This window comes from Neovison vison, chromosome 12 (genome assembly GCF_020171115.1).
Source record: "Neovison vison isolate M4711 chromosome 12, ASM_NN_V1, whole genome shotgun sequence".
NCBI classification, from domain to species: domain Eukaryota; kingdom Metazoa; phylum Chordata; class Mammalia; order Carnivora; family Mustelidae; genus Neogale; species Neogale vison.
Window position 1 is genome coordinate 76,541,883 of NC_058102.1, and position 116,273 is coordinate 76,658,155.

Sequence of the window (116,273 nt, forward strand, 5' to 3'; positions counted from 1 at the left end):
ATTTCATTGTGTGTGTGTGTGTGTGTGTGTGTATCATATCATATCTTCCTTATCCATTCATCTGTTGATGGACATCTGGGCTCTTTCCATAGTTTGGCTGTTGTGGCTATTGCTACTATAAACATTGGGGTTCGGGTGCCGCTTTGGATCACTACATCTGTATCTGTGGGGTAAATACCTCGTAGTACAATTGCTGGGTCATAGGGTAGCTCTATTTTTAACTTTTTGAGAAACCTCCATACTGTTTTGCACCAGCTTGCATTCCCATCAACAGTGTAAGAGGGTTTCCCTTTCTTTGCATCCTTGCCACATTTGTTGTTTCCTGACTTGTTGATTTTAGCTATTCTGACAGGTGTGAGGTGGTATCTCATTTTGGTTTTGGTTACCTGCCATGGTCATTGTTGTTGCTCATGAGGATCAGAGGGATGGAGGAGGGATAAGGAGAGACAGCTTTTTGGAAGCAGAGGAAACAGATTAAGGCCAGATCATGGAGGGCCTTGAACATTATGAAACAAGTCTTAATTTAAAAAAAAAATTCAGAGTAGATATTTCTCCAAAGAAGATATACAAATGGCCAAGAAATATATGAAAAGATGCTCAAGTTACTAATCATCAGAAATGCAAATCAAAGCCAAAATGAGATATCACCTGACACCCATTAAAATGGTTACTATTAAAATACACCAAGTGGGGCACCTGGGTGGCTCAGTGGGTTAAGCCGCTGCCTTCGGCTCAGGTCATGATCTCAGGATCCTGGGATCGAGTCCCGCATCGGGCTCTCCGCTCGGCAGGGGGCCAGCTTCCCTTCCCCTCTCTCTGCCTACCTCTCTGCCTGCTGTGATCTCTCTCTGTCAAATAAATAAATAAAAAATCTTAAAAAAAAAAATACACCAAGTGTTGGTGAGAATGTGGAGAAATTGGAACCACTGTTCACTGTCAGCAGGAATGTAAATTGATACAGCTACTAAGGAAAATAGCATGAAGTTTCCTCAAGAAATTAAAACCAGGGACGCCTGGGTGGCTCAGTTGGTTGGACGACTGCCTCCGGCTCAGGGCGTGATCCTGGAGTTGCGGGATCGAGTCCCACATCAGGCTCCCAGCTCCATGGGGAGTCTGCTTTGCTCTCTGACCTTCTCCTCGCTCATGCTCTCTCTCACTGTCTCTCTCTCTCAAATAAATAAATAAAATCTTTAAAAAAAAAAAAAAATTAAAACCAGCACTACCACACAATCCAGCAATACCACTTCTGGCTATGTACCCAATAGAATTGAAAGTAGGATCTCAAAGAGATATCTGCATGCCCATGTTCATAGCAATATTATTCACAATAGCCAAAAGGCAGACACAACCCGCTCTATCAATGGAAAAACGGATAAATAAAATGTGGTACAAACATACAATGGGTTTTATTCAGCCTTAAAAAGGAAGAAAATCCTGTCACATGCCAGAGTGTGGATGAACTTTAAGGGCATTATACTAAACAAAATAAGGTAATCATGAAAGGACAAATTCTGTTTAGTTCCACTTGTGTGAAGTACCTCACATAGTCAAATTCACAGAAATCAAAAGTAGAATTATAGTTTCCAGGGGCAGGAGAGGGAAAGAAAGAAGAGCTATTACTTCATCGGTATAGAGCTTCCAACTTGTAAGATGATGCTGTTTCACAACAATGTAAATGTACTTAACAATATTAAATTGTACACTTGAAAATGTTTAAGATGGTAAACTTTATGTTTTTTTATCAAAATAGAAAAAAATCATTTGTTACTTAAGTCCTCAAAATCATTGTGCTGTTTTGTATTAAACATTAATTTTTTAATTTTTATTTTTTTTTAACTTGAGAGAGAATGGGAGGGGGGGACGGGAGGAGCAGAAAGAGAGGAAGAGGCAGATTCCCCACTGAGCAGGAAGCCTGATGTGGGGCTCAGTCCCAGGACCCTGAGATCATGACCCAAGCCGAAGGCAGACACTTAACAGACTGAGCCACCCAGGTATCCCTGTATTAAACTTTTAGAATTTGTGTGTGTGTGTGCATGTATGTGTGTGTGTTAGCTTGCAGAAAAATATATGTTTGTGCTTGGATCTGCATTAAACTCACTTATCTACACATCACCTTTGAATGGAAGGCTGTCGTATGGAAGAAGCAGCTAGCCTAAACAAGGGGCTTTGACACTTGCTTCATCATTGTTTATCACACTTGTGTTATCAATATTTGCATGTTGCAAAGTGTCACTTTATAGTAGCTTTCTTTTTTTCTTTTTTTTAATAGTAGCTTTCCAAAAAAATGAGATCTTATAGGACTCCTTTTACCCCATCCTTATGTGAGTCCCAAGGCACTTTTCTAGCATAAACTTTTGTAGTTTTATACATTTACATGAAGTTCAGGCCCTATTCCTTTTTTGTTTTCCCAGATAGAAATTGATTGAACTTTATCAAGACTTATTATGTGGCCTGATAAGTGATCAAATTTTGTAAATGTTCCATTTGGGATTTAAAAAAAGTATTTATCCTATTTTTGTATGTTTGTAACTACATATGTACATACATATTCATATTATTCACATTCATTTTATATATATTCATTAGAATAAGCTTTTATATTTTTCGATTAAAAAGGGATTTGTAGACCCAATACATTTTAATTATTAAATTTAATATATTCAAGAGATAAAAGTTAAATAATATATTTGATATATAAGGTTGCCTCCTATTTTATATGGATTAAACTAACTACAATTAAATGACTTGACAAGTCATTAGTGTTTAATATTTCATTATTTCACTGTTGTGTAATCTTTACTATAGGTATTAAATAACATAACGCATAAAGTGAATATTTAATCACTAACTTCTACATGGGGTAACAAGTACTGAGTTAGAGCGTGTAATTCTCAATGTGCTTAACTTTAGAAGACTTGTGTACTCACTTTTATAATTACTTATTTTTTTATTTTAAATTCAATTTTATTTTTGCTATTTGGAACTTTCCTGCTACAGTTATCTGTATTCTGTGTAAACACTAGTGAGATACTCTTCATTGTCCCAAACTGGTTCACTTTACATGACCTGAACTTGAGAAGCTAATGTTTCTCAGGTTTCAAGGCAACATGCTAAATACAGGAGCACCTCCTGGTGAAGGATGATACTGCCCTGCAGACTGGTTCTATTGGACCTTGTCATTTAGACCAAGTTAGAGGGCATGAGGATTATGAAGCCTTTAAATGTGTAATCAAGGGAATCCCGCTGTCAGAAAAATGCTTATTGCTTAAATGTTGCAACAGAGTGGTTGTAGGCATGAAATAACAAGAGTTGAGAAGATATTACAAAACAAAGATGCCATTTAGACAGGACCACAACATCTAATGGGCATACAGTGGTTTAGTACTGGCATACTAAAACGTTTCATGAGGACTGAGACGGGGTCTGTGCTGTTCACCTAGAATCCCTAAGGTACGTGGTACCTTGAATGCATCAATAAATATTTACTAAATGAGTGAATGTTAACCAGTTTGGACATTTATTCCTCAAAACATTTGAAAAGTTGCCTTTTGTTCTTCTCCCATATGACTGCATCCAACATTTATAGTAAAAACAATGAAAATATAACTTCTGAGACATTTCCTTTTTAGATGAAAAAAAATGCATGTTTGGTTAATCAGAAACCTTGAGTCAGTGAAAAATATACTTACAACTTTAGAGTTTAAAAGTTATAATGAAAATTGACCTAAACTAATTAAAGGGAAAGTGATAGGGAGTTGCATAGACTTCGTAATCAAATGTTGCTAGCTTCTGATTTCAGTTCTACAGTTTGATAGCTGTATGAGGTTGGATGAATTACTTAACCTTTCTGTCCTCACCTTCCTCTTTTATTAAATTACAGTTTAGTGAAGATGTGGTGAGTTAAGTATATGCAATGCTTTGTGCCTTCTTGGTAAATAATACATAGTAGCTATCAACTTTTTCCTCTCAAGGTACTCATTTTCCTAATTTTCAGTGGTCAGTAAACTTCTTTGGACAAGGACCATATTTTATTTATTTGTAAAACCTAGCACAGTGCCTGGCATAGGCTGGTACTTAATAAGTAAGTGTGTGTTGAATTAATAAAGAAAATAAATGTTTAAGCAACTATTTGGGAACTATTGTTCATAGTACTACATAAGATTGCATATCGTATGTGCTATGGTGAGTGCTGTGAAATGTGTAAGCCTGACAATTCACAGACCTGGACCTCTGGGGCAAATAATACATTATATGTTAATAAAAATAATTTTAAAATATTTACCTAAAAAAAGATTGCATATTGTGCAGCTTATAAGTGAGATGTCTGTAGACACATAGCCAACAGTCATTTAAAATATAAAAATAGGACATTTTCTACCCCTGGAACAATTTGTAATTCCTTTGATTAATCAAATGGTTTTGATGAGGATTTAAGGAATTCACAAGAAATGTTGCCTTCAAGTAACTGCTCATTGGACAGAGACTATACTATAGAGTAGTCACACACAGACACATTCTAGCTTAGCTATATAGTAACTTTTACACTTAGGACATTTTTCTCACTTGCTTTCATTAACACAGGCCCTGTGTTTAAGTGTAGATAACTGGTTTTGGAAATTTCATGATAAAATCTGTAAAGCACTCTAGTACTTGGTAGTCAAGAAAGGCACCGACAATGGAAGAAGGGATTTGCTTTTAATAAAAATATTTTATACATCCATCTGAAAGTTCTCATGTCGCAAACATGACAAGTACAGCTCTAAAACATATTTCACATACCTAAAGGTATATCAGCAGAAATGTCAATACCCTGGGTTATATGAAAGTACTTCACATTTCTAAATGAGAATACTATTTGCCCATAAAGTAATTCTATCAAAGACATCTCCTAATCAATAATTTAATAATCATTACCATTTTCTGCACATCTCAGAAGTGTGTAACATTCTCCAGGTCTAGGTTCCAGTAAGTAACAAATTTTTCTGGGCTTATGGAACCAAAAAATTGTTCCAAACAACTTTAATAGGCTAAGCCTATTGCCAATTATGAAATTATACTTGGGACAAAGGTCTCAAATAAAAAACTAATATATTCACTTATTCCTTTACTGACAGAGCAAAATTTGACACAAAACTCAAATTATTGTCAAGGGAAAACCATTCCTATTGTAAACAAATACAAACCTGCTTTAAATATCAGGATGTATCATTTTCCTTGAGATTTCTTGAGAGGGATTTTCTTAAACATTGTCGTGTTTATAAGAACGCACACTATTTTAGACTCATGCTTGGCCTAACAATACATGCTGAAGAAATAAAATGCAACATTTTCATAGAATGCAACTTATTTTCCAAGTTCAGAAGTTAGCTAAAGAGTGCCCATTTACAAATCTAAGCTCCATTAAACTTCTAGCTTTCTTTGACAAAACACCCAAATCCTAGAAGTCAAAAATTTGGGCAAATAGATAACATGGTAAAAGTACTTTGAAAATGGAAATATTTTCTTTTTCCTTTCCTCATCTACCCTCTTTAGTTTCTCAATTTTGTTCACCTTTTTCATAAAATACAACTACAAGAATAGTAAAATATGGTATACTCATTGGACCATTTTGGAAATAGTTAAATAGTACATCAGTACAAATTCAAATCACAGATATTTCCCCTCCAAATTAGAGGATATTGGTCCTTGATGAAAATTCAGAAAATAGGCACAAAAAAGCTCATGTAAAACATGTTTTTCTTAGAACTGTAACATTTAAATTACAGTGTGTACAGTTTTAGTACAGAATTGTAAACATCCTTAAATCCCATACATTGTAATGAATCCTACTCACTTCAGCTCATTGGTAGGATGTATCAAATAAGGGTTAATTACAAATCTAATATTTGTTTTGGCATTCGTTTCTAGGTTTCAAAACACAATATATCAAGTTCTAAATGCTTTCTTTTTCAAATTGTGAAAATTAAGGCATGGAAGTTATGCACATGTTTCCAATGAGGACTTTTCATTTTCTTCTTGTACCTTGAAAAGTTAACGTAAGACACTTGCCTCACGCTGTTCCCTACAGCAGTATAAACAGTAACTGCTAATATAGAAATTAAGATTAATGGATCATTGTTTTCATGTTTAAGTTTTGGCTCCATGCATTTTTTCAAACAGGGGATACCCACTTCACTTTTCTAACAGGAAGAAGCAGTAACTGACAAAAGAATACGAGTACCTAGAGATACTAACAGAAAAACCTAGACAGATGTACTGATCAGGATTTTATCCTGCATTCCTTCACTTGAGATGGTTACATTTATTGATAACTAACAACGTCTTAATTAGCACGGCAGAGTTGAAGATGTGAAAATGGCATGCCGTTCAACTACAGTCATCATGAATGAATGACTTCTAGGTCCTCTACACTTGAGGAAGTTTGGGAATCACTGACTTAGCATTGATTATGGTTGTGTCTAAATATGTAAATAAAACCCCAAACCACTAACAACCAATAATTCTCATTTTTCCTGGCCTATCAACATGGTGGCATAGGCAATATAGGAGATTAAAATGCAGTTCTGGCTTGTGTACTTCCAACGTCAGGGCACATGAATAGGTAAGATTTATTTTATATAGACTGTTCCATGCAGATTCTTTCTCATTATGTTCAATAAATACTAAATTTACCTATAACACAATGAGTTTCCCTTCTGATTGCTAGCTGTAGAGGTATGTTAATATTCAATATGAGTGCATTGTTGCTGAAAAATTTGCTTTCCTGGCTCTTTTTAAATCACAGCCCAATGACCTTTCTTTCCACTTTGTATTTAATTTCCACTTCTTATAATCAATAACCAAATAATAATACCACTAACATTACCAAATTTATTTTTTTTCAATATCTCATCTTAAGTTTTATTGATATCATAGCCCAGTTAGATTTCAAGGATGATAGTGGAAAGTGGAAATAGAACTGGATAAGGAATCAGAACTTCATTTGATCTTGGATCTTCCCTAAATAAATTGCATAACAAAAGTAATTCTCAAAAGTAAACGAGGTAAATAATAGTTGCCTCAAACATTGTCACAAGAATTAAAATGAAATGATATAAACAAGGATTGTAAATTATAAAGTGCTATTTCATTGCATTTTATTACTACTGTGATTTTGAAAATCTCTATATTCTATTATAGCACTGCTATTTAAAAATGTGATGGATTCCTCCTTTGAGCACAAAACCAAGCTGAGTATTTCTGGGCAGAAGTTGCAGTAGATAATGCTGCCGAACAAAGTAATAAGCTAAGACATACATTGTTGGGATATTCCTTTTCTGTATTGGCAATTCTCTTCTTAAAATGAATGAGTTTATTAACAAATATGTAAGATTCTCATTAAAACTAATTTGTCATGTGCCCATAGTAAGATGCTCAAAATCTAAAATTTAAGAATATGGCATTTTATACATGTAGAGCCATGCTTCTTTCTTTCAACCACTGCCATTAAATAATTTTTTTCATATTGAAATTATTTATCAGACTGTCAGCTATTTTGTATACAGGGTTTAGTTGGCGAGTAATGATGAACATGAATTCTACCTATTAAACTAATAACCATAAATGGACTGAAACATTACTCAAATTTCTAATTTTATGCACCTGTTTCAAACCATATGCTGTTCTTAAGTCGTTCCATTATCAAGATATCTCCCATGTTTGTTAAGCACCTCAGACACATCACATACACATGGTAAATCTGGTATTCTTCATAAATTCACCCAGAAAATCCTGTTTGACAGGGTGAATTAGACTTTTGCTAGGAATTAGTATAAGCCAAAATGACTAATCTCACATAATGCATTTGTTTATTTTCTTCTGAAAAGTCTGATCATATATTTCCTTGATGCTAAAGTTTTATACAACATTTCTTACTTCCTCTTTTTTCTCCGTGCTTAGCTTAAACACAATGCATGCACTGTAACAGAGTCTTCAGCTAAAAATTAACTTTTAAAACATGTCAAAACAAATTAGGATGTCTCATCTTTGTCTTTTACTGTTTTCAGCACTGAGTCTTCTCCCAAAATTTTACATAGTTCATTGAGTCTCTGCTGCATTTTGGGAATTCCAGCTAGCTGAGATTCTAGCCTTTGTTTTTCTTCACTCAGTGTTAAGCGGATAGCAGTATCCAATTGTTCAAAGCGCCAACCTCCTTCTCCATCAAACTGTAATAAATGAGTGTGGTATTTCCTGCATAATTAAAATGAAATAATATTATTAGCAATAATTGTGAAAAGCCATTTTAGGTTTATCATTCCAGTTGATATTCAAAGACAAATTTTAAGTAAGGTGCCTATTTTACATTTGATTTTCAAGAATCCCTTAAGAGGTTGAATATTGTGAGGTTTTTTTTTTAACCCCAGAAGTCATTGATCTCTTGGAAATTCTAGTGCTTAAATTTCTTTTATATCCTGAATGTATATGAATTGCTAAGGAAGACATGCTATTTGTATCTAATTAATTTATCTTCAAACCCAGTATGACTCCTGAGTAAATAACAAAGCTTAGTTAGAATGGGAATATAGAAAGGAAGCTGAGGAAAGAAAGTAAAAATTTTAAAGGTTATAAGGGGGGGGGGACTAATAAAAATAAAGAAAATTCAAGGGTGACTGGGTGGCTCAGGCAGTTGAGCGTCAGACTCTTGATCTAAGCCTGGGTCTTGATCTCAGGGTTGTGAGTAATATGCTGGGTGTGGAGCATATTTAAAAAAAAAAAAAAAGTTTTAAAACACTTTAAAAAAATGAAATCTTCGATAAAAATCTTTTAAAGATACTTCCATGCTTTCTTATAATGTAATTTCCTTTCTCATGGCTCTGGTTCATAATTAGAAACTTCAGAGAAGCATAGAGATAATTTTATTGATGAGACAGGAGACAGTCCATCTTGTCCTAAGGAGAGGCTAAAGTCACTCTGGTTTCGGGAATTTGTGGGGGATGCGTGGAGACAATAATGCTAGCAGAGTTGGCCTGCATGGCTGAGCCCCTCCATCTTGTCACTATGCTGAAGTGGCCCATGTTCTTATGTGTCCCCAGTTTTCCTATCTTTTCCTTATAAGTTTTCCTGCTTCTTGATCCCTTTTAAGCTCTCATCTGTCATTATTTACTATGATCAGTGGGTTTATTTCAAGCAGACTTACCTCGTTTTTTACACTGGAGATATAATTCACATACCATAAACTCATTCTTTTCAGTGTAAAATTTTTAGTTGATTCACTAGCTCATGTAACCACACTACTGTCCAATTCCAGAATATTTTCATTATCCTGAAAAGAAACCCCATACCTATTAGCAGCCCCAGCCCCTGCTCAGTCCCTGCCAACCATCAGTTTCCTTTCTGTCTCTCTGGATTTGTCTATTCTAGGCATTTCATATACATATAATCATATAGTATGTGACTTTTTGTAACTAACTTCTTTCACTTAAAATGATTTCAAAGTTCATCTAGTATGTATTTACTAATACATGCCTTTATTTTAATGGCTGCCTTTATGGCTTTTATGCCTTTTATGGCTGCTTAAAGTACTGCCTTTATTTTTATGGCTGAATAATATTCCACTGCATGATTTTACACACTTTGTTTATCTGTTCATTGACTGAAGGACCTCTGGTTTCATCTTATTCTGATTGGATAGATCATGCTGTAAGAGGAGGAAATTACCTTGTATTAAACTGTGTCTAAAAGGCTAAAAATCACTCTCAAGTTGAAAGTTCATGTGTTTGATAACATATGACAGAGATTAATGATCTTGTTTTTAATATTCTTGGACTTTCTTAACGTTGTATTACAACTGGGAGTAATTTTAGAATGCAATAGTTCTGATCTTGGGCAACTTCTATCTTCAATGTATAATGAAGGTTTGGCTCGTCACTCCAGTCCCACAACATTATTTGATTTGTACATGGGAGGAAGAAAATGTATGGGTGTTTCATGACCTGAGATTCAAAGGTATGTTCTATATAATGGGCAAAAATAATATTTCAGGGTTTGACTTAGAGGATTTTTAAGGAAGATACTATATTAACTGAGGCTCATTGGAAATAATCTGTAGGCTTCCTGTATTAATAGGATCAAGTTTAGGAAAGTGGTAGGTATAAAGCTATAATTCTTTTTTTAAAAAAAATTTTAATTAACACATAATGTATTATTTTCCCCAGGGGTATAATTCTATCTAAGAATCAAATAATTTAATAAGCGTCTGTAACTTCTGACCTCGTTGTATACTGATGATTGATTTTAATCTTTAAATCCACAATTACCGCTTTGTTGTCATGGGGAAAATATAATATATTTTTTTCTCTCTATGGAAATCTTTTCAGGAAAAATAAGAATTTCATCTAGGGAGAAAGACGAATAAGAAATGATAGATGTGTTGAATGTACAATGTCTAAATTAATTTGTAATGCAGAAGTGACATGATTTTTAGTTTTAGGGGAAAATGTACTATAAATAGCTGCAATTAAGAACACTCTTGCTAAAAGGCAGAAAATTACAGATTTTGTTACTTGCTTTAAAAATTTGCTTTAGAAATTTGTCCTCTCTACATCTATTAGATTGGCCAAAAATCCAGTACACTGATGACACCAAATGCCAACAAGGCTGTGGAGCAACAGAAACACTCATTCGTTACTGGTGGGAATTGCAAAAAGGTACAGTCACTAGGGTAGACAATTTCGCAGTTTCTTACAAAACTAAACATGCTCTTATCATATGATCCAGCAATGGCACGCCTTGATATTTATCCAAAGGAGCTGAGAAAACCTGTGTCTACCTAAAAACATTTATATGAATGTTTCTAGGAGGTTTATTTATAAATTGCCCAAATTGGAAGCAACCAAGATGTCCTTCAGTAGGTGAATGGATAAACTATTTACATCCAAACAATGGAATATGATTCAGTGCTAAAAAGAAATGAGTTATGAAAAGACACGGAGAAAATTTTTTTTTTAAAAGATTATTTATTTATTTATTTGACAGAGAAAGATTACAGGTAGGCAGAGAGGCGGGCAGAGAGAGAGAGGAGGAAGCAGGCTCCCTGCCGAGCAGAGAGCCCGATGCGGGACTCGATCCCAGGTCCCTGAGATCATGACCTGAGCCGAAGGCAGCGGCTTAACCCACTGAGCCACCCAGGCGCCCCAAGACACGGAGAAAATTTAAGTGACTATCACTAAGTGAAGAAGCCAAACTGAAAAGGCTACATACTATGTGATTCCAGCTATATGACATTCTGAACAAAGGCAAAACCAGGGAGATATTAAAGATAGTGGTTTCTAGGGCTTGAGGGAAGAGAGGAATGAATAGGAAGAGCATAGAGAATTATTAGAACAGTAAAAATACTCTGTACGATACTATAATGATGGATATATGCAACTATTAATTTGTCCAAGCCCCTAGATTGTATACCACCAAGAGTGAACCCTAATGTAAATTATGGACCTTGGGTCATAATGATGGGTCAATGTAGGTTCATCAGTCATAACAAATGTATGACTCCAGTGGACAATGTTGATAATACAGCTATGCATGTTGTGGGGGCACAGCATATGGGATATTTTTTGTTCCTTCCTCTCAATATTTCTGTGACCATAAAACTGCTATAAATAAAATCTTTAAAAACACAACAACAACAACAAAAACCTATTTGCTCTTTATGAGAAAAAAAAATGGCTGAATATATTTTCAGTGGCTCTTTAGGTTACTTGAATAAGGAACTGAATGACAGAATAGCATAGTAAATCTATTGACAAAGTCAGAAAATGCACCAGAACTAAGACTAGGTCCATGTTATCCAAACATGTGATCAATTAGGAAGCATGTTTGGAAATGACAAGTCCGTACCAGAATGGGCTCAAGAGTTCTTCTGGTGTGATTCTATGTTGTCACTGATTTGGGGATTTATAGACCAATATAATGTGTTGTAACGATCCAGTTCCTCTTGATTTTCTCCAGGGAAAAGTCAGAGGAATCACACTCACTGCCATGTACTCATCCTGGACTATATCCAGACTGCTTCTGAAGAGATTAATAAGTCAGGCTCTTATCACTCCATATGCCAATTAGTTCTTAATGACAGAGAGACAAACTCCACAGTTCTATAGAAAACGTCATTTCATGAAATGCTCTATTTTCAGGTCACCTCTCTGCGGGAAAAAATTATGAAAAATTCGAATGTTTAAATAAAGAGTAAAAATAGATTACTATCTACTCAACAGAAGTAGAACACAGAATCAAAGAATGCTAAACAATGAAAGCCTGATCTGAACTGCATACTCAGTTAACTCATAGTTTTAAAGTAAACATTCCCTATACAGTGAAAAGTCTAGAATGGCTTCCAGGACTAACTCCAATAAAGCTTGTTACTCAGCCTAGGTTTGAAATCATGTACATGACAAGAGCTTTGGCATTGAATGTGATTAGCCACCTGCTATGGAGAGAAATAAGTCTTTTCTGTCCCTTGGGAAAGACGAGACTAATGTGTACAGAGTCCACTGTAGTTACTAATATATCAAAAGAAAAGATTTTGATTGAAGGAACAGAAATATCCAAGTAGACGAGTGTACTATGAATGAACAAGTGTTTTTATGGCTTATATATACAGTGCATTTTGAGTTCCTTATAATAAGTAGAGAAGCATACTATAGTATAGAGAGTGTGATCATGGAAGTTACTTTCTTCATTTTTCTAATTCTCAGTTTCTTCATCTGTAAGGGTCTAATTAGACTATATACTCAATATAGAGTTGTTACGAGACTTAAATAAAATGAACCTGGAACAGAATAGGTGCTGAATCTGCAATAGCAACTATTATTATGTGATGAATCAGTAGAAAAGTAGGGGAATGGTAAAAAGTGTTATTTTTTTTTAAATAGGGGAAATCCCATTGAGTTTAATGAGCTGTTATTTAGAAAATATTTTCATTCATTTTTCCTTAAAACAAAACTCCTCCCCTAGAAAAGTTTTTCCCCTGTGTTTTCTCCAATTTAATCATTTGGGAGAATATTAAATTGTGGAATTTTTTTCCTGGATTTTGGAAAAAGGGCTAAAAAGATGATATAAAATTACAGAAATATATTTTTCCCAGTACATGCTATGCATTATGAATATTTTCAGTTAAAAAATATCACTCAATTTTTCAATTTATTTTCAGAATTATTGGAATGTGATAGCCATTTTCAAATAGCACATTAATCTTACAATGTTAGGTTTTAGGATATCTACACTACCAGTGAGCAATTTAACAGAAATATAGGTAGAAAATAAGTGAAATAGTCTATGCTCTATAGTGAAAGTTTAGGCAGAGTTATTCTCTGAGAAATATAAAGAAAAACTGTCTATTGCAAATTAACATTGAGAACACTCACCACAGAGAAGGCCTGTGTGTTATAGATAGTAAGGAAATCCCAGCACCTTTTGCAGCCTGAAATATCTTTCCTTCGACATCAATGCTGACAGCACTGGTACATTCATCCAGCAATGCATATTTTGGTCTCGAAAAAAATAAACACAAATAAATGAATGATTTTCCTATTTGAATTATAAATCTTTACATGGACAATATGAGTTGTAATGTTAACTTCATTAATTTGTTTTTTTAAGTACGCTCTATACCCAACATGGGGGCTTACCCAACATAAGGGCTTGAACTCACAACCCCCAAGATCAGGAGTCACATCCTCTACCAACTGAGCCAGCCAGGTACCCTGCAATGTTAACTTTAAAGGAGCAAAAGAGTATATGACATTATTAAAGGTGATAAATGATAAAGCAAAAGAGTAGTCATCTTCCCTCTTTGAATTAGAATATTACATTCTTTTTAAATTTTAAATAGATTTCTGGGTGCCTGTTCACTATACAATAGGCTTTATTGTTATGCAGATGAGTGAATCATGGGTGTGAGACATAAGAAAGATGAGGCAGGTCACTGAGTGCATTTTCTCACAGAAGGCAAGTTCATTCCTGGTGACAGGTTCTGACTAATTGCATGAAAAATACATTACAGTAGCTAATTATCAAACAGGCCAAAAGCCCTGTTAGCAAAGATTTATTGAGAAGATAACTTTACCAACCATGTAAGTACCAGATCATGATTAATGGAATTACATTACTACAAGATTCTGCAAAAATGGTATGCCTAATCTGACAAATACAGAGTAGGCATTTAACCTGGTAACACTGAGACCCTGCTTTGCAATCAAATTCTTTTTTTCTTTTTTTAAGATTTTATTTATTTATTTGACAGAGAGAGAAATCACAAGTAGGCAGAGAGGCAAGCAGAGAGAGAGAGAGGGAAGCAGGCTCCCCGCTGAGCAGAGAGCCTGATGCAGGGCTGGATCCCAGGACCCTGAGATCCCGACCTGAGCTGAAGGCAGAGGCTTAACCCACTGAGCCACCCAGGCACCCCTGAAATCAAATTCTTAAGGGGAAAAAAAAAAATCAGTAAATATTTTTCTGATTATACTCAGTAAGTTTTTTTTTTTTAGCTTGATTTTTACTTTGGAAATGACTATCTACTACAGTCAGAGGCACCTAACATTTGCTACCATTTCCTTCTGTTTATTTTCTTCCTTTCCTCTCAACCCCCCTTGCTCTTATTTTTCCCTGTCTTCCTTCAAGCCTATCTGGACTTTAGGTACATATTTGGTACTCAGCAACGTGACTAGCTTTGTTAATGGGACCAAAGGTCAGCTCATGCACTGTTATTCAGTATTTATTTCAGAGCTGAAAATCAGTATCAAGTATTTACCAGGACAATTTCCTCCATGAAGATATTCTGATCTTTAAAAATAAATGACAATGAGAAGGTAAACATTAAGGCCAGTAATAATTTCTCCTTCAGCATACTTATTTAGCACTTTAAATTGTTTTTATAAGCTGGATTTGTTTACTAATAGGATCCTGTTACCTATTCCAGGGAGGATAGTCAAGGCGAGTAGACGCAGGAATCAAGGTAGCTTTAACACCCGCTTTGACTTTAGAAACTGCTCTCCATGCAAAGAACTGAAAGACCACTTGGAGAGTCCCCCTAGCATCAACAGAAATAGTTGTACTGGTTGGCTTTTGGTTACTGTTCTGTTTAAGTATTAAGCATTATTTCTTTGTCTCAGATTTGGTTACGGTTTTGTGTATAATTTTTTTAAGTAGAAAAAAGGGAGAAGAAAGGAAGAATAAAAAAGAACAATTTGGGATAAATATTTCCTTTTCTGTGTAAATCTCTTTTTAGCAATTTAGTTATTTTTTTTTACTGTGTCATTTTTCAGAGTGCTTTGAGCTAAACAGAGAAGAGATGCCATCTTAGAATTAGAAATAAAGTATATATCTTACACTCAGTGGTCATGGTAATTCTTAGGCTAGCAGATGCAAGATAGATTCCATAGTTTTGTTTTCTTGGCAGAACTGGTCTGTGTGCGTGCACGCGCGTGTGTGTGTTTGTACTTAAATTAAGCAATAGCTGGAATCTGGGCTGACATAACTAAATAAAACACTAGAGAATATTGTTTTTCTGATTTTCCTTTCTTTTTCTTTTGGTGTAACATCAGAAGAGGAATCTTTGTGAAGGACCTAATCTATTCCTCTTAGGACAGAAATTTTCTGATCATTCTTTAAACATTAAAATTAAAATCCTCTCAAAAAGAGTATACTACTATGACACTTAATCATCCCTGCCAAAATTCTCCATTTTACCCAGTTTGGGTCTTTCATACTGCAATTCAAATCTTCTTGTTAATCCTTTGAGGATGAGGAAAGGCAGTTCCTCATTATTTTACTTTTCTCTCACTGGGTTTAAAATTTCTATTTCATTTTGTTTTTTCTCAACAGATTCTGCTTTTCAACAACTTGCTCTTCTCCATGGATCTTTCCATAGGTCACTAAATTTTCTTTCTATTGGTATGCTTGAAACTTGATGTTCATTTAGTCTCACATTGTATCCAAAATATTTTAAATACCAAGTATCGACTATTTATTTCCAGTTACAAGTACTTAAAAATCTCTTTGGGTTGAGATTAATGCCTCTTGCTCTTTGTTACAGGGTTTATTTTATTAACACACCGACACAGTGGGAAATTTATGGTCACATTTTACATCCCATCATATTATATTTCACCAAGTATGCTGGTGATCATATTACTGAATATTTACGGACAAGGCTCAAACAGATTCATGGTGATAGTGGGTAACAGCTGGTCATAAACGTCAAAGAGTAAAGTTTACTCTTGAATCTCACCACATCATCTAAGAAAGGGGCATTCTAACATACATTGCACTAAAAATTCTGAGGTAGCAAATTCTGGTTTGTAATTTTTTAGCTCACCATACTCTTTTTAAAAAAGTTTTAATTTAAATTCTAATTAGGTAACCTATAGTATGATATTAGTTTCAGGTACACAATGTAGTGATTCAACACACACAACTCCTGTTGCTCATCACAATAAATGCTCTTCTTAATCCCCTTCACCTATTTCACCCATCCCCCCACCTAACTCCTCTGGTAACCATCACTTCGTTTTCTATAGTTAAGAGTCAGTTTCTTGGTTTGCCTCTTTCTCTTTTTTTCCTTTGATCACCTGTTTTGTTTCTTTTATTGTTATTATTTAAATTTAGTTAGTCAACATATAGTACATCGATAGTTTCAGATATAGAGTTCAGTTACCGATCAGCTGCATGTAACACCCAGTGCTCATCACACCATGTGCCCTCCTTAATGCCAGCACCCAGTGTTTTGTTTCTTAAATTCCACATGAGTGAAATCATATGATACTTGTCTTTCTCTGACTGACTTATTTTGCTTAGCATAATACTCTCTAGCCCCATCCATGTCAATGCAAATTAGCTTGCTATATTTTTATAAATTTATAAAAATTTATTATAAATTATTATAAATACCATGTGTTTTTTTTTTCATTTTCTTTAGATTTTTTATTTAAATTCAATCTAGTTAACATATAGTGTATTATTAGTTTTGGGGTAGAACTTAGTGTTACATCAGTTGTACAGAACACCCAGTGCTCATTCCATCAAATGCCCTCCAAAATGCCCATCACCCATTCCCCTCCCCCCACATCCCCTCTAGCAACCCTGTTTGTTCTCTATAGTTGAGAGTCTCTTATGGTTTGCCTCCCTCTGTTTTTTATCTTATTTTATTTTTCCTTCCCTTCCCCATGTTCATCTGTTTTGTTTCTTAAATTCCAAAACACAATATATTTTCTCATTAAAAAAACTCTAGCCAGACACCTACAGGCCCAAAATAGTCACTTGTGCTAGGTCCATGTCACCAAACTGGGGCTTACTATCTAACTTGATTGCTGGTTCAACCTTCCCCAGGAATGTAATCTGAACTGGTCAGTCTAGATTTTCTTGGTCAACATTGGTGAGGTAATCAACCTAGTAAGACCCTTTAGACTCCCGATAGGAGGTGAATTTGTTCATGACCCTTCCTTGTCCTGCTTTTAAAAACTATTCTCTTTCTGTATCCCTTTAGAGCTCCTCTCTACTTGCTAGATGAGCTGCTGTCTTATTCATAAATTGTTCAATAAAGCCAATTTTTTCTTTAAAATTTACCTGAATTTTTATTATTTAACATAGGTAATGAGATAATAGTTTTTTTACTTATCTAAATTTTCTACCTTTATGAAATGAACGTATAATTATGTTTTAATAAAATTATTTAAATATGTTCCTTTTTCAAAGATAAATATCTTATATTCTTTTAAAAAGTCTAAAGTAAAATGTAATTATGCTTTTAGCTCTAATTTCTAGTTTACAAGAAAAATTGGAGATTAAAGAAAGAGGTAAAAGATTCCATGAGAAGTAATCAGAGGATCTAGAATGAGTACTTTTCTTATGGTACAACTAACTCCATTTCTTTTTTTTTTTTTCATATATATATATATATTTTTTTTTTAATTTAAATTCTTTGTTAACACATAGTGCAATATTGGTTTCAGGAGTAGAATTGAGTGATTCATCATTCACATACAACATTCAGTTCATCATAACAAGTAATGATTCCCATCACCCATCTAGCTCATTTCCCATTCATTTCCCTCTATCAACCCTCAGTTTGTTCTCTATCTCTAACCCTATTTCTTTAGCAAGTCAATGACATACAAGATTGGCAGGTGAGTGGTGGTGGTGGGGGGCACAGAGTAGCAGAGACTTTAGTTTGAAAATGATTAAAAGATGGGACGCCTGGGTGGCTCAGTTGGTTGGACGACTGCCTTCGGCTCAGGGCGTGATCCTGGAGTCCCGGGATCGAGTCCCACATCAGGCTCCCAGCTCCATGGGGAGTCTGCTTCGCTCTCTGACCTTCTCCTCGCTCATGCTCTCTCTCACTGTCTCTCTCTCTCGAATAAATAAATAAAATCTTTAAAAAAAAAAAAAGATGTAACAACAAAATTCAACATGTTTGAACAAATCAACTATGAAAAAATTTTGGGACAACTAGTGAAACTTTGAGTATGAGCCTGGTATTAGATGACTTCAATTTTTATCAGTTTTATTAGCTATGAATAGCTACATAATGGTAGCTATTATGTAAAACAATATTCCTATATTTGCTTGATGCCACAGTTTTTAGAGGAAAAATGCCATGGTATTTGGGATTTGCTTTAAAATAGTTCAGAATTAAAAAAAAAAATCGAAAAGTTAAACGTGGTAAAATGCTACACTTGGTGAATCAGTGTGGTGGGAACGTGGGATTCAACTTAAAATTTTTTCTTTGATGGAGTTTTAATGTTTTTTCCATAATAAAAGGTTTTTTTAAAGAACTGATAGCCAACTGATCACTAAGTGAGGGGTAACTAGCTGCTATGTATTTAATGAGGCTTCCTTCACACACACACACACAAACACACACACACACACACATCTATGGCTCCTTTTATCATTATCTTTTATAAAGTTCACTATAAAAGTATTTCTGCTTCTATTGTAACTCCTTCAGAGTGTCACATCTGCCCCAGTTTATAGCCATAAACGGTGCCATTTAGGCGTTCGTGTACATAACTCTAGTTCTTTTTTTCCGAACATGGTTTATTAAAACTGAGTAATGTATTTCTTGTCTGCCTTCTGCTTTGCATACAACTCTGATTCTCATTGCCAGAAGCCCAAGATTAACAGAAAGAGACAGACAGAGACAGAGAGATCTTTTTTTCAGAGAAGAATAAAACAAGTAAAAATATTTCAGAATAGCTTTAATATTTCTTACCAGCTTCTTGTGTTTGGTATCCTTGAACCTCAAAAGGCTATGAAGCTGGTTGCAGAGAGAAGTTTTATCAGGAGAAATTATTTCCTGTATCTCTCTTTTCCTGAGTCTATTTAGACCTGTGCTGGCTGGTTCCTTTTTGCATTAAGTAAGTGTCTGATTTTTAAGGAGGAGCTTAATAGGCTACTGAGTGCTTGAAAAGTTAATTTAGTTTGAATTTAATAATTTAATTCAGAAGTAGTATTGAATGCCTACCTACTGTGTTCACCCCAGTAAAATAGTAGTTATGTATTCATCACATTTTAAAATTTAGTAATAATCCTTTCAAACATAGGATATATGTGAATTTAATTCTGTCATCCAACATTAGTAAACCTAAAAAATAGGAAAAAGTACTGGGAGATTTCCAACACATGGAATGAAATAACAAGAATATTGAACCTGTAAATTCTAAGCATTAGTTTTTCCTTTTTTCCTTTCTTTCTATTTTATTTGAGTATAGTTGACACGCACAGTTGTATAGTTTCAGGTATTCAACATAGTAATTGGACAAGTTTACACATTAGGCTATGTTCACACAAATGTAGCTGTGTCTGTCCCCAGACAACACTATTACAATGTCATTAACTATATTCCTCATGCTGTGCCTTTTTTCTGCAATTTATTCATTCCATAACTGGAAGCCTGTATCTCCCACTCTCTTTCACTCATTTTGTCCGTCCCTCCATCCGCCAGGAAGATAATTTTAAACTAAAGAGGACATTGAATCTTGTCCCAAGATTTTTTTTATTTACAATGATGGCATACTTACCTATGATAAAACATGCGAGCCATGCCCATTCTTTGCTTTTCCCCTCCAGATAGAACATCTTTCCAGTCCATAACAGCATCCCATCCTTAAAAATATATAACATACATTTTTACATATAACATATAACACATATTTTACCCTGGACAATTGGTTCCTGGCAAGTTTAAATTATTAACACCAAAGGACCTGGTATTTTATAGAACATATGCTTGGATACTAGAAAGCCTCATTTATAAGCATTTTGGTTTAGATTTCTTATTTTTTTAAAACTTTAAAAAGACTTTATTTATTCATGTGACAGAGATAGAGATAGTGAGAGAGGGCACAAAAGCAGGGAGAGTGGGAGAGGAAAAGCAGACTTCCCCGCTCAGCAGGGAGCCAGATGCAGGTCTGGATCCCAGGATCCCAGGATCATGACTGGAGCAGAAGGCGGACATTTAACAACTGAGCCACCCAGGCACCTCCAGATTTCATATTTTTTAATGTTAATAATTCCTTATGCTGATAAAACATGTCCTAAGAATATAAAATACAGACACTTTTAAAATTTGTTTCTGAATATCTCTAAAAAGTTGGTATACCTATGCTTATTTTGGAGGGTGGTAGGAGAAAAGCCAACAATTTATACAGGCTTATTGCAAAGCCTACAAATAGTAAGATAGAAACTAACTTAAATGGCTTCCATGTGCCTGGTACTTTATATGAGTATGTATAGATATATACACACACACACATTACTTTATATGAGTATGTATAGATATATACATGCATACACATTTATATAAATTATGATTACATTTCTATAAACACACACTCACACACCCCACAAACCCCTCCAGGAATGGAATTATGAGACTTTTATTTTCTAAGTTACACATTTTTATAATATTTAAAAATTTGATGGTTTTTATTATTTTTATGGCTTATCTTTTTTTGCTGGGGCCTATGAGAGAGATGGCCATATCAAATATTATCTGTGAGAATACCAGAAAATAAAGCAGAGTAGGGAATGTCTGATATTCAGAGAGCAAAATGACTGCCCAAACTTGACATATACATTCAGTACAACAATTCCAAATCCCAAGTATTCAAGGCTTAGTTCTCCCATTTGGAAAAAATTCAGGCTCTTTGCCCTTCTCTTTATCCATCAGCTGAATTTTCACCTTTATTAAACTTTCTAAATAAACTTGGACAAAGGGAAAGAAAATAGGAAGTGTAGAGTCTTGTTTTTGTGCACTAGGTTGAAAAAATTTTCCCTATTTCCTAATAATACTCCCCAGTGGGTACCACTGTTCCTTTTTTTTTTGGGTAAACTTCCCGGAATTTTCTGTTCATTTAAAAACATATCCTGGGCACCTGGGTGGCTCAGTGGGTTAAGCCGCTGTCTTTGGCTCAGGTCATGATCTCGGGGTCCCGGGATCGAGTCCCACATTGGGCTCTCTGCTCAGAAGGGAGCCTGCTTCCTCCTCTCTCTCTCTCTCTGCCTGCCTCTCTGCCTACTTGTGATCTCTCTCCGTCAAATAAATAAATAAAATCTTTAAAAAAAAAAAATCCTTACAATTTTATATTAGGAAAAAAAAGATCTCAAAATGTCATCTGATTTAAATAAAGTTCTTGCTTCTAGTGAAAACTGTTGAAATACAATTTATCTCTATAACTGAATTTTATAGCATTTATGAAACACAAGCAAGGATTTGAAAAATAAGTTCAGATTGCTACACAGTGGAGAAATAGTCCGGGCTTAATTTTTTTTTTTTTTTCCTGCCAACTGAGAAAGCACAAGAGAAAAGTATTTGGGTCAAAGGAAACTTTAGCTTTACATATTTAAATAAATCATGTCCTCTGTTTCACTCAACCCAAAAAGTTTTAGTAGGCAATGTTGCTTGATCATAGAACATATAAATCAAAAGTCTGAGTTACAATTTCACCTCTGATGCTGATTTAGTGAGCTGAGCCAGCAAAGAAAACAGTTTTCCTGCTTTTTTGATATGTAGGTATTGCTCTAGTTCATGTTAACATTTGTTAACACTTTTACTCTTGTCTATTTTGTAACCTTGTGCATGGAATCAAATGTAGTTTCTAATTCCATCTTTTAGTATATGTGCTGCCAAAGCGAGCACTCTAATTCCATCTTTAAAGCAAAGCATTTCTCTAAGCAAAGTGTTAGCTAGTTTAAATACAACTTCTGTAGGCTTCTTTTAAAGTAAGTGATGTCATTTCAAATTTAGGTGCTTTCAAGCTTTGCTTAAAAACATGATTAAGTGGGCACCTGGGTGGCTCAGTGGGTTATGCCGCTGCCTTCGGCTCAGGTCATGATCTCAGGATCCTGGGATCGAGTCCCGCATCGGGCTCTCTGCTCAGCAGGGAGCCTGCTTCCCTCTCTCTCTCTTTCTGCCTCTCTCTCCATCTACTTGTGATCTCTCTCTGTCAAATAAATAAATAAAATTTAAAAAAAAAAACCATGATTAAGTGAGTAAAGAGTAGCCCCCTTGTTTTTGTTTTTGTTTTTATGTGTAAGAATATAACAGTTCTTATTAGTATCTAAGAAGCTAGAAGATAGCATAGCACAGTGGCATGGCCTAGTACAGAACACTGACTTTCAAGTGAGATCTGTATTGAGTCCCTGTCATAACAATAGTAAGCCCCTGGGGAAGTTTCTAAACTTCTGAATTTCACCTGTGAAAGGGGTTATTAAAACCTACATCATGAGACAGTTATAAATGTTAACTAAGATGACAATGTACATTGCTTAATGTGTTCTGCAAGGTAACACTCAATAAGCCTAACAATTACCGTTACATTATTAAGGTTGGAACATTCTTTTAAAAAGTTCTTAAACTTCTTGATGATTTCTTCAAGAATAGAATGGTCCATGTTTATTATAAATTTCTATTTAGGTGATTGGATTTCAAATTTACCCAAAATAATTTCCTCAAGATTAACATGCAGCATTTATTCTGCCCTGGTGTTTTAAAACTGGGAAGGAGAGGACCGTGTGAAAAAAAAAAGACAATCTGCTTTCCATATTTTCAGTATTTGTGACTCATGTTTAGAAATGTCACAAAAATAAACAGAATAATGTCTCTTGTCTGCCTCATTTCTGATTATAAGAACTAAATGAAATAATATATATGAAATTTCCATATAAACTATCAAGTACCATCACAAAAAGACAAAATACCATAGTATTAATATTATGAGTAGTAATTTTACCATTAGCTACTAATTTGTGTGCATTTACTATGTGCCATTATTCTAAATGCTCTACAGAAGTCTTTTAAAAAAGTTTTAAATTCCAGTTAGTTAACATACAGTGTAATGTTGGTTTCAGGTGTACAATATAGTGATTCAACACTTCCATGCAACACTTGGTGCTCATCACAAATGCACTCCTGAATCCAACCTCCCATGCCCCTCCCCTGTGGTAACCATCGGTTTGTTCTCTATAATAAAGAGTCTGTTGCTTGGTTTCTCTCTCTCTTTTTCCCCTTTGCTCAATTGTTTTGTTTCTTAAATTCCACATATGAGTGAAATCATATGGTATTTGTCTTTCTCTGACTTATTTTGCTTAGCATAATACTCTCTAACTCTGTCCATGTCATTGCAATTGGCAAGACTTCATTCCTTTTTATGGCTGAATAACATTCCATTATATGTATGAACACACACAACCTCTTCTTTACCCATTCATCAATAGATGCACACTTTGGGCAACTGGCACATCTTGGCTATTATAAATAAATAATGCTGCTATAAACATAGTGATGCATGTATCTTTTCACATTGGTGTTTTTTTTTTATTCTTTGGGTAAATATCCAGTAGTGTGATTGCTGGGTCACAGGGTAGCTCTATTTTTAACTTTTTGAGGAAACTCCATACTGTTTTCCAGAGTGGCTGCACTGGTTTGGATTCCCACCAACAGTGCAAGAGGGTTTCTTTCTCTCCACATCCTCACCAATGATTGTTTCTTGTGTTGATTTTAGCCATCCTGTGAGGTGTGAGGTGATACCTCCTGGTGGTTCTGATTTGCATTTCCCTGATGGTAAGTGATGATGAACATGTTTTTATATGTCTCTTGGTCATCTGATATCTTTTTTTGAGAAATATCTCTTTTTTTTTTAAAAGATTTTATTTATTTATTTGACAGACAGAGATCACAAGTAGGCAGAGAGGCAGACAGAGAGAGAGAGAGGAGGAAGCAGGCTCCCTGCTGAGCGGAGAGCCCCATGTGGGACTCGATCCCAGGACCCTGAGATCATGACCTGAGCCGAAGGCAGCGACTTAACCCACTGAGCCACCCAGGCGCCCCCGAGAAATATCTCTTGATGTCTTCTGCCCACAAAAGCTTTTTATTTTAATGTTGTCCCAGTAGTTTATTTTTGCTTTTATTTCCCTTGCTTCAGGAGACTTATCTAGAAAAAATGTTGCTAAGATTGGTGTCAAAGAGGTTATTGCCTATGTTCTCTTCTACGATTTTTATGGTTTCAGGTCTCACATATAGGTCTTTAATCCATTTTGAATTTATTTTTGTGTATGGTGTAAGAAAATGATTCCGTTTCATTCTTTTGTATGTTGCCGTCCAGTTTTCCCAACACCATTTTGAAGTGACTGCCTTGTTTCCATTGGATATTCTTTCCTGTGTTGTCAAAGATTAATTGACTGGGCGCCTGGGTGGCCCAGTTGGTTAAGTGACTGCCTTCGGCTCAGGTCATGATCCTGGAGTCCTGGCATCAAGTCCCGCATCGGGCTCCCTGTTCAGCGGGGAGTCTGCTTCTCCCTCTGACCCTCTCCCCTCTCATGCTCTCTCTCACTCTCTTTCTCTCAAGTAAATAAATAAAATCTTAAAAAAAATTAATTGACCATATAGTTGTGGGACTCTTTGGAGAGTCTTATTAGTTGCTTAATCATAGGAAACAAACTGAGGATTGCCGGAGGGGAGGGGTGCTGGGGGATGAGATAACTTCATGATGAACTTTAAGGAGGGCACGTGATAAAATGAGCACTGGGTGTTATATAAGACTGATGAATTACTGACCTCTACCTCTGAAACCAATAATATATTATATGTAAATCAATTGAATTTAAATAAACATTAATATTAAAAATTTTGACTATTAGAAAGTAATTCTTTTTTAGGTTCATATGTATGTGTTAATTCTACTTTTTCAAAAATATCTTATGCATAAATCACATACTATAGAAGTTTGTATTTTATCTGATTCTCTATGTGCTACTTGAAAGAGGGAAAAAAAACCATGTTGGTAAGACTGTGGGCCTGAAAATTAAAAAGTAGGGGCACCTGGGTGGCTCAGTGGGTTAAAGCCTCTGCCTTCAGCTCAGGTCATGATCCCAGGGTCCTGGGATGGAGCCCTGCATTGGGCTCTCTGCTCAGCGGGAAGCCTGCCTCCCTCTCTCTCTGCCTGCCTCTCTGCCTACTTGTGATCTCTGTCTGTCAAATAAATAAATAAAATCCTTAAAAAAAAAAAAGAAAAAAAAAACTAATTCTGTGATATCTAGTTCTCAAATTATTAAGCTTAATATAAGCTGAGAACTTGACAGGATAATATTTCTGTCACAGACTTTACATACATCTAGACTGATGGTGGCCTCAAGGACAATTGTATATTCAAATATGAAGGAAAAACTGTTTTCAAATGCTAGTAGCAGACAATAAAAAGCCTAGTGTGCTGCAGGAAATTTAATCCAAGCAGAAAAGAGGATGTCAGTAATAGAAAAGCAATAAATGCTATAAAGTCTGTCTTCTGTATTTATGTTCTAATAGTAGCATATGTTCACATTAAACCATAGACTATTTACCCAAGTTTATTTTTTTGAAACAAAAGCATTTTAAAAGTGGTAGACTTTACCTCCTTCTCTTTGAACTATGTGATAGAGGTGGACATTGTGTAGAATGCATTCCAGATCATGGTCTGTATAGCCTTTATCATGCATGTCATCCACGGAATCAGGATAGATGACTTGATCGCGAAGACTTCCAAGAGACATGTATGGCCTATAAAATACCAAGCACACAGGAATCCTAGAACAAAGCCACCTTAGTTTACTCAGACCTTATGGTCTGAAAACTCCAGAGGAGACTATAAATATCATATGTCTAGGGTTACATTTATTACCTGGTGATGAGTATTTCTCTCTCAGGCATGACAGGATTACACTCTGATATGTTCACGTAAAAATTCATTGAGACATAGCCATGAGGAAAAAGTTGGATATTTTCAGTACAGAAATACATACCTTGTTTCACTGTATTTTATAAACATTGTTTCTGCATTTCATCTAAAATTATTTGGTTTAAATATAAAATTTGAGGTTTTTATTCAGGGATGTGAACAAGCAAAAACTTTTTGAAAACGCCATTAATGGGACACCTGGGTGGCTCAGTAGGTTGAGCACAGACTCTTGGTTTCAGCTCAGGTCATGATCTCATGGGCGGTGGGATTCACTGGCGTCAGGCTCTGGGCTCAGGGAGGAGTCTGCTTGTCTTTCTCCCTCCCTCTCTGCCCTTCCCCACAGCTTGTGTGTGGGACCATGCTTACACATGCTCTCTCTTTAGCTCTAGGATAAATAAAAAAATAAATAAAAACTTTAACAAATAAATAATTAAGATGCCATTAATAATAAAATTAATGCAAATTAAAACTACACTGAGGGGCGCCTGGGTGGTTCAGTAGTTAAGCCTCTGCCTTCAGCTCAGGTCATGATACCAGGGTCCTGGGATCGAGCCCCATATCCGGCTCCCTGCTCAGCGGGAAGCCTGCTTCTCCCTCTCCCACTCCTCCTGCTTGTGTTCCCTCTCTCTCTGTGTCTCTCTCTGTCAAATAAATAAATATCTTTAATAAAACTACACTGAGTTTCTTACTTTTCAAATTGGTAAAAGTTCAAAAACCTGACAATTCAGCTAGCAAATATAGAGAAACCAGTACTTTCATACATTTGTGAAAATGCAAAAATGTACAACATTTTGGAGGGGATTTTGCAAAGCATCAAATATTTTGGCCTCTGACCCTCTTGCAATTTACTTTAAAGATATACTTCCAAAAATAACAATAGGAGTGCATAAGATCCATTGCAGCATTATCTATAATCGCAAAATACTGAAAACAATCTAAGTGTCCATAAAGAGGGGACTGAATAAACGATAGCACTGACACTATGGAGCTGTAAAACAGGATGTGGATGTTCTCTGTAGAGTGATTTTCCATAATATACTTCTAAGTTGGAAAGTAAAGTGCAGAAGTAGATGTATAGCAGGGTTTCTGAACAGCATTATGGATGTATGGAACCAGTACTCCTTTGCAGTTGAGGGCTATCTTACATACTGTAGATGTTTAGCAGCATATCTAGTCTCCACCCACCAGATGCTAATAGTGTCTACTACAGTAGACCCAATAAAAAGTCTCCAGATATCGCCCCCTACAGGACAAAACCACTTCCATTTGAGAACCTCTAATATATAGTATACTATCTTTATGCAAAATGAAAGCAAAATAAGAAAGTGTACGTTTACCTGCTTACCTTTATAAAAGGAGACACAGTAAACCAGAAATTAATGAAATTGGTTACCTATTGGAGATTGGAGGAACAAGGGAGAATGGATAGGGAAGGGAGTGACCTCTTTAAGTATCCTTTCTATATGTTTTTACTTTTAGAATCATGTTATATGTTGTTATTCAAAAAAACAACATGAAACCAATAACCAGTGAAGGTAGGAACCTTAAAATTAAATACAAACAGAATAAATGAACTGAATGGTATATCAAATGAGTAACAACCACATAAAAGGGGGAGGAGATACTGGGAGATACTGGTCTAAATTACTTGAACCTGGCCACACAATTTCAGTTGAAGACCAGAAGAACCACAAAGAAATCTTAAACGTTATTTGGCAAGTTTCTTGTTGGTAATGATTCAGGAGTAGCAATTCTGAAACTATTTTACCTATGTTACAGGACTGACCAAAGAAGTAAACATTTTAATAATGTTAGGAGTTAGTGCGCTCCCTCTGAAGAAAGAATTTACAAACATGATGGGTGAGAAGGTGAGAAAAACTATAATATTTCATTTTAATTCGAATGTCAGTATGATTCATGCTTTTAAAAAAATCTATTTCCTTTTCTGTGTACACTCGGTGTATCCTGACATTATCCTCTGAGAAAGACCCAACATCATTTAGGCAGTGTTGTAGTGGGTTGAACTGTGTCCTAAACCACATGTACCTGTGAATGTGACCTTATGGGGCGGGGGATGTCTTTGCAGATCTAACTAAGTTAAGGATCTCCAGATGAGATCATCCTGTATTACAGAGATGGGCCCTAAATCTAGTAACTGCCCTTATAAGAAGAGGAGAAAGGAAGGGAAGAAAGTCATGTGATGGCGGAGACAGAGATTGGAGTTACACTGACCCAGGGCAAGGAATGCCTGGCAGCAAGAGTAGCTGGAAGAGGCAAGTAAAGACTCTAGCCTAGAGCTTTTTTTAAAAAGTAAAAGCCTGCCAATACCTTGATTTTGAACTCCTCACTTCCAGAACTCTGAGAGAATACATTCCTGTTGTTTTAAACTACCAAGTTTTTTTGTTACCCAGCGGATTTCGGAAACACGTAGAATTCTTGCACCAAAAAAAAAAAAATAAAAAAGGCGTAACCTGAGTCATAGCATCAGGAAACTACCAGACAAATCTAACTTAAAGAACTTTCTTAAAATAACAACAGTTCTGCGCTCTATGTATATCAATGTCGTAAAAAATAAAAATAAAATAAGAGGAGAGAAAATAAAAATAAGAGAAGCTGAGGAGGTAATATTAAAAGAAACGAGAGCAACGTGACAACTAAAATGCAAATGAATTGAGAGAAAGAAGTTATTATAAAGGATAGTATTATGATAATTGGCAATATTTAGATATAGAAAGTTGATGGGGCACTTGGGTGGCTAGTGGGTTGAGTGTCCGATACTTGGTTGTGACTCAGGTCATGATCTCATGGGTCGTGGGATCAAGTCCCAAGTGGGGCTCTGTGCTCAGTGGGTAGTCTGCTTCAGGATACTGTCCCTCCTCCCCCTCTCCCACCTCTCCGCATGCACTCTTTCTCCCTCTTTCTAAAATAAATAAATCTTAAAAAATACATTTATAAAAAAATATGGAGAATTGTTGGGGGTCACTGATAGGACATGACTGCCATTTGACCATGAGCTAGACTGGGACAACTGGAAGCTCCTCACCCCCTCACATGTGCTTGGAGTGTATACTCTGACCACCATTCCCATTGCTGGAAACTGTTTCCAAGGAAGCAGCCTTGAGAGAACATTGTGTTGTTGGGACCATCTGGATGCTAGATGTAACTGAACCCAGTTAAGGCCTCTCTACAAATTTAAGATTCTGGTGGGCAAGTGCAGAGATCCATTTACCTTGTAGCCAACCATGACAAGCCTTATGTTAATGCCTCTGCTTCTCAAACCTGCCACCTATCAATCTGGAGTAGTCTCTTCCATCTTCTTTCACTCTCCATGTACAGGGGCCAGTTTGTGAACCACCAAAATTATGTTTAGGTAAAAATATTAAAGCAGTGTTAATTTTCATGAATTTAACTATTATATTATGGTTATGCTAGAAAATATCTTTGCTCTTTGGAAATACATCCTAGTGTAGTTAGGGATGAAGATTTATGATTGCTGAAATTTACTTTAGAAGGGGGGGTGGGAGAAAGAGAGAGTAAGTTGAAGGTTTTGTGGATCAATTGTCTACCTATTTTTCCATAATATGAAAACGATTCAGTTGAAGGACAGATAACATAAGATTATTTTACTACAGGCTTAACTAACATTTGAAAATAAAAATATTTATATTTTAATGATGCACATATATACTCATATAAAGATTTTCAATGGGATCTTTACAAACATGGGAATCCCTGGTCATATTTTAAAAGTTAAGATATAGGAGTGCCTGGGTGGCTCAGAGGCTAAATATCCAACTCTTCATTTCAGCTGGGATCATGTTCTCAGGGTCATAGGATCAAGCTCCAAGTCAGGCTCCATGCTCAGCAGGGAGCTGCTTGAGATTCTCTCTCTTCCTCTGTCCCTCCTCTGCTCAGGCGTGCTCTCTCTCTCTCTCTCAAATAAATGAATCTATTTTATTTTATTTTTATTTTTTTAAAGACTTAATTTATTTGAGAGAGAGAGAGTGAACATGAGAAGGAGAAGTTCAGAGGGAGAAGCAGACTCCACAGAGCTGGGAGCCTGATGTGGGACTCGATCCCGGGACTCCAGGATCATGACCTGAGCTGAAGGCAGTTGCTTAACCAACTGAGCCACCCAGGCGCCCAAATGAATCTATTTTAAAAATTGAGATATAATTCCCATATCATAAAATTCACCCTTTTAAAGTGCACAATTCAGTAATGTTTAGTATATTCACAGGCTCATGTAACCATCACCATGATCTGATTCCAGAACATTTTCTTCACACTGAAAAGAAACTCTATATCTAATAGCCGACAGTCCATTCTTCCATTCTCCCAATCCCTGGCAACCACTAATCTACATTCTGTCTCCACAGATTTGCCTATTCTGGACATTTTGTATACACAAAATCATATAATACGTGGTCTTTTGTGACAGCCTTCTTTCTGTGAGCATAATGCTTTCACGATCATTAACGTTGTAGCATGTAACTGTATTTCATTGCTTTTTATGGCTGAATAATATTCTACTGTATGAATATGCCGCATTTTGTTAATCCATTCATCTGTTGCTGGATATTCCAGTGGTTTTCTCTATTTGGCTGTTATAAACAGTGGGCATACACCTAACAGGGGAATTGCTGGACCATATAACTCTGTTTACTTTTTGAGGAACTGCCCAACTGGTTTCTGAAATGACTATATCATTTCTGGTCACATTTATTCTGCCATATCCCTATCTCTTCCTCTCCTGCCTTTTTCTTTACCTGTCCCCCTTTAGGCTAACCATATTAAAGAAAATAGAATTAGGACACACAGTTATTTTGTTTATATTATATTAAATATTCATATAATGTGACAATATCTTAGATTTTTATCTGGTAATAATAATAGTAGCATAAAATAGAAGTTGGTTATCAAAGCCAATGAGGAGTTTTTCAACTGGTACTCTGAGACTAAACTTAAAGAAGAAATACAAGGAAACCATAGTGGGCAGTACTTCTGCTAACTTCCAAAGTGATACCAGCTCCAATTTAATGTAAATTAGAAGCACAGATATATCCTAAACCTTAGTATAAATTCCAGATATAATTCGATCTTCCAAACAGCCATGATACAATATAAAATGGAGATAATATGGGACGCCTGGGTGGCTCAGTTGGTTGGACGACTGCCTTCGGCTCAGGGCGTGATCCTGGAGTCCCAGGATCGAGTCCCGCATCAGGCTCCCAGCTCCATGGGGAGTCTGCCTCGCTCTCTGACCTTCTCCCATCTCATGCTCTCTCTCACGGTCTCTCTCTCTCAAATAAATAAATAAAATCTTTAAAAAAAAATGGAGATAATATAAAATGGAGACTACATCTGAACATTCATTTCAGAAATGTTTCTATAGGATTCTACCATAAGACTTGATTAACTAGCAATATTTGATGAAATCATATTTTATATATATATTGCAAGGAAGACAGTAAAGAGTTGTGGTTGTGATAATACACTTTGGAGAGATGGTTCTGGGCTGGAATTCCAATTTCACTATTTACTAGCCATGTGACCCAAATTTTGAACTAGAGCTACCTCATTTGGAAAGTAACTTACTTTATTCCATTTGTTATGAAAACTAAACAAAGCAGTGGGTTTTTATAAAGCATAAATGAACCACTGTAGTCAGAGCACTTAGTAAGTATAGGTACACAGTAGGCACCCAAAAAATTTTTAAAGAAACAAAAGTTCATTTCTACTTAGGCTTAAGATTGTTACTTATGTGAAAAGGCAACATCTTTTTTTTTTTTTTTTTTTAGGATTTTATTCACTTATTTGACAGAAAGAGAGAGAGATCACAAGTAGGCAGAGAGGCAGGCAGAGAGAGAGGAGGAAGCAGGCTCTCTGCTTAGCATGTGGGGTTCGATCCCAGGAGCCTGAGATCATGACCAGAGCTGAAGGCAAAAGCTTAACCCACTGAGCCATCCAGGTGCCCAGAAAAGGCAACATCTTAAAAAAGAACAGATGCAAAAGAATTTCTATTTAACCAGCTAAGAGATGTGTGGTTTTATACCACATAGTAAATTTTTATTATTTCACAAGATTAATAAATAATAAGTACCTAATTATGTAAATTTTAGTGATTATATTCTGTTAAACACTCAAGAAAGCATCTTAGGTTTACCTAGAAGTACTTTTTTCAGTAACTCTAGCACCATTTAGTTCACTGGAGTAATTTATAGGGTCTGAAAGATCAGTGCACATAAGACTGCCATAGGCTTTCTTTGTAAGAACTTGGAAGAGCAAAATTTCAAAACTTCTTTTTTTTTTTTTTTAAAGATTTTATTTGTTTATTTGACAGACAGAGATCACAAGTAGACAGAGAGGCAGGCAGAGAGAGCGAGAGCGAGAGAGAGAGAGAGAGAAGCAGGCTCCCTGCTGAGCAGAGAGCCCGATGCGGGACTTGATCTGAGGACCCTGAGATCATGACCTGAGCCGAAGGCAGCGGCTTAACCCACTGAGCCACCCAGGCACTCTCCAAACTTCTTTAAAAGGCTAATTTAGGAGGTGCCTGGGTGGCTCAGTGGGTTAAAGCCTCTGCCTTCGAACCCAACATCCTGGGATCAAGCCCCGTATTGGGCTCTCCGTTCAGCAGGGAGCCTGCTTTCCCTTCCCCTCTCTCTGCCTGCCTCTGCCTACTTGTGATCTCTGTCAAATAAATAAATAAAATCTTTAAAAAATAAAATAAAAAAATAAAAGGCTAATTTATGTTATTTATGATTTCTTTATGATTTTTGAAATCTGTCAATTCTCTGATGAATAGATAAGGAAACTTATTTCTTAGGGGCTCTTTTTAAAAAAGATATTCTTTTTTTTTTTTTTTTTAAGATTTTATCTATTTATTTGACAGAGAGAGAGCACAAGCAGGGAGAGCAGAGGCGGAGAGAGAGGGAGAAGCAGGCTCCCTGCTGAGCAAGGAGCCTGATGTGGGGCTCCATCCCAGAGCCCTGGGATCAGGACCTGAGCTGAAGGCAGACACCTAGTGACTGAGCTACCTGGTGGCTCAAGCTCCATAAGGGCTCTTAAGGCAAAGTAAAATAGTTACATTTTTGCAATGCTAAAGTTTTTACTGAGTTTATAGGTCTCATGACATTTTGAATATGCACTCTTGAAATGAGAGTCTAAACAAAACAAAAAAACATGGCGCTTAGCTATCAAGTTTTTTTTTTTTTTTTTTTAGATTTTTATTTATTTATTTGACAGAGAGAAATGACAAGTAGGCAGAGAGGCAGGCAGAGAGAGAGAGAGGGAAGCAGGCTCCCTGCTGAGCAGAGAGCCCGACGCGGGGCTCGATCCCAGGACCCTGAGATCATGACCTGAGCCGAAGGCAGCGGCTTAACCCACTGAGCCACCCAGGCGCCCCAGCTATCAAGTTTTTAAAATTCAATCAGCATGAAATTTAAATAAAATGCCAAACCCTAAACATTTTATGATGCAAAAATGAAGAACTGCAAATGTATCCACATAACTTATTATTGAGCTATCGTTACTCAAAATGATAGAATAGAATATGAAAATTGCTACTTTGAAAATTTATGTGAAGGGACTGCAAATGAAATTATACAAGAAATATTTATAAAATTATAAATTTATAAGGACTCAACAAATGCTGCTTTATTAGAGTCCCATTTTCTCTCAATTGTTTTACCATCATGTAAAATGATAAAAATAACACATTCTATATGTGTTTAATGTGGTATATAGCAACAAGGGTACTTTATTTAAGAGGGGGAGGGGCAGTGGGAGAGGGATAAAGAGAGAATTTTAAGCAGGCTCCACACTCAGCACCAAGCCCAGTGTGGGGCTCCTCACAACCCTGAGATTATGACCTGACCTGAATACAAGAATCAGTCACTTAACCAACTGAGTCACCCAGGCACCCCCAACTAAGAACACTTTGATAGATTTTATTAATTCGATCATTTCAAAATATTATAAAATTGTGGTTACCACAAATTCTTTTGAAAAGCTATGTCAAAAAAATTGGGATGATGCTGAATCTATTTGAAAGCACAGGAAACAGAGGACCCTATATCCAATATTTATATAATTAGTTTGCCTGTGATCCTTTTCAGCTCAAAGGCCTAGAATTTTACATTTTAAGCTAGTTCAAGTTCCTCTAGTCTTACTAAAGTTATACATAATGGATAAGCACTTAAAGAACCCTTTACTAAGCGTTCCTTTCTAAATATATAGAACTATTCAGATTATCTTCTAAATATTTTAGGTAGATCAGTTACCATGTCAGAATATCATTAGCTTACTTGCTCTGGCCCATCAGAGAGGGAATAACGCAACATACCTACTATAAGCAACAAAAGAAACAGATTGCTTATAATTAGAAGCTATCAGAAAATAAACACTAATTAATTTTAATTTACTTCTCTAAGCAAAACCCAGAATCACCTCAATTTGTTGTGGAAAAGATACCCGAATAAACTCCTAGGTATCCATTACAATTTAAATAATTATTTTTATTTGAACAATTACCATAATTGTTTTTCTTTGTAATCTGGGATTACTTCAAATGTACCTACATTTAAAACTGTTAATTATAGGGGCGCCTGGGTAGCTCAGTGGGTTAAATCTCTGCCTTTGGCTCAGGTCATCATCTCTGGGACCTGGGATCAAGCCCTGCACAGGGCTCTCTGCTCAGCTTTGAGCCTGCTTTCTCCTCTCTCTCAGCCTACTTGTGATCTCTCTGTCTCTCTCTATCAAATAAATAAATAAAATATTTTTTTAAAAAACCCTGTTAATTATAAGTAAAATGAAAGTTATTTCAGATTATATCCATTCCCAATGATTATGGCTTTTTATTTTATATATGAATGTCGCAGGGTACTTCTATAATTTGTATTCTACTCCCTACTTTTCTGTGTTAACATTTAAAAATCTGACAATTTGGGGTGCCTGGGTGGCTCAGTGGGTTAAAGCGACTGCCTTTGGCTCAGGTCATGATCCCAGGGTTCTGGGATTGAGCCCCCGCATTGGGCTCTCTGCTCAGCATGAAGCCTGCTCCCCCCGCCCCCCACCGCCTCTCTGCCTACTTGTGATCTCTGTCTGTCAAATAAATAAATAAAATATTTTTAAAAAAATAAAAAAATAGAAAAAGATCTGACAATTTATGATTGTTTTAGTAAAATGTGTTAGCAACTATTAGAGTTTATATTCATATATTTTTATATTGTTCTGTATTTTTCTCTTTAATAGAGATAAAAGTAGAAAAAAAAGACAAAGTATTGAGAAATGTTGGCTATCTTTTGTACTTGTTGTCTTTAGAATGATCATTCAAAATGCTAAATGCTTCATTGTCATCTGGAATTTAATTGTCAACAATGCTGACAAAAATTTCACAGCAATACTAACTATATTTAAGCATGAGATGTGTTAAGTTTAAGGTACAGCTAAGTACTGCTGTGTTACCATAGTGATAAGAAATTGACAATCAGAAAGCCACAAAATCTAGCTATTAATAATTCAAATAAATGTACACAATGGTACCAATCATGTCATCAGATCCTTTCATGAATAACAAGAATTAAATCTGAGTTTTCAATGCATTAGTCATTCCTAATATTCTTAAAAAAATATGTGGCAAAAAAGAAGTACTCAACTAAAAAGAGATATTACTATTACTGCAATCCTTTTTTTAAGATTTTTTTTTTAAATTTATTTGACAGAGAGAGATCACAAGTAGGCAGAGAGAGAGGAGGAAGCAGGGTCCCTGCCGAGCAGAGAGCCCGATGCGGGACTTGATCCCAGGACCCTGAGACCATGACCCGAGCCGAAGGCAGTGGCTAAACCCACTGAGCCACCCAGGCACCCTGCAATTTTATTTTTAGGGTCTTATTTCTAGGTGCCAAAACGGAGATGTGCAGAGCCTCTGAAGAGCAGGGACTATATTTATTTTCAAGTAATAAGAATAATGTTAGTGGAAAAGTCAAAGTATTGTTAACCTGATAAAAATGCAAACCTCTTAAAACTCAACTTTTGTTAAAAGTATTTATCATTAGATTACTATATGGAATTTCTGTTACTTGACTTTTTGATCTATGAAAATTCTAATTCCATATGATTTACAATTCTGTCAGCCAATTCCTTGAAGATACTTATGCAGCTCACTTGCTTTGAGTCTAGTAATCAGAAAGCAAAGGAATAGAAGTAATTTAGTTACAGCATATTACTTAGCCTTCCTCATGGCTAAAATAATTTCTTTTACAAAGGACATGTTAGAGGCGCCTGGGTGGCTCAGTGGGTTAAAGCCTCTGTCTTGGGCTCAGGTCATGACCCCAGGGTCCTGGGATTGAGCCCCACATCAGGCTCTCTGCTCAGCAGGGAGCCTGCTTCCACCTCTCTCTCTCTCTGCCTGCCTCTCTGCCTGTCAAATAAATAAATAAAAATCTTAAACAAACAAACAAAGGACATGTTAAATGACAAATATTTATCCCCATCATAAAGAGGATTAGGTAACATATCTAGGGCAAGAAACAAAAGTTTGCTTCCTAATTAGTATATGGGGCCAGACTGATTTGGCAGTAGAAACCAAATCTGTGGAGATGTTCATTCATTCACTTGTTCAATCATTCATTGTCTGTTCATTGCATTGTTGTAATATGACATTCTAGAGATTCTATAGATGTAGTAGCATACTACCAGTGTGGTACAGATATGCAGATGCCCTTTCTAGCTTATATTCTATGAAAATTTGTGCAACAGTGAGTCAACATAGGCAAAGTTTGTTCTAGTAACAAATCACACTCCCTAAGATTTGTCTAATGTGGGGGCAGCAAGACTAGTGTATGTGTAACTGACTGTGTATGGGGCTCCATGAGTAGGCCTGAATTAAGCCATATCACATTCTTTATTCCAGCGGCCCTTTCAGACCAACATTCCACTCAGGCAATGGCCCCAGGGAAGTCTGCATCTTACTTAAATAAACACACTCTTTGTCCTTCTGAGGCTCTCCATATTGGTGTACTCTACATATGTGTACCTAGAGTTCCATTAAGAATCAAAAACCCAAAAACTACAGACCAAGAGTAAAACAGTAATCAAGATATTTAAACTAGCATTCCTCCATATTCTTACTTAGGTTGTTTTCCAGGCCACATCATCATTTTCTAATCTGAGATCTGAGACTAAGGAAAAAAAAAAAAAAAAAAAAAAGAAAAGAGAAAAGAAAGAAAGGAAGAGCAAAGCAAGGATCTCACTAACAATACTTTGTTGATTATGAGAATACCCTTTCAAGTTGCCTCTCAAGGAGGCAAACTAGGGTGTTCTAACCTCGGTCCTGATCTCATGCGCTCCTGGTTCTTTAATAGTTATTATTTGGTTTTATATGTGTGGGTTAAACAACACTCTTCAATAACAGTTCTATCCCTCCAAATAGGAAATCCTGGATTTGGAAAGTATTTATATAGAAACAATTCAAAAGGATGTTCAAACTTTTAAGTATCTACAAAACTCATTTGATACAAGTACATTCTGCAATGCAGTTGTGTCAATGTTGGTGTTATTGGTGTTATGTGTTTATTTCATTCTAATGTACTTCTTGAACCAAAAGTCTTTATTCTGTTGCGAGACAGTCTCTTCTTTTGACAACATAGAGGTTAACTGATGATTTTTAATGTCATAATGCATTATGAAAACTAAAATTTATATCTCTGCAGGAAGTCTGATTTTATTTTTTAATTTTCCTTAAAGATTTTACTTATTTATTTGAGAGAGAGTAAGCAAAAGAGAGAGGACAGGCTGAAGGGGAGAGGCAGAGGGAGAACCAGACTCCCCTCTGAGCAGGGAGTCCAACATGGGGCTCAACTCCAGGACCCTGGGATCATGATCTGAGCTAAAGGCAGACACTTAACTGACTGAGCCACCCAGGTACACCAGAAGCCTGATATTAAATTAAGAAATACTTTTACAGATTATATAAAATTTTATAGATAGGTGGGTTTTGGAAGATTAGAAGGACTAGTGAACATATTCTAATTTGAAAGTGATTTGAACTTAGTTTAAAGGAATTTCAATGTTACACAAGAATATCTCTCTTCACGTTAGCAAAAATGAATGATAGCCAGTACCTATGCTAAATTTTATTTCTTTTTAAAGGTTTTATTTATTTGAGAGAGACAGGAAGAGAGAGAGAGTACAATCAGGGGAAGAGAGGCAGAGAGAGAGGAAGAAGTAGAAGCCCCAGTTTAGAGCTCAATCTCAGGACCTTGGGGTAATGACCTGAGCCAAAGGCAGACGCTTAAGTGACTGAGTCACCCAGGCCCACCAGTTCCTGTTACGTTAAAATTGTCTCGGATTTTCCTCACCCCCCAGCATTATAAATGACCTCTGCTTCCAAACAATAGCTTGATATTAGTACAGATTTAGCACACCAAGCAAACAACCTTAGCTGGTGATATTTGCAAGGGAGTAGTAATTTTTCGGAGAAATGTGCCCTGCTGCCAACAACCACCAAGACAAAATAACTTCAGAGTCAGATTTGCCAAATTTGTTAGCTCCACTCAGCTGGATGACTTCAACCTAAGTTTTCTCATCTAAAGATAGGGACACTAACACCAACTTTATGAGTTTTCATATGGAAAAATTAGAAACATATGTGTAGAATAGTTGAGTAATGCACAGCAATCGCTTGTCACCTTGTAAAATAACAAAACAAAACAAAAACAAAGTAATAAGACCAGAGATGTTTAGCTCTTGCTAAAGATGCTCCAGGATCCATCAATTATTTTAAGAGGTCATATGATTCCCAACATAAAAATCAATATTAATTCACTTTATGTTAAAAATACATAGGCTGATCAACTATACTTCAATTAAAAAAATGCATAGGCTGTATCATTACATGCATGAATAGAAATGCCAACAAAGGGAGCATGGATTAAATGCTGGCACCGCTAAAGCTGAGGTTTCATGTCATAAGCTCTTCTGACTAAGAAAAGCAATTGACAAATACAGAAATTTTTGGAAAATGAATGCAAACTATACAAGAACCATAGTTTGTTATCCCCCATAAATTTGGGACAATGCTGGAGAGGCTTTAATTATTATGATTGTCTGAGAAAACATTTAAGGTCAAACAGTGGTTTGTTTTTTTCTTTTCAATCACAGGTAGATGTTTTTAATATGATTATTTTATTAATCTGAAAATAAGAAGCAGTGAATGTAGAGGGTTTAGAACCAGAGATTTGATGAATTCTAGCCCTGGCTCTGAAATGCTATGTAACTCAAAGTATTAAAGTCTCTGGTCTCTTTGAACTCCAGTTTAATTATTTAAAACATTCTATTTAACATGGTTTATTCAGAGCATGATCAATATATACTGTTGCTACATTAAAAGATAGAAGTAGCCTTATCGATATTTAATTTTCTTTATAGTCTAATTAGTTGTGCTATCATTCCTGCATACAATCAAATTTAGGATTTTCATGTTTCATTTAATTTAAAAATGTAGCTCATAACTACTTTATTACACATTTAGCCTAGAAGATTAAACTGCATGGTACTTGAACATACTATACTGTGTATACTGTGAATGAAGTGGCAAGCAAATGAAATGTTATTTATGATTTCAGAATATCTTCTGGCAAAAAAGAATGAGAATCAATGAGTGTAAGAGAAGTTATTGTCATCTTTTGGTATGTTTCTTGAGGAGCATTAATAGACTAAAATTTAACATATTAAGCTATCTATATATGATATAAATATAATAATATATATTTGAATATAAGAAAAATGTGTCATTTACTTATAGAGAGGAGATAAGTTCTTTGGGTGGAAACTGGACAAATAGCAGATCCACAAAGCAAAAGAGAACTTTAAAAAGTTTTTTCTTTTTTTTTAAAGTTACAAAACTTTTAAAAGTTTTAAAAACTTTAAAAAGTAATTCAGAGAACTTCAACATGAAAAGCTTTAGCAATGTTTAAGGACCTAGCTAATGGGCACTATTATTTCCAGTATGTACCAATGACACAATATTCATGGAGTTGAATTAATAAATATTTGCTTTTCTGAAATTGGTGTATTAGAGAGAAGGTGAATAGGAAAAACTTGCTTAGAAGCATCCAAAAGCAAGAACAAAAATTGCGTGCCTACTTGAATCTGAGGCATTTCTGATCTATTTAGTCACTGGAGAAACATCCAAATCATGACAGCTATTAAAATCCTAACTAACTTTCAAAACCTAAATCAAAAGACACAGTGTTATATTGTGATTTTTCTCATTTTGAATATCTACAGCAATTCCTGCCTTTCTTGAGCCACTTAGTCTAACTTGTATTGAAGTTGATTGCTTATTTTTTTTCCTAATCAAATTTAACATAAGCTCCACATTGAAAGTTACTGTGTTTTCTTCATTGTCTATCCTCCATAGCATCTAATAGCAGGACTTTTTTTTTTTTAAGTATTTTTTTTAAATTTATTTGACACAGAGAGAGATCACAAGTAGGCAGAGAGGCAGGCAGAGAGAGAGAGGGAAGCAGGTTCCCTGCTGAGCAGAGAGCCCAATGCGGGGCTCAATCCCAGGACCCTGAGATCATGACCTGAGCCATAGGCAGAGGCTTAACTCACTGAGCCACCCAGGTGCCCCATAGCAGGACTTTAATAAATACTTAAAATTTTAAAAAAAGAGTAGAGTTTTAACAAAGAATAAAGTACATTAATGTTCCCAAGATATGAAGTACGATATCCTAGCCATCTCATCCCTTTTCTCTTGTTTTTATTTTTATTAATGTTTAGTTAAATCTAATTCAAGCCTTATAATACAATCCTCTCACTTTCCTAACCTTTTACTTCTTAAATTCCAAAGTCAAGGATGGTCAGAAATTTGCACAAGTTACCTTTTCATACAAAATTATGGGAAGTCTGAATCTATTTCAGATCTGTTAAAGGTAAGTATTAAGGCATAGGGACTGAGTAGTAAGAAGATCATGATTAAATTTTCATTCCCAAGATATTTCTACCAAGAAAGGGTAGTGAGAGCAAGAGCTCTGGGAACAGAATTACACAGTGGGTTGGTGCCCAACTGGAGATTGTTGCTGAGGAGAGATATGTATACAAATGATCCTCTGAATGATATATATATATTAAAAAAAACAACCAACAACACAGTAATATAAAGGAACACAAGATTTCACTACCTTTTGTCAATAAACAACTATTTCTTCTCTTTCTTTTCTTCCTCCCTTCCCTCCAGTCCTTCCCTCTTTGTTCCTCCCCACTTTCTCCTTTACTCTCCTCACTCTTTGTCCTCAACCCCCATTAGGATATTTCAATTGCCTATTGTGGTGAATGTTAGCATAAAATAATGTTTTGTTAGCAGGTGAACTAAACAAATAAAGGACCGAGCTTTTGAGGCTTAAATGGTTGAAGATAGAGACATTCTACTGAGTTACTACATGACTAATGGATCCTAAATTAGTGGATTAGTGAATCCAAAAGCAGGAAATCACAATCTACTCTTAGGTGGTTGAGAAAACAGGAAAAACTACATCAAGAATTGACAAAAGATATTCGGGATCTGTATCCAACTGGAACACTTTTCCTGAGGGTTAAGATAGCTAATAGTAGGAAACAACAAGTTTTAGTCATCAGTTTGAAGTGTACGGTATAGTCACATTGCTGAGGAAATTCGGTCTTGAACAAATTGCCCAAATATTTTTTTTAAAGTCACACTTAAGCAACACTAAGCATTTTACCATATATTATTCCATAGATTTAGAGCAGTTAAATCTACATTAGAGATGAAATTTTTTTCTGCTAAAACTTATCAAATGTTCTAATAGTTATCATACCCAATTAATGAAACAGGAAAACTGTTTTGAAACTAGTTTATCTAGCACAACTTTTTATTTGAATCCTTGAACTAAGGCCCAGATTTTTGCTTATCTGGTTCTCATTATTAACATTGTTAAAGCATTAGAAGACATTAAGTGGGATAATACTGAGGACATTTCACAATTTCTTAGGAATTAAGGTTTTCCAGCTTGCAAAATGAGCCATAGCTACATTCTCTGAAGACATGGTTTAAAATATAAGTGTCCTAATTTGCTTAATTTCAACTTTTTTTTCCTCAGTGGTTCTTTTTTCTTTTGTATACAAATGACATTACTGGAAACCCACTTAAACAAAATCTACTCCTTTTTTCCCCATGAGATAACAACTAATATACATTTGATCACTACATGGAGATCCATCTTCTATCAAGAAGTCTTTCAGTTATAAAAAGTGAAAACAGGGAGATTATTATAAAGTCTGTTTATAACTTATGAATTTATACTTATTATATTATATACTTATTCTGTAGGTACATAAGACTCAATTCTGTATTCACTTTACAGGTTTTTTTCCTACCAAACTAGTACTTAACCATTCTATATTACTATAAATTAATGCAATAAACCATTAGATAATAATAGTCATTAATGAGAATATTCAAAAAAGTGTTTAAGAATGCCTACTGACAAATATTTTGAAGGAGGTTGTAGCAGCTTTCTTTGAAATCATAAACACTTATAAGATTATTTTCAAGCTTTCTTGAAGAAAACAGCATTTAGAATATAAGAAATATACATTTAGACTCTCTTGGTTTATATATACATTTAAATATATTTTATGCTTTTTTGAAAGATAAGTTTTATTAAATTTTAAACATAAATACAAATCTTCATGTTTCTAGAAGCTACATAAGATAAAATTACTTTTAACAGTAATTATTTTAAAATACTTTAACATTAAAAAATAGTTTTCATTCTCATTTCTCCCTAAGTTGCAGTTGACCTTTTGCTTAGGCAACAGTAAATTTCATAATGAAGAAAAAGTTCCCAGTGATTTATGTTTGTTGCAAAATAACACAGGTCTCTCTGAGGGCAAATATTGGAATTTATGTACTTTGTTTTTTTCCCCTACTTTTAAAAAATTTGGTAAAATACACATAAAATTTGTTCTGCCATTTCTATGTCCATAGCTCAGTGGTATTTTTTCTTTTTGTTTTTTTTTTTCAGCTTTATTGAGATAAAATTAACATATAACATTGTGTAAGTTTAAGGTATGCAAGTTGTTTATACAGGGTATACAAGTAAGTTTAAGGTATACAAGTTGATTTCATATATTATATAGCAAAATTATTATCACTGAAGTATTACCTGATGACTCTATCACCTCACATAATTACCGTGACTTTATTGTGGCGAGAACATTTTAGACTTCTCTCTCAACAACCTCCAAGTATATTTTACTGCTTGTGCTCGCTTCGGCAGCACATATACTAACTGTAACCACAATACTGTGCATTAGATTATCAGAACTTACTCAACTTCTAACTAGAATTTTGTATTTCTGACCAGCATCTCCCCATTTCCTCTACTTGCCAGCTCTTGGTAACCATCATTTGATTCTCTAAGTTTGGTTTTTTTTAGAGTTCACATATAGGTGCTATCATACAGTACTTGTCGTTCTTTGTCAGAATTATTTCACTTAGTATAATGTATTATATATTTATTTCACTTAGCATAACTTAGTATAACTATTTTCACTTAGTATAATGTTCTCAAAGTCTTTTCACATGTTCTCTTAGCTGAAGAAGTTTCCATTGTACAAATACACACACACACACACACACACACATCTCTTTCCATTTGACTGTCACTGGACACTGAGGTTGTTTCCACATTTTGCCTATTGTAAATAATGCTGCAATGAGTATGAGAATACAGGAATCCCTTCAAGATCCTGTTTTCATTTTCTTTAGACATATATAACCAGAAGTGGTATTGCTGGATCAGATGATAGTTCGGTCTTTAATTTTTTAAGGAGCTTCCTTATAGTTTTCCATAGTGGCTGAACCAACTTACATTCCCTCCAATAGTGCACAAGGTCCCCTTTTCTTCACATCCTTCCCAACACTTGTTAGCTATTGTCTTTTTTTTCCCTAAAGAATTTATTTATTTGAGAGAGAGAGAAAGAGAGAGCATAAGAGGTGTGGAAGAGGCAGAGGGAGAAGCAGACTTTCCACTGACCAGGCAACCTGATCCCAGGCTTGATCTCTGGACCCATGATCATGAGCCCCACATTGGGCTTCCAGCTCAGTAGGGAGTCTGCTTCTCCCTTTCCTTCTGTCTGCTGCTCCCTCTGCTTGTGCTCTCTCTCTCTCTGTCAAATAAATAAAATAATATCTTTATTAAAGAAAAAAAAAAGAAGAAGAACTGCTATTGTAACATCCCATACATTTGGGCTTCCATTCTCATATGTTTCAACATTTTTAAAATTTCTCTTTTGATTTATTCTTTGGCCCATTGGTTGCTCAGGAGTATTACTTAATTTTCACATATTTGTAAAATTTCCAGCTTTCCTCTTATTATTGATATCTAGTTTCATACCATTGTAATGGGAAAAGAAGTACTTGGTATGATTTCAATCTTCCTAAATTTGCTAAGACTTATTTTGTGTCATATGATATTCCTAGAGAATGCTCCATGCATGCTTGAGAATATCTATTTTGCTGCTGTTGGATAGAATGCCTATATATGTCTGTTAGGTCTGTTTGGTCTGAAGTATGGTTCAAGTTCAATATTTCTTGTTAATATTCTGTCTGGATGATCTATTTGTGGTTGAAAGTAGGGTCCTAAAGCTCCCAGGTATTAATGTATAGTTGTATAACTTTCTTCAGATTTGTTAGTATTTGCTTAGTATATTTAGGTGCTCCACTTGTTGGGGGCATATATATTATAGCTATTATATCTTCTTGACAAATTGACCCCATTATCATTATATAATGACCTTCTTTGTCTCTTGTTAACATTTTTCACTTGAAGTCTATTTTGTCTGATAAAATCATAGCTACCCCTGCTCTCTTTTGGTTTCCATTTACATGGACTATCTTTTTCCATCCCTTCACTTTCAGTCTGTGTGTGTCCTTAAAGCTGAAGTGAGTCTTTTATAGGCAGTATAGATGTGGGTCTTGTTTTTTTATCTCGCCAGCCACTCTATGCCTTTTGACTGGAGAATTTAATCCATTTACATTTAGAGTAAGTGTTAATAGTCAAGAACTTACTAATGCCAAACTAAGTCAGTTTTCTGACTTTTTTTTTTTTTTTTTGCGTTCTCTGGCCCCTTTTTCCCTCTCTTGCAGCCTTTCCTTTGTGAATTGGTGATTTCCATAGTAGTTCTCTCTCTGATAACTTTCTCTTTATCTATGAATCTACTATGGGTTTTTGCCTTGTGTTAACAACCCAACTTCAATTGCATACAAACTCTCTACCCTTTCACTCTCCTTCTTTTAAGTTTTTAACTTCACAACTTATCTCTTTTTATATTGGAATTATACTACTTATAAATAGTTATTTTTATACTTTGTCCTTTATACTTATATTTAAGTGGTTGATACACTGTCATATTAGAATATTCTGAATTGACTATATATATTTACCTTTACTGGTGTATCTGTCTATTTTCATGTTACAAGTTACCTTCATTTCAATTCCAAGAACTCCTTTCAGCATGTCTTATAAGGAAGGTCTAGTGGCAATGGATTCCCTCAGCTTTTGTTTGTCTAGGAAAGACTTTATTTCTCCTTAATTTCTGAAGGATAATTTTACAGGATTATGTACTTTTCTATTCCTTGGAAATATCTTGTATTGCTCAGGTCACAGCTATGTTCAAGAATTGTATCTTTCATATTATATAGGAAATTTAAAATAGCTAAAAATGTAAAATTTATATATATGATTTTATTTGGATTAAGAGAATAGAATTCGGGGCGCCTGGGTGGCTCAGTGGGTTGAGCTGCTGCCTTTGGCCCGGGTCATGATCTCGGGGTCCTGGGATCGAGTCCCACATCGGGCTCTCTGCTCAGCAGGGAGCCTGCTTCCCTCTCTCTCTCTCTCTGCCTGCCTCTCCATCTACTTGTGATTTCTCTCTGACAAATAAACAGATAAAAAATCTTAAAAAAAAAAGAGAATAGAATTCTATGACAGAATATTTTCCTCATGATTTTATACCTTATAACCTAAATTAAAAATTTAAAATCAGTCTACTTAACACCTTAATGGCTGAAACTTAAGCATTATCTGTATAATTTAATTGTCAGATTCAAAAGGTTTCCCAAAAGCATACAGAGGAAGAGACAATGATTCTGGTGTCATAAAATGTTATCTACTTTATGTTAAACATAAGAATTCATGACACTGCTCACATCCAACATTTTCTTATTGCCAGTGCAATTCATTCTCCCATACTTCAAGTAGCTTCTTACTACTAACATAAGTCTTACTTTAAAGCAAAGAACCTCACAAACCCTCATGTTCCTAACTATAACATGTGGTCTAAAAATTAGACCAGGGAGCAGGATGGTACAAACACTTTTTGACAAAAGAAAAGGGGCAAGAGAGACATGTGATAGTACCTTACTTGATGTAAGTTTTATATTTGTTCTGTCTCTGTACTTCCAGCCTAAGTGCTCTATTATGTTCCACACAATAGCCATCTAATACAGGAGTGCTCTGTGATGTCCACCTAGCCCAGGGTGATGACAGATGGAAAAGATGAGCACGAGTGTGCCTCTTCCTCAAATTTCGTTTTCTCTCACCCACAATAAATATTCCAAATTCTCAAATATAACTTTGTATTTAGATGTTCCTAAATTATTATAAGGAAAGATGGCTAAAGACTTCAAAAGAAACAATATTCTTTTAAAATATCTCTATGCTTACTTTGCGCTCATTTGTAATTTTTTAAATTAAGGTAGTTTCAAATCATTAATTAATAATATAGATAGCTGTAATAAAGACTATTTTATGGAGGCTCTTCAGATATAAACGAACAATATTAGAACATATGAATGTATACAGTTTGATGAAAAGACTGGTATACTATACAAATACAGCTTTGTCTGTGAGAAGAGATAATCTGACATCTAAAGCAATCAAATCATTTCTTCAATTAGCTTGCTCTTCCTCGAGACTAACATCTATGGTCTTTGAGTGCTCCATATATCTAGATAGATGTGAAAATAAAAAGAAGTGGTTTTATCCTGGAAACTCTCAAAATCAAAGCAATAATGAAACTTTTTTGAATAACTGAATTTGATTTTCTTAATAGTTTCTCTCAGTGAAAACAAGTTTAAAGATTAAAAACTGAGGAGCTTAAGGAATCAAGATAATTCAAAAGCAAATTGAAATTTTCTCATGATATAAAATATGTACCTACCTTTGTGGAATATAGAACATATGTTGGGGAGGTGGCTTATAGAGGACTCCTTCATACACAGGCCAGAGCCCACTTAAAATTCTGAAGAGAGAACTTTTCCCACAACCATTAGGACCAGTTATCAAAAGATGCATTCCTTCTTGTACCTGAAGTAAGAAATAAAATGATAAACTGCTATATTTAAAAATGATTTCATTTGGCAGCATTTAAGAGTGATTCATTTTTAAAAAACTTTCAAACACATGATAACCCAGGGAGGGCAAGGATAAGAAAAAAATCAGGATGGAGAATTTCCAGTTTTGCTCTGAAGCTAAAACTGAAACTAAAACTAAAAGCATCATAAAATAATCCAACTCCAAAGGAAATGAATCTTCTTAGAATGAGCACTGCCTTTCTAAAATTTTAATTGATACTACACACATATGTTGAAACACAGCCACATGGGAAATAAGAAAGTATAAAATTTTTAATTAAAATACATTTAATTTTACTTTATTTATTTTAATATTTGGTTAAATTTATATTGAATTCAAATACAACTCTGTTGTATTTGTCAGTTGGAGTTATTAGCTACAAAGCTATTCTAAGATCCAGCTGGGTAGCTTAATTTTATACTTCAGCAGTGTGAAATGTTACACAGTCACAAAGGCCCATAATCAGTCAGATGAAATGATTCTAATTCTGTTTTATTCACAGATGGAGAAAATACATTTACCAAACCAAGACAGAGGAAAGCAACAGGATTATAATTTAGTCTTATGTCTAGGAATGAATTTAAAACCTATATATATATATGTATATATATATGTCAGAAGTCATTTATCCATTATCAACTGGATGGTTCTCTTTAGAATTTTCCTTTTTTTTTGTCATTTAAATTTAAACAGTTGAATTTCATGAGTTCCCATTCCACCCAATAGGTTCAGGAAGTTGTCTTAGTATGGTATTTGAAGAGTATTAGAAAGAACAAGGAAAAGGAACAGCATTTAAAAATTTGCTCTAAGAACAATGATAACATTTTTAAGAACAAATGATATTTTGTAATGGTGATTAAACAGTGAATACAGCATCAAAGTATGAGGGACAGGGGGCACCTGGGTGACTCAGTTGTTAAGCATCTGCCTTTGGCTCATGTCATGGTCCCAGGGTCCTGGGATCATGTCCCCATCGGGCTCCCTGCTCAGTGGGAAGGCTGCTCCTCCCTGTCCCACTCGCCCTGCTTGTGTTCCCTCTCTGGCTGTGTTTCTCTCTGTTAAATAAATAAGTAAAATCTTAAAAAAAAAAAAAAAAGTATGAGGGACAGAACTCTACAGTATGCTTGTAGATAAAGCTTTGTATAATATCGATACAAATATTTAAGTATTAATGATATAGAATATATCATACTGAAAATTCAAAGATGAAAAACATTGTATTATTTGGATTATGCCAGTATAAGGAGTCCACTCCATGTCGGCAAACTGTATATAACATAAGCTGAAAACTTTTTGTTGAAAGAAGGTGGTAGAAAGAGGGAGGAAGGGAAGGGAAAGAATAGGGTTGGGATAGGGTTAAGAGAAGAGAATTCTATGACAGAATTTATAATAAGTATATGTAGCAAAAATTGTTGAGATATATATATTCCATCTAAATAATTAGACATTTCCTCTGTAAACATTGATTATTTACCATGTGCCAGACATTCTTCTAGGCACAAGCGATATAGGGCTACCCAAGGCAAACTCTCAGTTCTCATGGTTTACATTTCAATGGGAAAGATGGAAAAAAAGACATGAACAAAAAATTAGGTAGTGAGGGGCGCCTGGGTGGCTCAGTGTGTTAAGCCGCTGCCTTCGGCTCAGGTCATGATCTCAGGGTCCTGGGATCGAGTCCCACATCGGGCTCTCTGCTCAGCAGGGAGCCTGCTTCCTCCTCTCTCTCTGCCTGCCTCTCTGCCTACTTGTGATCTCTCTCTGTCAAATGAATAAATAAAATCTTAAAAAAAAAATAGGTAGTGATAAATGCTATTATAATAGCAAAAGAAGAAAGATGCATTTGGGAAAGATGGTGGCATTGTGGGGTTAGTGGCAGTGGCGGTAGTGAGCAGTGCTCCTTTTGATTGAGTGGTCAGAAAATCCTCTTTGAGGAGGTTATATTTCTCCTGAACCTGGGTGACAAGAGAAAACCAGTCAGAGCTGGAAGAGTATTTCAGACACTGGACACAGCTACCCCAAGGATGTAAGATGGGAGTAAGCTTGAGTCTAACATTTTACTATAGGTATTTTTTCTCCCTAATTGTAGCCAAACCGAAAAGCTATTTTGATAGAATAAAGTTAGAAAATCCTGGGAAAAGCCCCAAAAGAATTAATCTTGTGACTTGCTATGCTCTTTTACTAGAGAGAAGTTAGTTAAGGCAATGTAATTTGTAGAAGCATCAATACTTCCCAAATGATTTTTTTAAAGGTACGTGCCATGGCAAAAGGCATATTCATAAAATATTTTCATTCATAAAATATCATTCTCAGGAATTCTCAGATATTTAACACATTTTGAGTCCTAATAGAAGCCTTTTTCACATTCAAATTATTTTACTGGCATAAATTTTCCCATGTTTAGTAAATAGCAAGTCTGAGGCAAAAATAATTCCCACATTCATTGAGTTTTCTTCTCCAAACAGTTTTTAAATTCCACAATATCTACAAAAGGATGAGAACATTTTCCTCTAGAAACCTGCTTATTTGTCAATGCATACAGAGGAAACAGAATTTTCATTACATTTGGGACCTGACACTTTAAATAAGTGTCAGAAAAATACCAGTTATCATAAAGTGTACTATAATAACGTGTATCTTTGTAGAAGTTCAAAATTCATAACATTTTTGTTAGATTATGTATTTTAAAATTTATTTTTTTATAAAAAAATAAACTGAGCCCTGAGCTTTTTCACAGGAAGAGTGTGATAAGTCCACAATAATGCAATTAGTAGGTGGCAGAATTTAAGACTTACTATGTTTAATAAATGGAGCAATGAGAATTGATATTATAAAGCCTAACCTGCAAACTCTATATAAAAATTCATAAATTATAAATTACAAACTATTAATAAGTAATTAAACATTCCATGCATGGCTCTTCAAATGTTTTATTTCAAATCTACTTAAGATTATGGTACATCATTACACCTAATAGGTACTCATGACCAGATCCAAATAATTAAGTCAATCTATAGGTCTATAAATGGAAAAATAAAGTCTAACCAAGTTGCAGTTAAAACACAATTTCTTGTGGGACTGGGTGGCTCAGTGGGTTAAGCCTCTGCCTTTGGCTCACGTCATGATCTCAGGGTCCTGAAATCAAGCCTTGCATTGGGCTCTCTGCTTGGCAGGGAGCCTGCTTCCCTCTCTTTCTTTGCCTGTCTCTCCGCCTACTTGTGATCTCTCTCTTTCTGTCAAATAAATAAATAAAATCTTTTTAAAAACCCACAATTTCTCATATTTATTAACGCAGAATTTCCCTATGTTCAGTATTTATCATCTTCCAGCACTCGTATTCATTTGCAAACCCATCCTTAAAATTAAACCTATACTGAGGTCCATACTAAAATAATTTGTACATGTATTCTCATGCTCGTAATTCTGTTACCAAGTCCAATCATGTCTTTGAACTACGCTTAAATGCCTGCATTATAATCATTTATGCTTATCTGCAAATTATTTTGTACTTGAATTCCAAAATGTATGTTTAAATTGTACAATGCTTTAACTTAGGGCTTCAGGTTTGTTAAGCAATTTTTACATCTTGGTTTTTGCAATCAAGACATAGAACAATAAATAAAAAGATATCTCTTATTTTCAACAAAATTAAAAACTAAATGTCAATCCATGAATCTTCTCTTTTTTTCCAAATGGAAGATGTGATTATTGGAAATATAAATTGAATTTAGGTAATATACAATAACAGAAGTAAACTTGCTAAGGACCTCTTTCCCTATATTGTAGTAAATATATTATAGTATAGGCTTATATATTTTGAGTCATCCCTATAAGGAAAAAATTAAAATTTATTTCCAGATATTAATTTCTGAAGAATTTTTCTTTTGTTCCCAGAAGTTACCTTGTACAGGCCCTCAGTGCACTGAGAAATTTTGATTTTCAACCTGGCAAAAAAGCAGTAGAAATCAAATTTCTCTTTCTCTTTGCTTTCTGAGGAAGTAACTGCTTCTGTAATTGAGCCACTGTGCATACCTTTCTTGATTTCCCCTCCTTTCCATACGCTCCTCCAAGTATTTAACATAAGGTACATGAATTCTGAGTTGTTTTGTATTAGTGGGATGGCAACAATCAGAAGATTCTTGAATATCATCTTACTTTGAAGTTTAGCCTGGAAGCCACCACTTCTCCCGTTGGTGTAATTATGGGAACATTTTCACAAATAATTCCATGATCCACATCAATAACTCTTCCTAAAAGTTAAGGAATAGTTCAAGTTATAAAAGCAATTGCATGTTGCATCTACATCTAGAGCAAATTTTAATGTAAATGTGGACATTCTGATGCATATATTTGGAAAATCTTTTTCAGAAACATGATTTTACAATAATCTAATGTCAATGTCATAATGAGAGCAAGATGAGATAAACTCTATCTGATGGAACCCAGGCCATATTCTTTATAATTACTTATTTCACTAAAGACCTTTCCGATTTAAAAAAAAAAAAAGAAAAAAAAAAAAGAAGATACAGCACAGCAAAAAGGGAATTAAGGCAAAGAAGAGTACAATTTTAAAAAATGTGATAACCAAACTTAAGTTTGAAAACATGGAAGGATGAAGAACAATAAGATGTTAGCTCTAATTCCGTGTTTGAATTTTAAAAGCAAACAATTTGTTCTGCCATATGGGCAGTTTCCAAAAATAATTCTAGAAATTTGTCCTAAATACAAGTAGCATAATTTTCTTATGGTAATGTTAGTCACCACTCCTCGAATTGCAACACTAATTTTAGGAAGAACTGTTTAAATAAGCAAGTATTTGTTCTTTGTAAATGATAAAAGGTATCTTCCAGAAATGTTTGGTTCTGTTGCTAAAGTAAATGTTTAAGTATAGGAAAATTTAAAACATTTGATTCAGTACCTTTGATCTCCAGCGTGTCACTGAGGGGTACTTCTATGTTAGCTTCATTCTTGCTGTGGCTTTCAGACTCTTGCATGACAACAGCTCTCTTATAAATGCCTCTTTTCACTTCATCGAAGACCCAAAACATATTGTACACTCGAGCAGTATAGCCTGCTAATTCGGTGATCTAAAACCAACAGAGGGGATAAAATAGAGTTAATATATCCAAGACAGACTTTTTAAAAAAGATATGCAATCCTATCAGCTTTCCTGATTTAATCTTAAAGATCTTATTTTACTCTACATGAAAAAAAAATACATTTGATAACTATCACAAGTAACAGTAAAAGAGAGAAACACAGCAAGGTGTCGATATCAGTTTGACTGGAATTACAAAACCTGTAAAAAATTATTCATTCAAGCCAGGGTTCAAAATAAAATGTAAAGATTTTGAATGTTAGTGACAGCTAAAGATCCTTCAGTCAAATTTCTGATTTAGCTCCCTTACATGACAAATTTCGTTTCCAGAAAATTAGAAATTTTGTGAAAACTTAATGTCATAATGATCCTTTGTTTTGACATCTTTTTTTTTTTCAATTTAAAACAAGATTTGGGACTCCTGGGTGGCTCAGTGGGGTGGCCCCTGCCTTCGGCTCAGGTCATGATTTCAGGGTCTTGGGACTGGGCTCTCTGCTTGGTGGGGAACCTGCTTCTCCGTCTCTCTCTGCCTGCCTCTCTGCCTGCTTGTGATCTCTCTCTCTGTAAAATAAATAAATAAAAAATCTTAAAAAAAAAATAAAACAGAAGATTTTAAATATAAGAAAAACACATTTTTTTTTCCTTATCATGAAATGAATGTTTCTGAGTCTAATTGATTGTCAACATTCCTGAACTTTACCAAAGGAAATACCCCTCAGTGGATATTAATATTGGGAGTAAAAGATTGAAATCCTTTTCAGTCCAAATCCCACAGCTCAGCTTCTTTTCAAGCCAAACATGATGTACGGCCAAAGAAAAACATTAAATATGACTTTTATTCTAGGTGAGATTATAAAATGAGATCAATCTCTGCTTTAGTCCATAAGGCTCAGTAGAATGGGGTCTTGCTCTTATTCTGCCTGTTATCCAATTTAGAAGAAAACTCCTGCTGTTTTTCTGTTACAAGAACACCTTGTTATCAGGGTAATGTGAAAGGTGACTCATCTCCTGTCAAGACCATCTTCCTCAGTGAAAAGGAAAACACAAAAACCATTCCCTTTTAGGAATATTTACCAGGAAATTGGCATCAATAAGCAAGGCATGTCACTAACAAACCATGGAATAATACAATACAATGCTGACATTTGTGTAAGATTTATGTGTGTGCAAGACTGAAGCCATAAATGAGTAGGTGTTTTTTTTTTTTTTTTAAAGATTTTATTTATTTATTTGTCAGAGAGAGAGGGAGAGAGAGCAGGAGCACAGGCAGACAGAGGCAGAGGGAGAAGCAGGCTCCCCACCGAGCAAGGAGCCCGATGTGGGACTCGATCCCAGGACACTGGGATCATGACCTGAGCCGAAGGCAGCTGCTTAACCAACTGAGCCACCCAGGCGTCCCATTGAGTAGGTGTTTTTATCAAAAGCCTTCCACTGCATGTTGCCACTGTCATTAGCATTGCATTTCTATATATTAATGTTGTAACAATTTAAGAAGTAATTTCTAAAATGTTATCTTGAAGAATCTCTTGAGTTCCCTAGTGGAGGAAAACAGCTAAGAATTAACAAAACACAGATTCAAAAGAAACTGAGGTAAATATATTTGCATAGAGAAAAAAATCCAAAAATTAAATGCATGGGTCAAAGAAAGGCAGGAGGCAATGAGTTAATACAGTAGGATGTAGGATGGAGTGGGCAGAGCGTCTCAAAAAATCGGAGAAGGTGACTGTGGCCAAATGACTTTGGTATACATGGCAGGGAGTTTGCCCTGGGACTCTTATACTGAAAAGAGATCTTGTTCCCTGTGGAACTAGCAGAGAGAAGGCTTGGGGCTTTCCTGTGCTGTCACAGTGGTAGTAAGATTCTTAGGAAGTAAGCATTCTATGATCCCAAGCACACCCAGGGAAAATAAAGCAAAATGCAATTATTTCCTGTATTAGATACAATATAGAAAAACTGGTCAATATTCTTTCTGTGAATATTGACTGTGAAATACTTTAGATAGCAACGTATTTTAATATGAGATGGATAAAATTTTGATTTGTCATTTAATTTTAATAAGGGATTTGTTACATCAAAAAAACCTATCCCTAAAACTCTATCTATATATAGATTATCAAAATTACTACTTGAAAAAAAAATTAAAGATTTATTTATTTATTTATTTATTTGAGAGAGCTAGAGAGAAAGAGAGCATGTGTGAGCAAAAGCAGGGGCAGGGGCAGAGGAGAGAGAGAATCCACCATCTAACTCTCAGGTTGAGGATGCAGCAGACACAAGGGCTGGGCAAGGGGTGGGGGTGTTAGGGGTGGGGAGGTGTGCGTGGGTGGTAAGGCTTGATCCCAGGATCCTGAGATCATGACCTCAGCAGACACTGAGAGTCAGCCACTTAACTGACTAAGGCACCCAGGCGCCACTGAAAAAAATTTTAAAAAACGGAGTTGTTTTGGTATGTGACCCTAAACAATTGGTTTTACTTTTTTATTTGTATTATTTTTATTTTTTGTAAAAATCTTAACTATTTATTTGACAGAGACACAGTAAGAGAGAGAACAGCAGGGGGGATGGGAGAGGGAGAAGCAGGCTTCCCTACAAGTAGGGAGCCCAATGAGGGCTCAATCGTACAACCCTAGGATGATGACCTGAGCTTAAGGCCAAACGCTTAACAAACTGAACCAGCCAGGCACCCTGGTTTTACTTTTTTAAGGAACCCCAATTCGATAAATCAGTTGTTGAAGGACACTAAAAATTTTGTGAGCAAATCACAAACTTTGTTACTCTTTTATATGATCTATTCAAGAATGATTTAATTGGCAGAGGAATTTGTAATGATGCTCCGGCGATTCATATTGATACAAAAGTCACAAGAGTAATTAATGGTGAAAATAACTGGTCATGGGAATATCATATAATAGCTGAAATGAATAATTTCTAATTTTAACCCTCTGATATCTACAAGTCTTATTACCATTTTTTCAGCAAATATTTCTTGACCACATGCAATATTCCACACATTAAAACAAATATTAAAATGCAAAGATGAGTAAATGGATGTTGCTTTCCTCTCAGGGTCTGGTGGGCAATTATAACATGGTATTGCACCAGAACACAGAGAAGGAAGACCCAGACTTTGCAGAGAAAGTAGAATCACAAGAGGGTTTTAGATGTGGTCAGTGAGGGTTGACTTGACATGAAGGATGAGTAAAAGTCTGCAAGGTATATAAATATTATTGGCTAATACTTACTGAGTTCTAAATATGTGTTGTTTTACAGGAAATTTTTTTTTTTTTTTAAAGATTTTATTTATTTATTTGAGAGAGACAGTGAGAGAGAGCATGAGCGAGGAGAAGGTCAGAGAGCGAAGCAGACTCCCCATGGAGCTGGGAGCCTGATGTGGGACTCGATCCCGGGACTCCAGGATCACGCCCTGAGCCGAAGGCAGTCGTCCAGCCAACTGCGCCACCCAGGCGTCCCTAAATATGTGTTGTTTTAAATATTCTACGTATATTAACTCACAACAACCCTACCAAGTAATGCTACATTATATGCATTTTACAGATAAGGAGACAAACAGTTTAAGAAACTTGATCAAGTTCACATAATTTGCACATACTAGAGCAAGATTTTAAATTTAGGTGCTCTGATTCCAGAATCCATACCATAATAGACTTTTTAAAAAAACAAATATGTCATACTACAGACAGAAAAAGAGGAGTTACAATTAAGAGCAATTAAGAGTGTAAAAACTAGAGTATTAGCAGCAATACATGTGGGAGTTGCTGCCCTTTATCTTGATTATACTCTTAGGAATTTTTAGTAGAGAAAAGATATGTTTCCAAATTGCTAAGTATATCTGATAATTTACATTTTTCTTGATTTTCATATGTATTATTTTAATCAAATAGACAACAAGAAATACCAGTACCTCTTTGTATGAAGACATAATCCTTTCAATAGCATCGGCTCCAGAGGCCAATAAATTTCGAGCAGTGGTAAAGGCTTCTGTCCGTTCACTAACCATAGCTTGTTTTTGGCCATCCTCTAGACCTAAAAGCAAATTACAAAACTATTGAGTTTTTTCAGGTGAACTATTTTCTTTTTACAAATGAAATTTCAGCTAAAAAACCCACATGGTAAATATTTCATTAGTATCAGCAATTTCCTAGAAATTTAATGAATTATTGAAAATAGAGTATTTGTACCAGATTTTATTTAAAGCTTCCTTTTGTTTTATTATTTTTCTAGGAGGAGAGTTAATACACTTCATAACAATTAGGTCTATTTTCATTTAGCATTCATTTAACCCTTTCCAAATTCAATTCTCTACCCCTCTTAACCAACTGAGCCACCCAGGTGCCCAATTCTCTACCCCTCTTATGGCTAGGTAATAAAATACTATGGATTTGGTCAAGAAATATTAATAACTGGAATATAAGCAAATATTTCTAGTGTGGTTCTTTCAATTGAACTGCAGATTAGCTGACCTTCATAATCTAGACTCAGTTCATCTGTTTCACCTAAACTGCCCCTACATTCCACAGCACCTCAAACATGCAATATTCTGTTTATCCTTTGGTATTTGCATATGCCATTTCTTCTGAGTTTAAAATACTTCCTTCCTTTCTTGCCTAGTTCTTTCTTCCTTAAAGTTAACTCTTTAATATAGGTTTGAGTGGAAAACCTTGTCTGGCTTTTCCAATGGATTATAAATTCCTTAAAAGTCAAGACTATGTTTTGTATTCTTTATTCCCAGTACCAAGCAGAGTGTCTAGCACATGGTACTCCTCAGTGTATACTAAATGAATGCATGGGTGAGTAAATGGGTAGGTAGATGAACATCCTAAATTTCTGTCAATGCAGAATTATGGTCAAGAGTAGGAGTTAGACTGGGCTTTTTTTTTTTTTTTTTAAGATTTTACTTATTTATTTGACAGAGATCACAAATAGTCAGAGAGGCAGGCAGAGAGAGAGGACGAAGCAGGCTCCCCGCTGAGCAGACAGCCTGATGGGGGGCTTGATCCCAGAACCCTGGGATCATGACCTGAGCTGAAGGCAGAGGCTTTAACCCACTGAGCCACCCAGACACCCCTAGACTAGGTTTGAATCCAGGCTCTACCACTTATTGACAAATGGTAAGATAAGTAGAACAAGCCAGTTATCCTCTCTATGCCTATTTTTTCATGTGTAAATGAGGGAATTAATACTAATATCTGAAACAATTCTATCTCAAAGGATTGTTGTAGGGCTTAAAGGTGAAATACAAATGAAGTAGTAGCCCAACCCTTGGCCCATAATAAGTGCTCTAAATGTTAGCTGTTATTACTTTCTCTAGTTATTATTATTATTATTGCATATTACTCAATTCAGTCTTATTCTTCTAAATTATTCTCTCCAGTCATTACTTTAAACTTCCCATCAGTATGATTCTCTATTTGGTTCTTCTATAAATTGTTTCCAAAGTTTTAAATTAAATACTGTAAACTAGTGAAAGTATTAGAATGATATGATATAGATAGCCATAGGCCCCTTTTGATATATATTTCTCTCTGGTTTATCTCAGTGTGGAAGTTTTTGGTTTGTTTTTGTTTTTGTTTTATTTTGTTTTTTTTCTATAACAATGCAGATATTTAACTTGTGCCCTCCTAGGACTACCAGCTACTTTTACCTTTACTTGCTCATAGACAGCTCAGCTGAGTTGGGAAGGGATCCATGCATAATATAAGATAGAATTCACTCAGTAGATATTTACTGAACAACTAGATGTGCAAGAATTTAGGCAAAGTGTTATAAGACATATAAGGATAAATGTGATTTTCAGACTCTTTCCTTAAGGGCCTCATGGTTTGGTAAGAAAGAGAAGACAAATTCCTAACTAACCGTGGAGAGCAACCTATGAAGAGAGTTAATGTGAAGTGTTTGCAGAAGGCAGAAAATAATTTCTAGCTGCAAGAGACAGGGAATGCATCATGGAGGAGCATACTATGAGAAAGGCCTTGAAGACTATGTACAATTTTAAAGAGACTACAAGTACAGCATAAGCAATGGCACAGAGAAAGGAAATTTGAAGCAATGTCAATTGAATGATAAATAGCCTTGTCATGTAACAGTATGGGTGGTGTCAGGCACAAGTTCCGTTTGAGCATCAAAATCACCATATGTTCACGGGGACCTTCTATGATAGTCCAGTATGGCCCCTCCTAGTTCTACTGTCAGTCACTGCTTTGCGAACTACCTTTAGTTCCCTTGAAGTTAGTTAGTTTCCCTAAGAATGAAAAAAAAAAAAAGATTTTGAGTGATGGTAGAAGTGAGGAGTGAAAGATGTGACTGAATAATTAGACTGAGAATAGAACACAGATATTCTTAAATACATTTAAGTGTGTGATAAAATTTAGATAGCTACAAAAAAATTACCAAATGATTCTCAGCAAACTACCAAAATAATGAATTGCTGTATCAGTTAAACTTCTAAGAATAGTTTTGGCTCATAGAGAATCTGGCTGATGATCTAAAATAATTATGGCATTTTATGAATTTGGGTTAAAAGGGGTTTGAGTAGCAGCTTGCATCGACAGCCTCTGTTAAGAAGGAGAAACATGAGCACAGATGGACTTGTATTTGATATGGCATGGTACTTTCCATGTTGCTTTGGCAGATTAATGCCTACTGGGCTTTCTTCATGCTTTTAGCAACAAAATTACAAATCGCTGTGAACAGATTTCATCTGACTTTTATTCTACTGGTTGTTTTTTGGCAGGTACTATGAGAACAGTGCCCGTAGTATTTTGTCATGCACTCAACAGTCAATTGCATAACCTCTGTGAAAAAAACAGATTCCTTAGTTTCAGAATATAAATTCATGACCTCAGGAGCTCATTTATTTTGTATCATAGGTCAACCCATTTTATTTTCCTCACCAAATATTTTAAACGTTTTGTCAAATGTTTCTCACTTGATATAATATTTAACATTCTATCTGCCCATCTTACTGCTACTTTCCAGCTCCACTAATAAAAGGTATTGTATTGAAAATGGTGACATCTGCTATTACTCACTGAAAAGGTGAGAAAGGATTTAGAAACAAAAATTATGTCATTAGACACTTGTCAAAACCTATGCAAGTGTACAATGCAAAGAAATACACCCTAACGTAAATTATGCACTTCAGTTAATAATGCATACATATGGATTCATCAGTTGTAACAAATGGACCACACAAATACAGGATGTAAATAATGGGAGAAACTGTGGAGGAGAGGAGACATTTGGAATTTTTTCTGATCATTTTTTTCCATAAGCTAAAAACTGATCTAAGAAAATTAAGTGTATTAATTTTTTAAAAGTTAAAAAAAAGTTGGTTATTCGTCTGTGATTTTTCTTTGGACTTATAACCTGAGTTTATTTCTTTTCATTTACACTTTACCCTTATCATCTTGACAAATCTCAAGCTTTGTGCAATGGCAGTATCCTAACCAATGAGGTTTATCCCAGGTGCAACAGTTGCTAATTGAAAACTATCACCTTGACAAATCTCAGCAAAAACTGATGGTCTTCTCCTACCTCATACCATATATAAATATCAAATCTAATTGGTTTGAAGATCCCCATGTGAAAGTAAAACCAATAAAATTCTGGAAGATAAAATAGGAAATTATCTTTATGTCCTTGGATTAGGCAAGTGTTTCTTAAACAGAGCATAAAACCACTAATCCCACACAAAAAAATGATTGATAAATTGAACTAGGTTAAAATTATGAACTCCTCTTACACACTGTTAACAGACTGAAAAGTATGAATAGAATGGGAAAACTGGTATTTGTGTGTGTGTGTATGTCTGATGAAAGTCACATTACAGAGTACATAAGAGCTTTGAAACCAATAAGAAAAAAAAACAGATAAGATTTAAAAGTGAACAAAAAAATCATTGATACTTCATAAGAAAGGCTACCCAAATGGCAAGTAAACAAATAGAAAGTACTTAATTTCATTAGTCATCAGAGAAATTTAAATTAAAACCACAACGATGTACCACTATGCACTCACGAAAACACTAAAATGAAAAAGACTGATATCAAACATTAACAAATGCTTGTGGAGCAACTAGAACTCTCATACATACTGTATGATACTATTCATACAAATTTCAAACCCAGCAAACACTGATCAATGGTTAGTAAAATAATTACCTTTACTGCGGCATGTTTGGGGCAGGAATAGGTTGGGGATGCGATAGTGGACTGAGGATGGGGATAAAATTGGAAGGAGCTAGGGGTCCCGGGATGAAGGTATGTTTCTATTTTTTGTGACTAGTGATTATGTATATGTGTTAACTTTGTGGCAGTTCATTGAGTGGTACACTAGCGACTGGGTCCTTATGGCCTGTATGTTATACTTTAAAAATTCCATCTGCCAAATATAGCTATGTAATAGGGATAGCTAATTATAGCTTAAAAGTATATCTTTCATGTGTTTTGCTAATTACTGTTAAATAATTGGTCAATAGGAGAAGAAGTATATTCAAATTGACCCATAATATAAAATTATATTCCAATAATTTTACATTAGAATATGAAACACTAATACAACAAGAGTTATGGATATAGCCTTATTAGAGGTACATTTTAGGAATAAAAAACATCACCCATGTTACTAGGTGATAATAGTGGCAGGAAGGACCTATAAACAGCTTTCTCTCGCCTTGCCTAGAACTGTTCTTGATACAAAGAGAAGAAAAGTGGCCTATAACATTAAAAAAATTGAGGGGAAACTAGATGACCAACAGACACAGAAAAGATGCTCAACATCACTCATTATCAGGGAAATGTATGTCAAAACTATAATGAGGTATCACCTCACATCTGTCAGAATGGCTAAAACCCGAACACAAGAAACAAGTGTTGGCAAAGATGTAGAGGAAAAGGAACCTTTGTGCACTGTTGGAGGGAAGGCAAAGTGGTGCTGCCACTTTGGAAAACAGTGTGGAGGTTCCTCAAAAAATTAAAAGTAGAACTACCATATGATCTAGTAATCTTCAGTAAGGGGAACTTACCTGAAGAATACAAAAAAACGTATTCAAAGGGATACACGCACCCCTATGTTTATAGCAACATTATTTACAATAGCCAAAGTATGGAAGCAGCCCAAGTGTCCATCAACTGGTGAATGGATAGAAAAGATGTGGTATACATACATAATGGAATATATTCAGCCATAAAAAAGAATGAAATCTTACCATTTGCAACAACAGTTGAGTTGCAACAACAAGAGTTAGAGATTACAATGCTAATTGAAATGAGTCAGTCAGAGAAAGGCAAATACTATATGATTTCACTTATGTGGCATTTAAGAAAGAAAATGAATGAGCAAAGAAAAATAAAGAAGACTGAGAGAGAGAGAAACCAAGAAACAAGCTCTTAACTAGAATGGCTATCAGATGGGAGGCAGATGGGGGAGATGTGTGAAGTAGGTGCTGGAGATTAAGGCGTGCACTTTCCTTGATGGCTTCCAGGTGATGGATGGAATTGCTGAATCACAATATTGAACACCTGAAGCTAATATAACACTATGTTAACTATACTGGAACTTTAAATTTAAAAAATTGAGATGGCAGCTCCCAGGTAACTATTTTCTTCATATAATTTCAGTCTCTCTCTTAATATAAAATAAAGGGGGTAATATCTTATAAAAAACAAAATAGAAAATATACATAATTAACCATTCCAGTGCCTCTTTTTCAACCATTTGGTCACATGATTACTTAGTGTCAAACTAAGTTAAATACCTTCTAGAGCAATTTCCAATGCAGGTAATATGGAGGCAGCATTGTGAAGGGCAAAAAGGCAGTGCACTAGGAATTATATGGTGTCTTCTATCCTTCATGCTTCCACTAACCATTTGTGCAATTCTGGGGCTCCACACTAGATGACTCAGAAGCTCCTCTTTTCATGTGAAAATAGCATGATTCCATTTGCAATTTCATAATGGGAACTTAAATATAAACATAATCCTGTCCTTACCATAAGATTTCACTTAAAGTTGTAAGTAAATAGTATTACAAAACTATTGTAGAACCATTTTTCTTATCTCCTCCAAAAAAAAAAAATTATGCATGCTCTTCCTCCTATTGGCGTTTTTACCTCTGGTTTGCTAATCATTTCCAAATGCTTTGTTCCTTTAACTACAATAACCATGCCAGCAAACATCTATTGAGCCTTTCTTATGAGGCAGGCAATATTCTAAGTTTCACACATGCCATCTTCCTTAATCCTTGTAACTACCTTGCTATAATTTCCCCCATTTTGGAACTGAGAAAATTGAAGCTCAAAATGGTTAAATGATTTGCCCATAGTCGCAGCCTTACATAGTAAGCAAATGACCCAGCATTTGAAACTAGAAAATCTGACTCCAGTACTCACACAGTAGGAATATAGTAAATATTAACAATTGCTTCCACCTAAGTTTTAACTCTACACCAAGGACTGTTTCAAAGCACATTAAATGCTTTATATATAATTTCCTAACAATTCTGTGAGATATATATTCTTATCCCTATAGTTAAGATGGGAAAGCTGGGACATAAAAACTTATGTAACTTTCTCAAGGATGGATAAGTATTAAACAGCAGAGTCAAAATTTGAGCAGGGGCCTGCTTCTTTCTCTATTCTTTTCTTTCTTTTCTCTATTCTACTTTTTCTCCTTTTTTCTTTGCCATATCTCTTTTATTCACCCACTTTTTTCCATGTATTTTTGTCTTAAAATACACAGTATCATGTACTTGGTTCATCTCTAACATAAGGGACAATGCAGGGCATATGTGTAAATTAAGATTGAAGACAACATTAGAATATAGGATATGGGGCGCCTGGGTGGCTCAGTGGGTTAAAGCCTCTGCCTTCGGCTCAGGTCATGATCCCAGGGTCCTGGGATCGAGCCCTGCATCGGGCTCTTTGCTCAACGGCGAGCCTGCTTCCCCTTCTCTCTCTGTCTGCCTCTCTGCCTACTTGTGATTTCTCTGTCAAATAAATAAATAAAATCTCTAAAAAAAAAAAAAAAAAGAATATAGGGTATGTAATTCCAAGACCTACAGCCTCAAAGACATATCATTATCTAAAAAAATAAATTGAAAAATAAATAATTGTCTTATTGCTTCTCTTTGTATAAAATTTTCTTCTGAAGGAAGCTTTAAGAATTACCTTGTTCATTTGCATAAATGTAATTATTATCATAATTTCTATTTAAAATTTTAATGTTTCTTTAGGTTAATAAGATATTTTCAGGATTTATAAGAGTTATTTCTAAACATCTTATTACATCACCTGTAGAAGTAAGACTTTTAGATCCTTTGCACACACTGTTTACTTCTAACTTGTCTCTGTGGGGTTAATTTGTCACCATTAATAACCACATTTTCTCTGTTCCATGTTGAATACTTCAGGGTTTTCTAATAAGACCAGTGCTTCCAAGGAATAACATAACTACACCATAATCTTGTCATTGGGGTATCTCTAATATACATTACATATGAAACTTTTATCCATAAATTTAAAGAGACTCACTATGAATATCTGATGATTTTGTCAAGTTTCTTAGTAAAACTAATCTTAAGACCATAGGTTTTTAAGTGTCTTTTTTTCTCTAATACTCTTCTGAAAAAATAATCATTTCATTATGGAAGGATTAAGTCTAAAAATATTATTACTAACAATGCTCTTTTCAATATAAACTTATTAAAATTATTTTAAAAAAATAAAGTATGAAAATAGATGAAATTTAGTTTTCCCAGCAGTCTTAATACATTGGCTATTAGAGAGTTATGATGTAGAATATATTTGGTGTATGTATAGTACTCATCACAAAGGATTGACAAATCTTAATTTACTAAAGTGAACAATTTTAGGTTAAGAATGACTCAAATTTGACAAATATTTTTGTAAGAATTGGGTAAAGCATTGAAGCACAGTTTCAATATATTAAAGAAAAGGTCATTTTGTCTTTGTTTTTATTAGATGACTTCAAATAAATAACTACTGATTCTCAATTCTATACCTAAGATAACTGTAATATAGTGTGAATTCTGTCACACTGTTATTAGTGTTATTAGTCTTTTGTTTTCTAGGTAATAATTGTCATCATATGTCAAGAACAGCAAAAGTATGCTCTGTACTTTATAAATATTATTTTACTAAATCCTCACAATGATTCTCTGAAGTAGCCTTTCTGTTTTTCATTTTATAGATGGGGAAACTGATTTTTATAAAGTTTAATTAACATGACTTAGAGGATACAGGCAGGAAGAGGGAAAGCCAAGATTTGAGCAAATCTCTGTCTCATTACAAAGCCCATGCTTTTCTCTAGCGCCTTCAACACCAAGGCCAATTTTGGTCAAGTGGTTTTTAAAGAGGAGGGAGAATATTTTGGAAGAAGAAGAGAAAACAATCCTCCTTTAATTAATTCTCCCCGTCCTTGCCAATTATAACCCAAACTCCCATGTTAGGTTTTTAATACAACATTTTAATGTTGTCCTTCTTGCCCTTATCTTTTTTAGTTATTCCAAAGGATGAAAATGTTGGTAAAAACTACTGCGATAGTAATAGAATAGAATTAGATGCCTGCAACTTGCTAACCTCTACCTCCACAATGCCACTAAGTCATGCTACATAGGTTGTTATTGCTATTACCTGTAAGTAGAGGAGACCTTGTTCTATGGCATGAAACATTCCCTGATACAATATTCCTGGTTCCTTCATGTAGTCAACCAGTTCTTCAAATCACAAGTCAGGGCCAATCCAGTTATAGAATATTTATAGACTAAAAGCATAGGATGTGCAGAACTGAAGTTTACAACACATGGAGATAACTTGTATAATACTCGTTTTGAAGGTATTATTTTGTTATGAATTTAAGTGCAAACTAGAGAATCATTGTGTCTTAGGCAGAATAATTAAAATTGCTCAAGGTGACCTCCTAGAAACACTGCATCAGAGATCTCTGAAATATTTCAGAGCTAGAAAGGTGTTTAGAGCTCTTTGTCTTTTTTTTTTTTTTTTTTAACATGGCTGATCTTATTATTGGATGTTCAAGGTCTGTGACTTTTTTCTGACCAGTAATGACCATAGAATAATGACTGCAGACACAGTTTCACTCACACAAAACCAGCAGTGACACCTTCAAGAGAACTAATCTTAAACAAATACTTGAGATTAAGCATAAATGTCATTACCACCATCTGCAAAGCCAGTTGCAGTGATAATAGGTACAGCCACCATAATTAGTCCACTGCTGCTCCAAACATACTTCATCAAGAATTGCTCTATCATGATGTACCACAAACGTTTGGATAAAATGAGGTTCATCTGATCTGCTAAAGCTTTGTAACTTTTCTGGAGTTGCTTCATTTCTACCTATGGAGGGAAAAAGAGATAAGAATTAACCTAGTATGAGCTATAAAATTAAATAGTGTATGTTTGAGGACTTTCTTAAAAGATAAGAACATACTATTTTGTTTTATTTAGTATAGCATTATCTATGATTCTAAAGGTAATAAATACAGATAACTATCAGGAGTAAGCATTATTATCTAGTTTGGGTAACCTGTATTATTTTTTAAAAAACCATAATACTCAGTCAATATAATGTAAAGTATAAAATACACATAAGTGATTTATAATTATGATTTCAAAATGATATGTATAAGATATTAAAATTAAATAATATCCTGTAAAAGAATAAACAATGTTAGAACCTTATCTTTTTTTGATTGAACCAAAAATACCTAAAAATAAAAACATGACACATACATGTGTAATTAGACTCCACTTTTGAACTAACTCTACTGGATTTTGTTTTAAATGCAAGAAGCCTACGGCATGCTGTAATTTACATCACTTAGTTCAATGAGTCAAGAGGAATGACCAATCAGTATGATTAATATAACACATGAGACCAATTTTCAAGTGGAAATAGAAGTCCTATATTTGCTTTAAATCTTCTTCAGGCTGCTACTACTTTAAATTTTTTTTGATAATTGAAGATGCTTCAAAAATTAAATGATTCTCTTTGGTAATTAAAATACCATTTTCAGCTTTAGAATTCTTAATATTTCATTTGCAAATTCATTTGTATTAAGATTTCAGATGGATCACCTTTAAAATTTCCATCATAGTTAATATTCTGAAGTTACTTTAATGCACTGCAAGCTTATGTAATTAGGCTAACTATTTTAGGGACCTACTTAATGTTGAAAATCTTTAATATTTAAAAATAACATTCTGGGACGCCTTTTCTCATCCTCATTTCTTCTATAATCTTAGGTTTTCCCTCAAAGCTAGGCAAAATTTCATTTCTCTGCCTTTTTAAATTTGTCTCAAACTATGGTGCTGAACATTAACTAAGACTAATGCAAATACTATTTGTGAGACACATTCTCCTGCAATTCTGAGGACTGAGGTCACTCCATTGACCAGACATGCAAAACTGTCAAACATGTCTTTCACATAAAAGCATGGGTTTTTCCCCCCTCTTGAAAAACAAAGGAACAATGACAACAATAACAGCAAGAATACCATCCTAAATTTTCTATCCTGGTGAAAATGTGTTTACTGAGTTTCCAAACAAATATTTCCCTCTAATGCTAAGACCAACCAGTTGGAATTTATGTTTTAGGCAAATGCTTTGGAGAGAATTCTGAGCATATTTGGGTAGCTGAGGAAAGTAGACTGCTTTTTCAGGTTGCTGAAAATCTTATCCCCATGAATCTTCAGAGAAGTTTGCACTTCACAGTTCTTGAACAGCTTGTAATTAGAAAGGTAAGGAAGCATATATTTCAATACAGGTTTAGATGTCATAGAAATCTAAAACGCTAAAGAAGTGGGTCCATCAACAGGACAACAGATGGTATCTAGCACTGCAGTGGCAGCTGGAAGAGTCTCACATTTCACTCATCACCTTAATTTCTATCTTACCTTATGTCCTCTGTAAAAGGCAATTTCTTCGACATTGGCTATAATTCTGGAGTGCACATACCGCAAATAGCCTTTTCTGTGAGCTTCTTCAGCCACCAATTTACCAAATTTGGGAGAGCAGGCTTTCAAAACTTTAGCCGTGGCATATACCACAAGTCCTGCTAATATGGTGGGCCCAATAGGACTCGCTCCTCGGGATGTAGCCGTCTGGATAAGCGTATAGGAGGTCAGGATTACATCTAAAATAGGCTTGGTCAGATTGGAATATAAGTGAGCCACAGACTGGGAGAACATCATAATATCCTCAGTAAGAGACTGGTCAGGGTTTGCCAGCCTCCCATCCATGTTGATCACCTTATAATAAGTCTGATTTGTAAAATAGGTTTCATAGGCATGGTCTACCAGACGAGTTCTGAAGGCCAAAGCCAGTTTGCACTCCAGGTACCTGATTGCACTGTTAACAAAGGTGGCAGGGATGGCAATCATAAGCCACTTGGTTAATTTGATGATGAAAGTCCGAGGCTTCTTTTCCACAATGCTTTTCACGATTTTTCCATCCAGACCAGCCACATAGATAGACAGAAAGGTTCTTGAGATTAGAGCCACCGAGTGGAGGCAGAGCCAGCCTGTTTCAGTTGTCACAAGTTTTGGAAAGAGAATTTTCCGAAGTTCTAGGAGCTGTTTGAAAAAATCTGCGTTAACTCCAGGACAAGGTTTTTTACAAGTGTTCTCGGTGCAATGCAGTATTTCTCTGTTCTCTGCAGCCGGATAAACTGCTTCTTTTTTCTTCCTGTGGCCAGATTGCTTTAAACGCTTGCCAATGATGGGGTAGAGTGTTTTCAGAGCATATGCCGCAGCCACCAGGCAGGCAGCCCTTTTAGCAGCACTCGATCTGGTCCATTTCACCCGATCAGCTGCTGCATTTAGCATATTTGTCATTTTCCCAGTTACCCAAACAGGCTTCGAAAAGAATTGGTTTTTAAAAGATCATGCTCCACGGGAATCCCCGGCAAATGTTTCAGAAAGTCCTACAGCGTTCCATAGTCTGCAGCATTTCTCCTCTTCTGTTTTCTGTTTTGTGTTTTTGTTTTTAATGTTGCTCTGCTGTGACAGATGCAGCAGAGCTCAGACTCCACGGCATCTACGGGGATGAATCCCTCAGAAGCTCAAGCTGCACCAAGCCGCCCCAGGCTCCTCCCTCTCAGGCTCCTCATTGGCTGAGGGAGCGGTGGGACCTTGGAATCCTCGCTGCCTCCCTTTGAACCTTGAATGAGGAGAGAGCAAAAAGAATTACATCTTTAAACAGGCGTTCAAAGAGTTAAACGTCTATTTTTGGAGAGGTCGAATCAGGGCAGCTGCTGGCGACAAAACCTGACCTAGCTACTGAGCATGCTCAGCGTCACTTAGAAGCTCACAGAAGTTTTAGAATATACATTTCTTTTCTAAGGTTTTAGTAGGTACCATAAGGGGAAGAGCAAAAAGAAAGGGAGATTTTCAAGAGCTATAAAACGAGATGAAGGAGAAGGAACTAGGGAGCTGTAAAAAGAATCTGAAAAGGATATGCAATGAATCTAAAACGGAGAGAGACGAAAGTGACAAGTTTGGAGGGCACTGGAAAGAACAAAGTAGCAAATACTTAGGTCTGTTTTTTGGTGCCGCTCCCCTTCCCCGGGGTATTTTATTTTTCTCTCTCTGTGATAGCACATGAAGTCCCAAAACCTATAACGCAAGCTGTGGTTGAGGGTATGTTTTTTGTTTTGTTTTGTTTTTGGTAAATAAATGGAAGTCTTCTGTATTATAAAAAAATAATTATTTGCTGTACTTTCATCCCCGTGTTTACTTGTCCTTATAATAATAAAAATCTTCCGGGGCGCCTGGGTGGCTCAGTGGGTTAAGCCGCTGCCTTCGGCTCAGGTCATGGTCTCAGAGTCCTGGAATCGAGTCCCGCATCGGGCTCTCTGCTCAGCAGGGAGCCTGCTTCCCTCTCTCTCTCTGCCTGCCTCTCCAGCTACTTGTGATTTCTCTCTGTCAAATAAATAAATAAAATCTTTAAAAAAAAAAAAAAATCTTCCAGCCCCATAAGTGCTATTTTTAGCAATGGAACGTATTTATTTACAATGTGACTGTTAAACCAGTGCAATATTTCACTTCTTCCATCTCCTAGTGTCCTTTAGATAGTTGTTACTTGGAGGTATGTGACTCTATAATCAAAAGTTATTATTTGGGAATCCAACCGGAGTTAGATGGTGCAAATAACTTCTCCAGAACCTTACTTATTTTTCAAGAGTTTTGTTTGTTTTTGTCTTTTTCAAGCTTTCGTTTCGTTTCTTTTGTTTAGGCTTAGACATAATCTTCTAGTTACTTCCCATTTCCATCTTGGTTATTTGATAAAAGCCAAGCGTGTTAATGAAAAATTCTGTACATCATGAATGGAGGGCTTACACTGCTAAATAGTCAAGAAAATTCTACATATTTTAAAAAATGTAAAGGGCCTTTTTTTTTTTTTTAAAGGTAAGGATGTGTATATTCTCAAATCTGCAAAAACATTTTTTCTTTCCCATGTGCTCCTTCCCCCCATACACAACGTACACATTTTAGTCATCTGAAAGTCTGGGAAAATATGCATTAAACAGAGGTCAGCAAATTACAACCCAACCAGTGAGCCAAACTCAGCCCTTGAGCGAAGAATAGATTTTACATTTTAAAGTGGTTGAAAATACATCAAAAGAGGTGCTCCTAGGTGGCTCAGTTGGTTAAGTGTCTGCCTTGGGGCTAAGGTCATGATCTCAGGGTCCTGGGACCCAGCCCCCATATGAGGCTCCTGGCTAAGCCAGGAGACTGTTTCTCCCTCTCCTTCTGTCCCTCCCCTGCTTGTGCTCTTGCTCTCTTGCTCTCTCTCAAATAAAGAAATAAAACTCTAAAAAGAAAATACATCATAAGAGGAGTAATGTTTTGAGTTGTGAAACTTTACTGAAATTTTTATTTTGGCATCCAGAAATAAAGTTTTATTGAAACATAACCATACCCTTTAATTTACTTGTTTATAATTTTCAAGCCACAGTGACAGAATTGAATAGGTGAAACAGAGCTTAAATATTTAATACCTGACTCCCTTCGGAAGAAGTTTGCCAACCCCTCTGATAGAATATAAAACTGGTCTCAGTGTTGAATGATCTTCATTATTCATTTGACTATGAGTAAAGAACTATTCTGACTTTTATAAGTAACAGTATTCAAAAACATTAAAAACTCTTTTCCCATATACCTATATTAATTCTAAGAATCATCACAGGTCTCTCTTCATTTGTTTGCATTCCATTCAGCAAATGTATAATGAACGAGTGGCAAATTTCTACAAGTCTCTTTGGTGGTTGGCCATATTAGCAGGCACAATCATTTCATTAAGACTTTCTAAGTCTGTATGTAGAGATCATAGTGTTATAGTGATTATTTTCAACATGTTTTATTCTTAATCTTATGCTTTTTATGTACCAAAATAGGGTGTCAGACATTTACAAATTTTAAGTCTTTACATCTCATCTCCTCACTGTGACAGGACAAGTGAAAGGCCAGGGTAAACTTAAGTAGGAATGACAGGAGGATATTCAGCCAGGCAGAGCATGCTACACAGAGGCATGTGTAGCTGTAGGTCAGAAAGCAGCTGGCAGTTGAGGCAAGTGGCTTACATCACTGGCAGAGGACAGCCATTTCCTACAAGGAGCAGTACAGTGGGAATCTAGATGCAAAGAACATTAGAGATCCAAACAGGCCCACACATAATTATGGGTAGGTCAGTTTACAAACTGGTACTGGGGCTGGGGTACAGGAGCAAGATTTTAATGTGTGGAGTGAAAGACTTGTTAGAATGAGGATGTAGGTATGAGGAAAATAAGATAGAAATTTGGTTGCTAGAATTGTGTACAAGCAAAATTTAAAGCTAGTTACTAGAACTGGGGAAAAGGTCATTGTGAGATGTGACTTGATATTGAGCCCCTTAAGTACAGACTAACTAAAACCATTTAACTCCACTGTTGGCTCAGGTCATGATCCCAGGGTCCTGGGATCGAGCCCCGCATTGGGCCAGAGAGCCTGCTTCCGTCTCCCCCTCTGTCTGCCTCTTTGCCTACTTGTAATCTCTCTCTCTTTCTGTTGAATAAATAAATTTAGAAAAAATCTAATAAAAAAAAAAAGAAAGAAAACCAGAAAGGTAATTCCAGTTGGAAATATATGCCATTTAAGTAAGAAACTAAGAATGTCAAGATACTTCTTTCATTTTTTATACTGGCAATATTCAGTTAAAACAAAGATAATGTTAATTTGCTTTGAATTCCAAATTAAGTGAGAAAAAGGATGTTGAAAAAAATCACTTGTTACTAAACTAAACATAATTCAGCCTAATTTCTACTCAAGCGTCTCAATTTTACATGTGTTTGTATGGAAAAGTGTTAAAATTTTCTTAAGGGGGAAAATAATCTTAGAAAATGAATGAAAATTAAAAATAAGTAATAGTTTCCAAATTACTCTGTTCTCACGTGGTTTTCTTTCTTTCTTTCTTTCTTTCTTTCTTTCTTTCTTTTTTTTTTTAAGAGATTTTATTTATTTATTTGACAGACAGAGAGATCACAAGTAGGCAGAGAGGCAGGCAGAGAGGGGGCGGGAAAACAGGCTCCCTGCTGAGCAGAGAGCCCGATGCGGGGCTTGATCCCAGGACCCTGGGATCATGATCTGAGCCTAAGACAGAGGCTTTAATTCACTGAGCCACCCAGGCACCCCTCATATGGTTTTCTTTCTTTCTTTCTTTCTTTTTTTTTGAGTAGGTTCTGTGTCCAGTGTGACGCCTAGTGTGGGTCTTGAACTCATGACCCTGAGATTAAGAACTGAGCTGAGATCAAGAGTCAAATGCTTAACCAACTGAGCCACCTCGGTGCCCCTAGGTGATATTCTTAATGTCAGTGCCAAAGTGAACACAACCAACATCTATGGAAGAGCCAGATTAAAGAGGTTTTGTACATATTCAGAATATATAAGAAACATATTAAACCATATGTTTTATAAACTGTAAAATATCAGAAATGATTTTTATAATAGATCTCCATATACAAGGATATAAATAAAAATATATATAATATAGATACTATATATGTTATGGGTTTAGATAGTAAATCACCAAAAAGTAGATTTTTTTTTTAGTAATGTAGATTAAGATTTAAGAATCTTGGATTTTCTTTCACCAAATGCTAAGTAGTATTTCATCTGTGCTGTATTCCTTTCTTGAACTGTTTCCTGACCCAAGAGATTACCTAATTGCCCTACTAGCCCTAAAATAGCACTGTGTTTGACTCATTAACTATTGATCATGTTAGTTATTCATGAGAGGCATAAACAACACTAAAGATGAGATCTTAGGTCAGCATTTCATCTGTTACAAATAACCACCTAATAACTAGTTAATAACGAAATGGCTTTTGGGGTGAAGGAAAAATCAGCAGATTATCTTGTCTGAAGATGTGTCTTATAGGTTAATTTTTTTCTTAGCCTAATTCACCACTTCTACTGCCTTTCTGTTAATGTTCTTGATTTCTCAATAAATTGATCAACCTCTCCTTTATGTCCTTTCACATACGATATATCAAAAGAGTCAGTTAATCCTTTAGCAAATTATTTCCCCCTTTTAATTTAGTCAGTTTGTACCTGTTTAAAAATGTTGAAAGTTGGGGTGCCTGGGTGGCTCAGTGGGTTAAGCACCTGCCTTCAGCTTAGGTCATGATCGCAGGGGTCCTGGGTCCAAGACCCACATCGGGCTCTTGTTCAGCCGGGAGCCTGCTTCCTCCTCCTCTCTCTCTCTCTGCCTGCCTCTCTGCCTACTTGTGATCTCTGTCTGTCAAATAAATAAATAAATAAATAATCTTAAAAAAAATATATTGAAAATAGTAAGGCTAATAACTCTAGGTTGTTACTTCTGACTTGGCTGTATAATTTAGATACCGAAAAATGACCAGTTCATGTGGAAGACTAATTTGTTCTGAAACGGTGTATTCATCTGGTCTAATTCAAACCAATAATAGGTATACTCTGGTGAATTTTTATTATAAAAATCAGTATTTATATGATTAAATAAGATATCTACCCTGGGACATAATTCTATTTTATGTACTTTTTCCCAGTGACTTAACAGAAAATATATTATATTTGAATAGGTTAAATTCTGGAAAACAGTCATGACAATGAGGGGAGGGTACTTTGTGGATTTATTTGGGACAAGAGATTTCTAGTTTCCAACCAAAATATTATAGAATAGTTTGTAGGATATATGTTTTATGAGGATATACAAACATAACACAGAAATAAACAGCAAAATCCAGTTTTTGTTTTGAGTATTTCTGATAAGAATTTGAGTCTTTGGGACTTTGCAGCTTAAATAAAACTTTGATCACTCAGAAACTCACAAAATGTACATAATAGTAAATCACTACAGTGCAGCATTCCTAAGCCTAATAAGCGCCTGGGTGGCTCAGTGGGTTAAAGCCTCTGCCTTTGGCTCAGGTCATGATCTTTGGGTCCTGGGGATCAAGCCCCGCATGGGGCTCTCCGCTCAGCAGGGAACCCTGCTTCCTCCTCTCTGCCTGCCTCTCTGCCTACTTGTGATCTCTGTCTGTCAAATAAATAAATAAAAATCTTAAAAAAGGAAAACAGTATGTGAAAGATACTTAAAGGATTTGGATGGGGAGTGATAAGTGAGAATGCAAGCTTCATCTTTAGGATTAGGGATCGTATAACTTTGTCTTTGCCTTCTTTTTCTCCCCCAAGTCAGATCTTTGATGTGAAAAAGAAGGCTGAGACCAATACAAGGCTAAACAAAATCATGGTGGAGGTGGCTTGAAACACTAACCCTGTGGCCACAGTCCGAAACTTCATTTACTTAGGCTTCCCTCGCCTGAGCGGTTAAAACTGCTGATTCCTCTTCCCTTATGCGGACTGGCTGCTTTCCCACAGCGTCCCTTAAGGCCCTATCAGGCCACTGTCTCCGCAGAAACCGCAGAGGCTTTTGGGAGGCTCACAAAAAGCCAGCCTGGGCGCAGAGGCTGTCGGGAGGCTGGGCGGTACGCCGCAGGATCCTGAGGCTAAAGGAGCTGTGGCGGGGCACACACCCAAGAAGTCTGAGCTCCCACCTTTGGGGCCTCAGAAGTTTCTGAGCGATGAATTGGGTCGGGGGATCTCGGTGAGTTGTGCTTCTGGAGCTTGAGACCGGAGGCCGTGAGTCCACGTACATTCATTCCCAAAATGGCGCCTTTTTCCTAAGCCCTGGTGGGGCGGGCGTAGCCTGAGCTGGAGGAACCTTGGTAGGCGTGGGTCTTTTCATTGGTAGCCCAACTGGGAGACCTTAGTCACTACCTCTCTGTTCTAAACCAAAAGCAAATCAGCTTCCCTACAGTCTTTCCAAGGGCTTCGTGTGTGGGGCGCACAGTGGGTGAAGTTCTTTGCTTTCCCTCCCCCATTTCCCATGTCTTCCTTCTCTAATGAGGCCTCTCAGCACCTGAGCCCTCTTCTGCCTTCTTCCCGCTTCTGCCCATCTCTCAGGAGAAGTTTTTTCTCAGGTAGTATATAGCTTCTGTATGAATATGGAAAGTATTATGGAAGAGATCATTCCTTGCTGTCCCTAAGTCCATTGTCAGGGGAGAGGGCAGTGGCAGTATTAGTTATAAATTTAGTTTGCTTTTTAAAGGACGGTAAAGTGAACTTTTTTTTTTTTTTTTTTTAAGATTTATTTATTTGAGAGAAGGCGGGCATGCGCATGCATGCATGTGACCTCACAAGCGAAGGGAGGGGCAGAGAGAATCTTCAGGCAGGGAGTCTAACAGGGGACTCTATCCCAAGACCCCGAGATAATGACCAAAGCTGAAACCAAGAGTCTATGGGTTAACCAGCTGAGCCATCCAGGTGCCCCGAAGTGAACAGTTTTTAACTGCAATAACTTATAAGAGAATTGGCAATTTATTTTGTACTTAGCATTAATCATAAAGCATGACTGGTTGGCAATGTAGTTTTGTATAACATTTTCATTACTACTGGCCTACGGTCCACTTGGATAGAAATAATGTGGGCCTGTAATTTCATTTGACGAAAGTCCTTGACAAAAGGAAATTTTTGAATTGAAATACTAATCTGTTAAATATAATTTTTGTCACAGGTAGACCCAGAGCAGTGGTGATATGGTTAGACTATAACACATTTGCGTTCTAAAGGATTTGTAAGGAGAAAGACAGCTTTTGTGTTCACCAAGTATTGTAACTATGCCCAGTAATTTTAGCAGAAGCATATTATCCTGTTGAAGAATATGTTAGCATTGTATTTTAGAAATGTCTCTGAATTATTTCTGGCTGGTGTTCTAGCGTCATACTTCTACTTTGTAGAAAATGGAAAATTCACTTACAGGCTTCACATGAGTTAGGTGATATGTGATTATGATTTGATGTTTTTGAATCTGACAGCCTTTAAAATGAATATTAAGTGATATACGAAATAATTTTGCAAATGCTTAATACTGTTAAAACGTAGGTGCCATTATTCTCCTATATGTAAAGCTTCTGGCTCTTCAGAGAGTAATATTTTGCATCCTATTGAGAGGATGCAAAAGCAATATACGGCAGAATAGTCTAGCAGTGTGTTTTTCAAAAATGAAGTAGAACTGTGCCTGGAAGTATTAGGTACCACTGGGGCTTAAGAAACCACAGAAGTAACATGACACCTCTCCCTGGAGCAACAGTTTTACTCAGGGATTAGAGGAAAAAAAATTTGTAAATTTAAACAAACATGGATACATTATGGATTAAAGTACATAAATCCTGTGATATTTTAAGTTAAAATCTGCAAATTTAAATATATTTTCTTGGGGTAATGGACTCCTTAGGTCAAACCCCAGACTGGTAACGAAACAGTGAGTATTTCCATTTTCTACTATGACAGTAGACGAGGATGTGAAAGATTAGTTGATCATGATATTGTGATCATGAGGGCCTAAAGGGCCTCAGAATCCAAGATAGTGCTTAGTAATGACTACTAGCAGCTGATGAGAGCTGTTAGAGAATAAACATTTTAATCTGTATCCCAGTCCATTATGGAACTTGTTTATTACCCTCCCTTATCCTGTTTTTTGGTTGAAAATTTTGAGAAATGTTAAGAACTTAAATACAGACAGATGAGATAATTGGAGAACATTTACAGAGCTCTATCAGAACTTCCCGCTCAGAGCATTCAACATTAAACAAATAGGTTGTCACATGCCTTCCTATTTAGGGTATTGTTAATCTCTGTATGGGGTGGGGGAGGAAAATGCAGAAAAGAAAAAGATGTAATTTTTTTTTAAAGATTTTATTTATTTATTTTACAGAGAGAGATCACAAGTAGGCAGAGAGGCAGGCAGAGAGCGGGAAGCAGCCTCCCTGTTGAGCAGAGAGCCCCATGCGGGACTCGATCCCAGGACCCTTAGATCATGACCTGAGCCGAAGGCAGCGGCTTAACCCACTGAGCCTCCCAGGCACCTGAAAAAGATGTAATTTTGATCCACAAAAATAATCTGTGGTAGAATGGTGAGAATAGTATAGTATTATTACTGAATAGTTAAATAGCACTTACTATTAAAAGAAGCACTGTTCTAAGTGCTTTTCACATATTAGGTTATTTACTCTTATCAAGAATCTCATGAGGTATATACAAATGTTATTCCTATTTTACTGATGCAGTGTTAAGGTTAAGTGACTTGCTCAAGGTCACCCAGCTAATAAGTAGCAGAGTTAGGATTTGAGAGCAATGTGCTTAACCACTCTGCTATGCTGTATAGAAACAAGTTTTCTAAAAGTGGCACACATAAAGGGCTGTGGATACTTAAAGAACAGAGAAACAAATTCCATGAAGCCTTGAAGGATAGCAGTATTGCACAGAATAAGCACCACAGAGAAACAATGAAGCACAGGTTCTTAAAATTTGAAAAGGAGGTGAGGTAAATAATTGGTCAAATTAGAGACCTAGTTTTTAGCAAGGCTTAGAAGGGATGGATGGGGGTGGTATTAAACAAATTGGGTGGGTTATTTGTCAGACAGCAGGTGGGTCTGCATTAACACAGGAAGCTAGTAAGGGGCTTTACACATTTTTTTTAATTTATTTTTTTAAGAGTTTTAATTTATTTATCTGACAGAGATCACAAGTAGGCAGAGAGACAGGCAGAGAGAGAAGAGGAAGCAGGCCCCCCACCGAGCAGAGAGCCCGATGTGGGGCTCGATCTCAGGATCCTGGGATCATGACCTGAGCCGAAGGCAGAGGCTTTAACCCACTGAGCCACCCAGGTGCCCGCACATTTTTTTTTTTAATAGTTTGCATTTTTTAAAGATTTTATGTATTTATTTGACAGAGAGTAATCACAAGTAGATGGAGAGGCAAGCAGAGAGAGAGAGGGAAGCAGGCTCCCTGCTGAGCAGAGAGCCCGATGCAGGACTCGATCCCAGGACCCTGAGATCATGATCTGAGCCGAAGGCAGCGGCTTAACCCACTGAGCCACCCAGGCGCCCCTGCCCCCACATTTTTGATAAGAGAATTAAAAAAGCAGGTTATAGCAGTTTGCTTGTTTTTTTTTTAAAGATTATTTTTTATTTATTTGACAGACAGAGATCACAAGTAGGCAGAGAGGCAGGCAGAGAAAGAGGAGAAAGCAGGCTCCCTGCTTGAGCAGAGAGCGTGATACGAGGCTCGATCCCAGGACTCTGAGATCATGACCTGAGCTGAAGGCAGAGGCTTTAACCCACTGAGCCACCCAGGCGCCCCTAGCAGTTTGTTTTGATCATAGCAGTCTGATTGTATACACAACATGGAAGCAGAGTATTCTTATTTATTGTAGGAACTTGATGTAAGTTTAATTGCAGAATTAATTTACAGAAGAATTTTTATTTTTTAATTTTTAAAAAAGATTTTATTTTAAAGAGAGAGGGAGTGAGGGTGGGGTGTGGGTGGGTAGGAAGGAGGGAAAAAATCTGAAGGCCACTACCTGCTGAGCTGGGAGCCTTTGTGCAGGGTCTCGATCTTGCCACCTCAAGATAATGATGTGAGCTAAAACCGAAAGTCAGACGCTAATGCACTGAGCCTCCCACACGCCCCAGTAAGAAAATCTTTATTATGGCAAAGTTCTGTACAGTTTTTCTTGGCATAAAACAAACTTGGCATTTGATTTTTTTTGCTACTCTTCAGTTTGGGGACTCTACCAGTCATACATGAAGTGTCTTGTTTTGTGTATGAAATAAAAAGGAAAGGTTTGGTGGCTAGGGAAGATGTAAGCTTCCCTTATTTTTTCCTTTTCAAAATTATTTGCTTTGGCTTTAGTGTTAAAGTTCGTGGACATTTTTACAAGATACCATTTCACTTAAAAGAGTCTCATTTTGGGGGCGCCTGGGTGGCTCAGTGGGTTAAAGCCTCTGCCTTCAGCTCAGGTCATGATCCAAGGGTCCTGGGATCAAGCCCCACATCAGGCTCTTTGCTCAGCAGGAAGCCTGCTTCCTCCCCTCTCTCTGCCTGCCTCTCTGCCTACTTGTGATCTCTGTCTATCAAATAAATAAATAAAAATCTTTAAAAGAGTCTCATTTGGGTTAGAGATTTGGTCTAAGCTGAGAGTAATTTACATGGCTATAATAGCAATTCCCAATCAACTGTCTCTGAAACTTGCTAATCATTGGTAATGTCAGGTTTTTCAATATAATGGTCTGTTCTTTCTTTTTTTCCAAGATTTTATACATATATATATATTATTTTAAAATGCTCCTCCTCATTTAAGTCCTTTTTTGACAGTTACAATATCAGTCATTTGTCAGTCTTGCCAATTAATTTTTTTTTTCTTTTACTTGTCTGGGAATCATTGCTCTAGAACTCTAGTTCTTGTTTTATAGTTTTGTAAGTCACTTAGACCCTGTATTTTCCTTGTTAGATTGAGGTATACATTTGAGACAGGACAGGTATACCCACTGAAATGATCCTCTTTCATTTTCCTATTTATTGATCAGTAACTTTTTTCACCAAATTCATAGTCACCTCAGACATGAAGGTGTTAGGAAGATAGGAGTGGAAGGAGAATCTAAAGATGTATACAGTCTTTGGGCTATAATATGCATTTTATGAGTTTGACTATAGATGGACTATATTGCACTACATATGAAGTATAAGAAAACATTTTTTTTTAATTAGGGGAAATTTATTTTGCAACTTAGATTGAATACAGCAACCAGTGTCATAAGATGGACACAGATAAAATTTTGTTTAAATTTAGTTAAGGGAGAAGTGTGCATTTGTAAATGTAGGCCTAGAACGTTTGTGCAAAATATTTGTTGAGTGCTGTGTACCAAGCACTGTGCCAGGTGGGCATGAAAAATAATGAAATTTAGCCCCTTTCTGAGAGATTTATATTTTATTGGGGGTGTGGATATGACATGTCATTAAGTTTGAAAATGTTTAAGATAAGGGGCCAAAATACATGCTTTAAGGAATAGATACTCTGAACGATAGCAGAATATAAGATAGTTTTAGTTGAAGCTTCGGCATTCAGAAACAAGAATAAAGGGTAGTTGAGATGGGGAAAATAAAGATGCAAATAAACATTACATAAGTAGTTGGAGATAAGATTATATATTTAAATATTTAAAAATATGTATACGTGTCTTTTTGATAGTGAGTTGAAAGCCAGACTGAGAAGTTGAAATTTAATCTGTTATTGAGTCATACAAGTTTGGAAGTAACACAATCAAATTGATATTTTATGACTGTTTGTGGTTAGTGTTCTGTAGTTTGGAAATGGTGGGGAATAAACTTTAAGATAATACTACCAGTTAGGATTCTGCTGGGGGAAAAAATACTATTTTTCCATTTTCTGGTATCACTGTATATTCTCCAAATCAAATCAACACAAGTCCTAACTCATTTTGTAGGTTTCATGGGTTATGTGATTTTGGGTTAATTATTAAACCTCTTCATACAAGGGTAGAACCTTCTTTCTGTATGGAAAAAGAATGCTAAATCACGACTATAAAATTAGACACAGGGCGTGGAAGGGGCATTTTTATGTTAAGTGCCCTGAAACTTAACCTTAATCAGTTTTACAATAAATTCTCTTTATAATTAAGTTAGTCTCTGGGCATCTTTTCTTTATCTGTTAAAGCCCTGTGAACATTGTTCTGTTTGCCTGATGCGGCCATGATTTATGCTTGTGGTCCTAGAGGCAAGCCCAGGTTAGCAAAGTTAGTTTTTGTTTTTTAACTAAAGAAACTACCATCACTGTTTCTGTTAAAATGAGCCCAGATAGAGTCAATGAGTGGTCTGTTTTTTTGTTTTTTTTTTTTAATTTCTGCTACCATGGTCTGTATTAGTTCATGAGCTGAGTGTGCAGTGGTTAACATGTGGTTAAATCTAAAGACATCCAGTGATAACTCGGGAAAAACACTTTCCAGATGGAAAATAATTAACCAGTCCTTTAAAGGACAGAATAGAGGGCACTAGTTGATAGAGTGTGCTGGGACATGAGCAGCTAGGGACAATTAGCAAAAGTATTAAATGCTGCTATCCCTGTTGGCCAGTTGTACCAACTAGTGTTGCAGCATGCTAAAGTCTGAGAGATTTGTATAGCTGCCATACGGGGGGGTGGGGTCAATATGAAACAGGGGAAATTTTAGGTTATATGTAAGTGAAATTGAAAGGAATAGAAGCTAAGCTCCTGTCCTGTCAGAGCACATACAAAGAGTAGTAGGAATGTTGTTGCTGTAATGGTTTTTGTCAACTTTTTTTTTTTAAATATTGTTTGGTAATGCTTTTGTAATTCATTTGGTAGTGGAGAACTTAAAAGAAAACTAATGCTTAAAAATAAATTAAGTAGTGATATTTTGTTTTTAAGTTGATGATGAACCTATAAGTTATGTGCAGAATTTTTACTAACATTTAGCATCTCTCATGGTTATATCATTGACCACATGAGAAGCTGAAGAAAATCTGAAAAAGCATCAGGATTTACTTTCAGGTTTAGTAGTTATTTTGAGGAAAATATAGTGGCCGACAATAATTTGACACATGTAACTGCAGAACATTAGAAGATAAAATTATATCTGTAATAATATGAATACACATTTGGTGGATTATAGCATCATGTGTTAAAAAGAGTTCTTATTAAATTATATAACCTGTGTGACCAAGATAAACTTGAATTGGTTGTGGTTTACATGTATTTCATAGTTGCATCCAAAGAAGCTTGATATTTTACCAAACGGAAGCTGCAGTTGTCAAAATTTTGAACAATTTTATATATGTGCAGTTAATGTAACTGAATTACAGTGTTTCTGAGACAATACTAATGTTGATAATACTTTGGCATGTCATTATAAGCTTTCTCTCTTTGCTGCCTTTCATTAATTGAATTTCGTTAACATAGGAGTCTTTGAAGAATTACTTTGTAAAGCAATCCATGTGTCCTATGTTGTTTTGAACATTTTCCAAAGGAAGTCCTCTAAATTTTGGTGACATTCTGTGAAAAAAAAAATTGTTCAAAATAAATAAGTCTTTATTCCATTAATAGAGTGGGAAAACTTCAACATTTGAAGCTTTAGTGAATTAAAATTACTGAAAATAAAGTTTTTAAGATTTAATTGTGATAGCCTGAAACATACATTCATGTTGGGGTATCATTCACTTTCTTTCTTTCTTTCTTTTTAGTTTTTAGTGATTTTATTTATTTATTTGACAGAGAGAGTGAGAAAAAGAGAGCACAAGCAGGGGGAGCAGGAGAGGGAGAAGCAGACTCCCTACTGAGCAGGGAGCCCGATATGGGCTGAGCCAAAGGTAGCTGCTTAACCAGCTAAACCACCCAGGCACCCCAGTATCATTCACTTTTTAAAATCTCTTCCACTATGTGACTCAGGAGATAGCTGCTCATGTTTATCACTAAAACCTGTAACTGTGAAATAGTGTTTTCTTAGTGGAAATACTATAAAAATTCAGTCTGTAAGAAGTTATTGAACTTAGGCTCCATATTTTGAGTATTAAGTTTTTGCCTTATTGATTTGACAGTTCTTTTCTCAATACCTTACCATTTATAATTCATACATCTCTAAAAACTTCTTTCTTGTTTAATAAGAGAAAAAGTTATGTAAAAGCTATAATGTTCTACATATATCATTACTATTCCTGACACATCAGGTAGACCTGTTTTAGTTTTGTGGAAAGCCAATGTAAGTACTTTTTCTAGGCTAGTTACTGTCCTGAATCTTAATAAGTTTGCTAGCTAACAATGTTAGATTATGATGTTTTAGATTAAATTAATTTCAATGTAATACAAGCCATAAAATATTGTTTTTATTTGTTAGTTATTGCTCTATTTATTTTATTTGCATTTCCCACTTTTAATCACACTTAAGCTACTGTTGTAAGATCTTAACAATCTGGTAACAGTTTGTTTTGCAGGGCACCATGCCACTACAAAATAAACTAAGCAGCAAACTAAAAAGCATAACAAAAGAAACAAAAAACAATTTAAGACCATTAAAGCATATACCCGTAGTATTTAATTTATATAGTAGTTTTAATATCTCCTGCATGCTCCATGTAAAATGTAAGTTAGTGTTTTTTATTTTTGTAAACCTGTTGCCTTTGTGTCTTTTTTTAAAAAGTATTTCTTTAGCCTTTTCCTTTAAATCTTTCCTTGCAAGAAAGCATAGCAAAGGGCAGAATGCTCTGATACATTACTGTAGTCAACATACTTTGTATTTCTTCAGGTGTTTCTGTGTCTCTCTTTTCTCACTTCTTATCCTTTTTCCTCCTTTCTTCTCCCATCTCTTAACTCCTTTCCCTCCCTTAACCTTTTTACATCTCTCTATTTTACTGTATTCTTTCTTACAATGAATAGTGTAACAAATATCTATATTCCTGCTTCCCGGAATTGATAACTTGCAGAGTGTTCTGTGAACAGGTTATGACTATTACTGATTGTCTATTGGTATGTGGCTATAATGGCAACTAATATTGTTCATTCCTCTATTGAAAGAGATGGCTGCAATATATTTTTCTAAAAATCCATTTCCCTGGATAATGTAGTAATTGCTGTTCAAAAGATTAGCCTTGGGGCACCTGGGTGCTTCAGTGGGTTAAAGCCTCTGTCTCCAGCTCAGGTCATGATCTCAGGGTCCTGGGATCGAGCCCTGCGTCAGGCTCTCTGCTCTGTGGGGAGCCTGCTTCCTCCTCTCTCTCTCTGCCTGCTTCTCTGCCTACTTGTGATCTCTGTCAAGTAAATAAATAAAATCTTTATTAAAAAAAAAAGATTAGCCTCATTCCTACTTCCACACCTCTAATTATCTAGTAATTTATTTATTTATTTTTAAAAGATTTTAATTAATGATTTAAATTTAAAGGCAAAATTTAAACAAAATCTTGAAATTAATTTTTATAAAGTGCATATAAATTTCATGAAGACACTTCCCTATGATTAGGGCCTTGCAGATATTGAAAGTTTTGAATACAGAAGTGTGGTGAGAGAGGTGTCCATATAAGGAGAATAGAAACATATACCTTAATTTGGTTGGGTGTTAGAATACATGTAGTAGAAAAATGAAAATCAGGTTGAAATCTGAGTTGGAGACAGACTGTGGAAGTCATGTCCCTAAGTGATAACCAGAGCTGTGTTTATTGGGATTCCAGTGTAGTGAAATGTATTGGGGAACATTTGAATAAAATCTCAGAAATTCTAAAATATAATTATGGTAGTTAGCTACATACTTAATATTTCAGTTGTCTAACAAATGACTTCAGGGATTCATATTACATAATGGCAAACTGTCTTAATTAAGTGCACATTTTTCTTTGTCAGATATAAAATTCTAGTTCCCCCTTTATTTAGGGAATTCTAGTTCCCCCTTTATTTAGCTTTATTGAGGTGAAAGTGACCAATTATAAGATATTTAGAGTATACAACCTGATGATTTGATATACGTATACATTGTGAAGGGATTCCCATCATCAAGTTACCACATCTATCACCACACATATAGTTTCTTTGGGTGAGGCCATTTAAAATCTACTCTCAGTAAATTTCAATTATATATAATAATATTATCAACTATAGCTACCCTGTTATACATTAGATCCTTCACCTCATTCATCTGAAAAACTCTGTAACCTTTAAAAAAAATCTTTCCCTGTTTCCCCAGACCTCCATCTGTCACTTTTCTATTCTCTGTTTCTATGAAGTTGACTTTTAAAAAGATTCCCATATAAGTGATATTGTGAGATATTTTTCTGTCTGACTTAATTTATCATTATGCCCTCTAGGTTCATCCATGTTACCACAAAGGTGGTTTTGATGTCTTTTCTTTCTAAAGGCGAATAGTCCATTGTGTGTGTGTACACACACATTTACACACAATACGTCATATTTTCTTGATCTGTTCCTCTACTGACAGATACTTAGGTTGCTTTCATATCTTGGGTATTGTAAATAATGGTGCTGTGAACGTGGGAGTAGAACTCTCTTTGAGACATTGAATTCACTTTGGATATGTACTCAGAAGCGGTATTGCTGGATTATATAGTAGTTCTATGTCTAAATTTTTGAGGGAAATCCATATGCTTTCCATAGTGGCTGTACCAATTTACATTCCCACCAACAGTGCAGAAGAGTTCCCTTTTCTCTGCTTCTTCCCCACCATTTATGATTACTTTTCTCTTTGATAAGATTCTTCAAGGTTTAAGGTGATATATCATTGTGGTTTTGATTTTCATTTCCCTGATGATTAGTGATGTTGAATACCTTTCATGCATTTGTTAGCCATTTGTGTGTCTTCTTTGGAAAAGTGTCTATTTATGTTTTTTGCCTATGTTTTAAAAATTTATTTATTTTTTATTTTGAGTAGGCTCCATGTCTGACACAGGCCTCTTGAACTCATGACCTCAAGATCAGGAGTCGCATCCTTTACTGACTAAGACAGCCAGGCACCCTTATGATTTTAAAGTTTTAATTCCAGTATAAAGTAATGTTATATTAATTTAGGTGTACAATACAGTGATTCAGCAGTTCTATACATTACTCAGTGCTCATAGTGGTAGTGTGCACTTAATCCCTTTCACCTGTTTTACTTTCCCTAGCAACCATCAGTTCTTTTTTTTTTTTTTTTTAAAGATTTTATTTATTTATTTGACAGAGATCACAAGTAGGCAGAGAGGCAGGCAGAGAGAGAAGGGGGAAGCAGGCTCCCTGCTGAGCAGAGAGCCCGACGTGGGGCTCGATCCCAGGACCCTGAGATCATGACCCGAGCCGAAGGCAGAGGCTTTAACCCACTGAGCCACCCAGGCGCCCCCCCCATCAGTTCTTTATAGTTAAGAGTCTGTTTTTGATTTTGTTTCTTTTTTTGTTTCTTAAATTCCACATATAAGTGGAATCATATGGTATTTATCTTTCTATGACTGATTATTTTACTTAGCATTATACTCTCTAGAAGAATCCATGTCATTGCAGATGGCAATATTTCATTTTTTTATGATTATATAATATTCCATTGTATATACAGTCCATCTCTTTTTAAAATTTTATTTCAATTCAATTTAGTTAACATATACTGTATTATTAGTTTCAGGGATAGATGTTAGTGATTCATCATTTGCATATAACACCCAGTGCTCATTACATCAAGTGCCCACTTTAATGCACATTATCCAAATATCCCTTCTTCCCCCACCAGCCTCTCCTCCAGCAACCCTCAGTTTGTTTCTTAGAGTTCAGTGTCAGGGTTGCCTTCCTCTCTTATTTTCATCTTTTATTTTTTCCTTCTCTTCTGTTATGTTCATCTGTTTTTGTTTTTTAAATTCCACTTGAGTGAAATCCTATGGTATTTGTCTTTGTCTGACTGACTGATTTCACTTGGCATAATACCCTCTAATTCCATCTGTGTCATTGAAGATGGCAAGATTTCATTCTTTTTTTTTTTTTTAAAGATTTTATTTATTTATTTGACAGAAATCACAAGTAGATGGAGAGGCAGGCAGAGAGAGAGAGAGGGAAGCAGGCTCCCTGCTGAGCAGAGAGCCCGATGCGGGACTCGATCCCAGGACCCCGAGATCATGACCTGAGCTGAAGGCAGCGGCTTAACCCACTGAGCCACCCAGGCGCCCCAAGATTTCATTCTTTTTGATGGCCAAGTAATATTCCTGTGTGTGTGTGTGTGTGTGTGTATGTATATATCACATCTTCTTTATCCATCAGTCTGTTGATGGACATCGGGGTGTTTTCCATAGTTTGTTGTGGACATTGCTGCTATAAACATTGGGGTACATGTGCCCTCTTTGAATCATGTTTTATCCTTTGGATAAATACCTAGTAGTGCAATTGCTGAGTTTTAAGGTATCCCTATTTTTAACTTTTTGAGGAGCCTCCGTACTGTTTTCCAGAGTGGCTGCACCAGTTTGCGTTCCCATCAATAGTGTAAGAGGGTTCTCCTTTCTCCATATCCTCACCAACATTTGTTGTTTCCTAAGTTGTTAGTTCTAACCATTCTGACCAATGAGATGGTTCATACCACCTCTTTTTTTATCCATTCATCTGTTGACGGACTCTTGGGCTGCTTCCATAATTTGGCTATTGTTAATAATGCTGATATAAACATGCATGTATCTCTTTGAATTAGTGTTTTTGTATTTTGTGGGTAAATACCTGGTAGTGTGATTGCTGGATCATAAAGTAGTTCTAATTTTAACTTTTTGAGGAAACTCCATACTGTTTTCCACAGTGGCTGTACCAGTTTGCATTCCCACCCATAGTGCAAGAGGGTTCCTTTTTCTCCATATCCATGTCAATTCTTGTCATTTCTTGTGTTTTGGATTTTAGCCATTCTGACAGGTGTGAGGTGATACTGTAATTTTTATTTGCATTTCCCTCATGATCAGTGATGTTGAGCATCTTTTCATGTGTCTGTTGCTCATCTGTATGTTTTCTTTAGAGAAATGTCTTCTGCCTGTTTTTAAATTAGGTTAATTTTTTGGGGGGGGTCTTTATATATTTTGGATACAAACCCTTTATCAGATATACAATTTGCAGATATCTCCCATTTAGTAGGTTATCTTTTAGTTTTGTTAATTGTTTCCTTTGTTGCGCAGAAATTTTTTATTTTGATATAATTTTTGCTTTTGTTTCCGTTGCCCAGGAGACTTATCTAGAAAAATGTTGCTATGGCTGATGTCAGAGAAATTACTGCCTGAGCTTTCTTCTGCAATTTTTATGGTTTCAGGTCTCACATGTAGATCTGTACTCCATTCTGAGTTTATTTTTGTGAATGTGTAAGAAAGTGGTCCAGTTGAATTCTTTTGCATCATGCTATCTAGTTTAACCAACACCATTTGTTGAAGAGGTTGACTTTTTCCTGTTGCATGTTTTTGCTCCTTTTTCCTAGATTAATTTGCCATATCAGTGTGGGTTTGTTTTCTGAACTTGCTGTTGTGGCCTGTGTTTCTGGACTTGCTGTTGTGGTCTGTGTTCTGTGTTGTTTATCTGTGTTTCTCTTTTTGTGCCAGAACCATACTGTTTTGATTACTACAGCTTTATGGTCTACCTTGAAATCTGGGATTGTGATATCTCCATTTTTGTTTTCTTTTTCAGGATTGCTTTGGCTGTTCAGGGTGTTTTGTAGTTCCATACAAATTTTAGGATTATTTGTTCTATTCTGTAAAAAATGCTATTGGTATTTAGATAGGGATTTCATTAGATCTATTTATTGCTTTGGGTAGTAGGTAGTGTTTGTTCTTCTAATCCAGGAGATGGAATCTTTTTCCTTTGTGTCAGCTTCAATTTTTTTTTTATCAGTGTTTTAGTTATCAGAGTATAGGTCTTTCACCTTTTTTGGCTAGGTTTATTCCTAGGTATCTTATTTTTGGTACAATTATAAATGGAGTTCTTTTCTTAATTTCTCTTTCTGCTGCTTTGTTATTTGTGTATAGAAATGCAGCACACAACTGTATGCTGACATTGTATCCTGTGATCATGCTGAATTCATTTGTCTGTTCTAGCAGTTTTTTGGTGGAGTCTTTAGGTTTTCTACATATAGAAAACCTGCAAATATTGAACTGTTTAACTTTTCCATACTAGTTTGGATGCCTTTTATTCCCTTTCCTTAATTGAAATAATCATATGGTTTTAGCCTTTCACTTGTTGATGTGATTTGTGATGTTGATTGATTTACAAATATTGAACCACCCTTGCATTCCAGGAATAAATCTCACCTGATTGTGATAAACTTTTTTTTTTCTTAATGTATTGTTGGATTGTCTACTGACATTTTGATAAGGATTTTTGCAGCTGTGTTCATCAAAGATACTGCCTTAGTTCTCTTTTTGGTACTGTCTTTATCTGGTTTTGGGATGGGGTAATGTTGACCTCATAGAATGAATTTTGAAGCTTTCCTTTTCTACTTTTTTTGGAAAAGTTTGAGAATGATAGGAATTAACTCTTCTTAAAATATTTGGTAGAATTGACCTGTGAAGCCATCTGGTCCTGGACTTTTGTTTGTTGGGAGTTTTTTGATTACTGATTCGATTTCTTTTTTCTTTTTTTAAATATTATTTATTTGAAGAAAGATAGAGAGCACAAGTAAGCAGAACGGCAGGCAGATGAAGAAGAAGTAGGCTCTCCACTCAGCAAGGAGCCCAATATGGAGCTTGATCTGAGGACCCTGGAATCATAACATGAGCTGAGGGCAGACGCTTAATGACTGAGCCACACAGGAGCCCTACTGATTCAGTTTCATTGCTAGTAAAATTTGTCTGTTCAATTTTCTATTTGTTTCTGATTCAGGTTTGGGAAGTTATATGTTCTAGGAATTTATTCATTTCCTTAGGTAATCCAATTTGTTGGCATATAATTTTTCAAAATATTCTCTTATAATCCTTTATATTTTTTTCAAAGAATTTTCCATATGTAGAGAGAGAGAGTTAGAATGAGCTGGGAGAACAAAGGGGGAGGAGGAGGGAGAGGGAGAAAGAATCTGAAGCAGACTCTTTGCTGAGTGAGGACCCCACGTGGGGCTTGATCCCCTGACTACAAGATCATGACTTGAGCTGAAACAAAGGGTTGGAGACATGACAGCTGTACCACTTAGGTACGCCAGTTTCCTTTTTTTCCTTTAAAGATTTATTTATTTATTTGAGATAGAGAATGCACACAGAAGTGGGAGGTGCAGGGGAAGAGAGAATCTCAAGCAGACTCGATGGTGAGCGTGGAACCTGACATGGGACTTGATCTCATGACCCTGAGATCACAACCTAAGCTAAAACCAAGAGTCAGATGCTTAACTGAATGCACCGCCCAGGCACCCCTAATTCTTTGTATTTTTTTACTTCTCCTTCATTTCTGATTTTGATGCTTTTCTCTTTTTCTTTAACTTTCTTTTCCCCTAATTTTTTGATGAGACTGACTGAAGGTTTATCAATTTTTTATCTTTTCAAAGAAGCAACTCCTGGTTTCATTGATCTGTTACACTGATTTTGTTTTAGTTTCTATTTCTTTTATTTCTGCTGTAATCTTTTTTTTTCCTGCTCTAATCTTTATTATTTCCTTCTACTGTTTTTGGGTTTTGTTTTTTCTTTTTCTAGCTCTTTTAGGTGTAAAGTTAGGTTATTTTAGATTTTTCTTGCTTCTTGAGGTAAGTCTATATTGCTATAAATTTTTCTCATAGAAAACTTTTGCTGTATCTCAAAGATATTGGGCTGTTGTGTTTTCATTTTCATTTGTTATTTTTTGGCTTTCTTTCATTTCTTGGTTTATTCTTCTGGTTGATTTCTAGTTTCTTAGTGTTGTGGTCAGAAGAGATACATGGAATGACTTAGATTTTTTTGAATTTGTTGAGACTTGTTCTGTCGCCTTACATGTGATCTCTTCTAGAGAGTATTCTATGTGCACTTGAAAAGAAGGTGCATTCTGCTGTTTTGGGATGGAATGTTCTGAATATATCTTAGATCCATCTGGTCCAGTGTGTCATTTAAAGCCACTCTTTACCTGTTGATTTTCTCTTTGGATGATATATGCATTGATGTAAGTGGGTTGTTAAAGTCCCCTACCATTATTGTATTATGATCAGTTGCTTTCTTTGTGTTTGTTATTAACTGCTGTATGTATTTTGGTGCTCCCATAATAGTTTGATTGGAGCATTTAGTGTAGTTACACTCAAAGTAATTATTGACCAGTATATACTTCCTGCTATTTTGTTACTTGTTTTATGGTTGTTTTCTAGTTCCTTGTTCTTTCTCTTGCTCTCTTTTTCTCATGGTTTGCTGACTTTTTTAGTGATATCCTTGGGTTACTTTTTCTTTAGTTTTTGCATATGTATTACTAGTTTTGGATTTGTGGTTATCCTTAGTTTTTTTTTTTTTTTTTTTTCTTTTTTAAAGATTTTATTTATTTTAGAGGGGCACCTGGGTGGCTCATTGGGTTAAATCCTCTGCCTTTGGTTCGGGTCATGATCCCAGGGTCCTGTGATCAAGGCTTGCCTCAGGCACTCTGCTCAGCAGGGAGCCTGCTTCCTCCTCTCTCTGCCTGCCTCTCTGCCTACTTGTGATCTCTGTCAAATAAAAGAAAATCTTAAAAAAAAAAAAAAGATTTTATTTTAGAGTTAGTGTGCATGTGCTAATGGTTGCAGGGGAGGTGCAGAGGGGAAGTTAGAGGAAGAGGGAAAGAATCCCAATCAAACTCTGTGCCATGTACATAGTCAGCCCAATGTGGGGGTTGATCCTATGACCCTTAGACCATGACCTGAGCTGAAACCAAGAGTTGGATGCCCAACCAGCTGAGCTACCCAGGTGTTCCACCATTAGGTTTTTATAAAACATCTTCCAATCTGTATAGCAATGTATATGTATAGCAATCTGTATTAAGTTGATTGTCACTTAAATTTGAACCAATTCTTTACTCCTCTCCCCCTCACATTTTAGGTATTCAGTGTCATACTTTACATCCTTCTATTTTGGAATCCTTTGACTGGTCTTTATAAATGTTTAATTTTTGTGTTTCCACTTTTCTTACTACTGCTTATGTTCTTTCCTTTCCATTCAAAGAATCCCCTTTAGCATTTCTCTTAGAGCCGGTATAGTGGTCATAAATTCCTTTAACTTCTGTTTTTCTGGGAAACAATGTTTATTTCTCCCTCTAGTCTGGATGATAGCCTTGCTGGATAGATTATTCTTGCCTGGGGCGCCTGGGTAGCTCAGTGGGTTAAGCCGCTGCCTTCGGCTCAGGTCATGATCTCAGGGTCCTGGGATCAAGTCCCGCATTGGGCTCTCTGCTCAGCAGGGAGCCTGCTTCCCTCTCTCTCTCTCTCTGCCTGCCTCTCTGCCTACTTGTGATCTCTGTCAAATAAATAAATAAAATCTTAAAAAAAAAAAAGAATATTCTTGCCTGTAGGTTTTTTATTCCAGTATGTTGAATATGTCCTATTATTGCCTTCAAGCTTGTGAAGTTTCTGCTTGAAAATAGCTGATAACCTTATGGGATTTCCCTTGTATGCACTTGTTTTCTTTTCTCTTGCTGCTTTTAAAATTACCTTTATATCACTAGTTTTTACGATTTTAATTGCTCTATGTCTTGGTGTGGACCTCCTTGGGTTGATTTTGTTGGGGTCTCTCTGTGCCTCTGAATTTCTGTTTCCTTTCCCAAATTTGGGAAGTTTTCAGTTATCATTTCTTAAATAAATTCTCTGCACTCTTTTCTTTGTCTTCTCTTTCTGGTATCCCTGTTATGCAAATGTTCTTACACTTGATGGTGTTTCTGAGTTCTCACAGTCTGTTTTCATTATTTTTTTTTTCTTCTCTCCTATTCAGCTTGATTGCTTTCCATTAAAAGCAATGTCCTTCTCTTCCCTCTAGTTTATTGTTTATTCCATTTAGTGTATTTTTAATTTTTAGTTACTGATTTTTTTCATACCTGATTGGTTTTTATGTTTTCTTTTCTTCTTCTTTTTTTAAACTTACTTATCTTTTTATTTATTTATTTGAGAGAATGAGAATGAGAGAGATTGAGCATGAGAGGGGTAAGGTCAGACAGAAGAGCAGCCCCCCTGCTAAGCAGGGAACCTGCTGTGGGACTCAGTCCTGGGACTCCACCAGGATCATGAACTGAGCTGAAGGCAGTTGCTCAACCAACAGAGCCACCCAGGCACCGTGAAAGACTTTATTTATTTGACAGGGAGAGAGAGTGCATGTGAGCAAGAAGTGGGGGCAGCAGGCAGAGGGAGAAGCAGGCTCCCTGCTGAAGAGGGAGTCCAATGCAGGACTCAATCCCAGGACCCTGGGATCATGACCTGAGCCAAAGGCCAATGCTTAAATGATTGAGCCACCCAGGCACTTTTTTATGTTTTCTTTTTGTTAAGGGTCTCACTGAGGTCCTCCACTCCTTTCTCAAATCTAGTGAGTATCTTTATGACCATTACTTTAAATTCTCTTTCAAGCATATTATGTGCTTAATTTAGCTTTCTGGCTGTGATTTTTGTCCTGTTCTTTAATTTGGAACATATTCCTCTGTCTTCTCATTTTGTCTAACTCCTTGCATCTGTTTCTGTGTGTTAGGAAATAAGGTACATCTCCTGCTCTTGAAGGTAGTAGCATTATGAAGAAAAGGCTTTTGTAATGCTCTGCAGTGCAGCATCCCCTGTTTAGCAGAACCTGATACTTCAGGGATGTCTCCTGTGTGTGTATGTGTATCCCCTGCTGTTGTGGCTGAGCCAATGTTTCATTCAGTCCAGTCATCTGAAATGGCTCTCTTTGCCTATTGTAGGTAGGGTTAGGTCTGTGTGTTTTTAGTGGGCCTGTCTGGAGCTGCCTTAGCTTTGATTTGAGTCAGACTAGGCATTTTCCAGAGATGCAGTAGCACTGAACTGCAGGGTGCTTTCCCTGTGTTGTCCCTGGAGAAGCTTTTGTTGGTAGGCAGAGCCTGTCAGACCAGATGCCTGTTTCCAGCCTATTGCTGGGGCTGTAATCTGACTGGTGTGTGTGGTTATCTTTGCCTCTCCCTGAGAGAGGAGTCACTTTGGAGTGGTACTGGCCCTTCTTGGGGCTGCTTGCACACTGCCAGGCTTGTGGCACCACTTTGGAGGGGTCTGGCCAAGGGTGTATTGGAGGGGCTAATTGGGCAGGAGAATTCAGGGGCAAATATGCTGTTGGCAAGGTAGGTAGCTAGTGTTGGCACTCTTGGTTCCTGTGAGTGTCTAAGGGTCTAGGCTGCAGTGTTGGGAGGGAAATGGCACCTGCCAGTTCATTTGTTTCCAGAAAAATCTCCCAATAAGTCCCATTCCTGCAGCGTACACTCTGAGGTTAGTGAACAAATCTCCCTCCCATATACCTCAGGTATTTTTTTCAAACTGCTGCTTCTATGCTGTATCATCACTGGGCTGTTGTGCTGTGTATTTAAGGGTGGGGACTCAGTTTCCTCTTGCCCTCCTGGCTTTCCCAGAGCTGAGCCAATTCATTTTGAAAGTTCTATATGTTAAGCCCCCCTGATGGTAAGAACTCATGAAACTATGCCCCTCTTGTTTTCAAAACCAAATATTTAGGGATTCTTTGTCTCAGTGTGGGTCCCTAATGCCTGGGGTGCCTGGTTTGGGTTCATTTCCTCTCTCCTCCTCTTATGGGCTGTGTTCCTCCTTCTAGGTGTAGTCCCACAGGTCCATTTAGCTCTGGACTCTATCATCTCTGCCCTTCCTACTCTTCGATGTGGCCCTCTTTTCTACATTTAACTGTTGAGAGCCTGTTCTGCTAGTCTTGCATCATATTCTGGGTTATTTACATTGATGTGGGTGTTATCTAGTTTTCTGTGGGATGAAGCGAGCTAAGGGTCCTGCTACCCTGTCCATGACACATGCCTCTTTTTAAATTGAGTTAATGTTTTCTTTTTTGTGTTATTGAGTAGAATGAGTTCCTTATAGATTGTGTCTATTTACACTTAATCAGATATAACATTTGTAAATGTTTACTCCCCTTCCTTAGGTTACCTTTTCATTTTATTGATGATTTCTTGTGCTGTGCAGAAGCTTTTCTGTTTAATAGAGTTCTATTTATTTTTCCTTTTGTTATCTTTGTTTTTGGTTTAATCCAAACAATTTATTGCCAAAACAAATGTCAGTGAGCTTAACCCCTGTGTTTTCTTCTAGCACTTTTATGTTTTCAGGTCTGATGTTCAAGTCTTTAACTTCATTTTGACTGAATTTTTGTGTATGATGTAAGATAGGGGTCCACTTTCATTTCCTTCATTTGCATGTGGCCACCCAGTTTTCCTTACGATTTATTTTAGGACAATTTATTGGCCTTTCACCGTTATGTTTTCTTGGTTCTTTTGTCATAAATTAAGTGACTATATATGCATGCTAGGGTATTTTGTTCCAGAATCTCAGTCTGTATGTCTACATTTATACCAATACCATACCACTTGATACAAACCATAGGTTTGTAATATAGATAGTCTCTGACTAATGATGGTTTGGCTTAAGATTTTTTGACTTTACAATGATGCAAAAGTGGTATGCATTCAGTAGAAACCATACTTTGAATTTTGAATTTTGATCTTTTTCTGGGCTAGTGATACATAGTATGATACCCTCTCAGGATGCTAGATAATGGTAGCATGTTGTAGCTCCCAGTCAGCCAAGCAATTAAGGTGGTAAACAGTGATACATGGACAACCATTCTGTACCCATACAGCCATTCTGTTGTGCACGTTTAATAGAGCACATAATAAGTTACCTGAGACATGCAACCCTTTATTGTAAAATGGGCTTTGTGTTGGATTATTTTCCCCAGCTGTACGCTAATGTGAAGTATTCTGAGTGTGCTTCAGGTCGACTAGGCTAAGCTATGAAATTTGGTAGGTTAGGTGTATTAAATGCATTTTCAACTACGATATTTTCAGTTTAGGATGTCTTTATCAGAATGTAATCCTGTTGTAAGTCAAGGAAGATCTGTACAGTTTGAATAAAGTGTGATGACTTCAGCTTTGTTCTTTTTTTCTCAAGATTACCTTGGCTATTTGAGGCCTTTTGTGGTCCCATACAAATTTTAGAATTGTTTGTTCTATTTCTGTGAGAAATTCTATTGGAATTTTGATGGGGATTACATTGAATCTGCAGATGTTTTGAATAGTATGGACATTTTAACAGTATTGATTCTTCCAATCCATAAGCATGAAACTTCTCACCATTATTTGTGTATCCTTCAGTTTCTTTTGTCAATATCATATAGTTTTCAGTATATAGGTGTTTCATGTCCCTAGTTAAATTTATTCAAAGTCTTTTTTTGCTGATATCGTAAGTAGGATTCTCTTAATTTCTCTTTTTGATAGATTGTTGTTAGTATATAGAAACAACTGATTTATGTATATTGCTATTATATACTGTAATTACTGAATTTGCTTATTTTAACAGGTTTTTTGGGGGGGATGGGGAGTTTTCTGTATGTATATCATGTTTTCTGAAAATAAATACAATTTTACGTGCTCTTTTTTGTTTTGGATATTCTTTATTTCTTTTTTGTTCCTGATTGCTCTGGCTAGGACTTCCTTGCTATGTTGAATGAAAGTGATGTGAGTGAGGGCCCTTGTTTCTGATCACGAAGGAAAAGGTTTCAGTGTTTCACCGTTAAATCTGAGATTAACTTTGGGCTTGTCATTTATGGCCTTTATTATGTTAAGGTATGTTCTCTCTGTACTCACTTTGTTAGAGTTTTTATGATGAAAGGATGTTGAATTTTGGCAAATGCGCTTTTCTGTAGCTATTGAAATGATTGTATGATTTTTAAGTTTCCATTTGTTAATGTAGTTTATCACATTGATTTGCATATGGTGAGCCATCATTGCATCCCTGGAATGAATCCAGCTTAATCATAGTAAAGGATATTTTTGCCATTATATTAAATTTGGTTTGCTGATACTATGCTGAAGATTTTTGCATTCATGTTCAACAGGTATATTGGCCTGTAATTTTCCTTCCTTGTATGTCTTTGTCTGGTTTTTGTATCAGGGTAGTGCTGGTCTAGTAAAATGAGTTGAGAAGTGTTTTCTCCTTTTTCTGTTTTTTGGAAAAGCTTGGGAGTGATACTAGTTATTTTTTAAATGTTTTGTAGAATTCACCAGTATAGCCATCTAGTCTTTATTCTCTGTTGGTTGATTTTTTTTTTTTTAAAGATTTTTTATTTATTATTTATTTGTCAGAGAGAGAGGGAGAGAGAGCGAGCACAGGCAGACAGAGAGGCAGGCAGAGGCAGAGGGAGAAGCAGGCTCCCTGCCGAGCAAGGAGCCCGATGTGGGACTCGATCCCAGGATGCTGGGATCATGACCTGAGCCGAAGGCAGCTGCTTAACCAACTGAGCCACCCAGGCGTCCCTGGTTGATTTTTGAATACTGATTCAGTCTCCTTAGTAGTATTCGTCTGTTAGGATTTTCTGTTTTTTCATTATTCAGTTTTGGTAGATTGTGTGTTTTAAGAAATTATCCATTTCTTTTCAGTTGTCAAATTTGTGGTTTATAACTGTTCATGGTAGTTTCTTATGATGCTTTTTATTTGTATTATGTCAGTTGTAATGTTTTTTCTTCCATTTTTAATTTTTTAAAAAAGATTTTATTTATTTATTTGACAGAGATCACAAGTAGGCAGAGAGGCAGGCAGAGAGAGGAGGAGGAAACAGGCTCCCTGGTGAGCAGAGAGCCCAACGTGGGGCTCGATACCAGGACCCTGGGATCATGATCTGAGCTGAAGGCAGAGGCTTTAACCCACTGAGCCACCCAGGCGCCCCCCCCACTTTTAATTTCATTCATCTTTTTTTTTTTTTTTTGCATAAATGTAGCTAATGGTTTGTTAATTTTATCTTTTCAAAAACTCAACTTCTATTTCCATTGATCTTTTCTGTTGTCTTTTTAGTATCTATTTAATCTATTTTCACTCTTTGTGCTATAGACTTGTTTCTGCTAAGTTTGTGCTTAGTTTGTTTTTGTTTTGTTTTGGCTCCTTGAGCTGTAAAGTTAGGTGGTTTTCTTGAGCTCTTTCTCTTTTTCTTAATATGAGCATTTATTGCTATCAAGAACTGCTTTTGCTGCATCCCATAAGTTTCTTATGTTGTGTTTTCATTCTCATTTGTCTCAAAATATGTTTTTATTTGTTTTCAGTTTGTTGTTTGACCTATTGGTTGTTCAGGAGGATGTTGTTTCCTCATAAATGTGTTTTCCACTTGGAAGTGATTTTAGCTTTTTTAACTAATTAATTAATTTTTTAAAAAGATTTCATTCATTTATTTATTTAGAGAAGATGCATGAACAGGAAGAGGGGCAGAAAGAAAGGGAGAGAGAATCCCAAGTAGATTCCAGGCTGGACATGGACCCTGATGAGGTGGGGGAGGGCTAGATCTCATGACCCTGAGATCACTACAAGCTGAAACCAAGAGTTGGATGTTAACCGACTGAACCACCCAGGTACCCTGTGATTTCTAATTTTATGCCATTGTAGTTGGAAGAGATCCTTGATATGATTTCAGTCTTCTTAGATTTAAGACTTATTCTGTGGATTAACATATGATCTGCCCTAGAGAATAATCTATGCAGGCTGTAAATTTTGTCACCTTTGAATAGAATGTTCTGCCTATTAAATTCATCTCATCTAATGTATAGTTTAAGGCCAATATTTTCTTAATGATTTTATATCTGATTTTGATGTATCTGTCCTCCCTCCCCCTCCTCCCCCAAGCAATTCTCCAAAACCAGGTTGGCGTCCTATAGTTAGTGTCCTAAAATTAAACTCTTTCATGACAGTATCTAGCTGGAGATAATGTTAGATTCCTACAAAACTGTTCCTGCCCCTTACTTTAGTCACCAATTTCAAGTCCTGGTTGTCACCTGTGCTTCTGACCAGCAGCTGTAGATTGGAGATTCCATTGAGACCCTCCTTGGGTTCAATTATTAGAGGAGCTCACTGAACTCAGAGAAATATTTTACCTACTTGATTGTAGTTTTATTTTAAATGGATATATTTCAGGAATAGCCAGACAGAAGAATTACTTGTGGCAAATATGGGGAAAGAGCATGGAATTTCCATGGTTTCTTCAAGAGTGCCACTCCCCCAAATCTCCATGGGTTCACCAACCTGAAAGATCTCCAATCTCAGTCTCTTTGGTTTTTATGGAGGCGTGGTTGATTATGTACGTGTGGTTGATTAAGTCACTGGTTATTATTGATTGATTAACCTCTAGTTCCTCTTCCCTCCAGGAAGTTAAGGGAGTGGGACTGAAATTTCCAATTCTCCAATCACATGGTTGGTTCTCCTGGCAGCTAGTCTCTATCCTCAGGTGTGTTCCAAAAACCGTTTCAAAATTTCAAATTTCAAAATTTCAAAATTTTTAAATTTTGCTCTCATTAGGAAATTCTAAGGGTTTTAGGAGCTATGTGCCAAGATTGGGGATTGGGGATGAAGGCCAAATATATTGAATACCAAGTATACAAACATACTTTTCTTGTATATCAGAGTATCATAATTATCAGTCTTTTGTTGAATGTGGGATATTGAAGTCTTGTTCTTTTATTCTATTGCTGCTTCTTGCTTCAGTTCTTAATATAAATAAAATCTTTTAGAACTATATATATATATAGTTATTGATAGTTATATATAGTTATATATATATTATTGATAGTTACGGACTTAACTGTTGTCATTTTGTTAAGTGTTTTTTGCTAGTTTAATTCCTCTATTCTCTTTTTTCTCTCTTACTCTATTGCTTTGTGGTTTGGCATTTTCTGTGTGGTATACTTTGATTCCTTTCTCTTTATTTTTCTCTATAGGCTTTTACTTTGTGTTTATCACAAGACTTACATAAAATATAACAGTCTGTTTTAAGCTGATAATAACAAACTTCAGATGTATATCACAGTTCTCCCACTTCCATATTTGTGAGTGTGTGTGTGTTTGAGACTTTACTTTTAAGTAATATTTACACCAAGTGTGAGGCTTGAACCCACAACTCTGAGATCAAGAGTCTCACGCTTTCTTGACTGAGGCAGACAGGCACCCCCACAGTTTTTTGATGTCACAATTTGCAATTTTTCATTCTGTGTTCTTTACCAAATTATTATAGTAATCATATTTCTTCCATAAGAGAATTATGATTACCCACGACCGTTTAATTTGAATATTCTGACTTAATTTATATATTTCTCTTTCCTAGTGAGTTTTATACTTTAGTATGTTTTGTTAACTAATATTTTTTTCATTTCAGTTTGAAGAATTCCCTTTAACATTTTTGGTAAGGCTGGTTTAGTGGTAACAAACTCTGTAAACTTTGTTTGGAAAATTCCATCTTTCTTTAATTCTGAAGGACAGCTTTGCTGATAAGAGTATTCTTGGTTGGTAGGTCTTTTTCTATTAGCACTTTAAACGTACTGTGCTACTCTCTTCTGGCCTGCAGGCCATCTGCTGAAAAAAATCTGCTGATAGTCTTCTGGTGGTTCTTTTGTCAGTAACAAGTTGTGTTTCTCTTTCTGTTTTTAAAAGTCTCTCTTTGTCTTTAACTTTGACGGTTTCATTATGTTGTGTCTTGGTGTTTGTATTTTTGTATTCATCTTATTTGATACTTTATGAGTTTTCTGAATGTGAGTCTGTTTCTTTTTTCTTGTTAACAAAGTTCTCAGTCATTATTTCTTTGAATAAGCTTGGGACCACTATCATGGGTATGGTTGGTTTAGCTAATGTTGACCTGTATGTTCCTTAATAGTCTGTTGTTTTCAATTCTTTTTTTTTTTAACCTGCTCTTTTAATTCATTGAATTCCATTGCTTTGTCTTTGAGCCCAGTGATCTTTTCTTCTACTTGATCTAGTCTTCTGTTGCTCTGTTGAATTTTTCAGTGAAGTTATTATACTGTTCAACTCTGTTATTTCTGTTTGGTACTTTCTAAGTTTTTTCTTTGTTGGAGTTCTCATTTTGTTTATGCATTTCTCTGCTGACCACCTTGAGGTCAGAAAAATGCATTGTTATGACCATTATTTTGAGCATTGTTATGGCCATTATTTTGAACTCAATCATTTAAATCTGTTATCTCCATTTCAGTAAGATCTGTTTCAGAGATTTTGTTTCTTTGTTTGAAATATGTTCCTCTGTTTCTTAATGTTCCTTCATTCTCTGTTTTGGCTTCTGTTTATAAGTTTAAATCGCCATCTCCCAGTTTAAAAAAATATGTTGTAATTTAATTAAAAGAGTTTTAATTAAAGTTTAGTTGACATACAGTATTGTAGTAGTTTCAAGTATACAATGTAGTGATTTAGCAATCATATACTTATCAAATGCTAATCACTGTAAGGGTAGTTACTCTCTGTTGCTATATAAAGTTATTACAGTATTATTGACTATATTCCCTATACCATATTTTACATCCCAATGACCTATTTAGTTTATAATTGGTAATTTGTACCTCTTAATCCTCTTCATCTATTTCACCTTTTTCCCCCATCCCCCACACCTCTGGCAGTCACTAGTTTGTTCTGTGTAATTAGGAGATTGCTTCTGATTTTTAAAATTTGTTTTGTTTTATTAGATTTCCTATGTAAGTGAAATCAAGTGATATTTCTCTTTCTTTGACTTATTTCACTTAGCGTAATATCCTTTAGGCTATCCATTTGTTGTGAATGGCAAGATTTCATTATTTATGGCTGAGTAATAGTCCATTGTGTGTATGTACCACATCTTTTATATTCGTGGAAACTCAGGTTGTTTCCATATCTTGACAATTGTAAGTAATGCTGCAATAAACATAGGAGTGCATATGTCTTTTTTAGTCAGTGTTTTTGTTTTCTTCATGTAAACGCCTAGTCGTGGAATTGCTGGATCATACGATTTCTTAACTTTTAATTTTTGGATGAACCTCCATACTATTTTCTACAGTGATTGGACTAATTGACATTTGTACCAACAGTGCATAAGGGTTCCATTTTCTCCACATCCTCACCAACACCTTTTTTTTTTGTTGTTCTGTTTTGTTTTGTTTTTGATACTAGCCATTCTCACCAGTGTGAGGTGATATCTCATTGTGGTTTTGATTTGCATTTTCCTGATGATTATTATTTTCATGTGTCTCTTGGCCATCTGCATGTTTTTTTTTTCCCCCACTTGGACGTCTTCTTTGGAAAAACTTCTGTTCATGTCCTTCACCCATTTTTTTAAATCTTTTTTTTTTTTAATTTAAAAATTTTTAAATTAACATGTAATGTATTAGTAGCCCCATGGGTACAGGTCTGTGAATCACCAGATTTACACTTCACAGCACTCACCATAGCACATACCTTCCCCAGTGTCCATAACCCAACCCCCTCTTCCTCCTCCCCTCCCCCGGCAACCCTCAGTTTGTTTTGCTTCACCCATTTTTTAATTGCATTATTTTGCGGGGGGGAGTTGCTGAGTTGCAGGAGGTTTTCTTACATGTTTTGACTATTAACCCCTTATTGGAGACATCATTTGGAAATATCTTTTCCCATTAACTGGGTTGCTGTTTTGTTTTGTTGATGGTTTCTTTCACTGTGCAAAAGCTTTTCAGTTTGATGGTAGTCCCAGTTTATTTTTGCTTTTACTTTGTTTTCTAAAGATACAGATTCAGAAAAATATTGCTGAGGTCGAGGTCTAAGGATTTACTGCTTGTTTTCTTCTAGGAGTTTTATTGTTTCAGGTCTTATATCTACATCTTTAATCCATTTTGAGTTTATTTTTGCATGTAGTATAAGAAAGTGGTCCCATTTTATTCTTTTACATGTAGCTGTCCCAATACTATTTATCCCAATACTATTTATCAAAAAGACTTTCTTTTTTCTATTATATATTTTGCCTCCCTTGATGTAGGTTAGTTGACAATATAAACATGGGTTTGTTTGTTTTTTTTCTGGGCTCTCTTTCATCTTGGTGATGTATTTTTGTATCAATATCATATTGTCTTGATTACTTTAGCTTTGTAGTGTACTTTGAAATCTGGCATTCTGATGCCTTCAGCTTCATTCTCCTTTCTCAACGTTGCTTTGTCTGTTTGGTGTCTTTTGTGGTCCTATCCAAAGTTTAGGATTATTTGTTCAATTCTCTGAAAAATACAGTTGGTATTTTGATAGAGGTTGCATTGAATATGTAGGTAGTTTTTGGTAGTAAAGATTTTTCTTTCTTTTTTTTTTTTTCTTTTTTGTGTGAGAGAGCCAGCACAGAGAGAGGGCTGAGGCAGAGGGAGGGAGAGAAGCAGAAGGCAGACTTCTTGCTGAGCAGGGAGTCTGATGCAGGGCTCTATCCCAGGATCCCAGGATCATGACCTGAGCTGAAGGCAAACACTTAAATGACTGAGCCACCCAGACATCCCAGTAAGGATATTTTTTTTTTCCCACTTTTTAAAAAATTTTATTTTTTTTTTCAGTGTTCCAAGATTCATTGTTTATGCACCAAACCCAGTGCTCCATGCAATATGTGCCCTCCTTATTACCCACCACCAGGCTCATCCAACCTCCCCCCCCCATTTCCTCCAAAACCCTCAGTTTGTTTCTCAGAGTCCACAGTCTCTCATGTTTTGTCTCCCCCTCCGATTTCCTCCAATTCACTTCTTCTCTCCATCTCCCAATGTCCTCCCCAGTAAGGATATTTTTACAATATGAATTCTTCCAGTCCATGAGCATGGAGTAGTTTTCCATTTATTTGTGCTGTCTTTAATTTCTTTCATCAAGGTCTTAATCATTTTCAGAGTCCAAAGAAGTACTTTGATAGACCCCTTTGGTTAAATTTATTCCTAAGTATTTTGTCCTTTTCTTTTTTTTTTTTAAGATTTACTTATCTATTTGAAAGAGAGAGAGAGACTGTGAGCAGGGGGAGGGGCAGAGGGAAGGAGAAAGAGAGAAGCAGATTCCCTGCTGAGGTTAGAGGCCAGTGTCAGGCTTGATCTACAGCCCATAAGATTATAACTGGAGCCAAAAATCAAGAGTCAGACACTTAACTGACTGAGGCATCCAGGTGCTTCTATTTTATTTATTTATTTATTTTTAATGGAATTGTTTTCTTAATTCCTCTTTCTGCTTTTTTTTTTTTTTTTAGTATATAGAAACACAACAGATTTCTGCACATTAATTTTGTATTCTACAATGTTATTGAATTCGTTTATTCTAATAGCTTTTTGGTGGAGCCTTTAGAGTTTTCTACGTATAGTGTCAGGTCATTTGCATGTAGTGACAGGCTGCGTTCTTCCTTACTGATTTCACTGTCTTTTTTTGTCTGATTACCAGAGCCAGGGCTTCTAATAGTTGGTTGAATGAAAGTTACAGAGTGGCTGTCCTTGTCTTATTCTTCATTTTAAAGAATAACTTTCAGATTTTCACCATTGACTATGTTTTTAGCTGTGGGTTTGTCATATATGGCCTTTATTATGCTGATGTATGTGCCCTCAAAACCTACTTTGTTCTGAGTTTTTATGATGAAAGGAGATTGAATTTTGTCAATTTTTTTCCTGCATCTATTGAGAAAATCGTATGATTTTTATCTTTCATTTTGTTAATGTGATGTATCCTGTTAATTTGTGTGCATTGAATGGTCTTTGCATCACTGAGATGAAATGCAGTTGATTTTGGCGAATGATTCATTTAATGAACTTTTAAAAGTTTTTTTGTTGTGTTTTGGTGTCAGGGTAATATTAGCCTCTTAGAACAAATTTGGAGGTATTCCTTCCTCTTCTGTTTTTTGGGATAGTTTGAGAAGGATAGGTGTTAGCTCTTACTTAACTGTTTGGTGAAATTTTCCTGTGAAACCATCTTGTCCTGGACTTTTGTTGAGTTTTGTGATTATTTTATTTGTTACTAGTAATGGTCTGTTCAGAATTTTAATTTATTCCTGTTCATATTGCTAGGAATTTATTAATTTCTTCTAGGTTTTTAATTTGTTGCCATATAATTTTTTGTAGTAGCCTTTTACAATCCTGTGTATTTCTGTGGCATCAGTTTTTACTTCTTCATTTCTGGTTTTATATTTTTTTGTGCTCCGTTCTTTGTTTTTCTTTTCTTTTTTTTTTCCAATTTATTTATTTTCAGAAAAACATTATTCATTATTTTTTCACCACGGCCAGTGCTCCATGCAAGCCATGCCCTCTATAATACCCACCACCTGGTACCCCTACCTCCCACCCCCCCGCCACTTCAAACCCCTCAGACTGTTTTTCAGAGTCCATAGTCTCTCATGGTTCACCTCCCCTTCCAATTTACCCAAATTCCCTACTCCTCTCTAACGCCCCTTGTCCTCCATGCTATTGGTTATGCTCCACAAATGAGTGAAACCATATGATAATTGACTCTCTCTGCTTGACTGATTTCACTCAGCATGATCTCTTCCAGTCCCGTCCATGTTGCTACAAAAGTTGGATATTCGTCCTTTCTGATGGAGGCATAATACTCCATAGTGTATATGGACCACATCTTCCTTATCCATTCATCCGTTGAAGGGCATCTTGGTTCTTTCCATAGTTTGGCGACTGTGGCCATTGCTGCTATAAACATTGGGGTACAGATGGCCCTTCTTTTCACGACATCTGTGTCTTTGGGGTAAATACCCAGTAGTGCAATTGCAGGGTCGTAGGGAAGCTCTATTTTTAATTTCTTGAGGAATCTCCACACTGTTCTCCAAAGAGGCTGCACCAACTTGCATTCCCACCAACAGTGTAAGAGGGTTCCCCTTTCTCCACATCCTCTCCAACACATGTTGTTTCCTGTTCTGTTAATTTTGGCCATTCTAACTGGTGTAAGGTGATATCTCAATGTGGTTTTAATTTGAATCTCCCTGAGGGCTAATGATGATGAGCATTTTTTCATGTGTCTGATAGCCATTTGTATTTCTTGATTGGAGAAGTGTCTGTTCATATCTTCTGCCCATTTTTTGATGTGTTTGTCTGTTTCGTGTGGGTTGAGTTTGAGGAGTTCATTATAGATCCTGGATATCAACCTTTTGTCTGTACTGTCATTTGCAAATATCTTCTCCCATTCCGTGGGTTGCCTCTTTGTTTTTTTGACTGTTTCCTTTGCTGTGCAGAAGCTTTTGATTTTGATGAAGTCCCAGAAGTTTATTTTCGCTTTTGTTTCCTTTGTCTTTGGAGACGTATCTTGAAAGAAGTTGCTGTGGCTGATATCAAAGAGATTACTGCCTATGTTCTCTAAGATTCTGATAGATTCCTGTCTCACGTTGAGGTCTTTTATCCATTTTGAGTTGATCTTTGTGTACGGTGTAAGAGAATGGTCGAGTTTCATTCTTCTACATATAGCTGTCCAGTTTTCCCAGCACCATTTATTGAAGAGACTGTCTTTTTTCCACTGTATATTTTTTCCTGTTTTGTCGAAGATTAATTGACCATAGAGTTGAGGGTCCATATCAGGGCTCTCTATTCCACTGGTCTATGTGTCTGTTTTTATGCCAGTACCATGCTGTCTTGGTGATCACAGCTTTGTAATAAAGCTTGAAATCAGGTAAGGTGATGCCGCCAGCTTTATTTTTGCTTTTCAACATTTCCTTAGCGATTCGGGGTCTCTTCTGATTCCATACAAATTTTAGGATTATTTGCTCCAGCTCTTTGAAGAATGCCGGTGGAATTTTGATCGGAATGGCATTAAAAGTATAGATTGCTCTAGGCAGTATAGACATTTTAACAATGTTTATTCTTCCGATCCAAGAGCATGGAATGGTCTTCCATCTTTTTGTGTCTTCTTCAATTTCTTTCATGAGTGTTCTGTAGTTCCTCAAGTATAGATCCTTTACCTCTTTAGTTAGGTTTATTCCCAGGTATCTTATGGTTCTTGGTGCTATAGTAAATGGAATCGATTCTCTAATTTCCCTTTCTGTATTTTCATTGTTAGTGTATAAGAAAGCCACTGATTTCTGCACATTGACTTTGTATCCTGCCACGCTGCTGAATTGCTGTATGAGTTCTAGTAGTTTGGGGGTGGAGTCTTTTGGGTTTTCCATATAAAGAATCATGTCATCTGCGAAGAGAGAGAGTTTGACTTCTTCATTACCAATTTGGATACCTTTTATTTCTCTCTGTTGTCTGATTGCTGTTGCTAGGACTTCTAATACTATGTTGAACAAGAGTGGTGAAAGTGGGCATCCTTGTCTTGTTCCTGATCTCAATGGGAAGGCTGCAAGCTTTTTCCCATTGAGGATGATATTTGCTGTGGGTCTTTCATAGATAGATTTGATGAAGTTCAGGAATGTTCCCTCTATCCCTATACTTTGAAGCGTTTTAATCAGGAACGGATGTTGGATTTTGTCAAATGCTTTTTCTGCATCAATTGAGAGGACCATGTGGTTCTTCTCTCTTCTCATATTAATTTGTTGTATCACATTGATTGATTTGCGAATGTTGAACCATCCTTGTAGCCCAGGGATGAATCCCATCTGATCATGGTGGATAATCTTTTTAATGTGCTGTTGGATCCTGTTGGCTAGGATCTTGTTGAGAATCTTAGCATCCATATTCATCAGTGATATTGGTCTGAAATTCTCCTTTTTGGTAGGGTCTTTGCCTGGTTTGGGGATCAGGGTAATGCTGGCTTCATAGAAAGAGTCTGGAAGTTTTCCTTCTGCTTCAATTTTTTGAAACAGCTTCAGGAGAATAGGTGTTATTTCTTCTTGGAAGGTTTGGTAGAATTCCCCAGGGAATCCGTCAGGTCCTGGGCTCTTGTTTTTTGGGAGGTTTTTGATCACTGCTTCAATCTCGTTATTAGATATCGGTCTATTCAGGTTGTCGATTTCTTCCTGGTTCAATTTTGGTAGTTTATATTTTTCCAGGAATGCATCCATTTCATCTAGGTTGCTAAGCTTATTGGCATATAACTGTTTGTAATAACTTCTGATGATTGTTTCTACTTCCTTGGCGTTAGTTGTGATCTCTCCCTTTTCATTCATAATTTTATGAATTTGGGATTTCTCTCTTTTCTTTCGGATTAGTGTAGCCAGTGGCTTATCGATCTTATTGATTCTTTCAAAAAACCAGCTTCTAGTTTCATTGATACGTTCTACTGTATCTCTGGTTTCTCCCTCATTGATCTCAGCTCTAATCTTGATGATTTCCCTTATGTGTGGAGTTGGTTTGATTTGTTGTTGATCCTCCAGTTCTTTAAGGTGTAGAGACAGCTGGTGTGTTCTGGATTTTTCAATTTTTTTGAGCAAGGCTTGGATGGCTATATATTTTCCCCTTAGGACCGCCTTTGCTGTATCCCATAGATTTTGGACCGAAGTGTCTTCATTCTCATTGGTTTCCATGAATTGTTTCAGTTCTTCTTTGATCTCCTGGTTGATCCAAGCATTCTTAAGCAAGGTGGTCTTTAGCTTCCAGGTGTTTGAGTTCCTTCGGAACTTTTCCTTGTGATTGAGCTCCAGTTTCAAAGCATTGTGATCTGAGAATATGCAGGGAATAATCTCAATCTTTTGGTATCGGCTGAGTCCTGATTTGTGACCCAGTATGTGGTATATTCTGGAGAAGGTTCCGTGTGCACTTGAGAAGAATGAGTATTCTGCTGTTTTAGGGTGGAATGTTCTGTATATATCTATGAGGTCCATCTGGTCCAATGTGTCATTCAATGCTCTTGTTTCTTTATTGATTTTCTGCTTCAATGATCTGTCTAATTCTGAAAGAGGCGTGTTAAGATCTCCTACGATTAGTGTATTCATATCAATATGACTCTTTATCTTGATTAACAGTTTTCTTAAGTAATTGGCTGCTCCCATATTGGGAGCATAGATATTTACAATTGTTAGATCATCTTGGTTGATAGCGAAGGCAGAGGCTTTAAACCACTGAGCCACCCAGGCACCCTAGATGGGTTTTTAATTCATCCATTTAGGCTATGTTTTTTGATTAGAGCATTTAGTCCATTTGTACTTAAAGTAATTATTGGTTGGTGTGTACTTAAGCCGTTTTATTCATTGTTTTCTGGTTATTTTGTACTTCTTCTTTATTCTTTTCTTGCTCTTTTCCCTTGTGATTTGTTGACTTTACCAAAGGGACTTGTATTTCATTCTCTTTTCTTTGTGCATCTATTACAGGTTTTTTAGTTTGTGGTTACCAGGAGGCTCATATATATATCCTGTATATATAGTAGCCTCTCTTAATTTGGGTGTGACTTAAGTCAGGACACATTCATAGGAGCTTCTGGGTGGCTCAGTGGGTTAAAGCCTCTGCCTTCAGCTCAGGTCATGATCCCAGGGTCGTGGGATCCAGCCCCACATCAGGCTCTCTGCTCCGCAGGGAGCCTGCTTCCTCCTCTCTCTCTGCTTGCCTCTCTGCCTATTTGTGATCTCTGTCTGTCAAATAAATAAATAAAATCTTAAAAAAAAAAAAGAACACATTCATAAAACACATTTACTGCCCCCTCCACTTTTTATGTATATTTTAAGTCTTTTTTCACATTTTACACCTAAAACGTATATATATATTTTTTATAAAGATTTTATTTATTTATTTGACAGAGAGAAATCACAAGTAGTCAGAGAGGCAGAGAGAGAGAGAGGAGGAAGCAGGCTCCCCGCTGAGCAGAGAGCCCGATGCAGGACTCGATCCCAGGTGGACCCTGAGATCATGACCTGAGCCGAAGGCAGCGGCTTAACCCACTGAGCCACCCAGGCGCCCAAACGTATATTTTTTTATATTTTAGATGTTTATTTTGTGTATCTCCTCATGTGTAGATATAATTGATTTTATTGCTTTTGTTTTTTGACTTTCATACTAGCTCTATAATGATTGATCTAGTGTCTTTCCTATATATTTGCTTTTGCCAGTGCATTTTTTCCCCCTTCATTATTTATTTTGCTTTGTTATAACCATTTCTTTTCTACTTGAAGAAGTCTCTTGAATATTTCTTGTAAGGCTGGTTTAGTGTAATGAACTCCTTTTTGTATGTCTTGGAATCTCATTCTCTTTCGATTCTTTTTCTTTTTAAGGTTTTATTTATTTATTTGAAAGAGATCACAAATCGGCAGAGAGGCAGGCAGAGAGAGAGAGGGGGGAAGCAGGCTCCCCGCTGAGCAGAGATCCCAATGTGGGGTTCAATCCCAGGGCCCCGAGACCGATCCAAGCCTAAGGCAGATGCCCAACCCACTGAGCCACCCAGGCGCCCCTTTCTTTCGATTCTTTTTTTTTTTTTTTAAAGATTTTATTTATTTATTTGACAGAGAGAGATCACAAGTAGGCAGAGAGGCAGGCAGAGACAGAGAGAGGAGGAAGCAGGCTCCCCGCTGGGCAGAGAGCCCGACGCGGGACTCGATCCCAGGACCCTGAGATCATGACCCGAGCCGAAGGCAGCAGCTTAACCCACTGAGCCACCCAGGCACCCTCTTTCGATTCTTAATGATAACTTTGCAGGGCACATTATTCTTAGTTGTAAGTTTTCTTCTATTTTAGTATTTTGAATATGAAATATACTTATTTCTGGCTGCAATGTTTCTCTCTCTCTTTTTTTTTTTTAAAGAAAAAAATATGATAGTCATATGTGGTTTCTCTTGTATGTAAGCATTTGCTTTTCTCTTTCATATAAGATTCTTTCTTCATCTTTATCTTTTGACATTTTAATTATTATAGTTTTGGGTGTGGCCCTCCTTGGGTTCATCTTGTTTGAAGCTTTCTTTGCCTCCTGGACCTGGATGTCTTCTTTCTTTCCCCAAGTTTGGGAAGTTTTCAGCTATTATGTTCTCAGATGGGTTTTTTGCTCCATTCTCTCTCTGTGTTATTCTCTGGAACCCTTATAATATCAGTGTTTTTTTCTTTGATGTTATTCCAGAGATCCCTTAAGCTATCATTAATTTTTTATTTCTTTTTTTATTTGTTTTTGGGTGCTTTCTACTGCTCTGTCTTCCAGATTGCTGTCTCTTCTTTTGCATACTCTAATCTGCTATTGATTCCCTGTGGTTTATTTTAAATTTCAGTTATTTTTCAGTTCTGATGATTTTTTATGTTTTCTCTTTGTTGAAGTTCATCCGCTTTCCTTTCAAGTTCAGTGAACAACTTTATGACCATTAGTTTGAACTCTTTATTGGGCACATGGCATATTTCTATTTTATTTAGTTTTCTGTAGTTTTATTTTGTTCTTTCATTCTTTTATTTTATTCTTTGTCTCTTTATTTTCTCAGACTCTGTGTTTGTTTATATATATTGGATAGGTCAGCTCCTGGTTTTGAAAGTAGTGGTCTTATGTAGAAGGATCCTATAGGGCCCAGTAGTGTAGTTACTCCTGGTCATAAGAACCAGACACTCTAGGGGTGTCTCCTTTGTGGGCTGCATGTACCTTCCTTTTGTGATTGGGCTGTGATTGCTGTGGATTCCCTGATAGTTGGACTGGCCCTCAGTCCAGCTGTCTGCAGTGACTGGCCCTGGCTACTATGGGCACACTGGTGGGTAGTGCTGGCCCGTGGCATGGCTGGCTGAGAGGCCCACCTGCAACAGCTGTGGGCATGCTGATGACTTGTATTGACTTCCCCTTCTCTGGGGCAGGCACTGCTGCTTCGGAGTGGCACTGGTCTGGCTGGGGCTGCCTGCTGGGTGTGGTGGAGTGGGAGCTGCTTTGGAGGGGAGCCTGTTGGTGCAGGGGGTTAGGTAGTGCATATTGGCAAGGGAATGCCAGATCAGGACCTGGCAAAGTATGTAGTGTCAGAACTGGCTCTTGCAAGTATCTGACCAGCTAGACTGAAGGAGGGCAAGAAAAACTGCCAGTATTTCCATTCCCAGAGAGAGCTTCTACAGATGCCTGCCGATTTGGCATATGCCCTAAAATTAGTCGATAAATCTCCCTTTATTTATAACCCTGGTGCTTTTCAATCTGCTATTTTTGTGCTGGGTCTTGGACCAAGTGATATGGCGTGCTGACTGTTTAAGAGTGGGGTATCAGTTTTCTATAGCCCTCTGGCTCTTCTGGAGTTAAACCTCACTGACTTTGAAATCTTGATATCCTGAGGGTTTGTCTTCTGGTGTAGGATCCCAGGGCTAGGGGTTCCTGATATCAGGATTGATTCCCTTGCCTTTTTTTTTTTTTTTAAATTAACATATAACATTATTTGCCCCAGCGGTACAGGTCTGTGAATCATCAGGCTTACACATTTCATAGCGATTCCCTTCTTACAAGGTTCTCCATCCCTGTGATATCTTTCCTATGTGTAAGTTGTCTCACCAGAGGGTTTTGTTCTTGGCACTCTCTCCTGCTACCCTTCTCAGGGTGGCTGCTGCTTTTTCATTATCTGTGGATGATCTGTTCTGCTAGCCTTCAGTCATTTTCAGAGTTAGTTGCATTATATATGGTTATAGCCTTGCTGTGTCTGTGGGAAGAGGTAAACTCAGGATCATCCTACCTCTTGATCTTCCCTAAATCTCCCACTTTTCCCAGTTTTTACAGATGGTCTTATGAAGGAAATCTCATTGATAGGCTAGGCCCTGCCTCCTAGTTGTCTCTCAAACTTTTGTGATTACCCAAGTCTCCTTTGTTCTTAGTCTTTCTTAGTAGTAGATGGTATGTCAAGACCCATCATTGTCCCAGTGGTTAGGATTGCAGTTAGCACCTGATTGCTATCAGGTACCATCAGGCAGCAGCTGGGTATGTATGTATTTAACATCAGCATCAGGCAGCAGCTGGGTATGTATGTATTTAAGCCCCTTCTAGGAAGAAACTGGGAGATGAGCTTTTTGCCTGTCCTCTGTGCTAGCCCCTGGGTTATGTTTCTGTGGTCAGTAAGAACTATTTCTTTGTTTGGGACTCGTGAATGCAAGTCCCGTTGGCTGTTAGAACCAGGTGATCTGGAGACTTACTCTTTGGGTGGCTGTCACAAAAGTTGTGGCCTTAAATATGTTGTACAGTCTCCTTCAGGGAGATACTGGTGATGGTGATCTGGTTTTATTGGAGTGGGCTGGAGGGAGATAGCCCGAGAGATGTCTTCAGTCTTCCCTGGTCTTTGGGGAAGATCACCACCAACCTGTTGATGCCTGCTAGATGAGAAGCCTTGCCTTAAGGTAGTATTTTTTAAGGTAAGCAGATAAACCTTTTTCAGGGAACTAACAGCATTAAGAGATTTTGCCTGGTCACTGCTTGCTTAGCCCTGAGGTGACAGGCAGTTAAGAATTGTTTCTTTGTTTACTAAAGTCCTACTAGTTTCTTTCTTTCTTTTTTTCCTACTGTTTTCTTGAATGGAAGCCTATTTGGCTATCAGTGCCAGGGCATCTAGTGACCTGTTCTTCGGGTGGCAGCTGGAATAGCTGGAGCACACCATCTCCTTCTAGGGAGATGCTGATGTGCTGGAGTGGTTTGGAAAAAGGAGGAGAGTTGTCCTCTGGCTTTCTTATTTTCTGGGGTGGTTTGTTTCTAATGCTGGAATGATAAGCCTAGACCTCAGGAAGGAGCTTGTAAAGTATGCAGATAAACCTTTTTCAGGGAAAGGCTGGGAGATAAATGGTTTACCTACTCCATGCTGAACTCTGAGGGTAGGTATGGTGAGTGCTATACACCTGTTAAGAGTTTGCTTATTTGTTTGCTGTAGTCTTGTGGTTCTCCTGGACTTGGGCCCTGTTGGCTTTCAGAGCTGTATTTATGGAAACTTATCTGTCTAGTGAGGGCCCTGAAAATTGGGAGTGCTGGATATGCAGTACAAACCATTTGCTTCTCAGTTCAAAACTAGGAATAGGTGTTCCCTCCCAATTGTCTGGCACTGTGCTTCGGGCGGGGGTAATGTGTTCATGGTAAGAGTGTGTCATAGCCTTTCTTACCTGTTCCAGTGTGGGTATTTTCTCAGTTATCTAGTATGTAGGAGTCATTCAGCTAGTTTCTGAAGCTCTTTCAGAGGGAGTGCTCCCAGATGTAGTTGTACATATAGTGTGTCTGTGGGAAAAAGGGCCTCAGGAGCCTTCTGTATTGCCATCTTACTCAACCATTGTGGAACAACAAAAAGAACATTACTGTCTTATTTTGACACTCACCTAAGCAAAACCATTAGAAGAAACTATCAGAAATATACACACATACATACATATACACACGCATGTACACATATCTGACAGCCAAATAAAAAAGTACTTTTGGATCATCAACCATTTTAATTTTATGGTATAACATCTTTTAAGAAGATACTTGTAGTCTTTGGCAGCCCAGCATCTGAGCCCCTTGTGTGTGAGGGGGGCAGGGGGAGATATTTCCCACGTTATGAGTTTTGGTACTAGGCACAGGCCACCTTTCTCTAAAGAATGTGGGGAAAAAAATCCCACAAAGCCCACATAAAAAAACCACAACAAAACCCAGATAATGTTTTTCAGTCTGTTTTGCAGCTAGGGAGTGGGCATATGATCTAAGTTTAGACTTTGATGCACTTGTCCTATACTTTGAATTAGCAGTTAGTGAGCCAGATAAAGAGAGAATACAGAGCATCTATTGTAGTTGCAGGCAGTTGTAGGAACTGTAGCAGGATTGAGTTTTCAGGGACAATAATGTCAGTGATGCCAGAAGAGGTACTCTGCTGTCCAGGAATGGAGCTGGTGAAGCCGCTATCTGAGCCCCTCTGGCCAATTTAGTAATCTTTAACTTTTAGCAAGGACCTTTAATCCACATGATTGGTTAACTAAACCTTTCCTTGTATATCTATAGACCATGCATTGTTTCCCAGAAAGACTCTGAATCAAACCCTCTTGCACAACCTCTGAGTACCATGATAACATCTGTAGCTGGCACCGTTGAGTCTGTAAGCAGTCCACTGTGCTGATTTAAAAAAAAAAAAAATTTAAATTAAAAAGTTTTTTCATTTTATTAAGTTTTTATTTAAATTCCAGTTAGTTGGTATAAAGTATGTTATTTCCTGGTGTACAATATAGTCATTCAATAGTTCCATAAAACACCCATGCTCCTCACAAAGTGTACTCCTTAATCCCCCATCACCTATTTAACCCATCCTCCCACCTACTTCCCCTTTGGTAACCATCAGTTTGTTCTTGATAGTTGGTTTCTTTGTTTTCGTCTCTCTTTTTCCCCCTATGATCATTTGTTTTGTTAAATTCCACATATGAGTGAATGAGAAAGTATTTCTCTTTGATTGACTTATTTTGCTTATCATGAATACCCTCTAGCTCCATCTACTTCATTGCAAATGGCAAGAGTTCATATTTTTTGGTGGCCAAGTAATATTTGGTATGTGTGTGTATGTGTGTATACACATACCACATCTTCTTTATCCATTCATCAGTTGATTGACACGTGGGCTGTTTACATAATTTGACTATGGTTGATAATGCTGCTACAAGCATCACTCTGCATGTATCCCTTTGAATTAGTATTTTTGTATTGTTTGGGTAAATATCTAGTAGTACAATTGCTGAATCATAGGGTAGTTCTATTTTTTAACTTTCTAGGGAAACTCCATATTATTTTCAGTAGCTGTACCAGTTTGCATTCCCACCAACAGTGTAAGATGATTCCCCTTTCTCTGCATCCTCACCGATACCTGTTGTTTCCTGTATTGTTGATTTTAGCTGTTTTAACAGTGTGAAGTGATATCTCATTGTAGTTTTGCTTTGCATCTTCCTGATGAAGAGTGGTGGTGAACATCTTTTCATGTGTCTATTGGCCATCTGTATGTCTTCTTTGGAAAACTGTCTTTTCATGTCTTCTACCCATTTTTTAACTGGATTATTTGTTTTTTGGTTGTTGAGTTTGATAAGTTCTTTATACATTTTGGACACTAGCCCTTTATCAGATATGTCAGTTGCAAATACCTTCTCCCATTCTCTAGGTTGCCTTTTAGTTTTGTTGATTGTTTCCTTTGCTGTGCAGAAGCTTTTGATCTTGATGAATTCCCAGTAGTTTATTTTTGCTTGTTTCCCTTGTCTCTAGAGGTGTATATAGTAAGAATTTGCTATGGCTGAGGTCAAAGAGGTTACTGCCTGTGTTCTCTTGTAGGATTTTGATGGTTTTGTCTCTCACATTTAGGTCTTTCATTTGTTTTGAATTTGTTTTTGTGTATGGTGTAAGAAAGTGGTTCAGTTTAGTTTTTTTAGTTTTTTTTTAAAGGTTTTATTTATTTATTTGTCAGAGAAAGCGCACACGCCAGCTGGGGCAGTGGCAAGCAGAGGTAGAAGCAGACTCCCCACTGAGCAAGGAGTCTGATGATGTGGAACTTGATTGCATGGTCCCGGGATCATACCTGAGCCAAAGGCAGATGCCTAACCAGCTGAGCCACCCAGGCATCACTGGTTCAGTTTTTTTTTTTTAACTACTTCTTCTTCTTCTTTCTTTTTTTTTTTTTTTTAAAGACTTCACACCCAACATGGGGCTTGAACCCATAGCCCCGAGATCGAGTTGCATGCTCCACCATGCTAGCTGTGCTCCTCTACTTTCATTCTTTTGCATGTTGCTGTTCAGTTTTCCCAACACCATTTGTTGAAGAGACTGTCTTTTTTCCATTGAATATTCTTTCCTGCTTTGTTGAAGATTAATTGACCCTATAACTATGAGGGAGAACACAAGCA

At 36.3% G+C, this 116,273-nt stretch overlaps 1 protein-coding gene and 1 pseudogene across 1 annotated transcript; one reads left to right on the top strand and one right to left on the bottom strand.

Moving 5' to 3' along the window:
* Positions 1-4,676: 4,676 nt before the first annotated feature.
* ABCD2 (ATP binding cassette subfamily D member 2) lies at positions 4,677-68,881 on the bottom strand. Its single transcript, XM_044228186.1, has 10 exons — positions 67,736-68,881; positions 65,995-66,175; positions 56,704-56,825; positions 52,602-52,770; positions 51,839-51,933; positions 47,493-47,638; positions 25,917-26,062; positions 20,049-20,133; positions 13,398-13,523; positions 4,677-8,229 (listed from the first exon to the last, which is right to left on the bottom strand). The coding sequence occupies exons 1-10, from the start codon at positions 68,672-68,674 to the stop codon at positions 8,010-8,012; spliced, it is 2,229 nt and encodes a 742-aa protein (XP_044084121.1). The 5' UTR covers positions 68,675-68,881; the 3' UTR covers positions 4,677-8,009.
* Positions 60,222-60,430, top strand: LOC122892767 (annotated as a pseudogene).
* Positions 68,882-116,273: the final 47,392 nt, after the last annotated feature.

Coding starts and splice junctions, on each gene's coding strand:
- ABCD2 (XM_044228186.1), bottom strand. CDS start 68,674: ATGACAAATATGCTAAATGCAGCAGCTGATCGGGTGAAATGGACCAGA. Junction 52,771..56,703: donor TTATGTCTTCATACAAAGAG/GTACTGGTATTT, acceptor TGTTGGTTTTAG/ATCACCGAATTAGCAGGCTA. Junction 8,230..13,397: donor ACACACAGGCCTTCTCTGTG/GTGAGTGTTCTC, acceptor TTAATTATGCAG/GAAATACCACACTCATTTAT.